Source organism: Chiloscyllium plagiosum, unplaced genomic scaffold, assembly GCF_037043375.1.
Source record: "Chiloscyllium plagiosum isolate Xiang-an unplaced genomic scaffold, Cpla_swu_hap1 HiC_scaffold_26, whole genome shotgun sequence".
NCBI lineage: Eukaryota > Metazoa > Chordata > Chondrichthyes > Orectolobiformes > Hemiscylliidae > Chiloscyllium > Chiloscyllium plagiosum.
In genome coordinates, this window is record NW_028270164.1 from 48332297 (window position 1) to 48454192 (window position 121896).

General features: G+C 43.0%; 1 protein-coding gene across 1 annotated transcript; it reads right to left on the reverse strand.

Moving 5' to 3' along the window:
* Nucleotides 1–16529: 16529 nt before the first annotated feature.
* Nucleotides 16530–111778, reverse strand: LOC122563300 (uncharacterized). The gene is made up of 17 exons (XM_043717004.2): nt 111662–111778; nt 95213–95361; nt 92598–92650; nt 89726–89798; nt 79393–79486; nt 77342–77414; nt 74943–74970; nt 72017–72157; nt 71120–71251; nt 69454–69601; nt 64106–64155; nt 56243–56293; nt 51249–51349; nt 45321–45446; nt 38321–38425; nt 35273–35395; nt 16530–19731 (listed from the first exon to the last, which is right to left on the reverse strand). Exons 2-17 carry the CDS (start codon nt 95345–95347, stop codon nt 19599–19601), a joined length of 1566 nt encoding a protein of 521 aa, XP_043572939.2. The 5' UTR covers nt 95348–95361; nt 111662–111778; the 3' UTR covers nt 16530–19598.
* Between the last annotated feature and the right edge of the window lie 10118 nt (nt 111779–121896).

Here is a 121896-nt window from a genome sequence, read left to right on the forward strand (position 1 = left end):
CTTGGATAAAGTAGAAATTGTCTCCAGTGGCTGAGGAATTAATAACCAGAGGATACAAATTCAAGGTGTTTGACAACAGAACCAGCGATGACGGGAGAATAAATATTTTAAGGTATTGAGTACTGTTTGCATGCAGTCGTTGGATTAAAAATGTAAAAATTTCTAATTTTTACAAATCTAATATAGTTTCCCATTAGCATTAAACTGAAATTTGCAGTTTAAACTCTGTCAGCCATAATCAAGTTTTTTTTTAATAAAGTGCCCTGTAAAAGAATTGATTAATTCAGAACTAGTTGTAGCTGGATCCTGGTTAAGTGAGCCATTTAGGTGTGAGGCATAACATTCTGTCATACTGAGACTACAGGAGCAGATCAGAGGCTAGGAACACTTTTGCTAGTAACTCATCTCCTGATTCCCCAAAGCCTGTCCACCATCTACAAGTCAAGATTGTGATGGAATACACCCCCCCTTTGCCTGAATGAGTGCAGCCCCAACAACACTCAAGAAGCTTACTACCATCCAAGACAAAGCAGCTCGCTCAATTGGTACCACATCCACAAACATCCACTCCCTCCACTATCGAAGCTCAGTAACAGCAATGTGCCCGATCTACAAGATAAACTGCAGAAATGTACCAAAGATTTTCAGATAGCACCTTCCAAATCCACAATTATATTCATCAAAAAGACCAGGGCAGCAGATATATATCAATACCACCACCTGCAAGTTCCCTTCCAAGCCACCCATTACCCTGACTTGGAAATACATCACCATTCCTTCACTGTTGCTAGATCAAAATCCTGGAATTGCCTCCCTAAGGGGTCTACCTACAGCACACGGACTTCAGTGGTTCAAGAAGGAAGTTTACCAACGCACTCTCTAAGGCATCTCGGGACGGGCAACAAATGGCCAGTCAACAACAACCACATCTCGGGAGGTGAAGAAAACACTTTTAGGTTCAATTCCTCTCATTACAAAGGATAGTACACGATCAGTCTTTTTGATTACGCATTGTGATTCAAAAACCAGAACACGTAAATCTCGCTGACCTCAGAATTCTGCTGTAATTCTCCATTTAATAAATATTCTGTTTTTGTATTCTTCCTGCCAAAATGAAGGACTTTATGTTTTCCAACATCTGCCAGATTTTATTTCACTCATGCAACCTATCTGCAACTTCCTCATGTCTTCTTCACAACATACTTTCCAAACTATTTTGGTGTCATCTGTGAATTTAATTAGAATGTCTTTCCACCTAAGTTTTTGATGCAGATTGTAAAAAGTTGAAACCATAAAATAGATTCCTGAGGGACTCCACTCCTGCCAATCAGACAAAGGCCATTTAAGCATATTCCTTGTTTTCTATTAGTCAGCCAATCTTTTATCCATGCTAATATGTTACCCTCTACATCATGAGCTTTTATTTTCCGCAATAACTTTAAATGATTATAGTAAACCCAAATGTAGTATGTCTACAAACTCCTCTTTATCCACAGCACGTTATTTCTTCAAAGAACTCCAAAAAATTAGTAAAACCTGATTTCCTTTTGACGATACCATTCTGATTCATTCAGATTATCTTGAGTTTTTTTTAAAAAAGTTATCATTTCTTAAATGATCAATGGGAATACCATACCCGTGACAGAGAATCTAACTAGCCTGTTATTTCCTGTTTTCTACCTCCTTCCATTCTTGAATAGAAGGTTTAGATTTTATATTTTTCAATCTGATGGAAGCTTTTGAGATCTAGAAAATTCTGGAAAATTAACAGCAAACCATGTACCACCTCTTTAGCAAGCTCTTTAAAAACGCTAGGATAAAGTTTATCTGGACTTAGAGACTTGTTAGCCTCAGCTCATCAGTTTAATTAGTACCATTTCCCTCATGATGGTAATTTTGTTGTTACTTTCTCCTTTAAAACTCCTGATTTATAGCTATTACTAGAACATTTTTATTTCCTCTGTAATGAAGGCAGAAGCAAAGTATTGGTTCTTTGAATTTTGCCACTTCATTATTATTGACCATAAACCCTTATTCAGAACCAAAACTCACTTTCCTAATTAAATACCTATGGAAAGTCTTGCTATTCATTTTTACAAAGAAAATAGAAGCCTGACGGTGTGGCAACAGGTCCTTTGGCCCAACAAGTCCACACCTACCGTCTGAAAACCCAGACCCATTCTCCTACCCTACATTTACCCCTGACTAATGCACCTAACTTACACAACGGAGCACCCGGAGCAAACCCACACAGACACAGGGAGAATGTGCAAACTCCACACAGACAGTTGCCCGAAGCTGGAATCGAACCTGGGACCCTGGTGCTGTGAGGCAGCAGTACTAGGTTATCTTCCTAGTTAGCGTAAAAGTTGTGTCTTTTTGTTTTTCTGAACTTTGTGGACTGAAATGAGAAAAGGACTATTTTAAAATCCCTGGACACTTATAGTAAGTGCTGTTTACGCGGTTCTTTCTTGAACCAGTGAGGGAAGTTTAGTTGTCGATGAACTGGAGACAGGGAATATATGGAAAGGGAAGTAAGCAACCAATTGGTCTGTGGAGTGATAATCAGTTGTCAATTTCAAGAATCCAAAGGGGTCTTACAAATACATTAAGGACAAAAGGGTAACTAGGGAGCGAATAGGGCCCCTTAAAGATTAGCAAGGCCAACAATGTGTGGAACCGCAGAGTGAGCTACTAAACGAGTATTTTGCATCGGTGCTTACTGTGGAGAAAGATAGCGTGTCGAGAAATAAATAGCGTTATCTTGAAATTGTCTATCTTACAGAGGAGAAGGTGCTGAACAGCTTAATAAAGGTGGATAAATCCCCAGAACCTAATCATGTTTTCCCTAGACCTCTGTGGGAAGCTAAGGAAGTGATTCCTGGGCTCCTTGCTGAGATATTTATATCATCGATAACCACAGGTGAGGTGCCAGAAGACTGGAGGTTGGCTAACGTGGTATTTAATAAGGGTGGTAAGGACAAGCCAATGAGCCTGACATTGGTGGTGGGCAAGTTGTTGGAGGGGATCCTGAGGGAAGGATTTACAAGTACTTGGAAAGGCAAGGACAGATTAGGGATGGTCAGCATGTCATTCTGTGTGGGAAATTGTGTCTCATTAACTTACCTGAGTTTTTTGAAGAAGTAACAAAGAGAATTGTTGAGGCCAGAGCAGTGGATGTGATCTACATAGACTTCAGTAAGGCACTTGATAAGGTTGCTCATCGTAAACTGGTTAGCAAGGTTATATCATATGGAAAACAGGGAGAACTAGCCATTTGGATACAGAACTGACTCAAAGGTAGAAGACAAAGGGTTGTGGTGGAGGGTTGCCTTTCAGACTGGAGGCCTGTGGCCAGTGGAGTGCCACAAGGATCGGTGCTGGACCCACCATTTTTTGTCATTTATATAAATGATTTGGATGTGAACATAGGAGGTATAGTCAATAACTTTGCAGGTGACACCAAAATTGGAGATGTAGTGGACAGCAGATCAGGGCAGGATTTACTATAAGGAAGGTTTAAGGGGTACTGTACCTTTATGAGAGTTGATAGCTAGCAATGACTTAGAGAAGCACAGAGGGTCCGGAACAAGGTAACAATGTCAGAACAGCTAGCAATGGCTGGGTTGCTACGAGACAAAAGCAAATTCCAATTTGACCAATCACTTTAAATTATGCCCCAAGATACCAAACTCCAATCAAAGTTAAAAATCACACAACACCAGGTTATAGTCCAACAGGTTTAATTGGAAGCACACTAGCTTTCGGAGCGACGCTCCTTCATCAGGTGATTGTGTGACACAATCACCTAATGAAGGAGCGTCGCTCCGAAAGCTAGTGTGCTTCCAATTAAACCTGTTGGACTATAACCTGGTGTTGTGTGATTTTTAACTTTGTACACCCCAGTCCAACACCGGCATCTCCAAATCAAAACTCCAATCAAGTTTGCATTTAATATTTTGATAATATTAAAACAATGAAACGATCCATGTTTTGGGGTATAAATATCAGACATTTTTGGACAGTTAACCAGAGCGGCAAAGAGCAGCCAAAACAGCCAAGCACCAACAACTAGAGAAATACTGCTTGCAGAAAGGTCTGCTCTCTTAAAGGTACCTTTATCTAGCAATGAGCCATGAAGCAGGATCCCTAAGAAGAAGAAAAGAAAACAGAGGAAAATCTACAGAGGACACTTGGCAGAGCTGACTGGTTTGGAAAAGTGATTTTCTTTTTGTAATTCGCAATTGGGATTTTTTATCGGACCAGTATTGTAGAGGGGAAGGTAAAAGATAGGTTTAGAGAAAGGAGTTGTTTGTTAACATTCTCTGTTAGACTTAAAGAATAAAGTTCTTAAGTTTTTTTTGTACTTTAAATGGTGACTTTGGGATAGTTCTTTGCCTCTCGAATTTTCACAGACTACAGCACAGGGTGAATTTTTTCTATGTTGCTTGTTTAAATTAGTAGAGGGGTTTACCCCATGTCATAAGAGTTACACAATTAATGGTAAGATCCTGGGGAGTTTTGCTGAATGAAGCCAGCTTGATGTGCAGGTTTATAGTTCCTTGAAAGTATAGTTGAGGGTAGATAGGATAGTGAAGAAGGCAATTGGCATGCTTTCTTTTGTTGGTCAGTACATTGAGTATAGGAATTGAAATGTCATGTTATGGCTATGTGGGACATTGGCTAGGCCACTTTTGGAATACTGTGTGCAATTCGGTTCTCCCTGCTATAGGAAATATGCTGTGAAACTTGAAAGGGTTCAGAAAAGATTTACAAGGGTGTTGCCAGGGTTGGAGGATTTGAGCTATAGGGAGAGGCTGAATGGGCTGAGGCTGTTTTCCCTGGAACGTCAGAGACTGAGGAGTGACCTTACAGAAGTTTATAAAATCATGGGGGGCATGGATGGGGTAAATAGACAAGGTCTTTTCCCAATATAGGGGAGTCCAAAACCAGAGGGCATAGGTTTAGGGTGACAGGGAAAAGATTTAAAAGGATCAAAAGGGTAACATTTTTATACAGAGATTGGTGTGTGTATAGAATGAGATGCCAGAGGAAGTGGTGGAGGCTGGTACACTTACAGCATTTGAAAGGCAAATGGACGATATATGAATAGGAAGGGTTTAGCCTCATACAACAAAAACAGACAAGGAAAATGTTACGAGATTGGCCCCACTCTCTAGCAGAATTGGACAGGAAAGTAGGCAAGAGTTGGTAGGGGCAGTTGAGCTGCCACTCCTAAAGAAGCAGTGGCAAGTGCCCCAACTAGTCCTCTATGAGATGGCATGAAAGGCTCAGAGGCAAACGGGTGGGTTATCTGACAACTTAGGACAGGAGCAAGTGAGATGAAGTTCAAGGAGTATCGAAGGGTTGGAGTTTGGAATTGGCAGGAGCACATACCTGAGAGTGGAGAAGTGAAATAAGAAATAGAGGTGTCTCGCGAAAAGTAAAAAGAAATGACGGTAAAAAAATGCACTCGTGGAGGTAGATGGACGGGGCTTGGGTCAGACAACAGCCAAAATTCACATAGAAATGGACTCAGAAAGAGCTCAAATTTTTACTTACATAAACACGAGTTTGCAAACATGAGAGTAAATGGGATACAAGAAATAGATCAGAAATAATAGCATAGAATCTAGAGTTTGATCACAGGACTCGTAGAGGGATACGGTGACATGGAAATGGAAACTGGAGTCAGAACTGAACATCATCAAATTATTGTCTGAGTTTAGAAGCAGGTAAAGTGCATGAAGTGCAGAAATTATTTGAGGGTTGAGAACCAGAGTAAACACTGATAGGAGTGTTTCTGTAGGAATGATGAATCTGCACTTAGAGTCAACTTGGAATAGAAAGATGGCGTGACTTTGGAGGTTGGTGTGAAATCTAAACACAGCAGCAGTTTGCTGTGTAACCCAAGCAGGTGATGTTCTGTCCATGGACAAAGTCAAGCTGGAAAACCAGTAACCCCAGGAGACTGATGTTTCTCCATCACAGCTGCCATATGGAAGAACTGCAAACTGATCCAACGTAGTCTCAATATTTCAAATGAGCAGCAGTTGACCGATGGAAGTTGGATCTTGTGGTTTTCCAGAAGAAATTATTTTTAACTCAAAACGCTTGCTCCATTTTGCTCCCATCTCATGCCAGCACCCACTGAGTACTCCTCGCACTTTCTGTTTTGATTTCTGATTTCTAACATCCACAGTATTCTGAAGAAGGGTCACTGGACCTGAAACATTAACTCTGCTTTCTCTCAACAGATGCTGCCAGATTTGCTCAGTTTTCCCAGCACTTTCTGATTTTGTTCGACAGAATTTTGCTTTTGTTTTATAAAAAATGAAGAATTCCACAGGGAGCTGACTTGAATCCGAACTAAGCTGGTGTCCTCACCTCTGGACTTCAGCTCTATTAACCATATTTGGAGCGAAAGTGGAGTAAGTGGATCCAATAGAATCCAGATTAGTGAGCAGATGATTAGCAAGTGCCTGGTGAAGATACCTTCCCTCACTTTGCTGATGACTGATGTGATTAATTCACCAAATTGGATTTGTCCTTTAATTTTGAATACTTTTCCTCATTGTGAGTGTTGTAATTGGACTGGAATGGTTTGGCTGGAGGTATGACAAGTTCTGGAGCATTCATTCTGTCATTGAAATATTGTGAGGGTAGCAACAGACTTTAATATAACCAGTGGTCTTGGTGACAGGAAAGTCTTTGGGAAACCACTGCTAAAAAATACCAAAAGATCTCATCAGAAAGATCAGAAATAACATTTTTGCTGCAACAATAACTGTGTGAATCAGTGATCTACTTCATTTTCTTCAGGAAACCCCAGGGGATGCCTGTTGTACAGGATCTGATAAAGGAGCAGAGGAAATCAGTTGAAATGATGGAAAATGGAAAATACAATGTCTCCCCCTGATTATTAGCTCATTTTTACTTCACTTTCAAATGTTTGATCAAAAGAAATGGTAGCCAGCAATGTCATGGTAACTAACCAAAGTGGTTTCAAATTCAGTGGAATCTTGTGGATCTGAGATCCCTCTCTAATAGCATGGTGGACCTATCAACACAACATGGACTGCAGCGGTTCAAGAAGGCAACTCACCAACACCTTCTTGAGGGCAACCAAGGATGGGCAATAAACGCTGACTGACCCAGTGATGCCCACATCCTGTGAACAATGAAAAACCCAATTAACTGTCCAATGATCTAATGGCATTCAGGAGTTTAAGCACAGACACAACACTGATCCTCTCCTGATCCTGCTTCAGCTATTTGTCACCTTCTGTCACCTCTTGACAACTATACTAAAACAAAAACCAAAATTCTGGAGAAACTCAGAGGGTCCGGCAGTATCTGTGGTGAGAAGGCAGAGTTCGCATTTCAAATCCAGTGATCCTTCTTCTTAGCTGTACTAAGTTCACCCATACCATTGCATTCTACCGTTTTGACAAATTGTTGCAACCACCAACCCCCAGGCACCGAAAATATAAATTAGCTTTTGATAGATTGAATCTGGGCTATTATTGGCAGCTTTGCAAATCTAAGACACAATCCTGTCCTAGGTGTGACTGAGGAATTAACACAAGACATGAATTGACTCAGGTCCTGAACGGTCACTGGACTCAAAATGTTAACTGTTTCTCTCTTCATAGATGCTGCCAGACCTGCTGAGTTACTCTAGCAATTTCTGGTTTTTGTTTCCAATCTCCTGGTTCTGCAGTTCTTTGTTTTACAAAAGGACATTGTAAGTTGGCCTTTAAAATGTGAATGAGTATTCAAGGACCGCAATTTCCGCCCCGACGTGGTCGACGATGCCCTCCACCGCATCTCTTCCACTTCCCGCTCCTCCGCCCTTGAGCCCCACTCCTCCAACCGCCACCAGGACAGAACCCCACTGGTCCTCACCTACCACCCCACCAATCTCCATGTACAGCGCATCATCCACCGTCATTTCCGCCACCTCCAAACGGACCACCACCAAGGATATATTTCCCTCCCCTCCCCTATCAGCATTCCGTAAAGACCACTCCCTCCGTGACTCCCTCGTCAGATCCACACCCCCCCACCAACCCAACCTCCACTCCCGGCACCTTCCCCTGCAACCGCAGGAGGTGCAAGACTTGCGCCCACACCTCCCCCCTCACCTCCCTCCAAGGCCCCAAAGGAAACTTCCATATCCGCCACAGATTCACCTGCACCTCCACACACATCATCTATTGCATCCTCTGCACCCGATGTGGCCTCCTCTATATTGGGGAGACAGGCCGGCTACTTGCGGAGCGTTTCAGAGAACACCTCTGGGACACCCGGACCAACCAACCCAACCACCCTGTGGCTCAACACTTCAACTCCCCCTCCCACTCCACCAAGGATATGCAGGTCTTTGGACTCCTCCATCGCCAGACCACAACAACACGACGGTTGGAGGAAGAGCGCCTCATCTTCCGGCTAGGAACCCTCCAACCACAAGGGATGAACTCGGATTTCACCAGTTTCCTCATTTCCCCTCCCCCCACCTTGTCTCAGTCAAATCCATCGAATTCAGCACCGCCTTCCTAACCTGCAATCTTCTTCCTGACCTCTCCGCCCCCACCCCAGTCTGATCTATCACCCTCACCTTGACCTCCTTCCACCTATCGCATTTCCAACGCCCCTCCCCCAAGTCCCTCCTCCCTACCTTTTATCTTAGCCTGCTGGATGAACTTTCCTCATTCCTGAAGAAGGGTTTATGCCCGAAACGTCGATTCTCCTGTTCCCTGGATGCTGCCTGACCTGCTGCGCTTTTCCAGCAACACATTTTCAGCTTTAAAATGTGAATGTCAATTACACCCCTGGCTTTTTGTTACAGAAATAAAATGGACATCATAATTACCAAGAAGCTTGGTGCTGCCGTCAGACCTACAAATATGACCTGATGTACAGTTAATATATATTGCCGAACATGTTGATAGCTATTTAGAATAACTTTGCAACAGTCCATTTGAAATTTGTCAGTGAAGAAGTGCTGTGTCAGGATTGATCTTGAGTCAATCCACAGTGGGATAATTAATTATAATACAATTCATATGAGTAAGCTTGTTAGTCCCACTGACTCACTTGACATCTGTAAATGATGACCTTCTTGCTTAATTCCATTGCATCATGTGATTGAGCAAGAGATGTTTGTTGCTTTCCACAGGCAATCTTGCAACATATTCTCAGAGCCTGTATTTCCTGCCATCGCATTTACATCTGGATCAGGTTTTATCTGAAACTATGTTTTTCTATTACCCCGGTGGTCAGAGTCCCACCAACATCCTCTGTTAAATTCAACTTATTCAAAACTTTGTCCTCTCTAAGTCCAGTGCACATTGACTCCCGTTGGATCCAGATTCACCAAGGCAATGAATATAAAATTCTCATCCTTATGTTAAAATCTCTCCAGTTTAACATTTTCCAGCCCTACAACGTTCCAGGCTCACGGAACCCCTAGATTTCTTGCCTCTTAAACATTCTCGATTTCTATCACCCTACCACCAACAACTGTACCTTCAGCAAACGCAGTCCTTGGTTTAAGGATGCAGTCTCTGAATCTCAATGTTTCTTTCCTCTTTTAAGATATTCCTTAAAGCTTCCTCTTAAAGCAAGCTATTAATCACCTATTCTTTTCATGTGGCTTAATATCACATTTTGTTCCAATGAAGCACCACAATGCATCTTATTAGAATTAAAGCATTTTATTCTTATTAGAGATGTGGGCATCGCTGACAAAGATAATCTCTAATGAGCCTGGAGAGGTTTGAGCCACATTCTTGAACCACTGAGGTCTGTTTGTTGTAGGCACCCTGACACTGCTGTTCGCAAGAAGGTTTCAGAATTTTGACCCAGTGACAGTGAAAGGAGCATCAATATATTTCTAAGTCAGGGTGGTGTGTGGCTTGAAGGGAAACTTGGAGGTTTTTTTTCATTCGTAGGACATGAGCATTACCAGCGAAGCTAGCATTTATTGCCCATCCCTAATTGCTGGGGCAATTGCACAGAGCAGTAGTGTGGGTCTGCTAACTCTGTGATCTGCCTATATTACTCACAAGAGAAAGCTTTTCACTGTGCCTCGGTACACGTGACAATAAATTCAATTCAACTCAATTCAATGTAGGCCAGACCAGGTAAAGATGGCAAAGCTCCTTATCAGAGTTGGGACAATATGTTGAGGTTGTACAGGACATTGGTGAGGCCTCTTCTGGAGTATTGTTTCCAGTTCTGGTCGCCCAGTTATAGGAAGGACATTAAGCTGGAGAGGGTTCAGAAGAGATCTGCCGGGAAGTTCTCGTGTTCGGAAAGTTTTGAGTTTTAAGGAGATGCTGGATCGGTCAAGACATTTTGTTACTGGAGCGTAGGAAATTGAGAAGTGACCTTATCGACATTTATAAAATCAGGAGGGGCATAGATGGGGTTAATAGTAGGTGTCTTTTCCCAAGGTTCAGTGACTTCAAGGCTAGGGAGCACATATTTAAGGTGAGAGGAGAAGAATTTAAAAAAGACATGAAGAGCAATTTGTTTACACAAAGGATGGTTTGCGTGTGGAACAAACTTCCTGAGGAAGTGGTGACTGCTGGCACAGTTACAATGTTTAAAAGACACTTCAATAAGTACATGAATAGAAAATGGGATGGATATGGGTCAGGAACAGGTGTGATTATAGTTCAGATTTGGGATTATTTTCGGCACAGACTGATTGGACAGAAGAATCTGTTTCCATGCTGTATGACTCTTTGACTCTATAAGAGCATTAGTGACTTTTTTAAACTATCAATGGACGGTAGTTACATGGTTACCATTAGACCAGCTTATTATTAAATTCAAACTTCACCATCATTCTGGTGGGGTTTGTAGCCAGATCCCCCCAACAATAACCATGGGCGCTGGATTACTAATCCAGTGACACTACCACTACATCACTGCATTAGAAATGCTTCCTGCATTTCTTTCTAATAATATTTCTTCTTCATGTCTAATATTCTTCCAAATAATAAAAAAATTATTCAAAGAAAATGAAAAACAACAACTATTTTCTGCCCTCGTTGCTTGTAGCAGTATCAAGAAAATTAAATCTTAATTTCAGAAGCTCAGGGACAACCCTGGTAAATTGGAATGCCACTCTTGTATATACACAGTAATAATCTATGCTATCTGATTTGAATGATTACAGATGTTTTACATTGTTTGCCTTATCACTAATTTATCCGTTCAGAGACAGAAAGGGGCCCTCACTTTCTGAAGATCCAAGGGTGGGGCAGAGGGCATGTTGAGGCAGAGGGAGGAGGCCGGAATGTGTCAAGACTTGAATTCCTCACGTCAGCTTTAGTAGCAAGAACAGAAACAATCATGAATCATTCTTCTGTGTCACAAGTTAGGCAGAAGAACAGAGGCGTCTGTTAAAAAAATCATAGAACATGCCATTATGCTCAAACCTAAATGAATTCACCCTCCTGCCACCCAGAATCACACCTGCATGGTGCTGAGAATGTACCTCCCCACCTTAATACCCTGGAAACTCACCATCTCTCTTCACCTCATTGACTGTTTCACATGCATTTACACTGTAACCATTGGCATATCCCACTCTTCCCCACCCCACTCTTACCGTCACTGGCAATTTCCCACTCTGCCCCACTGTAGAATTATTTTATCTGTAGACAGGATGTGGGCATCACTGGCTGGGTCAGCATTCATTGCCCATCTCTAGTTGTCCTTGAGAAGATGGTGGTGAGCTGCCTTTGGAACTGCTGCAATCCATTTGTCAAACCATTAGGGAGGGAGCTCCAGGATTTTGACTCAGTGACTGTGAAGGAACAGCGATATATTTCCAAGTCAGGATAGTGAGTGATTTGGTGGGGAACTTGCAAGTGGTGGTGCTGCCCTCATCCTGCCAAATGGAAGTGGTCATGGGTTTGGAAGGTGCTGTCTGAGGAGTTTTAATGAATTTCTATCGTGCATTTGTAGATGGTATACACTGCTGCTACAGAGCAATGGTGGTAGGAAGAATGGACATTTATACCAATCAAACTGACTTGAATACGTCTTAAATTTCTTGAGTGGTTGGAGCTGCCATTGCTTGACTCGGCTGTCAGGCATTTTCTCCTAATGTTAGCCCTCATCTCCAGATGTTAATAAGTAGGAATTCATACGGTAAGTATGGCTTACCATTGTCATTTCAAGTTCCTTGGTCAACATCAGCTGGTCTGTCCCTTTAAGGCTTTCGAGCAGTTGATGTATCATCTACTATGGCAGGATTCAAACACAGGTCCCCAGAACATTACCTGAATCTCTGGATTTACAAGTCTAGTACCAATACCATTATGCCATCACTTTCCATTGGAAAAACACTAAGAAAATGAGCTAAAATTAGACTCTATCAATAAGTGCCACAGGATCTCTGGCGAATTATTCTGCTCTCTACCAGTAAATATCAGGACCGATGTGGACAGGAAATCTTTTGTTGTTTTGTGTTTAGAGCATCAGTAGGTGGCGCTCACGGTTTAACATTGCAGACTGTTAAACACTGGTGAAAACTGATAGTAATGGCAAACAAGTCATTCTCAGTCTATCGTCGCTCACAATAACAACAAACTCATTTTTGTCTCGCCCTCAGGCTTTGAAAGGGTAATCAAAGATCTAATAAAATTCCTCAGGTCAGTTTCCCTGACCTTCAGGATCCACACACCTGCTACTGTTTTAATGGCTGCAAACTTAGCCACCTACTATTTCATTGATCAAGTGGTGTGGCACAGTAGCTCAGCGATTAGTATTGCTATCCCACAAATGCCAGGGACCTGGGTTCAAATTCACCCTTGGGTGACTGCCTATGTGGAGTTTGCATGTTCTCCCTGCGCCCATGTGGGTTTTCTCTGGTTTACTCCCTCAGATGGGATGCCAGGTGGATTAGACATAGGAAATACAGGGATGGGATGCTATTTTGAGGGTCAGTGTACACTGAATGGGCCAAAAGGCCTGTTCCACACAGTAGCGATTCTATGATCTCAGTCATCACTTCCGGTTGCTTAGATCCAGAATCCATGATGCTCTTCTCTCCAAATTTCCCTACTGCTTTCCCATGGCAGTGATTTCTATTTGGGACCCAGTACAGCCTCTCAAGGTTCAACCGGGGCCATTCTTCATGTTTCAGAGTGGACGGTAGTGGCAGTGAGCTGATCAATCAGGGGAGTCGGGGGGGCATCACAAGAAAGCTGATGTCCTTCTTGACCAATGTTAACACAACCTGCATGGTGCACACACACACACACTTTTAGTTATGCCTGGTGCTGCTCCTGGCATGTCCTCCTGCACTCTTCATTGAACCAGGGCTAATTCTCTAGAGCGCTCGCACACAGTCAGTGGATTGAGGTTCATCCACGTTCACTTATTGCAGTGTGATTCAATTGCCAGAAATTGAATACAGAGTCACACTAATGTTCCTCTGGATTTGGAAAGCTGAGAGTTATTTAAGACCACCTGATATAAACAATACTTAGCTGGGAAATAGTTCACTCCCATGTTGAGGCTGATCCTAAATGGAAAGCTTTTCTAGCACATTGGCATGTAAGCCTGGAAATGATGCTGTTGGCTGTTAATATAAACTCAAATCATATTCCGTTCTCAGACACTTTAATGTGATTGATTGTCCTTAACTGTACTGTACTATTTCTAGGTTACACAATTTCTTTCCACTTAGATTCCTTAACTTTTCTTAGTTATCTCCATTTCCTAATATCTGGTATCTAATATTAAATTTATACTAATATTAATAATATCTAATATCTACTGCTTAATAAAAGGTTTAAGTCTGTCAGTGATGTTCCTCAGAAAGTGTGCATAGATTACCAAGCGAGTCAGAAGTGATAGGGTTAGAGAATGAGATTAGCCAGTGAAGACACGATGGGTCAAATGGCCTACTTCTGTACTGTAAAACCCTATGTTTCTATGAAGTGCTGAGTCTGCATTTGGAGATCCGCTCATAACTGGGGGAGCAAGATATATACCCATGCTCCAATGGATTGTAAGCACTTTCAACACCATTTGCTACAGATATCCTTTCCTTTGTTGAGATTGACCTGCATGACCCTAAATTCTTCAATGAGAAGGGGGACATATCTGTGGTGTTCCTTCTGGCCAAAGTGTGTTGATACTCACTGACTGGGCTCATACTTGAAGGAAGCTCACCAGAAGCAAATACAGGCTAGTCACCAGGGAACTGTAATTCAGAGGAGAGCATTGATTGGTTGGGGGAGGGGCAAGTGATAGAGGGAGAACAGTTTTAGGGTGGTGCCAAAATATATTGTGTGCCCCGATTGGACTTCAGCTTGGATCCTTAAATATGCAGTTGTCTACCTACAATTTATGCTTCTCTTTCAACTCACCTCTACCCATACGGTTAGGATATGTTGATAGAGATGGAAATGTGTTGCTGGAAAAGCGCAGCAGGTCAGGCAGCATCTAGGGAACAGGAGAATCGACGTTTCGGGCATTAGCCCTTCTTCAGCCCTTCTCTATGTTGATAGAGAGTCAAAGAGGGATGTGGGAAAATTTGTGTGGAAGATAAACACATGATGAGTTAAATGTCCTATTCCTGCGTTGTAAATGGTTTATAAATATTTACTAAGTTCAGTACTCCACAGCCAGCTGAGCATGGGAACCCACATCATAGGACAGCCCAAAACTCAACATAACAACAATCTGAAAGCCAATCTCAGAGCTTGCAAACAGGATCCCAAATATATAATGAACAGTAGGACCTTGAGAAGCATCAAGGAGGGAAGGACATTCATGTGCATGTACACCGGTCACTTAAGGTATTGGAGCTGTTGGACAAAGTGGTTAAAAAATCATACACTATACATCCCTTTATTATTCGAAGTATAGAGTTTAAGAGCAGTGAGGGTTTGCTGGAATTCTATAAAATGTTAGAGTGTAATGTGCAGTTCTGGAATCCACATTGTAGGAGGGATATAATTGCACTGGAGAAGGTGCAGAGGAGATTTACCAGGATGTTGCCTGGGCTGCAAAGTTTCCGTGATGAAGAGAGATTGGACAGACTGAGATTGTTTTCCTGACAAGAAATTGAGAGGGGACCTGATTAAGATCTGTGAAATTATTAGGGACATAGACAGGGTGGAAAGGAAGAAATTATCCCCCTTGATGGAGAGATGAATGATCGGGGGCATGGATTTAACATATGGAGCAGAAGGTTTTTATTTTGATTTGATTTATTATTGTCACATGTACATAGATACAATGAAAAGTTTTGTTTTGTGTGCAGCGCAGGCAAATCATACCAAAGTGCACTAGGGTGATGGTACAAGGCGAGGAATACAACATTATGACTTCAGAGAAGGTGCACAAAGAGTGAGATCAACATTAAATTTGAAATTTGAGAGATTCATTCAGAAGTCTAATAACAGTGGGGAAGAAAGCTGTTCTTGAATCTGTTCTGTGTGTTTAAGATTTTGTATCTTCCGCCTGGCAGAAGAGGTTGGAAGAAATTATAACTGGGATGGGAGATGTCTTTGAAGATGTTAGGAGACAGCTGGAAGTGTAGATGGAGTTAATGGTTTGTGTGATGGACCAGGCTGTGTTCACAACTCTCTGTAGTCTATTACAGTTCTGAGCAGAGCAGTTGTCATACCAAGCTGTGATGCATCCGGATACAATGCCTTCTGTGGTACATCTATAAAAATTGGTAAGAATCTTAACAAAAATACCAAATTACTTCAGCCTCCTGAGGATGCAGAGGCTTAGAGGGGATGTCGGGAAAAATTGTTTCACCCAGATGGTGCTGGGTATGTGGAACTCCCTGCCTGTAAGAGTGGCAGAGGCAGAAACCTTCATAACATTTAAGAAGTAGTTAGATGTGTACTTGTGATGCCAAGGCAATCAAGACTATAGGCCAAGTGCTTGAAAATGGGATTAGAATACTCAGGTGGTCGTTTTTGACCAGCAGGCATGTGATGGGCCAAAGGGCCTTGTGCTGTAGACCTCTATAACAGGAGAAAAAATTAGCTTTGGACAGGCCAATTAGCTTTGGGGAAGTCTCTCTTATTGAGGGAGTTCTGACATTTGAGAAGAACAAAGCTCGGTGACTTTGGGACAACTGAGCATAGCACAAAGCTAAAACCTAAACTGCAACATTGACTTCGTGCGCAGTACTTACAATTGGTTATGCAAATTCAGACTTTGGCCTACCATTGCACAGGATAGCATCAATTTACACTGTAACTAATTTTTATTAGTGAATACTCATCTGTCAAAGTGGCAAGAGAATCCATTAACTACTTTATCCCAATCAGCATGTTATTCTGGATTTCTGCTGGAGTTAGTTTTGAGGCAGACTAGACAGTGACCTCTTTCTGACCCTGTCAAGACCATTAATAAATAGTAAGAACTACAGCCTCCAAGCTAGTGAATATTCAGTGAACTCAGATCTCGATGAATATTTCCACTTGAAGTCTCAGAGACTGTCTCAGTAACAGTAAGATAACGAGATCTCTTGGTGCCAGTCAGAACAATTCAGCTTTTATTTCATTGGCGATGTAATAGCATTTCTAAAAGTCTATTTGGCCTGTCATAAAATACATACACCACCTATGTGTTTAATGGGGCAATTTTCATAATACTGCCTACAATGTACATAGATTCATCCCTAAATATGGAGGTCAGAACAATGCCCACAATAGTCCAGGCATGGTCTCTCAAAGCCTGATAGAATTGTAGCAAGACTTCTTTATTCATTTGAACCAATCCCTCACAATAAAGCTGAGCATGCCATTTGCCTTTCATGTTGCTTATTGTCTTTGCATGCTGTTTCTCTGTGTCACTTGTATGAGTACAGTCAAATGAATTTGGCTCAAAATTTGCAAGTTTAATACCTTTTCAACAATATTAGAGAAGACCTATTTTATGCTTGCTATCAAATTATTCTCCTGTTGTCTCTGTCTCTCTTATTTCCTTTCTCTGTTCAACTTGATCTCTCTTATTATTTGAATCATCGAGTCCCTAAGAGACTGTTTGGCCCATTGAGGCTGCAGAGCATCCCACCCAGAACAAGCACCCCATTCTATCTCCATAACCCCACATTTCCCATGGCTAATCTACCTAGCCTGCACATCTCTGGACACAATGGGCAATTTGGCATGGCCAGTCTACCTAATTTATATTTCTTTGGACTATGGGAGTAAATAGAACAGTTAGAAGTCCATGCAGACAGTGGTGGACTCCACACAGACAGTCACGCAAGGGTGGAATTGGATTTGGACTCTGGTGCTGTGAGGTAACAGTGCTAACCACTCAGCCACAATGTCCCTTTACAAAGATGACATTTGCCCACTTCTGCCTCATTCCACTTCTTAATTCCTTTGCAAACCATCCAGGGAGAGCCGAATTTCGTTATCTCCACTTAGACGCCACCGTCTTTAAAGGGTAACCATGACTTCATGTTGTTTTTGCCTGCTGACCTTTGACTCCAACTGATCAAGGTCAGATCCCTCCTTACAACACACCCTCCTGAATTTAGATTTAGTATTATATTCCAAATATCTCCTTGTCCCTCTCCTTGGCTAATTTAAATAAAATGGAGTCCAAAATTATTCACAGTATTCCAAGTGTGATTTAATCAAAATTTAATATAAGGTGAACATAATTGCCTTATTTTACAATTCTATGTTTTTAATATGTTCCTTTTAAAAGCTCTTATTAACCTGTGTCATCACTTTTAGTAATTTGTGAATGAGTAATCCAGATTCCTATTCTCCTTTATTTTCTTCCTACTTCTCCTTTTTAAGATGAATGTAGCCTCTTTACGTTTCCTGGCAAACTACAATTCCTGAAGAAGGGCTCATGCCCGAAACGTCGATTCTCCTGCTCCTTGGATGCTGCCTGACCTGCTACGCTTTTCCAGCAACACATTTTCAGCTCTGATCTCCAGCATCTGCAGTCCTCACTTTCTCCTCAAACTACAATTCCTCATAATTTTCTGTATTGTAATTAAATTTGCGAGTTACATGCCATTGTGTGAAACTGTTCATCATGGATATTTTTGGAGGGCTTTATTAGTCTCAATATGTGCAAGATATGATCCCAATGATCTATCCTTTTGTAAGGTGATATGTTAATTTAGGCCGTACAATGGGTGCGAGTGAGATGTATCAGGGTGTCACCTGGGATGAAGGCCTTCAGTTATGAAAAGTTAGGACTGTTCTCGTTATAATAGAGAAGGTTAAGAGGTTACCCACTACAGGTTCTCAAGATAAACGAGGTTTTGATAAAACAGACACAGAAGAAATATGTTTTCTCTTAGCACGTGGGTCAAAAACTAAATATCGTGGATCCAAAATGATTGACTAAAGTTTAAGAGGAGAGACGAGGCAAATTGTTTTCATTCAGACAATTGTCAGAATCTGAAATGTTCTCCTCAAAAAAAGAAACTCACATTTGAACCATCACTAAAGCTGTCTACTTCCAATTCCGTAACATCACCATACTTCTATGCCTCATCATCTGCTGTAGTCCTCATTTGGGACTTTGTCACTCGAGGCTCAATTATTCCAACAGACCTCTAGCTAGTCTCCCCATTCTAACGTCTATAAACCCAAAACCATTTAACCTCTGTTGCTTATGCCCTTACGTACAAGCAAAGTCTTGATTTAAAATTCCCCATCCTTGTTCTCAGGAATTTGAACAGAAATGCGATGGTGCAACATTTACAGAATAATGGAAAAAGAAACAGAAATTGTGGAAGTTGTTTTTCAAAGGGGCTTTCATAGGATTGATGGGCTGAACAGCCTTCTTCTGTGTTGATAGGTTCTATGAATTTGGAGAGTTACAATTCTAATTTCAGTGAGCTTGGACATACAGATACATGGGGACACCACCCCCTGCAAGTTCCCCTCCAAGCCACTCATCATCCTGACTTGGAAATATATCGCCACTCCTTCGGTATTGCTGGGTCCAAATCCTGGAATTCTCTCCCTTAGGGAATTGTGGGTCAACCTACATCACATGGTCTGCAGCAGTTCAAGAACACAACTCACTAACACCTTCTCAAGAGGAAACAAGGGATAGCAAAATCCATATCCCATGAGCAAATAAAAAAAACTGAACTGGCAGTGTAATTAAGAAAGCCCACTGTTTGCCTGATTTGGAAGTCTGTAACAACAAGTACAATAGAGGTGTTCTCCTTGAGATATTGGGAGGAAGCACATTGTTGAGTCAGTGTAGAGAAAGCTCTAACCCTGACATATTAGATGTGATTGTGTTCAATGCTAATATTAAATGCCCTCAGTTGGAAAGTGTTCCGTAATTCTAGCAGTACCATACCTCTACTTTCAGATCTCAAACTTTTCCCTCGCCCAAAGGCAAACAAAACCTGGTTTCATTTTGAATTTTAATGCATGCCTGACTCTGATGGACCAAGGAATTCTTTAGATGCTGTGAATTTCTGAATCTGCAAATCAAACGTTTTTGTCGTTTCTTTTAGGTGGAACCTTCCCGGCGACTTCTCAAAATGATTGGATGGGGCTGGGCTTGTTGACAGCTTCACTGTGAGGTTCCATTCAGACAATGTCTCACGGCCAGAACCAGAAGGATGTTGGCTGCAGTAGAAATGCGACAATGAGGGTCAACACAACAGAGGTAAGTATCTTCTGGTAGCTATCGAGGAAACAGAACATCCAAGATGATCGTGATTGCTGCTCAAACCTAAGGAAAGAAAGGAAGACTTACTTTTCTAAAGGACTCATGATGGTCAGGACTTACCAGAGTGCATTATAGCCCTCAATGAAGTACTCTTGAACAGTTCACTGTTGTCATGTAAACGTGACAGTCAATATGCACACACAGCAAAGCAATGGGATGATGACCAGCTAAGTGTTTTATTGATGTGTGTTGAGGGACAAATGTTAGACAGGACTCCGGGAGAATGTCTCAGTTCTTCTGAACACTTTTGCAAAATTTGACTGAGGATGTGATTAATCTCTCATTGAAAGATGATGTCGTAAATAGTGCAGCATTTCCTCAACACTGCTTGGGAACATCACCTTGGATTGTTAGAGTTGGAGCTCAAACCCCCCTAACAATCTGGCTCAGAGATAGAGTGCAGTTACAACTGATGAGAGAAACTGATACACACTTGATATATACTTGGCCCTAAAGAGTCGTATATGAGGAGAAACTGACACTGAAACTGAACTGAATCCTTCTAATATTGGTCAAAGTCTCAATCCAAACAATTTCACAAGGAATAGTCAATTTATAGTGAGCCTTCTAAGAATGTTAACAGAAAGTGTTGGTCCAAACTACCTCAGTTTCTCAGTTAAGTGTAAAGAGCAGGGCCTATTTACTTTAGAGTAATGGAGATAGGGAGACAACCTGATAATAGTCTAAGATGATTCAGTGGCTGAGTTGCTTACCTACAGGTAGGTTTTGCCAATCTAATTGCTTGGCCAGAGTACAACGTACGTGTAAACTACACCCAAGAACAGGATTGCACTGGATATTAATCAGGTTCTTCATTTGCCAGAAATTGAAGCGAGGAGTTTTTTTAGAAACACCATGGCATTTCTGCTGATTTACTGTATTCAAAACGAGATTTGGACATTTCTTTTACGCTGGGGCATGGATCTGATTATACATAATGGAAGTGGATTAACAGTTAATGTAGATGTGGCCCAGTGATTCCAATTGCCAACCATTACTGCCCATCTGATCTGAAGTGAGCTACTTTCTTGAACCACTGCAGTGTTTCAGATGTAGATGTTTTCACAGTGTCGGTCGTAAGAGAGTTTTCCAGGACTGTGATGTCAGAGTTTGAGGTTACGAAATCCGGGTACGATCTGGTCCTCTGCTCCTGACTCTGCCTCCAGGCAGTCCTCGCCATTCTTAACCATTAGGTGGAGGGAAGATCATTGATGTAGCACCATCAGATGGAGTAGTTGGCTTCAATAACCTCAACAAAAGTGCTAGGTTTCACTCCAGCTCATGGAGAGTTTCCCCCATTACTCCTATCCATTTTAATTTTGCTAGGTCTCCTAGACATCACAGTTAGACAATCTCTTGATATCAAGATCAATCCCTCTCACCTCATCTCTGGTATGTAGCTCTTTTGCTGATGTTTGGTCTGAAGCTGCAATGAGTGTGACAGTACTGTTCCTATCATAGGAATGTGTTCTGTGCTGTTTCTCTTCCAGACAGGTGTTGCCATTGGTGACAGAATGTCTTCATCAGAAACAGTGGGTAAACAAGCTCTGAGAGTGTTCTTTTTTAAAAATTAGACAGAAGAAGCATGAGTGGGTGGAATCAGGCTCACACACACACAGGCTTTTAGGTTTGCTTTCAGTTGAAGTTAAAGTTGGGGTCTGAAATTGATAGAGAACAGTTCTCTGTCCTGCAGCTAAAATGGCTGAGTTCGCTATCTGCTGCTAGATTGTTTCTTTCAGTGTTCCTTTCTCCAGGATTGGAGACAGCACGTGAGAAAATCTGTTTTGCTGAAGTTGCCTTTTCCAAGGCTGCGTTTATGGGAAGCTGCATTTTTTAAAAAAATATTCATTTGTGGAATTTGTGGGTGTCGCTGACTGGGCCAGTATTTATTGCCCATCCCTAGTTGCCCTTGAGAAGTTGACAGTGAGCTGCCTTTTTGAACTGCTGCAGTCCACTTGCTGTAGGTTGACCTACAATGCTCTTAGGGAAGGAATTCCAGGATTTTGACACAGTGACAGTAAAGGAATGGAGATATATTTCTAGATAGGGATGGTGAGTGGCTTGGAGGTGGGTAGTGTTTCCATGTATCTTCTGCCCTTGCCCTTTCAGGTGGAAGTGGTTGTGGGTTTGGATCTGAGGATCTTTGGTGAATTTCTGCAGTGTATCTTGTCGATAGTACACACACTGCTGCTACTGAGTGTTGGTGGACGAGGGAGTGGATGCTCATGGATATGGTGCCAATCAAGCAGGCTGCTTTGTCTTGGATGATGTCAAGCTTCTTCAGAGTTGCTGAGGCTGCACTCATCCAGGCAAGTGGGGAGTAGTCCATCACATCCCTGAGTTGTGCCTTGTGGATGGTGGACAGGTTTTGGGGAGCCAGGAGGTGACTCAGTCGCCACAGTGTTCCTAACCTCTGATCTGCACTTGTAACCATTGTGTTTTTGTCATGAATACACTTGAGTTTCTCGTCAATGATAACTCCCAGGTTGTTGATAGTGGGGGATTAACTGATGGTAACACCATTAAATGTCAAGAGGGCAGGGAGTGGAGTGCATCATTTCTCCCTCCAACTCTATTTTGATTTAGTCCCTACCCTCCCCTTCACCGTTTTTGATCACACAGCACTGCCCTTTGATGTGAAGGGCAGTGTTTGTCACTGGCCACCCGGGTGTTTTCCTGTCTTCCTGGTGGTGGAAATTGAATAAAGATTCGTGCACTTTGTGTCTTTCACTGTGTCTCACACCTGCGCACACACACCATGGGTGCTGGGGATAAAATAAGCACTACCGCACTTAGGTGGTAGTGTGGGGGTTAAATTTTAGAAAAAAAAAGAGAAAAAAAAAATGTCAAGAGGCTGTGGTTAGATTGTCTCATATTTGTGATGGTCATAGCCTGGCATTTGTGTGGCACGAATGTTACTTGTCAGCCCAGGGCTAGATATTGTCCAGATTGTAAACAAAAACAGAAATTGCTGGAAAAGCTCAGCGGGTGTGAAGAGAAATCTGAGTTAACATTTTGGTTCCAGTGGCCCTTTCTTAGAATGATCTTGTTGCATTTGAACATGGACTGCTTTAGTGTCTAAATGGTGCTGAACATTGTCCAATCATTGGCGAACATCCCACTTCTGATCTTATGCTATAGGGAAGGTCATTGATGAAGCAGCTGAAGATGGTTGGGCCTAGAACACTACCCTGAGAAACTCCTGCAGAGATGTCCTGGAGCTGAGATAACTGACCCTCCAACAACAACAACCATCTTCCTATGTGTCAGGTATGAATCCAATCACCAGAGAGTTTGCCCCCGATATCCATTGATTTCAGTTTTGCTAGGACTCCTTGATGCCACACCTGGTCGAATACGGCCTTGATGTCAAGGGCTGACACTCCCACCTCCCCTCTGGAATTCAGGTCTTTTGTCCATGGAACCAAGGCTGTAATGAGGTCAGGAGCTGAGGGACCCTGGCGGAACCCAGACTGGGTTTGTAATAGTTGATGATTAGTAGTTATTATGTTAAATATTTCAATAGAGTTAAAGTTTTGTGTTTTAACTGTGATGTAAAAATAAAAAGGTCTATTTTGATTAAAGCCTAGCAATTTGATCAATTGAATCACATCTGGAATGCAGTACGTCACACTTGCCTTTAAATATGATAAAAGTCAGGATCCAGTCTCTCTCCTTGATATATTTTGAGAGGTTTAGTCAGGTCCATAAAATCAGATCAGGAGCTGAGTGGTCCTGGTGGAAATCAACTGACTGTCAAGGAGCTAGGTAAGTGCTATTTGATATTACTGTTAACAATCCTTTCATCTCTTTACTGATGATTGAGAGTAGACCATTAGGATGGTTGGATTTATTTCGTTTTAGGGAGACAGGAACATGCTGAGCAATTTTTCACATTGGTGAAAAATGAAGAGAGGGTAAACCATCCACTCAATAGTTCTGGCTGAAAATGTTTACGAATATTTTAACCCTGTCTTAGGTACCTCTGAGCTTTGGCCTCCCATCAAGGATGGAAATGTTTAAGGAACCACCTTCCCCTTCTCTTTAGTTGTTTATTGGTGCACCACCATTCACTGGAAGCAACTGAGAAGCTTTGGTCTGCTCTGTTGATTACAGGAGCATGTAACTCAGTCTAGAGCATTCTACTTCCATTCTTTAGTATGTTGACCCCCCTCAGGCCGTTGTTGGCTACTCTCCCAGCATTCCACTCTCTGTGAACTTCAGGTCATCCAACACTCTGCTACCTGCCCCAGAACTCACAGAAAGTCCCTTTCTCTATCACCCTGTGCTCGCGAGCTACATTGGCTCCCAGTCAAGTAATATCTTCATTAAAATATGTTCATACTTTGTTTCCATGACCTTTCCACTCCACTTTTAGCCACCGTAATTCTAGCCTCATGTATATTTCTCATTACAATTGGCCTATTATTGGCAGCTTTAGAATCCCTAAAGTATGGAGGCAGGTCATACTAGACAAAAGTGAGGACAGCAGATGCTGGAAATCAGAGTCTAGATTAGAGTTATGCTGGAAAAGCACAGCAGGTCAGGCAGCATCCGAAGCCACCTCATCCCAGTTCCAACCTTCCAGCCCAGCACCATCCTGATGAGCTGTCCGACTTGCCAAGCTTCCTTCTCACCTATCCACTCCACTCTGAGCCATCACCTTCACCCCCACTTCCATCCACCTATTGTACTCTTTGCTATCTTCTCCCCAGCCCCACCCCCCTCCCATTTATCTCTCCACCCCGGAGGCTACCTGCCTTCATTCCTGATGCAGGACTTTTGCCCAACACGTTGATTTTCCTGATCCTCAGATGCTGCCTGACCTGCTGTGCTTTTCCAGCACCACTCTAATCTAAGACAGGCCGTACTGCCCATCAAATCTATACTGACCGTCTGAAAAGCATCCCACTCATCCCCAACCCTATCCTTTTAACTGTACCTTTTCCCATGGCTAATCTACCTAACCTACACATCCCTAGACACTACAGGCAATTTAGCATGGCCAATCTACTTAACCTGCATATCCTTGAAGTATGGGAGCAAATGCACACAGACACGGGGAGGATGTGCAAACTCCACACGGACAGTCGCATGAGGGTGGAATCGAACGTGGGTCACAGCATCGTGAGGCAGCAGTGCTAACCACCTCACAGTTATTTTGAGTTGCCTCAGCCTCAAGCTCCCTCCATGTATACCTTGCTGCCTCTACTGCACTCGTCACTAAGACACTCCTTAAAACTTCCCTTTTTGACAAAGCTTGTGATCCATCTGACATAATAAACCCTTGTGAGATTCAGTATCATAGTTTGTTTTTAATCACCCATGAAGCATCGTGCAAGTTTCATTCCATTTCATCTCATCAGCTGAGATTAAAAACATGAACATCTGCAGCATCTGCGCTGGAGTTGAATCACCCATTAAGCATCTGTTTCTTTTGCTGATTTTTTGCCTCCATCTACACTTCTCTCCACCATTTTAGACTAACAGTTGCATGCTGCCTTTAAGTAGCGGAGTTGGGAGAGACCAGTTTGGGCCAGCATTGTGCCCATTTGCTGTCACTGCCTGGGAAACCCTAAGATAAATGCAATAATGGCAGCTGTGCGAAAAATGTCACTCATACACTCCCTGTTGAAAATTTTCACAATGTTTTGCTGCTCTACACTTACAGGGGAGCAAACCTGAAAGTTCAAGTGCAGGACAACTTGTCCTGTGGCCACTGTGTGAGAAGAGAAAGGTTGATCTATCAGATGGTCTATTCCAGAAACTGGGATTCAAGCAGTGCAGAGCTGAACGCAGACACCAGCTCACATTTCTAAGTGAAGATGTTTGAGCGGAATGAACAAAACTGCACCACTTGCTGACTGACCAGAAACAAACAAAAGATCTTCGAGTCATGAGGTATATTTGAGAATTAATGTCCACATACTGCATCCAGAATAAAACATTTTTGGAGTCAGTTACGGAGAGTGGAATAAAGCTACCAAATGCCATCATTCCAATCTTATGGACTTGGCAACATATTAAGTATAAACTGTCCACTTCTGGCATCTTAATGCGCACCAAGTCCTATTCACTTATTACTGATGAGTTTGCTGACCTACACCTGCTTTCAGTCAACACCTCCAATTAGAAATTCTTGAGTTCAAATCCCTGTATGGCCTCAATCTTCCATTTTTTAAAAGTTTTCTCCAGCTCTTCAACCCTCAGCTCTCTGCATTCCTCTGGTTAGTTCTGATCACTTCTCCAGCCTTTACCCTATCATTGGCAGCAGTGCTTTCACCTGCCTAGGCTCTAAGCCTTGGACCCTATGATGCTGCTTTACCTGCTGTACTTTTCCAGCAACACACTCTCAACTCTAGACCTTGTATTCCACCCCTAAAACTTCTCTTTTAAGACCCTGCTTAAAACCTGCCCCTAAGCCTCCAATTTCTGTACTGCTTTCCATTGTTGAGTGACTAAGCTTTTGTGAAGTACCTTTGAACATTCACTATGCTAAAGGTACTACATAAATGTATGTTGTTGCTGACACTGAGAGCCAGAAATCCCTGTGCAATTATATAGGATTTCTGGTACTCAGCCTTAGCACAACTCACTAGTTTCCACAGAAATTGCCATTGGATAGGAAGGGACATGACTATCTAGAGGAGGTGATATTATTGTTCCTTTAAAGCCGAGCTAAAGAAAGTATAGTCTTTCCAAAAACACAAAATGTGATTTTATATTAGCAAACTGGAAGATTGCATCCAGACACCGGGAATTGGACACAAAAATTAAATGCACAGAAGATGTGTATAAAGACCACCCAAAAAATCGTCAGATGGCTCATTTCACTGGAGCTCTCTTTCAGAAACTGATTCACTTGAAATGCACTTTCCTGTTGCAAATATTAATCCAGGGGTTTGTGAACATAACTTCTATTCCTAAAATAGAAGTTTCAATTATGAAGAATACGCTTGGAAAGCTGAAGAATTCTAAAATGAATGCAATTCAAAAAGGCTTGGAGCTTGTCACATTTAAAATGTTGGGATCATATTCACGTAAGGAGGTTAACAGTTAGAAAAGTAAGATCATAAAACATGGGAGGATACGATTGGGGATTGAATAACGTGGATCAGGGAAACAACAGATAATTTAAATCAATATTCTGCATTGGTCTTCATGGTTGAAAACACTAAACACCTCAAGGATAACAGAACCTAGGGTGGGGGAGTTCAGAACTAGAAGGCATATTTTTAAAAGGCGAGAGAACAAAGACTTTTTTTTAAAAAAAGGAACATGTGGGGGCATATTTTTTTAAAAAACACAGGGACTGGTTTATATGTGGAATGAACTGCCAGAGGAAGTTGTGGATGCAGATACAGTTACAACATTTAAAAGACATTTGGATAATTATGTGAATAGGAAAGGTTTAGAGAGATATGGTTCAAGTGCAGGCAGGTGGGACTAGTTTAGTTTGCGAACATGGTTGGCATGGATGAGTTTGAACGAAGGGTCTGTTTCCATGCTGTATGACCCAATGACTCTACAAATAAGATGTTAATAGAAAGAAACATTTTGTCAGTCTGTATCATGAAAGACAAAACATTTGACAAATAAAATCGGACTAAAGAGGAAGACAAGTTACCAAGACCTAATGAAGGTTTTAACGGAAGTGGCTGCGGAGATAATTGAGGTGTTGATCAGAATGTTCCAGAACACAGTTGATTCTGGGAGGTCTCCAGTAGATTGGTGAGCCGTTAACATGACACCTCAATTCAAGAAGGGAGGGAGACAGAAAAAAAAGGAAATTACAGGCCAGTTAACTTAAACAGTGTCAACATGGTTTTGTGAAAGGGAAATCACATTTGACAAATTTGTGCTTTGTGAGGATATAACAAACTGTTGATAAAGGGGAACTGCTGAATGTGATATATTTGGATTTCCAGAAGAAAGTTCATAAGGTGCTACATAAAAGATTGCACAAGATCACTCTATTATGTATTAGCACAGATTGAGAATTATTCAACATACAGAAGTCCGAGTGAGGATTAATGGGTCTTTTTCCAGGTTGAAAAGGTAACTGGGAGTGCCACAAGTGTCAGTTTCAGGTCTCAATTATCTACTATCCATATTAATGACTTGGAAGAGGGGTAATCCATCCAAATTTGCTGATGATACAAAAATAAAAGGGTAGTCATGCTTTAATTAAAGTAAATTTTCAAGGTGATGTAGATAATTAAGGGAGTGGGGGAAAACTGGGCAGATAGAATTTAATGTGAAGTGAGGTGTAGGGAGGTGCCAGAGGACTTCTAACATTGTCCCATTATTTTAAAAAATGGACTAGACCAGGATATTCCAGGCTAATCAATCTAATCCCATATGGTGAGAAGGTTACTGGTAAGAATTCTGAGGGTCTGAGTATTATTGCACATGGAGAAACACAGGTTAATCAGGGATACTCAGTATGGATTTGCCAAGGGAACATTGTGAATAACAAATCAGACTGAATTTTTGAGGTGGTAAACTGGAGTGTTGGTGAGGCTAATGTATTTGAAACGGTGTACCTGGATTTTAGCAAGGCTTTTGATACAATCCCTCATGACAGGCTGGTCAAGAAAGTAAGAATCCACGGGATCCAAGGCAAAATGGCTCAATAGATCTAAGATTGGATGAGATGCAGGAAGCATAGGGTGACACTAAGGGGATGTTTCTGTGACTGGAAGTCTGTTTCCAGTGAGATGGTGCAGGGCCTGGTGCTGGGGCCCTTACTGTTTGTGAAGCAACTTAGTGATTTGGGATAACGTGTAGAAGATAAATTCTAAAAGTTTCAGCTGACAGAAATTGGTAGGACTGTAAGTATTGAAGAGGATAAGCATTAACTGTAGGAGGATATCAGTGGACTGGTCAGTTAAGCAGAGCAGTGGCAAACAGAATTTAAATGGAGAAGCGTGAAGTAGTGGAGGGCTAACTAGACAGGGGATTACAGCATGAATAGTGGGACCCTGAAAAGTACTGAATATCAGCGAGACTTTGGTGTGTGTATCCAGAGACAGCTAGATCAGGTATACTCTGATGAAGAGTCACCTGAACTCCAAATGTTAGTTTGCTCTCTCTCCATGGACGCTGTCTGGCCCTGTGATTTCCAGCATTTGTTGTTTTCAGGTGGATCAGATGGTTTGGAAGGCACCTGATAGTTACCTTTACCAGGAGAAAGTGAGGACTGCAGATGCTGGGGATCAGAGCTTAAAAATGTGTTGCTGGAAAAGCGCAGCAGGTCAGGCAGCATCAAAGGAGAAGGAGAATTGACTTTTCGGGCATAAGCCCTTCTTCAGGAATGAGGAGGGTGTGCCAAGCAGGCTAAGATAAAAAGTAGGGAGGAGGGACTTGGGGGAGGGGCGTTGGGAATGCGATAGGTGGAAGGAGGTTAAGGTGAGGGTGATAGGCCGGAGAGGGGGTGGGGGCGGAGAGGTCGGGAAGAAGATTGCAGGTCAAGAAGACGGTGCTGAGTCTGAGGGTTGGGACTGAGAAAAGGTGGGGGGAGGGGAAATGAGGAAGCTGGAGAAATCTGCATTCATCCCTTGTGGTTGCAGCGCTTCACAGGAGGTTCCCAAGCACTGAGGGTGTCACCTAGACAGGGGACAAAACGTCTGCAACACAAATTCACAGGAGGCTCCCAAGCACTGAGGATGTCACCTAGACCATGGACGAAACATTTGCAACACAAATCCCCAGCTCGGCGAACAGAACCACAACAACGAGCACCCGAGCTACAAATCTTCTCACAGACCTACAGGCGAGAGACGCTGAGACAAGCCAGGAAATGGGAATCCTGCGCTAACCGCCTAAGCGCCACCTACGAACAACTCCGGTTCCTGCATGAATGCCGAAAGAATCGAATCCTTCCACCATGTGTCAGATACAGACCACCGGTCAACAACCCACAAGCCAGGGACACAGCCAGACAGAACGGATTCAGGATGATCCAGGTAATGATCACAGACGCTCACAACAGACTTCACAAATACAGACAAGAAATTGCGCGCCAAAAGTCAATAATTTCAAAAATCACTAATCAGGAATGGACCCGGACCATAGAACAGGCCGTCACCATAGGACAGAACAGCACCACACACCGCAAAAAAAAGGCACTAAAAGAAAAACTGGCCAAACTAACACACAACAGCACTAGCAGCACTAGAATGCACCCTCAGGAACAATGGACTGACAGAAGAGACACAACAAATAGTGAGACAAAGTATCGTACCTCTGATAACAAGAAAAAGACAAACACATAACCTCAACACCAAGTAGAGGGAAGCACTGAAATCACTAAGAAACGATAAGAACATAATCACTCTACCAGCAGACAAAGGCAGAATGACGGTCATCCTGGACAAAGCAGAATACATCCAAAAAGCACAACAACTACTTGCAGATACCAACACCTACCAAAAGAGGGAGTTTGACCCCACCCCACAGCTCACCAATAGGATAACACACTGAGGAACCTACAAAAAAACGGACAGATAACCAGGTCGGACCTACAAAGAATGAAACCTGAAAGCAACAACACCCCCAGATTCTATGGACTACCTAAAGTGCACAAACCAGACATCCCACTCAGACCCATAGTATCACTACCAGGGACACCATCACACAAACTGGCTAAAGGACTACAGCAGAAACTGAAACACCTGATCAGCGGATCCAGACACTCGATACTATCAACACAGGAATTCTTGGACATCATCAGAAACATAGACAAGAAAGAAACCATGGTCTCATTCGATGTAACGGCACTGTTCACCTCTATCGACAAAACCCTAGCCAGAGAAACAATAGCCAACCTGCTGGACATACAGAACAGACAACAGGACGGTGAACCTACCAACAAAGACGGCATACTCAAACTACTGGACCTGTGCCTCACAACACACTTCACATTCAACAACCAAATATATGAACAAATCAACGGCACACCCATGGGCTCACCCATCTCTGGACTCATAGCAGAAGCGGTAATGCAAAGGTTAGAACAAACAGTCTTACCGCAAATTCAACCCAAACTCTGGGTCAGATTTGTGGATGACACCTTTGTAATCATTAAAAACACAGAAATAGAGAACACACACCGGATCATCAACGCCACACTCACAGGAATCCGATTCACTAGAGAGGAAGAAAAGGACAACCAACTCCCATTCCTAGACGTGATGGTACAGAGAACACCGAACGGAGAATTCACCACAAAGGTATACGGGAAAGGTACACACACAGACCAAGTCCTAAACTACGAAAGCAACCACCCCAACACACACAAAAGAAGTTGCATCAAGACACTATTCAAAAGAGCCACAACACACTGCAGTACACCAGAACTGCAAAAAGAGGAAGAAGAACACCTTTAAATGTATTCGCCAAAAACGGTTACCCGCGCAATTTCATCAACAGATGCCTAAGGGAAAGACAACGGAATGAGGACATGCCACAACCCAAAGGACTAGCCACACTACCATACATCAAGAGCATTTCCGAACTGACAGCCAGACTACTGCGACCACTAGGACTCATAACAGCACAAAAACCAACAGCCACTCTCAGACAACAACTCACCAGAACGAAGGACCCGATACCTAGCATGAGCAAAGCCAATGTAGTGTACAAAATCCCATGCAAGGACTGCACAAAACACTACATAGGACAAACAGGAAGACAGCTATGAACACCATGAACACCAACTAGCCACGAAACGACACGACCAGCTATCCTTAGTAGCCACACACGGAGATGACAAGCAACATGAATTCAACTGGGACAACACTACTATTATAGGACAAGCCAAACAGAGAACAGCCAGAGAATTCCTAGAGGCATGGCACTCATCCACAGATTCAATCAATAAGCACATCGACCTGGACCTAATATACCGGCCACTGCAGCGGACAGCTGAAACTGACAACCGGAAGCGGCAGATTCAAACCACTATAAATGCCGGAGGAAAGATCACAGAAGCACTTCACAGGAGGTTCCCAAGCACTGAGGATGTCACCTAGACAGGGGACGAAACGTCTGCAACACAAATTCCCAGCTCGGCGAACAGAACCACAACAACAGAGGGATGTCTTTTGTAGTAGAAGCCTGTGACCAGCAGTGTGCTGCAAGTATCAGTGCTGGGTCCACTGCTTTTCATTATTTATATAAATGATTTGGTTAGGACTATAGGAGGTAAGGTTAATAAGTTTCCAGATGATACCAAAATTGGTGGTTTTGTGGACAATGAAGATTACCACAAAGCACAATGGGATCTTGATCAGATGGGCAAATGGGCTGAGAGGTGTCAATGGAGTTTAATTTCAATAAATGGGAGGTGTTGCATTTTGGTAAGGCAAACCAGGACAGGACTTATTCAGTTAATGGTAGGCTCCTGGGGAGTGTTGCCGAACAAAGATCTTGGGGTGCTGGTGCACAGTTCATTGAAAGTGGAGTCGCAGATAGACAAGGTGATGAACAAGGCATTTGGTACACTTGCTTTCATTGGGCAATGTATTAAGTATAGAAGTTGTGGCTGTATAGAATATTGGTGTGGTCACTTTTGGAATACTGCATTCAGTTCTGGTCTTCCTACTATAGGAAACCTGTTGTTAAACTTGAAGGGATGCAGAAAAGATTTAAGGATGTTGCAAGGATTAGAGAGTTTGAACTGTGGGGAGAGGCTGAATAGGCTGAGGCTTTTTCCCTGGAACATCAGAGACTGAGGGATGACCATATAGAAGTTTATAACATCATGAGGGACTTGGATAGGGTAAATAGCCAAGGTCTTTTCCCCAGAGTGGGGGAGTCCAAAACTAGAGGGTATAGGTTAAAGGTGAGAGGGGAAAGATTTAAAAGAGACCTGAAGGGTACCTTTTTCTCACGGATGGTGGTGCATGTGTGGAATAAGCTGCCAGAGGAAGTGGTAGAGGTGGGCACAATTGCAACATTTTAAAGACATCTGGATGAGTACCTGAATAGGCAGGGTTTAAGAGGGATACGGGCCAAATGCTGACAAACGGGACGAGACCAGTTTAGGAAACCTGGTTGGTGTGGACGAGTTGGACCGAAGGGTCTGATTCCATGCTGTATAACTCTATCTAACAGAAATATACAGATACTAAAGGGGATTGACAAAGTAGATATAGAAAGATTGCTCCACATGAGGAAATGATCTAGAATAAGAGGTCATACCTTTCAGATAAAAAGTAGCAGATTTAAAAGAGATGAGGAGAAATTACTTCTCTCAAATGGTTATGAATCTGTGGAATTCACTATCTTAGTGTATGGTGAATGCTAAGACACAATGAACTTGAGGATAGATAAGTTTCTAATTAGTAATGTGTTGAAGGATTATGGAGAGTGGGCAGGAACGTGGAATTAAGGCAGAAATGAGGTCAGCCATGATTATATCAAATGGCACAGCTGGCTTGAGGCACTGAACTGTCTTCTCCTGTTCTTCATTCCTAAATTCTTACAAAATCTGCATTCCTTGCAGTAAGGGCATTCCTTTGAGAGATGTTCTTATTTACGGAGTTAGTGATAAATTGTTTTGAGTGGGTTTTTGGTAAACCCAAAAGGCTTTTGAAATCCATTTGTCTTCAGGTCAAAGAAAGCATTCTAAAATGAGGAATCATGGGTTTCCACCGGGTGCTCCGGTTTCCTCCCACAGTCCAAAAAATGTGCAGGTCAGGTGAATTGGCCATGCTAAATTGCCCGGAGTGTTAGGTGCAGGGGAATGGGTCTGGGTGGGTGCGCTTCGGCAGGTCGGTGTGGACTTGTTGGCCAAAGGGCCTGTTTCCACACTGTAAGTAATCTAATCTAAATAAAATTCTGGTTAACCTGGACGTCTGTTTGAGAACAGCCCAGGGCACGCAGTTTGTTATGGAGATGGTAAAAGCTGAGGGAGATTTTCTGGTTTCAGTTTCAGTTTATCTGGGTGTTTGCAAAGAGTTTTAATTGCAGCTTGGATTTTGTGTATGGTGCAGCTGACCAAGAAAGGCCAGCAAAGGTAAAAGGCAATTAGTTAGCCCTGAACTGCACACATAGAAGATGACAACTTCATCATTTGTCATGTAGAATATGTATAGGCCTTATTCCCAGTTTGTAATCTCATGAGGAAAATGAAGGAAGCTGAAAGATTGCCTAGTTTGAAGCTGGTGGACAGGATCTACACAGTGGTCCTCACAGAATCTAAAGAAAACAAGCCGCTTATTAGCTTGGAATGATTTCAAACATAACCAGAGCAACAGATTCAGGCATCCACAGTAAAGAGAAGACAAATTAAAGCTCTAACTCTGAGAATAATTGGAATTGAGAATTAAAGCAGTTTCCAAAGAATTGTTTCATAGTTATGAATAGCTCCTACATGATAAATAACTTAAAGGTTGATATGGCCGGTTTGGTAGAAGCAAGATACAAAACCAAGTGCCAAACACTTTCAGATTAAGATTGCTTGTTTTGCTTACTTGTCTTAAGGACAATAAAGTTTGCAGGTTTTTTTGGTTGAAAAATGTCGAATCTTGTGACATAATACACTTGTTGATTAATTCTGACTATTCATATTGCTCTAACCATTAATGATCCCAAACTGGATTGTAAAAATTTCCTCTTATGGAATCGTAGAGTCATACAGCACGGAAACAGACCATCATTCCAAACATTCCACACCGAACATAATCCCAAGCTAAACTAGTCCCATATGTCTGCTCCTAGCCCATACCCCACCAAACCTTTTCTATTCATGCACTTATCCAAAAACTTAAATGTTCTAATTGTACCCACATCCACCACTTCCTCAGGACATTCATTCTACATATGAACCACCCTCTATGTTAAAAAATTTGCCCCTCATGTCTGTTGTAAATTTCTCTCCTCTCACCTTTAAAAAAACCCTAATCTTGAAATTTCCAAAGCTAGGGAAAAAAACCTACCATTAACCCTATCTACATCCCTATGATTTTATTAACATCTATAAGGTCACCTCTCAAATTCCTATGCTCCAGAGGAAAAAAGTCCCAACATATCCTTCTATACCCAGCAACATCCTGGTAAATCTCTTCTGAACCATCTTCAACTTAATAATGTCCGTCCTATAGCTAGATTTTGTGTATTCCCAGTTTTCATTGAACTTCTTGAGAATTAACTTAGAACCCCTACAGTGTGAAAGTAGGCCATTTGGCTCAACAAGTCCACACCAACCCTCCAAAGAGTAACCCATTCAGACCCATTTCCCCTACCCTATTACTCTACATTTACCCCTGACTAATGCACCTAACCTACACTTCCCTGAACATTATGGGCAATTTAGCATGGCCAATTCATCTAACATGCACATGTTTGGATTGTGGGAGGAAACTGGAGGACCTGGAGGAAACCCCATGCAGACACAAGGAGAATGTGCAAACTCCACACAGACAGACAGTCATCCGAGGCTGGAATCAAACCTGGGTCCCTGACGCTGTGGAACAGCAGTGCAAACCACTGAGCCACCATAATTGTACTTGCTGTTGCCCCAGTTTGTGTCACTCACATCAACGAGGTGTCGCTTGTTGTATCTGAAGTATATTCATCTTCACTCTCACTCTCGGTCTCTGGCTCTCCGTTCACCGTTTCATTCTGTGTCGGACCGCACATTTTTTGTTCCTGGTTTTGCCTGAGGGTAGAAATTAGAAAGGGGTGGGGGGTAGTGTCAGTCAACTGCTTCCCTCTCAAACAGCACCAAATGCCTTAAGAGTGAAGGGACCACCCGGCTAAACTAAGATAAGGAGAAATTCCTTCAGCCAGAGGGTGGTGAATCTGTGAAACTCATTGCCACAGGAGGCTGTACAGGCCAAGGCATGAGTATATTCAAGAGAGAGATAGAAAAGGTTCTTATTAGAAAGAGGATCAAACGTTATAGGGAGAAGGCAGGAGAATGGAATTCAGAAACATATCAGCCGTGACTGAATAGTGGGCCAAATAGCCTAAATCTGCTCATAACTTAAGGTCTTATTTTTTTCTGCTCATCACTACTCTCCTGATTTCAACTAATAATGATAGAGACTTCACTGGATTGACCGCACAGTTTTCCCATTGCAATCACCTGAACTGAATAATAGTGGGATAGTTCAGCTGGTAGCAACATGATTAATATCTCTCTCATGGCTGTCAGCATGGGCAGAGCATACAAGTCTTGGAATGCCTGGACTACAGCCTGGAATCATCTGAATAGACCCTTTAAAGTTAATAAAAACACTGATATTCCAACATTAAAGGATATAATAAGGCATATGGGCGGGTTGGACCGAAGAGTCTGTTTCCATGCTGTACATCTCTATGACTCTTATGATTACGTTCGATCTGAAGTAGAGCTCTCATGATAAGTGCAAAATCATTAAATTTAAAAATTTGATGTCTGAATTTACTTAACTACATTTGTTTAAACTAATTGATTGAAATATAAATCACAATTCTGTCAATATTTTTTAAGTTCAGTTTCAATACCACCCAAGTCTTTGTGTGTGTGTATTAATGTGTTGTGTGTACGTGTGCAGTAGGACCCATCGTTGAGAATAGGAGAAAGTGAGGACTGCAGATGCTGGAGATCAGAGTCGAGTGTGTGTTGCTGGAAAAGCTCAGCCGGTCAGGCAGCATCCAAGGAGCAGGAGAATCGACATTTCGGGCATAGGCTCTTCATCAGGAAGTAGGCTTGTGGGTCAGGGCTGAGAGATAAATGTAGGGGATGGGGTGGGGGAGAGGTAGCTGGGAAAGCGATAGGTGGATGAAGGTGAGGGAAAAGGTGATAGGTCAGAGGGGGCAATGATGGATGGGTCCGGATGGCAGTGCCCAGTTGGAGGCTTGGGACTGGGATAATGTGGGGGGAGGGGAAATGAAGAATATTCTGTCTTGGGACCCTGTACCCACACGGGATAAATATGGATTTCAACAGCTTCCTCATTTCCCAGCTACCTACTCCTCGGATGCTGCCTGACTGGCTGTGCTTTTCCAGCACCACACTCTTGACATCATTGAGAATGGTGTGTTCAGATCAATGATGTCGATGTGTTTGTTTCAGCTAAGAATTTTCATAGGTAACTTGGATTGGAATTCTCATCTGTTAAATAAGTCAGACTCAAATCTGTCATGTTCTTAAGATTCAAAGATCACAGCTGAGTGCGTTCAGAACTAAACAGCCTTCTGTTGAAATGTAACACTGAAAAGAATCCAATTTTATACAACCTAAAGATTTAGAAATTTACAGACCAACAGGTAGCTATTGGCCCATTGCCTGTGCTAGCTCTTTGAAAGAGCAATCCTGCTTGGTTCAAAGTCAGCAAATTGGATCCATGAGCCTGTAAACAGCCAGTCCTCAAGTGTATGGTCAACTCTTTTCAAAATAAAAAACAAATTAATTTCACGTTCACAAATACAGCTTTCACAAAAACCTGTCATCTCCCTGTACATATTTTGCCAATGCTTTTAAATTGTGAGTCTTTGATTATTGGCTCACTGGCCTGAAGGATCAGGCCTTATTTAATTCTATAATACCCTCTTATTGTCTTCATAGAATCCCTACAGTGTGGAGACAGGCCACTTCGCCCAATAAGTCTACACCGAACCTCTGAAGGGTATCTCACCCTATCCCTACAATCCTCCACCTTCCATGGCTAACCCACCTAGCCTGCACATCCCTGGACAATTTAGTATGGCCAAATCACCTAACGTGCACATCTTTGGACTGTGGAAACCAGAGCACCCAGAGGAAACCCATGCAGATACAGGGAGAATGTGCATACACCACACAGAAGGTCACCCCGAGCAAGAATTGAACCTGTATCCCTGCTGTTGTGAGGCAGCAATGCTGACCACTGAGACACCGTGCCATACCAATTAAACCACATCTCACTCATCTCTGAGGCTTCTGTGTTCCAAAATTAACAGTTCTAACTTTCCTTTTCTCTTTAAATGAATTGACTTGATCTGTTTACACTGCCAGTCATAAATTCAATAAAAACATTTTATTAACATTACAGGGATTATTCCAGGCAGCAATAATAGAGATTGGGAGGGTCGTGGATTCAACTCGATGCCTGACTTAACCAATTTATAAACTTCGTTAGTGCTTTACAACTGCTTACAGTATCCCTGGTCTTCCACTCCTGAGAGCTAACGTGTGCTAGAACATAATAAATGTTAGGAATGGACAGGGTCAAGTTTGTCTTGAAGCCTTCAATTTTTGGGATGAGGCAGAAACAAATCCAACCTAGGCCTGACATTTTCATGGTCCCAGCAACATAGGAAGCAATATACTCCATGTGTGATGCAGCATCTTTACCCATATGTTACCTGCAATGTGATTTCTAGCCAAACAGTCATCTGGCACATATCTGAAGATAATACTTGGATTAGTAATCGCTGTTAGGCAGAATGCTTTCTCAGCTAAGATTCTCAGCTCCCTTAGAGAGAGGATCTTAGGTCCTTGCCCCCAACATTTTGGCTTTAACTCAAAAAGATTGGTAGGCCTGACTCTTGCCTTGCTCCCATCACCTGGGCAATCTGCTATTCCTACCCCTGAGCTCAGAAAAGAGTCCAGGTCTACCTCAGGCAGGGGCATTGCGATGTATTGGAGACGGAAGTTGGTGCCTCTCCTGATCTTGAGAATTTCCGGTTTGCTTTCTCTTTCAAGTTCTGCTTGCATTGTGATCTAGAAAAAAAAAACAAAGATAATACACAAGGCCAGAATTTAATGTTGACAGCATTAGAAGATATATTATTTGTTCTGTACTTTAACCCAGTTGTAAACATTGAGAAGGCTTTCCATTTTGGGGAGTTTAAGTGTCCTTTCATTCAGCATTCAGTAATTATCACTGAAAAATAGGCACCTGGTTATTTAATTATTCACTGTTTGAAGGAATTTGCTGTGATCACATAGTGAACTAAAAGAAAATGGCTGGCTTACCCAGAAACCACCTCTTCGACCTTGAGGAATGGAGTACAAAGGTAAGTACTTCTGGTAAACCCCTCATTGACAGCTCCACAGCCGACTGAGAAGGGAATAGGCCAGGTCGCTGCCAGAGACTGGGCACTTGCTCAGTGCTAGGCAGGAGAGGACCCTGTGGTGTCAGTAATCAGGGACTTGCCCCCACACACACAGGGTGGGATAGGAACAGCAGGCAAAATCGCTGCAGCATATTGGGTGACTGTCTGTCTGCCTCCCGGACAGGTTGGCAGCTGCCCTAGAGAGCATGGCTCAGCCCCCTCAGGGTCTGCTGGAAAGGGGCTCACACATATATTCCATTAGACTGGTCCTTAGAACTGAAGGCAGGATGAAGGGGGTGGTGGAGACCCAGAGCTCACTCCAGCTGCCCCTTCCCCACAATGAGACAGGGCAGTTCCAGGAGGCACTCAGCAGGGAGGAATTACACACAGGATAGGATAAACAGACAAGGTCCCTGGGGTGGAGAGTCCAGAGCTAGATGGCATAAGTTTAGGTTGAGAGGGGCAAGATTTAAAAGGGACTTAAGTGGGCAATGTTTTCATGCAGAGGGTGGTGGGTGTATGTAATGAGCTGCCAGTGCAAATGATGGACATTTATATGATTACAACATTTAAAAGGCATCTGGATGGGTATATGAATACGAAGGGTTTAGAGGGATATGGGCCAAGTGCTGGCAAATGAAACTAGATTAATTTAGGGTATCTGGTCAGCATGGACAAGTTGGACTGAAGGGCCTGTTTTGGTGCTGTACATGTATGACTCTGATTGATTTCTGGATGGTTTTGTAGAGCAATATATTGAAGACGCAACTAAAGGACATACTCTATTAAAGATCTAGTATTATGTAATGAAAAGGGGCTAATTAACAAATCTTGCTGCCAAAAACCATTCAGGAATGAATAGCCAGAAAATGACAGAATTTTACATGATGTTTGAAAGTGAGGCAGTTAATTCTGAAGCAGGGTGTTAAATTTGAATAAAGGAAATTATGAAGGCATGAGACCCAAGTTGGTTGAGGTGGATTGGAAAAACACATTATAAAAAGGACATGAATGTACAGAGGCAATGGGTAGTCTTTAAAAAAAAACTATTACATGGCATACAGCACTTGGACATTCTTTCAAGTACAAAAGTCAAAAAGACAATCAACCATGGCTAACAATACAAGTTCAGGATTACATGTGATTAAAGGGAAGGGTCTAGAGTGTACAAATTGGGAGGTTTATAGAATGCAGCAAAAGGAGAGCCAAGAAACTCATAAATAAGGCGAGAATATAAAATGCATACAAATCTAGCAATGTAAAAACAGATTATAAAAGCTTCTGTACATATGTTAAAAGGAAATGTTTTGCCAAGATGAGTGTTAGTCCATTATAGGCAGGGTCAGGTCAATTTATGTTGGGCTCAGAGAAATTTATAGAACATAGAAAAGTACAGAACAGAACAGGCCTTTTAGCCCATGATCTTGTGCCAAGGATTAATCAATAGACAATAGGTGTAGGTGTAGGCCATTCTGCCCTTTGAGCCTGCACCACCATTCAATATGATCATGGCTGATCATCCTTAATCAGTATCCTGTTCCTGCCTTGTCTCCATAACCCTTGATTCCACTATCCTTGAGAGCTCTATCCAACTCTTTCTTAAATGAATCCAGAGACTGGGCCTCCACTGCCCTCTGGGGCAGAGCATTCCACACAGCCACCACTCTCTGGGTGAAGAAGTTTCTCCCTATCTCTGTCCTAAATGGTCTACCCTGTATTTTTAAGCTGTGTCCTCTGGTTCGGAACTCACCCATCAGCGGAAACATGTTTCCTGCATCCAGAGTTTCCAATCCTTTAATAATCTTATATGTCTCAATCAGATCCCCTCTCGGTCTTCTAAACTCAAGGGTATACAAGCCCAGTCTCTCCAGTCTTTCAGTGTAAGGTAGTGCCGCCATTCCAGGAATTGACCTCGTGAACCTACGCTGCACTCCCTCAATAGCCAGGATGTCTTTCCTCAAATTTGGAGACCAGAACTGCACACAGTACTCCAGGTGTGGTCTCACCAGGGCCCTGTACAGCTGCAGAAGAACCTCTTTGCTTCTATACTCAATCCCTCTTGTTATGAAGGCCAGCATGCTATTAGCCTTCTTCACTACACACTGTACCTGCAAATTTACCTTCATTGACTGGTGTACAAGAACACCCAGATCTCTCTTATACTGCCCCTTTACCTAAATTGATTCCATTTAGGTAGTAATCTGCCTCCTGTTCTTGCCACCAAAGTGGATAAACAGTCATCCACATTAAACTCCATCTGCCATGCATCTGACCACTCACCGAACTTGTCCAGGTCACCCTGGAATCTCCTAACATCCTCTTCACATTTCACCCTGCCACCCAGCTTAGTATCATCAGCGAATTTGCTAATGTTATTACTAATACCATCTTCTATATCATTAACATATATTGTAAAAAGCTGCGGTCCCAGTACTGATCCCTGCGGTACCCCACTGGTCACTGCCTGCCATTCCGAAATGGAGCCGTTTATCACTACTCTTTGTTTCCTATCAGCCAACCAACTCTCAATCCAAGTTAGTACTTTGCCTCCATTACCATGCGCCCTAATTTTGCTCACTAACCTCCTATGTGGGACTTTATCAAAAGCTTTCTGAAAGTTCAGGTACACTACATCTACTGGATCTCCCTCATCCATCTTCAGAGTTACATCCTCAAAAAATTCCAGAAGATTAGTCAAGCATGATTTCCCCTTCATAAATCCATGCTGACTCTGACCTATCCTGTTACTACTATCCAGATGTGTCATAATTTCATCCTTTATAATAGACTCCAGCATCTTCCCACCACTGAGGTCAGACTAACTTGTCTATAATTTCCTGCTTTCTCTCTCCCACCTTTCTTAAAAAGTGGTACAACATTAGCCACCCTCCAATCTGCAGAAACTGATCCCGAATCTATCGAACTCTGGAAAATAATCACCAATGCATCCACAATTTCTCGAGCCACCTCCTTCAGTACCCTGGGATGTAGACCATCAGGCCCCGGGGACTTATCAAACTTCAGACCTAACAGTCTCTCCAACACCAATTCCTGGCAAATATAAATTCCCTTAAGTTCAGGTCCTTCAGCCACTGTTACCTCAGGGAGATTGCTTGTGTCTTCCCCAGTGAACACAGATCTGAAGTACCAATTCAATTCTTCTGCCATTTCTTTGTTCCCCGTAATATATTCCCCTGTTTCTGTCTTCAAGGGCCCAATTTTAGTCTTAACCATTTTTTTGCCTTTCACATACCTAAAAAAACTTTTACCATCCTCCTTTATATTTTTGGCCAGTTTACCTTCGTACCTCATTTTTTCTCTGCGTATTTCCTTCTTAGTAATCCTCTGTTGTTCTTTAAAAGCTTCCCAGTCCTCCATTTTCCCACTTATCTTTGCTATGTTATACTTTTTCTCATGTAACTTTATATGTTTCTTAACTTCCCTCGTCAGCCACGGCCGCCCATGCCTCCTCCTCGGATCTTTCTTCCTTTTTAGAATGAACTGATCCTGCATCTTCTGCATTATACACAGAAATATCCACCATTGTTCCTCCACTGTCATCACTGCTAAGGTATTGCACCATTGAACTTTGGCCAGCTCCTCCCTCATAGCTCCATAGTTCCCTTTTTTCAACAGAAATATTGTCACTTCCGATTGTACCCCCTCTCTCTCAAATTGCAGATTGAAGCTTATTGTATTATGGTCACTACTTCCCAATGGCTCCTTCACTTCGAATGTAAAATAAACCTAATGTAAAATAAAAAAACTTAACCTACACACCCCTCAATTCACTGCTATCCATGTGCATGTTTAAAGGGGGAGGTATGATGATGCTGCTCGTTTAACAAGGTTATGTTGTCCTTAGTTTTTTTTTCAGAGGGGTTGTAAAGTCAGAGGTTCTGAATTGTCTGGGCTTTTCTGCTTGAGAATGCTTTTAAGTCTTTCTTTTAAAACACATGTACAATGAAAGGGGAGCGGCTAGTTCTCCCAGGGTTTGGTTTGGTTTTAGCAGTTTGCTTTGTTTGCAGATGCTGGTCAAGTTTTAGCTGGGGAACCAGAGAAGCTACTGGAGGCCCAGAAGAACTGCTCCATTCTCTGACATTTCTTCTGTAAGAACCTGTGTTTCAATTTACATTTTTGGTCATGGGGCTGTTTAAGGGATGTTGCAAGTATGTGGAACAGCATCATTCAGTTGCGATAGAGTCAGCTGGGTTTTCAGATAAACTACATTATTCTATATTCGGTTCTCTTTTGTTCATGTATAAATAAATGTTGTTTTGTTTTAAAACTGATTGGTCAGGCTGGCTGCGTCGCTCCTGGAATATCCACTTTACACCTGTTTAAAACAACTAGAAAAGATAGGATCTCGGCTACCTTCTAGAAATGTCTTGAGGGGGTTTGGCCTGGTCCATAAAACCTTTTGATAAAGTGCCTTAAAGGAGGCTGTTTCAAAGAAAGCACATGAGGAAAAGCTAACAGGAGGCACTACAGAAATTCACCAATGTTTCTAAGGCAGCCTCCAAACCTATGACCACTACTATCCAGAAGAACAAGGGCAGCAAATACATGGGAACACCACTACTTGCAAGTTCCCTTCGCTATCCTGACTTGGAAATATATCACCATTCCTCAGTGTCACTGGGTCAAAATCCTAGAACATTCCTCGAACAGCATTGTGGGCCTACTTGCACCAAATGGACTGCAGCAATACAAGAGGGCAGCTCCACCACCACCTTCTTAAGGGCAATTAGAGATGGATAGTAAACACTGACCCAACCAATGATGTCCACTTCCTGTTAGTGAACAACTAGCATGGATTGATTGATTAACAGATGGAAAACAGTAGGAATAAATGGGTCATTGCTGCATTGGTAGGCTGTGATTAATGGCATGTCAAAAGGATCAGTACTTGTCCCAGAGTTCAGAAGTATATCAATGATTTGGAGGCAAGGATAAAATGTAATATTTCCACATTTATGGATGATACAATGCTAGGTGAGAATGTGCAATGTTAGGGAGAAGTTGGACAGCTCCAGGAGAACTTGGTCAGGTTAAGCGAATGGACAAGAACATGGAAGATAGTTGTGGATAAATATAAAGTTACCTTTATTTGGAGACACAGACATGCAGAGTATTTCTTAAATAGCATAACATTCGGAAGTGTAGATGTACAAAGGGAACCAGGTGTTCCTGTTGATAATTTAGTGCAGAATAATATGCAGATGCAGCAAGTTGTTAGGAAGGCTAATGGAATGTTAGGCTATATCACAAGAAGATTTGAGTAGAGGAATAGTGAAGGCTTATGTTAATTATACAGAGCTTATATGGACAGCACTTGGAGCAGTGTGTGTAGTTAGGAATCATAGGACAAGTGATCTACAGCACAGAAATGCCTGTTTGGTCAACTGAGTCTATGCTGCTCATGTCTTTGGCTGGTATTGTACATCCAAACACTTCAATGTGATGAGGGTTTCTGCCCTTACCCTTATAGGCAGATTAAATTCCAGATGTCTGGGTGAGAAAAAAAAAAATCCTCACATCCCCTCTAAACCTTCTGCCCCTTACCTTAAATCTATGCCCTCCCTGGTCACTGAGCCCTCCATCAAGGGCAAAGTTTCTTTCCATCTAAGCATCTCAAATTTCTACACCTCAATCTGGTCACCTCTTAGTCCACTCTGCTTGAGTCTTTGAAATTCTTTTCTACGGCAAGCAGTTAAAACTGAAAAAATTGAGTATATTTAAAGGCAGCATTAGACTGATGATTGATCTCCAAAAGAATCAAAGATTATATGGTACCAACAGGAAAGTAAAATTCAGGCAATAATCAGATTGGCCATGTTCATATTGAATGGCAGAGCAACTCAATATTTTTATTTCTGACAATCTGAAGAAATGTAAACACTTTTGGTTCAAGGGACAAGCATTTAATCATGACACATTGATGAATTACAGCATACTTGGAATATGTGCACTTTTAAAAGTACAGAGTTTTCTCACAGGATGATAGTCACTATCACATCGTAAAATTTTTGATGTTGACATGGAATCATACATGAGAGAACACAAAAGGAGACCATTTTGCCCATTGTGCCAATGCTCACTCTATCATTGAATTAACCAATGAATTCCTCTGCTCTTTCAGTATAGACCTGTCAATGTGTTTCCCTTCAAGTGTTTATCTCGTTCTCTTTAGAATGTTAATTCCAAATATGCTTCCACCACTCTTTCAGGAACTAGAATCTAAAAACATTCCCCCACAAGTACAGCAAATCTTATAGAAACTTAGGTGCCATTGCTGATAAGAGAACCATTCAGGCCTCTTTCAAGGAGATATACTCTGGAGCATTAGAAAGAAGCAGGAAACCTATTCTTTGGCAGCTAAGTGCAAGAAATATTCAATGATTTTACTAGAATGCTTATCACATTGGCTACTTTACTCTGTTAAAGTCTTTAAACAATAAAAGGCAGAAAAGAAAGGTATCATAGATTATAATTCTTCACCAAAGAAGATGAGATACTCCCCCCCCCCCCCACCCAGTGCTCAATAATCGCCATCTTACCCATGAATCATGCTGTCCGCGGATTCAATCTCACAGCGTTGATCAGGCAGTATACTTGGAGCTGACTCAGAGGCTAGGCGCTGTCCATGGTTCCCAAATGAGTTCTCATGAGGCAGTTGTCGCCTGCTGCAAGATAGGCATCATAGGCTATTAGCAATGCAAAACCAAATCTTTCCTCAACTTGCTCCATTCCAAATGTATCTAGTCCTCCTCTCTATTCCCTCTTTCCTTTCACTCTCAGGACTTTAAGAAAACTCAGCCCATAGATTCCACATTAGTTGGAGAGTTGAAAAATCAAGACAGATGTGTCTTTTACTTTGCTCAGAAGGTTTATTGACTTCCTCAGTCTTCATCCTCTCATTCCACACTATTACAGGTGCTCCATAAATACATGAACTCAGACAATTCCTAGTTACCAGCTGTTTCTTCTTAAACTTAAATATGGACATTCCTAATAAATCTTATTATGTGATTAACTAGACATTAACAAACTATGCCTAGCTCGGCCTCTTGATAGTCCTTAACTCAATAGTGATTATGTTTGGTGCAATCTGAGCTATGTATACTTATACAAGGTAATGGCTTGGTGGTGTTATCACTGGTTGATTAGTGCACTGGTTTCAGGGTTCATATGGCAGATAGAATTTGCAATCAATAAAAAATCTGGAATTAATAGTCTAATAGTGACCATGATGCCATTGGTGATTGTTGGGAAAACCCAATCAAACTCACTAATGTTTTTGAGGAAATGAAACTGCTGTCCTTACCTGTGACAATGTAGTTGATTCTCAACTGCCCTATGGGCAATAAATGCTGGCCTAGCCAATGGTACCCCAATCCTCTGAATCATAGAATCCCCACCGTGTGGAAACTGGCCTTTTGACCTATCAAGTCCACACCGATTCTCTGAAGAGCATACCACCCAGACCTAACATATCCCCGTAACCCTACATTTCCTATGACTAATCCACCTAGTCTGCACATCCCTGGACAATTTAGCGTGGCCAAACCACCTAACCTGCACATCTTTGTATTGTGGGAGGAAATTGGAACACCCAAAGGAAACCCATGGGGAGAATGTACAAACCCCATACAGAGGATCAGCCAAGGCTGGAATCGAATCAGGTTCCCTGGTTCTATGAGGCAGCAGAACTGACCACTGAGTCACTGTGCCACCCTTATGGATGGATAATAAAAAATGTCACTTGCCTGCATTTTCTTCATTTCTTTTTATGTCCTTACTATTGCGAAACCTATCAATTCCTCTCTTGAAAGTGCTCAGTGATTGAACTTGCACAGGCCTCTGGGTTAAAGAATTCCAAAGGTTTACCACTGAAACACCCATTACATGGGCGTACGCATCCCAAAATTGCTCCAGCCTGACTTTGTGACACCGTTAGAACAAAATCAGTCCACCAAGGACTTAATCATCCATACCATTACTCAACCTTCCTCCTCACCTCCACTGTAGTCTTAGTTTTACCATCCAGTCAGCAAATTATCTTCAACAGACCCTGAAACACAACACTTCCAACACCTAGGAGGGTATTAAAGACCATAACTTTTTAAAATTTATTTTTCTGTACTTTCAATTATGGACTGAAATGGGAAAAAGGTTTTATTAAGAAAAAGATTGCTGCAGTTTTTAAAATTCACCCAAAACTCAATACAAGCACTGTTTACACAACTGCTAGATCAAGGAGTAGTAGGAGAAGGTATAGGTAAGCTACAGCCAAGGGCTGTGAAAAATGAAGATTCAGCCAGCAACAAGTAGCTGATTGATCAGCGGACTAGTGACCTGTTATAGATGACAAAGCTTTTCTGCCTGTCAACAGCTATGTGATTGGTTGCCACGTAGCTGAACACAGCTTATGGCTCTGAACAAGAAGCTATCAGATATCTGCAAGGCAAGGAGCTGTCTCTTTTCTTCTCTGTACGAACCATCTTAAACTGAAAAAAAATTTCCCCCAGCGGTTGCTAGAAGCTGTGGCTCTTAACCATTAAGCCAGAGACTTCAAAAATGTGAACCAGCCGCCTCTTGCAAACAAATAGATGTATCCAGGGAAGGATGTAGACAGCATACCCTGACAAGCCAATTGGGTCATCTCAGCAAACCCTGTGGACAAGGACCATTGAAATGCCTTTCCTTCCAACCATGACACCAATGTCTTTCTGGCCTGTCTGGATGTATATATAGAGGGGCAGTTTATAAGGGTGCTGGAATTCTAACTGTCAGAGTCATATGTCAAAGTTTCATAATTAAAAGTTTTAGAGTCACAGAGATCTACAGCACAGAGAAAGGTTCGTCAACCGATCAAAACCGACCATCTAACTATCCCAAAACCATTTTCCAGTGCTTGGTTTTGCATGCCTTGGCATTGCAAGTGCACATCTAAATATTTCCTAAATATTTCAAAGGCTTTTGCCACTATCATACAAGAGGTAGGTTCTACATTCCCACAACAAAGCTTCTCCTCATGTTTCTACCCCTTACCTTACATCTATGCCCCCAGCAATTCATCCCTCCACCAAGGGAAAATGTTTCTTCTTTTCTACCCCATCTATGACCCTCATCATTTTATACATCTCGGTCATGTCTCCACTCAGTCTCCTCTGCTCTAAGGAAAACAACCTCCGTCTATCCAATCTCTCTTGAAAATTAAACCTCTCCAGCCGAGGCCTGGTAAATCTCTTTAAAATCCTCGCCAGTGCTATCATATCACTCCAGTAATGTGATTTCCAGAACTGTGCACAATACTCTGGCTGTGGCCTAATTAACATTTTATACCTTTCCAGTACAACTCCCTTGCTTTTAAACTCTGTGTCTCAGCTGAAAAAGACAAGTAGTCTATATTACCTTCTGAACTATTTTATCCAAACATCCTGATATCTTAAGGGACTGATATCATGCCCACCTGACCCTAACCCTGTCACAGGTCCCTCTGATTCTTGGTCTTTCCCAGGGCCCTACTGATCATCAGGTACTCTCTTGCTTTGTTTGTCCTGTCCAAGTACATCAAAATTGGACAGTGGACAGTGAAGAAGGTGATCTAAGAGTAGAACGGGATCTTGATCAACTGGGCCAATGTGCAAGGAATGGCAGATGGAGTTTAATTTAGATAAATGTGAAGTGTTGCATTTTGGTAAGACAACCCAGGATAAGGCTACACAGTTAATGGTACGGCCCTGGGGTGTGTCATTGAATAGACAGGGGTGCAGATATATAATTCCTTGAAAGTGGCATCACAGGTACACAGGGTGGTAAAAGTGGCAATGGCACACTTGCCTTTATTGATCAGAGCACTGAGTACAGGAGTTAGGACATTATGTTACCGCTGTACAAGACATTGGTGTACTGCATACAATTCAGGTTGATCTGGATTTATTAAACTAGCAAGGATGGAAAAAAAATGTATATGATGTTACCAAGACAGGAAGGTTTGAGTTATAAGAAGTTGCTGGGTAGGCTGGGAATGACCTTATAGAGGCTTATAAAATCATGAGGGGCATAGATAAGATGCATAGCCAAAATATTTTCCCCATGGGTAGGGTAGTCCATAATAGAGCATAGGTTTAAGGTGAGAAGGGAAAGATTTAAAAGCGACCTGAGGGGCAACAGTTTCACGCAGACACTGGCGTATATATGGAACAAATTGCCAGAGGAAGTGGTAGGGAATGATACAATTACAACATTTAAAAGTCATTTGGACAGGTACATGAATATGAAGGATTTGGAGGAATATGGACCAAACCCAGGCAAATGGGACTAAGTTAGGAAATCTGGTTGGCATGGACGAGTTGGACTAAAGGACCTGTTTCCATGCTATATGACTCTATGACTCTGTCACCTCACATTTAGAGTCATAGTCAGAGAGATATACAGCACAGAAACAGACCCTTCGGTCCAACTTGCCTGTGCCGACCAGATATCCCAACTCAATCTAGTCCCATTTGCCAGCACTTGGCCCATATCCTTCTAAACCCTTCCTATTCATATACCCATCCAGGTGCCTTTTAAATGTTGTAATTATACTAGCCTCCACCACTTCCTCTGGCAGCTAATTCCATACATGCACCATTTTCTGTGAAAAAGTTGCCCCTTAAATCCCTTTTAAAGCTCTCATCAGGAATGAGTAGGTGCCCCGAGGTGGCTGAGATAAATGGGAGGGTGTGGGGCTGGAGGAAGGTAGCTGGGAATGCAATGGGTAGATGCAGGTGGGAGGGGGTGATGGTGATAGGTCGGAGAGGAGGGTGGAGCAGATAGGTGGGAAGGAAGATAGACAGATTGGACAGTTCAAGAGAGCAGCGCCAAGTTGAAAAGTTGGAACTGGGATCAGGTGGGGGGATGGGAAATGAGGAAACTGGTGAAATCTGCATTGGTCTTGTGTGAAGGGTTGTAAGGCAGAAGATGAAGCATTCTTCCTCCAGGTGGCCATTGGTTAGGGTTTAGCAGTGGAGGAGGCCCAGGATTTGCCCTTGATGGACTGGGAGGAGGGGTTAAAGTGTTCAGCCACAGGGTGGTAGGGTTGTTTAGTGTGCGTATCCCAGAGATTTTCTATGAAACGTTCTGCAAGTTGGCAACCTTTCTCCCCAATGTAGAGGAGACCACACCAAGAGCAACAGACACAGTAGATGATGTATGTGGAAGTACAGGTAAATCTCTGCTGGATGTGGAAGGATCCATTGGGGCCTTGGATGAAGGTGAGGGGGAAGGTGTGGGTGCAGATTTTGCACTTCTTGCCGTGGCATGGGAAGGTGCCAGGAGTGAAGGGTGGGTTGGTGGGGTTGTAGACCTAACAAGGGAGTCGCGGAGGGAATGGTCTCTGCGGAATGTGGATAGGGGTGGAGAGGGAACTATATCCCTGGTGGTGGGGTCTGTTTGTAGATGGTGGAAATGGCGGAGGATGATGCAATGTATGCGGAGGTTGGTGGGGTGGCAGGGAGGTTCTGTCCTTGTTGCAATTGAAGGAATGGAGTTCAAGGGAGGAAATGCGGGAAGTGAAGGAGATGTGCTAGAGGGCATTGTCAACCACGTGGGAGGGGAATTTGCAGTCCTTGAAGTAGGAGGCCATCTGGGCTGTTGTATGGTGGAATTGGTCCTCCTGGGAGCAGATGTGGCAGAGGTAGAGAAATTGGGAGTAAGGGATAGCATTTTTACAGTAGGCAGGGTGGGAGGAGGTGTAGTCCTGGTAGTTGTGAGAGTCGGTGGGTTCAGAGTAGATGTCGGTGTTGAGTCGGTCACCAAAAATGAAAATGGAGAGGTCCAGGAAGGGGAGGGAGATGTCCAAAATAGTCCAGGTGAACTTGAGGTCGGGGTGGAAGGTGTTCGTGAAGTTGATGAACTGTTCAACCTCCTTGCAGGAGTATGAGGTGGCATCGATACAGTCATCGATGTAGCAGAGAAAAAAGTGGGGAATGGTGCTGGTGTAGCTTCGGAAGATGGACTGTTCCACATACCTGACAAAGAGGCAGGCGTAGCAGGGGCCCATGTGGATGCCCATGGCTACTTCTTTTATCTGGAGGATTGGAAGGAGAAATTGTTGAGGGTGAGGACCAGTTCAGCCAATCGGATGAATGTGCCACTGACACTTTTTGACTCTGATCTCCAGCATCTGCAGTCCTCGCTTTCTCCAAGGATATCAAGTGCATGGATGCACCAAAGTTTACTGCAAGGAATACATCATTCCAGCCTGACGATATCCCACTATTCCCTCAATATCAATGGTCAAAATCCTGAAACTGCCTAACCATCAACACCTTCACCCCACACACACACATACCACAATGCTTCAAAAAATTAGCTTCACCAACATCTTCTCAAGGGACAGTCATGTACGCATAATAACTGCCAGCCTTTTTTGACCAATGAGATAACAAAATATCGAGCGACCTGACAATCATCTACTTAGGTTCAAGTTGTGCTTTTACCTGTTTTGTGGTGGCACATTGTGCCTGGAGATCTTTGTAGAGCTATAATCCATCTTGCACTCTTCACTGTCAACTGCGTTGGAGTCTGTATTATGAAAAATCTATTGGAACAGAAAAAAGGAAGAAAAGTCAAAAGAAAAGCAATGTGGAAATTAAACTTAGTATTTATACAGTAACTCACGTGAATTAAGGATGCCCCAGTACACATGGCAGCCAATGAAATTAATCTTTGTGTGATATAGTCAGTGTTGTATTATGAATTGCTAATTTGTGCTCCCACTAGCAAATCATCAGACAATCTTGAGAAGATATTGTTTGAGAGAAAGATATTCAGGAGGACATTGGGAGGATCTCCCTTACTCTTCTGTAGAAGAGTATCTTGTTATCTTTTACGTTGACTGAGAGTGGACAAAGTTCATCCGAAAGGCAGCATTTCCAACAGTACAGCACCCCAACAGTACTCTGCTGATAGGTCACCTTAACTAATGTGCTCAGGTCTTGAAGATACAACCACTGACTCAGAATCATGGACACTACTGCTGAGCCACCAAAAACATCAAGTCTACCGTAAGGATTAACAACAAAAACTTAACAAGACAGTCCATTTTAATATGATTACACACTTTCATATTTTAGTTGGCAGAACTTGAATAAGTTGTAAACATATTTGTTCACCTGCTATGAGAATTAGGGAGACTATGTTGACTTGGGCTGGCATCTCCAAACCATGATGTTCAAACATTGCTTACCTGAGCCAAGTGATGTCACTCTAGTCCTAGCGAATCAAAGGGCTGCTCTTCTCATAAAGAGACACAGCTTGTGGTGAATTTAATCTGAAGGTCACCACACCTCAAATAATGGATAGAGTTGAGAAGCCCCAGCCATGTCTTGTTTGTGTCTTGTTAACTTTGCTCTCAGCAGAGTGGATGTATTTTCACAGGTAACATTTACATTTATTTATTTTGCTCCTTTACTACCATCAGCACAGCTTTGCCTTTTGCATTGGGCACTCTCACCATTTGCTCCACTTGCTCCTCCTCACCCTCTGACTTCAGCTTAAAACCACCATTTTCCAAATCCTTTCAGCTCTGTAGAACAGTCATATCAGAAACTTTGTTTCTCTCTCCACAGATGCTGCCAGACCTGCTAAGTTTCTCTAGCGTATTCCCTTTTAACGCTGGTCACTAAGTTTAGGTACTGTCCTCTGAGATATAATGCAACTCCCTCCCAAAACATGTACAGTTTTCATGGCAGTTGGGTGCTCTTTAAGAATTGTGGCTGTAGGGAATTATGCCTTCTGACTTCAGAGCTTTTGAAACACATGACATGCAGTGTTCTCAGAGCACCAGAAGTTGATATTAATAGTTCATCCTTGAACTACAGGCCAGTTAAGCCTTTTGAAGCAGAGAAATTGCAGACATCCAGTGCCATGGGTCCATATTCCAAGTCTTCTTGTCCTTGAATCTTGCAGAAAACATAGAGGATCCGAAGTAAAAGAGCTAGGTAAGGTAAGGCAATGACGTGGATAAATGAAGAAGGTGCCAAATTGAGAACAGCAGCCATAGGGAGATTTATCCATTCCTGATATCTCCATATCAACTGGTTCTCAGACAGATGCAGCCAACAGCAAAATACTCAGTTGCTGACTGACATTCAGACTATACAGCTGACATATGAGGTGCAATGTGCCAAACACCGTGAAATGGATATCCCTCTATGGAAAACTTTCTCCCTGTATAAACTGAAACTTGTACTCCAGCCAGGTGGCTCTCAGCACTCAGTGCTGAAAGGATTATGTAATGTTACAGGTTTTAGGAGATTCTAGTAAGACATGGAATAATCATGACAATCACTTCCATAATCAATTCCCAGCCCTAACAAGAACATATGTATAAACCGCTGCTTGAGAGATTATCTTATCTCATTATGAATATATGGAAGTAATTACACTCACCTAACCAAAATTTGTCTAATGGCAACTACGTAACCATTGCTGATTGTCATTAAAATTATTTCGAATTCACTAAGATCCATTAGTGAAGGAAGTCTGCCATTGTTACTTGGTCCAGCCTACATGTGACTTCAGAGCCAAAGCAATGTGGTTTACTCTTAAGTTAAGAGTTAGGTTAACTCATCACCTTAGTGACACCCACATAATTTAATAGAATAAAAATAATTCTATAACCTGTGAGAGACAGAGATGAGTCCAAGTCCCACATTAGTTGTGCCCACATGGAATTGAAAGAGATGTTGGCTATTAATTATAATCAATCATCAATAAGGGGGCATTTATAGATTGGATACAAATAGACACTGACTGAAACTGAGGTAGATGGTGTGTTCTCAAAACCTCGAAGTAAGTGTTAGACTGAGTGGCACCAGTACTTTCCTTTACTAGCTGGCTTACTGGACCAGAACATTGTGTCCCAGATGTAATGTCCAACAGATAAGGCAATCAGCATACATGAGATTCCTGATATACTAGCTGTCAATGCTATGGAGAGAGTTCAAAGGAGATTTAATTGAGTGCTGCAAGGGATCAGAGATAGTTATGTGCAGAATTTGAAACGCTGGATTATGAAAGAAGAGAAGGTTTGAGGGAGGGTGTTTAAAATTGTGATTTTGATGGATTAAATGAGGATAGAGTAAGTCCAGTGGCAGAGAGATCAGCAACCAGACGACACAGATATAAGGCGATTGATATAGAAGCTTGATTTGACTCAAGGAAATAAATTTATATAATGATTTGTGATATGAAAAGTGGCCATGACAGGGAGGCAAAAGCAGATTCAGTAATAATATCCTACAGAGGAATGGATAAATTCTTCAAGGAAAATAATTACAGAGCTACGGGGAAGAGCTGGTGAGTAAAATTAGATAGCTCTTTTTGAAACAGACACAAAGCGCCAAATGGTTTTATTCCTCGCTGCATTAGTTTATAATTCTATGAAATAGATGGATCCTTCAAAGTACTATTACCAGCCTCCTTCTGTGTTGTATGATGCTACCATTCCATACCAGGGTCAGGAACTTTACCACTTGATGGTGACCATGAGCAAGAGAAGGCTCCTCACTTTTTCAGGGTGCTTGCCATCCCAACTCTATAGCCATTAATTGACTAAGCCCATATGATCACTTTACACCAATAAGGTGACGCCTTCTTGCAACTACTGGCAACAATTGTGCTAGTCTGCTCATTGTAGCGGGGGTGGGGCAGAGGCGCTTGCAGTGTGTGTGACCCAACAAGTATTGAGCTAGATCCTCTGGAATCAAAATGTCAGTCATGATCTTTGTTATCTCCTGCACAGGCATTACAAGTGGCTATCTATAGGGCAAACCTGAATTCTTTGTCCTATTTTCCTATACAAGAGAATCTACAATTGGCCTGGAGCCTTAATTCCCTGGCACTTGGCCTGAGGAGTACAATTCTATTTGTGTTTTTTAAATTGTGGCTTTGATTTCTGATTCCTGATTGTGCTTTCTGAACCTGGATGGATTGTTGCTGATGCTAGTGATTGTAATGAAGAAGAGAACAACATGAGATCTAGTCACTTTCATTGGTTCATGGATTCCACTTCATATGAATCAAGATGGCGGCTGAGTAGGGTTCCTGAGCTGGGACTCATCCACTCCAACTGCTCGTTTTCCCTTTCATCTTTTCTCGCCTTTTTTTAGTTAGTTTTTTTTGTGTCACCTTACTTTCTGAGGGAGCTCGGTTATGGAGGTAATGGGGACAGTAGCGGCTGTGGGCCCTGGAGCAAGTCATTGGCGCCAGGTGGCTGGTGCGATGCTGCCATGGATTCTTTTAGGTCTGGAGTGTAGATGTGGCTTATGGGCTCAGTGATGAACCAGATTGGGATTCTGCCAATCTGTGGTGAGGTGGCTGGTGAGCTGGTGTGGACTTTTAATGGTCAGTGGCCAGACAGAGTTGTGCGTGCCCAGTGCAGGGGAGACTGCTTCACGTGAGGAAGAGATCAAGCCCTCGTGAGGAAGCCCAGTGTAGAGCATCTGCAGGCCCATGGCTAAAGCAGGACTGTAATTCTTTATTTTTTCTACTTTATTCTAAGAAGGACTGTGATATCTTACATATAACTTACAGTCGGTTCTGATATAATGTGATTCTCGGGTGATCTCACATTGTAAGAAAATTGCTCAATAGCTGCACCATTTAAACTAATGGGGCCGAAATCATGTTATAGCCAATACAGTTAAGGAAAGTTCACGTTCTACAATAATGGTCTAAATTCTTCAATCACGTTAATGTCAATTTGCATTGAAGAAACACATGTTATTAGCAGAACCCACTGTATTTCTTTATTTTTCTGCTCTGCCCTAAGATTTTGTATCTAAAATGGTGCCGGGTGTGGAGACTTTTCACTGGGCTCCTGTATCTCTGTACTTGAGTACATGTGACAATAAACGTATTTCTAATTCTAATGCGACTCACCATTCCCACATCTATCCACTCTACATGGAGCTTGGAAAACAATCTCCAAAATAACAAGCTGTTCACTGTTTTGCGTCTACATTAGAGTGGTGCTGGAAAAGCACAGCCGTAGACTGATTTCCAGCATCTGCAGTCATCACTTTTGCCTTGTTCACTGTTTTGAGTTATCTCAATCTTAAAATGCTGTTGTTTCCCAAGGTGCAATAACTACCCATCCTTCACATTGACCTTAGTCCCAATCTCCGGGGAGATGCTTGACTGCTTTCTGGTCAGTATGGCTTTTTCCATTTCTCTCATGAATCAGTCATGTGGAGTTAGGGATCGGGTTGAATCACTGCCAACCCATTTCACGGAAGAGCTGACTTCCTACTTCCTACTTCCTACATTGAGAGGAAACATTCATCTCAGCATTGTGGCCTGTCCGACAAGCCAAGACTCCAGAGATGAAAGACCCAATGTATCCACACACTGCCTCTAAAGGTAGGTAATTAAAATGATCTAAAGCAGATACAATGCAAAAAAGTGAGAAATTGGATTGTACACTTACCATGAGCTGTTTTGGAATGACAGCAATGCTTACCCTCCTGCGAGCTGTACTCTGGTAAATAAGAACAAATAAGGGTTTTGTTTAAGTGCCATTGCAGAATGGATCCATCTACCATAACACAGGGAACAATTCACTATTACCATTCTGCATAGGTCTAAGCAATGGAAGAGATAGCTTTTACCTGCCTTGCCTTAGTAATGCACCACCATATTGAAATTCCCACCCAGAGAATCATATCAAGATCCACATAGACTGCCTGAAATATATCGGAATGCCCCGTAGCTGGAATGCAAAGTTCAAGAATATAGACCTGAACCAACTTCAAGGTATCCTTACTGACTCACAGCTTGTCCCTGATAGTACACATAGACAATGGACTTCATTGCATTACAACAGAGGTTCCAGTGGCATGCATTGCTTCAAGTGATCTAAGGGAGGATAGATTGTGAGATCTGTACACCCTAATATTACATGCTATGACACAGTGATGTTCTCATGTGCTTGTTGAGTTGAATCACAGTTATTTACCTGGACTTTAAGAAGGCTTTCATAAGGTGCCACACAGTAGGCTACTGAGTAACATTAGGGCTTATGGTGTTAGAGGCAAGGTGATAGCATGGATAGAAGCTTGGCTGTCTGGCAGAAAGCAAAGAGTGGGGATAAAAGGGTCCTTCTCAGGATGGCAGCTGGTGACAAGTGGTGTTCCTCAACACTCAGTGTTGGGACTATCAGTCTAGATGAAGGAGCTGAGGGCATTCGAGCTAAGTTTGCAGATGATACAAAGATAGATAGAGGGACAGGTAGCATTGAGGAGGCAGGGAGGCTGCAGAAGGATTTGGACAGGTTAGGAGAGTGGGCAAAGAATTGGTAGATGGAGTTTAACATGGAAAAGTGTGAGGTCATGTACTGTGGTAGGAAGAATAGAGGCATGGATTATTTTCTAAATAGGGAGAAAATTCAGAAGCCTGCAGTGCAAAGAAACTTGAGCGTTCTAGTCCAGGATTCCTTCAAGATAAACTTGCAGGTTGAGTCAGGATTTAGGAAGGTATATAAAATTATGGCATTTAATTTGAGAGGACTTGAATATAAAAGCAGGGATGTATTTCTAAGGCTCTGTAAGCTTCTAGTCAGACCATATTTGGAGTATTGTGCACAGTTTTGGGCACCATATCTCAGAAAAGATATGCTAGTCCTGGAGCGGGTTCAGAGCAAGTTCATGCGAATGGCCCCAGGACTGAAAAGCTTAACATATAAAGAATGTTGAGGATTCTGGGTCTGTACTCGATGCAGTTTAAGAGGATAAGGAGGGATCCAATTGAAATTTACAGAATACTGAATGGTCTGGACAGTGGATGTTGGGAAGATATTTGCATTGGTAGGAGAGACTATGACCCGAGGATACAACCTTACAGTAAAGGGAAGACCTTTTAGAATGGAGATAAGGAGAAATGTCTTCAGCCAGAGAATGGTGAATCTATGGAATTCACTTCCATGGAAGGCTGTGATGGCCAGGTAATTTGGTATATTTAAGACAGAGATAGATTCTTGAATATCAAGGGAACAAGGGTTATAGGGAGAAAGCAGGAGAATGGATTTGAGAAACTTATTAGCCATGATCGAACGGCGGAGCTGACTTGATGGGCTGAATGGCCTAATTTCTGCTCCTATGTCTTATGGTCTTATGGTCTCAGGCTGACAGACTGACCGTGAGACATAACAGAATACTGTGGCTGTGTCAAAGTCCTGTAACTCACGGCACAGCAATACAATGGGAATATCTATGCAACTTAGACTGTAATGGTTCAAAAAGATGGCTCACCACTTCCTTTTCAAGGCAAACTAAGTATAGGCAGGAAATGTCGATATTGCATTGATGTCCAGGAACAAGGATTTATTTTCAACAAACTCAGACACGGTTCTTTTAGAAACCAGTTTATGATTACATTTTCTTGCTGATATCCGAGGAGATGGTTTAACGAGGTTAAGATTAACTTGCAGGAAGTAGTGAATCAAAGTGGGAACCAAAGAATTGACGTTTGAAGTCCACCAGCCTGCGTGACTCACACATACAACCTGCCAGCCTTAACTACATTGTGGTTCCTGACATGAATGGATGCCCTAAGGTATTGAGGCTGCCATGGAAACGAGAATCTTCCACCAATAACAGCACTCACCAGAGACGTGGGATTAAATTCCCGCCATTCTGCAAGCTCAGAGGCAGACACCCTACACCATCACCAACACACATTTCCAGGGTGGCCCTACACTGAGTGAAATGAACAGTTTTGTGGATAACTTACAGACCGTTCTGTGGCATGTTGCCAAATTAGACCATAAGACCATAAGACATAGGAGTGGAAGTAAGGCCATTCGGCCCATCGAGTCCACTCCGCCATTCAATCATGGCTGATGCGCATTTCAGCTCCACTTACCAGCGTTCTCCCCGTAGCCCTTAATTCCTCTAGACAACAAGAATCTATCAATCTCGGCCTTGAAGACATTTAGCGTCCCGGCTTCCACTGCACTCCATGGCAATGAATTCCACAGGCCCACCACTCTCTGGCTGAAGAAATGTCTTCGCATTTCTGTTCTGAAATGACCCCCTCTAATTCTAAGGCTGTGTCCACGGGTCCTAGTCTCCTCGTCTAACTGAAACAATTTCCTAGCAAGCACCTTTTCCAAGCCATGTATTATTTTGTACGTCTCTATTAAGTCTCCCCTTAATCTTCTAAACTCCAACGAATACAATCCCAGTATCCTCAGCCGTTCCTCATATGTTAGACCTGTCATTCCAGGGATCATCCGTGTGAATCTCCGCTGGACACGTTCCAGTGCCAGTATATCCTTCCTGAGGTGTGGGAACCAAAACTGGACACAGTACTCCAAATGGGGCCTAACCAGAGCTTTATAAAGTCTTAGTAGTACATCTCTGCTTTTATATTCCAACCCTCTTGAGATAAGAGACAACATTGCATTCGCTTTCTTAATCACGGACTCAACCTGCATGTTTACCTTTAGAGAATCCTCGACTAGCAGTCCCAGATCCCTTTGTGCTTTGGCTTTATTAATTTTCTCACCATTTAGAAAGTAGTCTATGCTTTTATTCTTTTTGCCAAAGTGCAAGACCTCGCACTTGCTCACGTTAAATTCCATCAGCCATTTCCTGGACCACTCTCCCAACCTGGCTAGATCCTTCTGTAGCCTCCCCACTTCCTCAGTACTACCTGCCTGTCCACCTAACTTCGTATCATCGGCAAACTTCGCTAGAATGCCCCCGGTTCCCTCATCCAAATCATTAATATATAATGCGAACAGCTGTGGCCCCAGCACCGAACCCTGCGGGACACCGCTCATCACCGGCTGCCATTCTGAAAAAGAACCTTTTATCCCAACTCTCTGCCTTCTGTTAGACAGCCAATCCTCAATCCATCCCAGCAGCTCACCTCGAACACCATGGGCCCTCACCTTGCTCAGCAGCCTCCCGTGTGGCACCTTATCAAAGGCCTTTTGAAAGTCTAGATAGACCACATCCACTGGGTTTCCCTGGTCTAACCTACTTGTTCCCTCTTCAAAAAATTCCAACAGATTTGTCAGGCATGACCTCCCTTTACTAAATCCATGTTGACTTGTTCTAATCAGATTCTGCTCTTCCAAGAATTTAGAAACTTCATCCTTAATGATGGATTCTAGAATTTTACCAACAACCGAGGTTAAGCTGATTGGCCTATAATTTTCCATCTTTTGCCTTGATCCTTTCTTGAACAAGGGGGTTACAACAGCCATCTTCCAATCATCCGGGACCTTTCCTGACTCCAGTGACTCTTGAAAGATCTCAACCAATGCCTCTGCTATTTCCTCAGCCACCTCTCTCAGAACTCTAGGGTGTATCCCATCGGGGCCAGGAGATTTATCAATTTTAAGACTTTTTAACTTTTCTAGCACATTATGTTCAGTGATAACACGGGAAAGACTGACATAATTTCAAGGTTTTATTGAAATCTTTATTAACATTCTGACATGAATTTATTTTTCCGAGATATGTTTCTCCTTATCAGCAGAGGGCTTTTAGCTTCTTGCATGCTATGACCGAGCAGGAAATAGATAGAACATAGAACATAGAAAAGTACAGCACAGAACAGGCCCTTTGGCCCACGATGTTGTGCCGAGATTTAATCCTAATGTAAAATATAGTAACTTAACCTACGCACCCCTTAAATCAGCCATGATCATATTGAATGGCGGTGCAGGCTCGAAGGGCTGAATGGCCTACTCCTGCACCTATTGTCTATTGTCTATTGTCTAACTCACTGCTATCCATGTGCATGTCCAGCAGTCGCTTAAATGTCCCCAATGACTCTGCTTCCACCACCACCGCTGGTAACGCATTCCATGCATGCACAACTCTGTGTAAAAAACCTACATCTGACATCTCCTTTACACCTTCCTCCTAATATCTTCAAACGATGACTTCTCATACCAGTCAATCCTGCCCTGGGGAAATGTCTCTGGCTATTGACTTTATCTAGTCCATTCATTATTTTGTATACCTCTATCAGGTCTCCTCTCTTCCTCCTTCTCTCCAGAGAGAAAAGTCCAAGCCTATTCAACCTTTCTTCATAAGGCAAGCCCTCTAGTCCAGGTAGCATCCTGGTAAACCTTCATTGCACCCTCTCCAAAGCCTCTGTATCTTTCCTATAATAGGATGACCAGAACTGGACACAATATTCCAAGTGTGGCCTCACCAGGGACTTGAGGAATTGCAGCAAAACCACGCAGCTCTTAAATTCTATCTCCCTGTCAATAAAAGCCAAAATACCATATGCTTTCTTAACAACCCTATCCACTTGGGTGGCAACTTTGAGGAATCTATGTACTTGCACACCCAGATCCATCTGTTCCTCCACACTGCCAAGAATCCTGTCTTTAATCCCATATTCAGCATTTGAGTCCAACCTTCCAAAATCCATCACTTCGCATTTATCCAGGTTGAACTCCATCTGCCATTTCTCATCCCAGCTCTGCATCCTGTCTATGTCGCGCTGCAGCCTGCAGTAGCCCTCTATACTATCGGCAATACCTCCAACCTTTGTGTCATCTACAAATTTACTAACCCACCCCTCAACCTCCTCAACCAAGTCATTTTAAAAATTACAAAGAGCAGAGGCCCAAGAACAGAGTCCTGGGGGACCCCACTCAACACTGTTCTCCAGGCAGAATGCTTTCCATCTACAACCACTCTCTGGCTTCTGTCAGCCAGCCAATTCTGAATCCAGACAGCCAAATCTCCCCAAAACTTCCTGACTTTATGAATGAGCCTACCATGGGAAACACTATCAAATGCCTTGCTGAAGTCCATATACACCACATCCACTGCTCAACCATTGTCGACCTGTCTTGACACCTCCTCAAAGAACTCAATAAGATTTGTGAGGCATGACCTGCCCCTCACAAAGCCATGCTGACTGCCTTTAATCACACCATGCTTTGCCAAATAGTCATAAATCCTATCCCTCAGAATTCTTTCCAAAACTTTGCTGATCATAGGTGTAAGACTGACTGGTCTGTAATTGCCAGCGATTTCACTATTCCCCTTCTTGAAAAGAGGAACAACATTCGCCTCCTTCCAATCCTCTGTGGAGAGTGAGGAGGCAAATATCCTTGCCAGCGGCTTAGCAACCTCCTTTCTCGCTTCCCGGAGCAATCTAGGATAAATCTGGTCTGGACCTGGGGACTTGTCAATCTTAATGTTTTCCAAAATTTCTAGCACATCAACTTCATCAATCTTGATCTGGTCAAGACTGTATCCCAGCTCCTCAAAGTTTTCATTTACAACAAGTTCCCTTTCCTTGGTGAAATCAGAAACAAAAACTCATTTAGGGCTTCCCCTATCTGCTCAGACTCCACGCACAAGTTCACTCCGCTATCCCTGATCGGCCCTACCTTCTCCCTGATCATTCTCTTATTCCTCACGTATGAGCAAAATTCCTGTGGATTCTCCCTAATCCTTCTTGCCAAGCCTTTTTCGTGCCCCCTCCTGGATCTCCTCAGTCCAATTCTGAGCTCCTTTCTAGCAAGCCTGTAATCCTCTAAAGCTGTGCTAGATCCTTGCTTCCTCCTTACATAAGCTGCCTTCTTCCTTTTGATGAGAAGTTCCTCTGTTCTCGTCATCCCCTTCTTACTTGCCTCAGAGGAACAAGTTTGTGCATCACTCACAACAACTGCTTCTTAAACAGTCTCCACATGTCTGCTGTGCCCTTTCTGTGGAACAATTGCTCCCAGTCTATACTTCCCAACTCCTGTCTGATCAAGTCATAATTTCCTTTTCCCCAATTGAATATCTTCCCTCGGTAATTGCTCCTTTCACTTTCCAAATGTGAGCTGAAAATGTGTTGCTAGAAAAGCGCAGCAGGTCAGGCAGCATCGAAGGAGTAGGAGAATCAACGTTTCGGGCATGAGCCCTTCTTCATGCTAAATGTGAGGCAGTTGTGATCACTGTCACCAAAATGTGTGGAGGGTAAGAGCAGGAAGGTGAAATATGATCTCAACACACTGGGTTAGATACAGATCTGATGTTCAAAGGGTAGCCTTCAGGCCTGGACTGATAAATAGCAAGTAACATGGCTCAGTGGCTAGTGCTACTGCCTCATAGGACCAGCAACTCAGATTCAATTCCAGCCGCAGGTGACTGTCTGTGTGGAGTTTGCACATTCTCCCTGTGTCTGCGTGGGTTTCCTCCAGGTGCTCCGGTTTCCTCATATGCAGGTTAGATGGATTGGCGAGGCTAAATTGCCCCATAGTGTCCAGGGATCCGCAGGCTGGGTGGGTTAGCCATGGGAAATGCAGGGCTACAGGAATTGGATGGGGTGCTCTTCAGAGGGTCGGTGTGGACTCGATGGACTGAATGGCCTGCTTCAACACTGTAGGGATTCTATGAAGAAAGAATCTAACAAACTCCAGGTATTACCATCACTGAATCTCCTATTATCAACATCCTGTGCTCATCAATGACAAGAAACCTTACTGCACCAGCTACATAAATACCAAAGCCACAAGAACAACTCAGAGGCTGTGGATTCTGCATCAAATAACTCATCTCTTGACTTCAAAAACCTGGTAGGCACAAGCCAATATTGTAGTGGAATGCCTAGATGAATACAGCTCCAACAACGGTCATGAAGCTACACTCTACATAGGACAAAGCTACCGACCAATCAACTTCCAACATTCACTTCCTCCACCACTGTACTGCAACAACTCACTCCAACCTCTCTGACAGAATCTGTGACCTTTCTCACCTAAAAGGAAAAGCAAAGTGAACAGCGTGGAATATTGTCACCAGCAAGAACCCCAGCAAACTATGCACCATTTTGATTTGGAACTAGCTCACTGTTCCGGGGTCTAACTCATGGATCTCCCTTTCTAACAGCACTGTGTGTGTACCTGTAACAGATGGACTGCAGCAAATAAGGAAGTGGCTCGCCTCTTCCTCCTGGGGATTTAGGGATGGTGAACAAACACTGACTGATTGCCACATCCCATTGAGAGAATTAAAACTGAAGAAACTGCACTCTAGCTGTCCACCAGGTGATGTAACAGGAAACCTGATAGAGCTAGATGACATAATGGTCTGGCACAAGCTGGGATACCCTTTGCAATATAATAACATAGGAAAATCTTCTAAAGTTTATTAGAATCACACATCCATATGTCAACCCAAAATAGTCTTATACGAGCTAGGAGGAACAAATAAAGGTCAAATTTGCCATTCTCCATTGATATCATGATGAGAAATATGATTATTTCTTCATAAATATACAATATTTGAGCTATCTGTATGTTAATGAAGCCACATTGTTGAATTACCTGATGCATAGCTCTCATCATTTGATGCTTAGTCTGAAAGTCGGCATCATCTGAAAGAGAACACAATGCAACGTTTATAAGCCTTGATGTTTTAATGTATCTGTGTTACTGAAGAATAAGGTTGATCCAAAGTTCAGGAGTACCTTACCTAAGTTAATTGTTCTGAAAGGAGTTAATGTTTATGTTATATTTGCTCCTTTGTGTTTCTGATGTTGTATACAATCAGTGGGTGAAGACCAAAATATTCCACTCCCACTTACAAAGGGAGGTGCTGGACTTGGGTGGGCAAAAGTCAGAAGTCACATGACACTAGTTCATAGTTCAACGGGTTAATTTAAAAATCACAAACTGTTGGAGCATAGAATATTCGGCTGTGATGTGTGCATAGGATACTCTGACAGTCTGGATCAAAGGTCTTGGTCAATCTGTTCAGTTGACGGGTGTGTTCTTTGGTCAGATCGGCAGTGAGTTGTCTGTTGTGTTCCTGGTTGTTCTGTTGTTGGCATGCTTCTTTGCAATAGTCCTTTCTATTTTGTATGATAATGGCTCCTCCTTTGTCTGCTGGTTTGACGACAATGCTGCAGTTAGTCTTGAGAGTATGGATGGCATTTGCATTGTGTTTGGGTGACATTCTGCACTATCTTGTGAGCACAGTTTATGAATCTGGTGTTGACACATCTCCTGATGGCTCAAGCCTTGGGCAGCAGCCTTCTGGAAGGGTCGAATCGACTCTTTCTTCTTTGGTCACGGCACCATGGATCTCTCTGTTGACCATTCCAGTTCATTGGTTGTCTCAGTGGCTCACTGCTGACATCTTGGAGTTAGTGGAAGAATGCCTTGAGCCTCATTTGTCTGATGAATTTCTCTGTGTCTGACGAAAAGGCTACACTCCAAAAGCATGTGATTTCAAATAAACTTGTTGGACTATAACCTGGTGTCGTGGAATTTCTGACTTTCAAAGCGAGCAGATGTATTTGTACCAGCTCCCTAAAGTCTCAGTAATTATGCTTGACCAAATGAATTTGAACTCATCGCTATCATGCAACAAGCCTTGATATTATCAAAAGTCAGTGCCTCTTCTGTAGATACTCTACGCTGTTATTGTTTTACTATTGTCATGAGATGATCTCAAGATAAAGCAAACACAAGGAGAACTAGTACCAGTGCCTCAAAACTGGAGGCCTTTGACCAGCGGTGTGCCGCAGGGATCAGCACTGGGTCCTCTGCTTTTTGTCATTTATGTAACTTATTTGGCTGTAAATAAAGGAGGTGCAGTAAGTTTGCAGATGACACCAAAATTGGTGGTGTAGTGTTCAGCGAAGTAATTTATTTGGAGTACAACAGAATTTTGATCAGTTGGGCAAATGGGCTGAGGAGTGGCAGATGGAATTTAATTTAGATAAATGCGAGGTGCTGCATTTTGGTAAGGCAAATCAGGACAGGTTCATAATTCCTTGAAAATGGAGCCACAGGTAGACAGGATAGTGGAGGCAGTATTTGGTACACTTTATTGGTCAGGACATTGGGTATAAGAGCTGGAAGGTCATGTTGCAGCGTACAGGAAATGGGTTAGGCCACTTTTCGAATACTGTGTTCATTTCTGGTCTCCCTGATATACTAAGGATATTGTGAAACTTGAAAGGTTTCAGAAAAGACTAACCAGGATGCCGCCAGGATTGGAGGGTTTGAGCTATAGGGAGAGGCTGAATAGGCTGGGTCTGTTTTCCCTGGAGCATCGGGGGCAGTACCACACACTGGTAGGGGAGGAAGATACCACAGCTATCAGAAATAGCCATCTGCCAGGATTGAGTTTTTTGAAGTGATAAAGAAGATTAACGAAGGCAGAGCAGTGGAGATTGTCTATATAGATTTCAGTAAGGGGTTCGACAAGGTAACGCTGGTTAACAAGGTTAGATCACATGAAATACAGGGAGAACTAACCATTTGGATACAAAGTTGGCTCAAAGGTAGGAAACAGAGGGTAGTGGTAGAGGGTTGCTTCTCAGATTGGAGGCCTTTGACCAGCGGTGTGCCGCAGGGATCAGCACTGGGTCCTCTGCTTTTTGTCATTTATGTAACTTATTTGGCTGTAAATAAAGGAGGTGCAGTAAGTTTGCAGATGACACCAAAATTGGTGGTGTAGTGTTCAGCGAAGTAATTTATTTGGAGTACAACAGAATTTTGATCAGTTGGGCAAATGGGCTGAGGAGTGGCAGATGGAATTTAATTTAGATAAATGCGAGGTGCTGCATTTTGGTAAGGCAAATCAGGACAGGTTCATAATTCCTTGAAAATGGAGCCACAGGTAGACAGGATAGTGGAGGCAGTATTTGGTACACTTTATTGGTCAGGACATTGGGTATAAGAGCTGGAAGGTCATGTTGCGGCGTACAGGAAATGGGTTAGGCCACTTTTCGAATACTGTGTTCATTTCTGGTCTCCCTGATATACTAAGGATATTGTGAAACTTGAAAGGTTTCAAAAAGACTAACCAAGATGCCGCCAGGATTGGAGGGTTTGAGCTATAGGGAGAGGCTGAATAGGCTGGGTCTGTTTTCCCTGGAGCATCGGAGGCTGAGGGATGACTTTTAGAGGTTTCTAAAATCATGAGGGGCATGGATGGGGGAGACAGCCAAGATCTTTCTCCCAGGGCGAGAGGTTCAAAACTAGAGGGTATAGGTTTAATATGACAGGGGAAAGATTGAAAAGAACATATGGGGCAACTTTTTCACGCAGAGGATGGTACATGTATGAAATGAGTTCCCAGAGGAAGTGGTGGAGGCTGGTACAATTACAGCATTTAAAAGGCACCTGGATGGATATATGCACAGGGAAGTGGACCAAATGCTGGCAAACACAACTAGACTAATTCAGGATATCTGGTCAACATGGACGAGTTGGACCAGGGAGTCTATTTCCATGCTGTATGACTCTATGACTATCTGAGAAAATACCACAAGGATTTGAGCTGGTAATTTGAAGAATGTATCAGGTTTATTGTATGATATTGAATGAGCAGCCCATTTTACAGAATATGGACTGGCATCAGGCAAGACTATCAGAGTAATAAGTAATTGTTGATCTGTTACTAGGAAAGGTACCTACCCACATCAGCCTCTAGTTCTGTTGTTTTTGCTTGATCAGTCATATCATTGAGCAGTTGACTTCATTATTCATGTAAGCAGATGATTTTCAGAAAACATAGGAGCAAATAGATGGCCTAGGTAGCATCACCCACCTTTGAGAACAACTTTGACTTTGTGAAATTTGTAAGGGTTCAGAAAAGATTTGTAAGGATGTTGCCAGGGTTGGAGGGTTTGAGCTATAGGGATAGGCTGAATAGTCTGGGGCTGTTTTCCCTGGAGCGTTGGAGGCTGAGGGGTGACCTTATAGAGGTTTATAAAATCATGAGGGGCATGGATAGGATAAATAGATAGTCTTTTCTCAGGGGTGGGCAAGTCCAGAACTAGAGGGCATAGGTTTAGGGTGAGAGGGGAAAGAGATAAAAGGGACCTGAGGGGCAACCTTTTCATGCAGAGGGTGTTGTGTGTATAGAATGAGCTGCCAGAGGAGATGGTGGAGGCTGGTACAGTTACAACATTTAAAAGGCATGTGGATGGGTATATGGCAGCACAGTAGCACAGTGGTTAGCACTGCTGCCTCACAGCGCCAGAGATCCGGGTTCAATTCCTGCCTCAGGCAACTGTCTGTGTGGAGTTTGCACATTCTCCCCGTGTCTGTGTGGGTTTCCTCCAGGTGCTCCGGTTTCCTCCCACAGTCCAAAAATGTGCAGGTTAGGTGAATTGGCCATACTAAATTGCCTGTAGTTTTGGAGGAATAGGTCTGGGTGGGTTGCTCTTCGGCGGGTCGATGTGGACTTGTTGGGCTGAAGGGCCTGTTTCCACACTTAAGTAAGTAATCTAATCATGAATAAGAAGGATTTAGAGGGATATGGACCATGTGCTGGCAAATGGGACTACATTAGGTTAGGATATCTGGTCAGCATGGACGAGTTGCACTGAAGGATCTGTTTCCATGATGTACATCTCTATGACTCTATAAGGAAACTAATTTGACCTGCCATGCCCATCCCAATCTTTATTACCCATTCTATTTAAGTATCGGTCCCAGGGCGCCCTGGAGGTTTATTCACTCTGACCCTCCACTTTCTTGCACAGTTTGTATCACACAGTCCTCCTGGCTGGTCCACCAACCCAATATTACAGCAAACATGACCCTGTTAGAGTTCATCAGGTAGCCATGGTGATTCCATGTGGAATTGATGCTACCAGGCTGCCTGGTATGAGCTCTAGAATCCCAATGGTTGTGCACAGGCCCATTGCTGGAGATAAAGCTGGACAACTACATTGGCAGAATCCTACTTGAGAGTCAACATGTCCAGAGCAGGAACTGAGGCCTGCATAACAAAGCAGAAAGGAGGGGGAAGGAAACACAATGAGGTGCTATCCCTCCATAGAGGGGAACCATGGGAATGTTAATCCTGCCTTCTGACATCATACCATTCTTGCCCCATGGTGATCCTGGCCATGATCAAGGTTCAGTCCGATAAAAATTAGATGGTTCAATCTGTATGATCTGATCCCATTTCCATTTGTGTGTGAAGGTGTGGAAATGTTTACTCATGGGGAAGGGTCTCAAGGCTGCACTGGCCAAATACCATTCTCGTCCGATATCAGAAGAGAGGAATCAGAACGGAGAATTCAGCTCAATAAATTATACAGTCTATGTACATTCCCTCTTCAAACTTTGAATCAAAGACTAGAATCCTTACAGCATGAATCCCTTCGGTCCATTTATTCCACACTAAACCTCTGAAGAGCATCCACCCCCCACCCCCACACCTACCCTATTACTGCAACCCTGCATGTCCCATGGCTAATTCAATTAGCCCGCGCATCCCTGGACATGATGGGCAATTCAGCATGACCAATCCACCTAACCTGCACATGTTTGGACTGTGGAAGGAAACCCACACAGACACAGAGAGAACATGCAAACTCCATACAGACAGTTGCCCGAGGATGGAATCAAACTCAGGCTCCTGGCTCTGTGAGACAGCAGTCACTGTGAATGCGTCCTCTGGACGACAACTGAATTAGAAATAGAATTAGGTTTTACTGTCACTTGCACTCAAATACGGGATACATGAGTACAGCAAAAAGTTTACAATGTTGCCATTCACAGTGCCGTCTTAGGTACAAGGTATAAAACCTTAGATGGAGAGTAGAAAAATATTACAGTTCTTGTCAGTATAAAGTAATAAATAAGAAAGAAAGTTAGAAGTTCCAAATGACCGTGCTTTTTGTTGGATCAAAAGCGGTCCTTACCTCTCATGTCTCCAAACTGTCGGTTCCTGGAGCTCTGCTGAATGATCTTCTTCATTTCCTGTAGCTCTGCGTGTTCCTTAGCGTGCAGGCTTTTCAGGTTGGCCACATGTTCCATCATTATTTGCACACCCCGACTTATCCGGGCTTCCTGCAAAGGCACATCACACACAGACAGCTCGTATAATGATCCTTTCAGTTAGGAATCTGCCAGAGTGAATATGTGTTGGAGGCTCATGGATATAATATTGTGGTCACATCTCTGATCCAGGCTCTATATGAAGGCTTCTTCCTTAGGGGAAGTGTAGGATTGTCCAAGACATGCATTCATTATCCTTCTTCCAAATTCTAATTATGACACCAGTTCAAATTATTGTGCACATGCTGAAACACTTAATGTTCAGATCAGGAAAGATATCGAATTGTCATGAAATAGGGAAAACTTGGATAGAGCTCAGAGGCAACCCTCTCTGCCCAACTCCAGTAAGTTCAGTGGCCCATTCTAACTCCCCAGTCTCAAATGCATTGAGCTGAATCCAACCCGAAACCTGTGGGAATGTTATGCATGCAGTGGTAGAAATTTCTTTTCTCATGATCTTCTGTTAACTCGCCAGGGCATTTGAATCTGAAGCAGCAACTAAAGGTGGGAATCCTACAAAGGGGCTGTGCTGCAAATTAAAAAAAACACAATGCTCCACAGTAGATGGTTTGTAAGTAAGTGATCTAAGTTGACAGGTCTACAAATGGGAGCCTGGTAACAGCATTGACAATAGTACAGGATGCAAATGATAGTCCAGCCATATAAACTGGTGGCGTGCATTGCTGCAAAGACAGGAACTGAAGTTTGACTAAGTTGTTAATAGGATTCCTGAGACTGACAATGGTACATGCCTATTAATAGGAGCCTGCTACCAATATTGACAATTTTAATATTGTGACCCCCTGCAGCTACAAATTTTAACATGTATAAGGCATTGGTGAGACCACACCTGGAATACTGTGCCCAGTTTAGATCTCCTTACTCGAGGAAGAGTGTGCTGCTACTGCAGACAGTTCAGCAGAGGTTCAGAGATGAAATGGCTGTCGTTTGAGGAACAGGTTGAATAGTTTGGGATGGTACTTGCTGGAGTTCAGAAGAATGAGGGGGCATCTTATTGAGGATATAAAATGCTAAAAAGGATTGATGAGGTGGAAGTTGAACAGACAGTCCTTGTGGGACAGTCTAGATCAAGCGGTCACAGATAGAGAGTGAGAGAGGAGGTCGGTTCAAAACTGAGATGAGGAGGAATGACCTCTCTCAGGGGGATGTGAATCTATGGAACTCACTGCCTCAGAACGCGGTGGAGGCAGAATTGATTAACAGATTCAAAAAAGAAAGAGAAATGTTTCTAATGTAAAGCAGAATTATGGGCTTTGGGGAGCAGGCAGGAGAGTCGAGCTCAGATCAGGATAAGACCCGCCATGATCATGTTAAATGGCAGAGCGGGCTCGAGGGGCTGAATTGCCTACCCCTGCTCCTAATTTCACTGTTCCTATGTTTGTTCCTATACCTTTTATTAGTATTTGAATATTGCATATAAATTAAACGGCCCTAAATGTTGATGATGAACTATAAATCTCAGTGAAGTATAATGCCCTCCAGGGTGATGGCTAATCTGCACACACATACCTGGTGTACGGCACCCAGTATCTCGGAGTTGTTGGTCACCCGTGTGATGGAAGCTTCCACAACCTGAAGGTTGTACTCGAGCTGCTTTCGAGTCTCCCGCCTCTGCCTGTCTGAACAAGCTGCTTTCAGTTTCTGCACAGAACCAGTCATGACCATTAGTTCGGAACATCACCGCAAACCCTCCATTCCCCCCTGTCACTGGATGAGAGCCCTACAGCGCAGGCTAATGTCCTGGTGGCACAAGTTCAAACCCCACCTTGGCAGATGGTGAAATTTGAATTAAATTTTTAAAAAGTTGAAATTAAAAGCTAGCCCAGCTGTGTAACCATTGATGATTGTCATTAAAACCTGACTGGCTTACTTACGTCATGTGGGGGTGGAAACCTGCTATTCTTATCTTATCTGGCCTCCATGTGACTTCAGAACCAAAGCAATTTTGTTGATTCTTAACTGCCTTCTGAAATAACCTAGCAAGGCACTCACTTCCAAGGCAATGAGGAGTAGAGGTAAATGCTAGCCTAGTTAGTAACACCCAAGTCCCATGAATTAATAAAAATAAATACTTCACACACTTTGTTATGTTCAATGGCTCAATTATTCTGTGTTTGATTGTGCTAGTCTGTTGACTGATCTATGCTTACTGTGCTTCATAGTTTAAGTCTCAGAGATAAGTAAAGAGACATCATGGAAGCTCCCAGAAATTGAGCTGGGAGGATATTACAGATGTTTATGGTATAAAATTCTACACTCTCAACAACTACGATCATCTCTGTATAAATAAGAGACATGAAATATACTGTACAGCAATTTCCAGATCTTGCCTCCATTTCTCCTCTATCTGTAATGCGAGTTTGCATCCCTCCTGAACAAGGGTCCAATTTCCAGCAGCGACATTACCTGCAGTATTACTCTGCATCCTTCCAGCTCCTTCTGGATGTTTTCCTCAGCCACATCCTGGGCTCGTTCCTCCACTTCAAGTCTTTGCTTCAGTGTGAACATGTCAGATTTAAAAGCGAGCGACAGGTGGACGAATGCAGACTTGGAAGGGGGAGAAAAAGAGAGAGGAGTCTCCAGTGTCAGAAAAAGGAACTCAATGGGAATCTGAACTGAGCGGCCATTTGGCCTGTGCTCGGCTTCAAACTCCTACTGTCATAGTGCTGGTCACATGGGCAGCACTCAAAGCATCAAGCACAACGCCTTACTGTGCAAAGGGAGAGGCTCCAAGTCCAGAGAAAAAGTACTGGGTCAATGGTCCATAGAAACAGCCACTTTCACCACTTCTGGCTCTCCCATACCACTTTTCAGTCAATGAAATATTTTTCGAAGTACAAATGCCATTGTAATTTGGAGAACATAATGGGCAAGATTCCACAGCAAGCAATACGATAATGACCACCATTATTACCCATCTGCTTTAAATGTGAAAACTCTCCTGCCCTTTTTGAATAGTACAGTGGGATCCTAAAGCTCAACCTTAGAGAATTGGTGGGGCCTCGATTTAACATTCTGTGGCCAGGGGCTGCTTACTCACAAAAACAGCACCTTGTGAACTCAAGTAATCCAAGCCCCAGCCGTTGGCTTGTGGTGGGCCGAACCAGTTGGAACTCGTTTAACTCAGAGGAAGGCAAGGGAAGTGACATAAGGTATAAATGCCTATTTGGTAGGAGAGCAATGAGGTAATTCTCCAAGTGTTCTTGGGCCAGAGCCTATAATGAAAGGCTCGGTAAATGAGCCAGAGCTAATGAGAGCAAGGCACCACAGTTTGGGAAGATATGGAAAAGTGATAAAAATGAAGGATTTAGGGCATGCAAGCAGTGAAAACTCTGGAGACCAATCTTCTCTGAAGTGGAGGACCCTGTGTCAGAAGCGTGGAGACTTGATAGAGGACTTGGATGGCCAGCGTGGATGGCTATTAGCCCTTACATGTGTGACCGTTCAGAGAATGCTTGAGAAACCTAATAGGTGTGTGCATACATTTTGGTCTTGTATGAATTGTCTGCCTATTTTTAACCCTTTCTTAACCAAACAGTGTGAATTGTATGCCTGTTTTAACTCACCGATAAAGCCAATTGTTGGTTGATATGGACTTAACTCTTCCTTTTTGTGCCGAGCCAATAAACTATTGTTGAGGGCGGTAACCAGGCAACAATTCCTTGCCGGTTGATAATATCATAGGTTGGCCATGATTTTCTTCCCAAATTATTTACCATTTTACTGCACAATTGACTACTTTTAACCTCAGTCATTACAACAACAACTTGCATTTTGTTGCACCTTATACTCAAAAACAGTGTCACCTCAGAAAGCCATAAATGGAAATGGTTGGGAGAATGGAGAAAGAGCTGGAAGATAAGGTGGGTGGAAATGGTCATAATGGATGGTAGAGGAGCATTGGGCAGGCTATCCATCAGAGTTCAGAGGAATAAGAAATGATCTCATTGAAACCTGCAAGATCCTGAAGGGTCTTGACAGAGTGCCTGCTGAGAGGGTGTCTCTTCTGTGGGAGAGACAACAGTTAGACATCACAGTTAAATAAACATGGTCTCCCAAGTTAAGACAGAGATATAGAGTCATAAGAGTCATGGAGCTATACCGCAAACAAATCCTTCAGTCCAATGCAACCATTCACCAGAATTTGGCCCATATCCCTCTAAACCAGTCCTATTCATATACCCATCCAAATGTCTTTTAAATGTTGTAATTGTACCAGCCTACATCACTTCCTCTGGCAGCTCATTCCATACACTCACCACCCTCTGCATGAAAATATTGCCCCTCAGATCCCACTCCTAAATCTTTCCCCTCTCACCTTAAACCTATGCCCTCTAGTTTTGGACTCCCCCACCCCTGGGAATAAGACCTTAGCTATTTATCCTATGCATGCCTCCCATAATTTTATAAACTTCTGTAAGGTGCACCCCTCAGCCTCTGACACTGCAGGGAAAATAACCCAGCCAATTCAGCCTTTCCCCATTACCCAAACTCTCCCACCCTGGCAACATCTTTTCCTGCACCCTTTCATGTTTAACACTATCTATCCTACAGCAGGGAGACCAGAACTGAATGCAGAATTCCAAAAGTGGCCGAAACAAATGTGGAGACATGTCTTCTCTCAGTAGATCTTTAGTTTCTCTTCCCTAGAGAAGGGCAGAGGTTGGGTCATTGAACAATTTAAGGCTTAGTTAGATGGCTTCTTGACTGTCAGGGGAGTCAAAGGAAATTGGGAGTATAGTGAAGTTGAGACCACAATTAGATTAACCCTGATCTTATCAAATGGCAGCGCAGACTAGCCTACGCTTGCTCCTAATTTGTATGTTTGTACAGAAACAACTGAATAAGGGGAGGTGTTTAAGGAGAGAAATTGGACAAGGCATCAAAGAATGCCTCAGTGACATTGACTGAAGAGAAATGGGAATGCACAGGATGAAGGGCTGAATGGTGTTGATGTTATTGCAAGGGCGATGAGAAAGGTCATAATGTTGAGGTCATGGATCATGTTGGGGAACAGTTACTTGCTCAATGGTTAAACTCAAAGGATAACCTGTTGTTCAGGTCCCAGAGGCAGTGTCAGACTGATCCAAAGATATTTCCAGGGCATGGGAGGGGTCTTCATTCCCCTGACACAGCAGTTGGAACAATTGGCCTCAGTGCCTTTAATGTTGGAGTAAGGAGCATGGAAAGGAGTTCCCACACACTCCTGGTCACTAACCATTGACACTGGCTAGAAGGTACATGGGCAGATGATTTGAGAATAGGATTGACTGTAGTTATTTTATCCTTTACTGTTGAACATTGACAGAAAACGAAAGGAGGCTGAACTTACCTCGACCTCTTTCTCAGTGTAGAACTCTCTGTAAAATAAGAATATGGATCATTTATTAAAATGGCACATTTGCCTCTCTCTGGGGTGTTTGATTTCCAATAAAAATAGCTACCGTTGTGGACACCATTTTAAATGCAACTTTGATGTTAACTTCCTGGAGGAAGAAACTCCACGCTATTACCTTTAATTGTACGGCATTGTGCATTAACTTGTGTAACATGTATTTCTCACAGATAATGGCTTCTAGCACAAAGTGAACTTTTGTAAAATGGTGGTAACAAATTTAATATCAATAATAATAACAACTTGGATTTTGATCATTGAGACAGCCCTGTGTAGAGGCACAGTCACTATCAAGCAACAATCTCCATGGAGGGGGAGGGGGTGCGGGGTCACTACCCCCACTACTGAAAGTAAAGCCTGGAATTATTAACCATGCTACAACCTTCAGGGCTGATCATTGGCTCCATGTGAGCAGTGCGAGAATTAGAACGAGAGCCCCTGCTCACTGAGGCCATTAGAGGGTAGCACTGGAGGTGTCAGTTCTTATTGAAATAACTGATATCCAGCTGTTGCCCTGCTCCAAGGCAAATGTGCAAGTTTGTACCTGAATCGTGCAATACTGAATGAAAAATGCTTTGCCCCACAACCTCACATAGACTGGTCAAAGAGGATACAGCACAAGTGTATTGCTGAGTTGGGGAGAGGGCTCATTTTAAATTTGGCTGAAGCCATGTCAGATCAGTTATCTGTCATACATTTCTCCCAGCTTGCCTTTCAAATGAAGTCAGTATGTCTCCTAATTTACACAATATATTAACTGATCTTTGCTGTTTATATAATGTGTTTATTGGCTGCCACAAACTAAAGTCAAAACTCTTACAGCAGAGTTAGAGTTCACATGACGACAGCAACCCAACTCATGTTCCATGTACAAATGCATTTCTCTAAACAACCACCTTTTATAAAACATATTCCTGCACAAGTTATACATAGCCACCAAAGAGAGCTATACGCTATTTTTGAAATGGTGGTAATTCTAGTCTGTCCCACTTTTATCAGTTTTTCCACATGCTTTTCATCCATTACCTTTAAAATATTCAGGTCCTTTAGTAATATGCATGTGAGTTGGTGCTAATTTGCCTGGTATCTGCTCATTCCTGAGGCTACTTGCCTTCTCTCTAGTTAGCACTTTACAAGAGCAAGATATTTGCCTTCAGATTCAATGTCTCTGCTAGGTTGATGAGTCCCAGAACAGGTTGAGCTATTATTACTGGCTTATGATTTCAGTGAAAGCTACTACTTTTTCTGTGCTCCAACACTGCTACATATGCTTAGCAGTGAAATGTTCACACGCTGATGACAAATTAGGCAAGAACTTTCCTACTTAGTTCAACAATACAGCATGCCACTTTCACATCAATTAGTCACTCCATCTCTGCTACAGATCTCACTGTATCAGCAGCCCTTTGAACTCCTGGTACTGTTAACATATGAGCAAAGTACCAAGACTTCAGGCATTGAATCCTATCGAATCCACACCAACCCTCCAATGACCATCCCACCCAGATCCAACTCACCCCAACCCTATCCCTGTACCCCTGCATTTCCCATGGCTTATCCATCAAGCCTGCATGTCCCTCCCTGGACACTATGGTCAATTTGGTATGGCCAATCCACCTAATCTGCACATCTTTGGACTGTAAGAGGAAACTGGAGCATGCAAAGGAAGCCTACTCAGTCATGGGGAGAATGTGCAAACACCACACAGACAGTCGCCAGAGGGTCCCTGGCGCTGTGAGGCAGCAGTGCTAACCACCGAGCCACCGTGCCACAGCATGTAGCACTTTTCCCAGAGTTGTATAATTACAAATGCCATATCAGTAGTTCCTCAAACTTTTCTGAAACTGTGCTGATTCCCTAATACTAGATGTTGCACTAAGTGATTGAGATGGATTCTGACAAAGATATTTCCACAGTGAGGTGAGGAGTGAGATCCCATCCAAACTGTCACAAGATTGGACAATATTATACACAGATAATAATAGGCAAGAACTCTTTCATAGAATTCCTACAGTAGAAACAGGACATTCAGCCCATCAAGTCCACACCAACCCTCTGAAGAGCATCCCACCCAGACCCAACCCGATCCCTGTATCTCTGCATTTCCCATGGCTAATCCTTCTAGCCTGCATATCGCTGGACACTATGGGGAATTTAGCCTGAGGATGGAATCAAACCCAAGTCCCGAGCACTTTGAGGCAACAGTGCGAACCACTGAGCCACCGTGCTGCCCATGTTCTGCTTGAGAGTTTTGGGTGTTGTCAGGACTGTAAGAGTAATAGAAGCCTGAATTATGATTCAGGATAGAAGCATACACAATGGCTACCACTGCTTACCTCTGAATGCCCAGCCTTTTCAAAATGGAGATCTCATCCATAGAGTTGTTCAGTGGTTCCTCAGGAGTGCTGTCTGTATAAGAACCAGGACAGAGTGAGCACTACTCATAACATTACAGGAGAGGTGACTACACTTACAACTTACTTCTCCAAATAATAGTAGCACTGCAATATTAAATGTTGCAAATTTAATAAACATACAACAGTATTAATATTGACAAAAACGAAATATATTCTCAACAGTAGCAGTAATGGCAAAATTAAGTCAGTGAGAATTCATTCATGTAGTGCCGTTTCAAGTGGATGCTATGCTGGCCTACATCATTTCCCACATGTAGGTACTGTAGCTGGGGAGGTAGTGGTAATGTTGTAATGTCATTAGGGCTAGTAATCAATGGAGTCCAGGCTAAAGTTCTCGGGAAATGGGTTTAGCTGCTGCCCTGAAACATTTTTTAAAAATCTGGAATTAACAAGCTACCCTAATAGCAATGATACAACTACCAGGGAATTCTTGCAAAATCTGACCTGGTTTAATAGGGATGCTATCCTTACCTGGGTGGCATAGTAGCTTAGCAGTTAGCACTGCTACCTCACAGCACCAGGGCCCCAGGTTCAATTCCAGCCTCGGATGACTGACTGTCTGTGTGGAGTTTGCACATTCTCCCCGTGTCTGCGTGGGTTTCCTCCGGGTGCTCTGATTTCCTCCCACAGTCCGAAGATGTGCAGGTCAGGTGAATTGGCCATGGTAAATTGCCCATAGTGTTAGGTGCGTTAGTCAAAGGGAAATGGGTCTGGGTGGGTTACTCTTCAGAGGGTCAGTGTGGACTGGTTGGGCCGAAGGGCCTGTTTCCACACTGTAGGGAATCTAATCTAATCTACCTGGTCTGCCCAATATGCGACTCCAGACCTCCAGTAAAGTTCTCAATTGCGCTATGATGTGGCTGAGTAAGTTATTCATTTCACAGGTAATTTGAGATGGGAAACAAATTTTAAAAAAAAACTTTTTCCTTCAGTTTTAAAGATTCTTTTCATGGTATAATTTTTCAACTCTCAGACAGATAATTTCAGGTCTTTCATACCTCTTTCCCTTTTGGTTTATACATTGTCCCTTCTTCAGTACTTAGCAACTCATTAAAGCTTTCGCTGTTAATTAGATTTATTGTCTAATCTGACCACTGCTTTTAGTTCAGTCTTAATTTCACATCCTACTTACATAGCAGCCTAATCCCACCACCCACCCACTCCCCCACCACCCTCCCATCCCAACCAATCTAGCACACAGCCCTCCCAGCACCCTCGCCTTGCACTTACTTATCTTACGTACTTACCCTTTCAAGGCAGCTGTCAGTGTCAGGATTTACAAATGCCAGAATCCAGCAGCTAACTGCTGTGAAATTGGATGTGGTTTTCAATCCCACGTTATCAAAGAACTGTCAGAATGGATTTCTGAGGGACACCTGAACAGAATTTCTCTCTCCAAAATGGGAAGCTCCTTTTTGTGAAGAAGAAGATCTGAAATGGTGATCTGTGTGAGGTTGCCACTCTTCTGAAAGCCCAGTCCAAAGACTGAATGTTGAAGGATAAAAATAAATCAATGGAAGTAGGAGACTTCAATGTTTTCACCTAAGTAACCCCTACACCGAGACTGCATTTGGAAAAGGAATTGATTTGGGAATGAGAAGTGAATGGAAGTTGTTAGGAGAGGCTGAATGTCTCTGAGCCTGAAGAGAAAGTGAACTGGGATAAGATTGGGGATTGATTTTCAAACCTAAGAGATCTGGACATTTTGAAACAACTAACTAAGAACTCATAAAGTCTCCACAACGTTTGCAGAAACCTCCAACTTCCCAATGATCCTGGAATGAGACGAATAGCTCTCAGGTATCATCCCACGACCGTGCAGACCTTGAAGCTAGCATTGGTCAGATCTAGAATAGAACTGGCACAATCATATGTCTACAGTGGATATAGAAAAAGGGGCGATGGAAACAAAAAAATCCAAGCACCCCCACAAGAGATGATAAGATGTCCAAACATTGTCAAACACTTACCTTCTCCACTTTCATCACTGTACCCTATTTGTTCTTTTGAAGTTTCCCTGGAATCATATTGTTCATTGTAATGTTCTGCAGTTATATCAGATCCCTGCAATAGTTAATGAGAACATGTTATTCTATGCATTAAGAAATATTTCAAATTCCAGGAAGATTCTGGGAAAGGTGCTCAAATTGGTATCAGATTTGAAGCATTTCCAATGTGCTTCCTGTTATAGAAAACATCCAATTTTCACTTCACAGGAACACAGAGGATTGTAACAGTGCAGAAGAAGGACATTATTAAACTGGAGAAGATTCAGAAAAAAGATTTACCAGTATGTTGCTGGAGATGGGGGGCTCGAGATATAAAATAGATTGGAAAGGCTGGGACATTTTTCACTGGAGGATATGAGGTTGAGGGTTGACCTTATAGAGGTTTATAAAATCATGAGGGGCATGGATAAGATGAATAGCAAAGGTCTTTTTCCCAGAGTGGGGAAGTTCAAAACTAGAGGGCATATTTTTCAGGTGAGAGGAAAAAAGTTTTACAAGGACCTGAGAGACAACTTTTTTACACAGAGAGTGGCTCATGTGTGGAATGAGCTGTCAGGAAATGTGCTGGATGCAGGTACATTTACAATGTTTAAAAGACATTTGGAGAAGTTCAGGAATAGGAAAGGTTTGGACAGATATAGGACAAGAGCAGGGATTAGTTGAGGATAAGAACATGGTCAGTGTGGACTAGAATAGAATCCCTACAGTATGGAAACAGGCCCTTCGGCCCAACAGGTTTACACCGACCCTCCAAAGAGTAACCCACCCAGACCCATTCCCTACACTATTGTCCTATATTTAGCCCTGACTAATGCACCTAACCTACACATCCCTGAACACTATGGGCAACTTAGCATGGCCAATTCATCCAACCTGCATATCTTTGGATTGTGGGAGGAAACCGGAGCACCTGGAGAAAACCCACACAGGTTTGGTGGATCAGAGGGTGTGTTTCCATGTGGTATGACTCTATGTGACTCTATCGGGCCTACAACAGGGCTCGGAATGAGCATTTCTCTTGGGGCCATTCTTCTACCTTCTCCCTGTATTCCTACACATTGCTCCTGTTTCAAATAACTATCCCATTCCCTTCGGAAGGTCTCAATTGAACCTGCCTCCACCACACTCTGGAATGGTGCATTCTGTTTGATTGATTGGGAAAGGCTTGCCAAGAGAACAAGGTGGAGAATTCTCCTGTCCCTTCACATTTTGGTGTTTCATGCAGGATCTGAATTTTGAGACACTGAGACAGGCCCGCTCCAATAGTTGTAGGCTAATCTGTACATTCCTAACTCCAATACTACTACAGTAGCTCTAGTCTCCTTTCCTGTGGCTCTTACACACCTGAGCATCCCCACTGAGATTTAATACCACTCCGTGGAACAGCAGCGAAAAGCAAAGTTAAAAGACACGGCTGTCATATTTGCCTATCACCAGTGTAACGGACCTTGTCAAAACTGGCTGTTCAATAGAACTAATGGTCAGAGCTCTTCTCTCTATTGCTTTGTAAGTGTAACAGGCACTTGAATAGCACATTCACAGTATTAAAATATTCCAAATCATTCTGTAGCTAATAAAGGATACTTGAAGTGCAGTCGTTGTTGTAACCTAGAGAAGTGGGAGCCAATTCATACACATTTCCCACAAACAACAAGATTGAATCATCTATTTTTAGACATGTTAATTAAGGAATGCATTTTGGTTTGGAGCAAGAGAAAACCATACTGCTCTTCTTTGAGCACTGCCGTGGAGTCTTCCTGCTCCATCTGAGAGGGACAAACATGGCCTTAGTTTGTTTGTACGTGGCAGTCCCTTGGAATGGGGGTGATGCTAGCTCATGACATGATTCTTTCAACATGGCTGTTGTCTGCAGCTACCGCCTGGCTCTGATTCTTCATGACACTCTCCTTTTCTTATTGCATGCCTTAGACACACTACAGATCGATGAACTGTGTGTTTGACCATGTTACAACATATCTACCAAGGTGCTAAGTCTTTTCACCTTCTTTACTCTTTTGTGGGAGGTGGGTGTCGCTGGCTAAAGCAGCATTTGTTTCCCATCCCTCCTTGAACTGAGTGGTCCATTCCAGATGGCTGTTAAAGGTCAACCACATTGCTGTGGCTCTGGAGTCATGTGTACACCAGACAAGGTAAGGACAGCAGTTTCCTTTCCTAAAGGGACATTAAAGAACCCAGATGGATTTTTACACCTATTAATAATGCTTTCATGGTCTTGCAATCATTGAGACTAAGCTTTTAAATCCAGATTTGATAATTGAATTTAAATTTCATCCACTGTTGTGGTGGGACTTGAACTTTTGTACACACAGCAGTAAGCTAGATTACCAGCCCAGTGATATTACCAACAGTGATCTGAATCCAGAACCTTTGACCTGGTGGCACAGTGCCACAAGACCTCCTTCTGGCTTGAGTTTAATGTCTTCCTCAGAAGTTGAGTCCTCTGAAATCTGGTGTTTCAATGTCCGTTTAGTGCTCAAGCCCCTGACTGGGGTCAGAACTATGATGAAGCCTCACTAAAGTGTTAACTTGCCAACTACCCAGAGCGGCACAATTAAAATCAAAGACTCCTGATGCAAGTATAACAGTTGACGATCTAGTCTCCATCTTGATGTTTACTTAAAAGCAAGCCAAACCCAGCCATCAGGCGAGACACCCTGACAAAAGGCAGTGACACTTTTGTTTAGAGATGTGTTGCATGTTTCCAGTGTTGAACATGGAGGATGCTACTTAAGAAGGTTGTAACGCGATCAACAAAAGATTGCTCTCACTTGCAAGCATGAAATGTCAGCAGTCTGTACTCAAATTGGGACCTCTAGCCTGTGATCCTGTATGAACTTTATGGTAAGGCCTTTACAAGGGATTTAATGAGGGCATACAAGGACTAAAGGAAGGGTGAAATTAGCAAGAAAACTAGGAAAAGTTTTATAAATAAATAAATAAAGAACAAGAGGTTAGTTAAGAAAAGAATAAGACAAATGAGAAACAAAAGTAGTAACTTGTGTTTGAAGGTGGAAGATATGGGCTTAAAGAAATAGGCTGGGGGCATGAGTTTTGTTGAGAAGGTGTATGAAAACTAGATAGATAGATACAGCAACATGTTATAGCATCCGTGAAAGTGGATAAATTGTCAGGTCCAGATGTATTGGGCTCATATGAGGATGTAGCAGGGGCACTGACCATTATTTCCAGCCTCTCTAACTCCAGGCATGGTGTCAGGGCTGTCCATGTTATACTAATTTTTTTTTTAAAAGGGAGGAAACTAGACTGAATAATTACAGGCTAGTCATTATTTGACAACATATTGGAAAAATTCAAAGGGACGGTGTGAGTCATCATTTTGAAGGGCATAGATCACTGAAGGAAAGGCGTGGATTCATAAAGGAAAGGTTAAGTCTAACTAAACTGATGGAATTATTTGAGGAGGTAATTCAAAGAGGAGTGTGTTACATTTCACTGGATGAATCCAACTTACACTTTTATACATATGTTGTGGTCTGGAGCTATGCATAACGATGACACAGGATTCTAATCCTTTTCCCTCATTGGCTGAGTAGGAATCACTGCCAGTCTTATTGGCTGCCTGCAGTGTGTATTGGTAGGATTTACACGCTGATGATTGACCTGATGGTACGAATGCACCTTCCTCGACCATCAGGTCCTGAAGATGACTTGAACCCAGAGATTCAGGCTCAGTGGAGAGGATGCAATCACAACACCTCCTAAATACTCAATATAACCTACATCATATGTTTGGTTGAAGAAGCTCTTTTCAAATGAGTAATTAGAACCTCATCTCAGCTAGATTAGTCTGTTCCTAATATAAACATGCAACATGTAAAGTCAAGATAATTATTAGAGTGTCAGTTTGACAACACTTTCACAGATGTAGAAAATGAGAAGACAGTCCAGACAAACCATAGACGAAGGGCAAGTGGAACTCTAATAACCTTCAAGTCGATGCTAATTCTGCTGCTTTTAATGGAGTTAAAGTTTGCCTGTTAATAGCATTAGTACACACATCACATTGAAAGCAGAGCTCTTGCTAAAATACAAACATCAGTCATCTCGCTGTCATTGATTTGACAGGCTCAACGCAGATTATAATTCCACTACAAAGTCCCCACTCACTTGAATGTGACATTCCTGGAAATATTTTACAAACTTGTGAAAAGCCAGCTCAGTGTCTGGATACTGTTTAATCATTCAAAGAGTTTTGCATTCTTTTTGTAACAGAGTGTAAGATTTATGTAAGCTTTTCGATGATTCCAGAATCAACTCAACAAGCGATGAATGCACACGGGAAACACCGAAAATTATCAGCAGGCTCTGCTGCATGAGAGTGGTGCTTGCTAAATGCATGAATCCAAATTGAATACACACTTGTGTATCTCAACAATAACTGGTCTCCCACGTCCCCTCCATTCACCACTGAAAACTATACCATCACTGTAAAGGAGGCTAAGGATTGGGGAGCTTTGTGAGTGTGGGACTAACACAAACTATCATTACTTTATACAAAGTGGCTTGTTTTATTGACCTCCCCTCGCTTATATTTTTTTCTCTCCTCTGCTATAGAAGCTATTTTTGGACACCCTGCAGGAGTCCACTAAAGGAGCCTCCCTTCCACTAGGTCAGTAACCCTCTGGGTTCGAATCCCACTGCCAATGCTTATTGGCAATGGAAGTGGCATTCATATCATGGGCAAACAAGTTGCACAATCACCTGTAACGTCTTCCAGTACGTCTGATGGCAGGAAGTATGACGGAGGGAGTCTCCTGGTCAGCCGTCCTACAGAAGGCAATGGCAAACCCACTGCAGCACTATGCCAATCAGCATGCCACAAGCCTTAAAAAAAGGGTGACTAAAATGTCAGACATGGTTCTTAACTAGGTCTCAAACAATAGACCAGTAGGAAATTTAATAGCCATGGGATTCAAGTACATGTGGCCAATGGGATCCAAAATCGGTTCAATGGTAAGTACAAGGGGTAATGGCTGACCCGTCTTTGTGTGACCGGAAATGTGTTTGGCCAATGGGTGTCTGTGAAGCTCAGTGTGAAAGATTTCAGATCTTCTATGGTATCTATCAATTGTTTACACTTCAATGTAAGGAACATTGTTAAACAGTTTGCAAATGGAGTAGAAATTTCTTCACTCCTTGAGTCGGTGGAATGCTCTCCCCCAGACAATGGTTGAGACCAAACCATTGAATGTAGTCAAGAAGGATTTAGACATAGTTCTTAGGGCTAAAGGGGTCAAAGGGTATGGGGAGGAAATGGGAACAGGGTACTCACTTAGATGAGCAGCCATGACCTTACAGAATGGCGGAACAGGCTCGAAGGGCTGAATGGCCAAGAGTTGTTCTTATTTACATGGAATTGAGTGTGAGTGATAATGCTGTAAACTGCAGGAAGTTGTGAATGGACTGGTTGGGTGAGCAGGTAAGTGAATCATTAACATAATTCTTTAACACTCAGAATTGTTCAACAAATGTTGCCAAGTTGTGGAATCACATCTAATATTGGAAACTGTTGTGAGTATTGCAATCATGGACTTGTTAGATATGGGTCGAAAAGTGTAGTGCTGGAAAAGTACAGCAGGTCAGGCAGCATCTGAGGATCAGGAGAGTAGACATTTAGGACAAATCCAAGTCCAATTGTGAACAATGAGATTTGCTCTTTCTGCCTGTACCACATTTTCAGGCAGGGTGTTCAAAAGTGAAAACAGTTAGTGTTTTGTATGGTTCTAGCTCTTAATGCCTAAGGAATAAAGGAGAGTATCCTGATTTGCCTTTTTAACCACCTTATCCACTCTTCTCATTTGTCATGTTACCAGGCAATGCCAACGTTCAGCACTTTAAAGGTGGTTCTAAAGTGCCTTGTGAGGTGCTATAGAAATGCAAGGTCTCTTTCACAGAGAAAGACATTCACAAAAGGGATTTTTGATCAATACTTAGCTATTCACAACCTAAGAGTTCTATACGTGGTGGAAGAAGGGAGAAGTGGGATAGTCCATGAAGTCTTTGAGTGTACCGGGCAATGTTTTTTTGGGTGTGTTTCTAGAGTGGATAATAGGTGCAGGAAACAGAAGGCTGCAATGTTTTCTATCCTGGTCACTTGATGCTCTCCCATTGTAGGCTGACTGACCCCAGTTGGTCCAGTCACCAATAAACCCGGGCAGCACAGTGAAAGGTCAACCATCAGAGCTCGCTTGACCATCTGCAGTGGGGCCTCTGGCTGATTCATTGGCAAATCAAGCCCACTAACAGCAGAGCTCTAAATCAATGCTGGCTGGCATTGTTCTGGACAAGATCCAGTTATGAGGAGGAACAAGGAATAAACTTTTAATTTCAGCACAGGATGTTCAGAAGAGGAATTGTGTGGCAGACAGCGAGCGGATAATAAGAGAGGATAGTGGTGGGAGGCAATGGCATAGTGGTAATATTACTGAGTGAGTAATCCAGAATCCCACTGTGGGCGTGTGAACTTTGAATGGCAGATGGCAAGGTTTGAATCAAATTTTTAAAAATCTGAACTCAAAAGCTAGCCTAACAGTGACCATTTAACCATTGTCAATTGTTGGAAAGACCCTTCAGGTCCAGTGATGTCCTTTAGGGAAGGAAACTGCCATCCTTACCCAGTCTGGCCCGCATGTGACTCCAGATCCACAGCAATGTGGCTGGCTCTTAGCTGCCCTGTGGGGAAATTAGGGATGGAAAATAAATGCTGGCCTAGCCAGAGACAACTACGTGCCATGAATGAATTAACAAGAACTAAAAAATAAAGTTGAGTGAAGAATATAGCGAATGATAAGGTTTGAGCTGAGAGAATTCAGTGTACGTCTGACTAATTTGTATGTGGCTGAATATTTACACCTTCAGTAATTCTTGTATAAGCTTTGTAGCAATGATTGATGATGCTGTCCTCAAAGTGTAATGTTCCCTGGTGTTAGAGTGTTGTTTAAAATGGAGAATTTTATTTTCAGACACTGAGGCCATTGATCAGTGATACAGTAAGCAGGGACTGGACATTGCTGTGTCATTCCAGTTCCAGCATTCATTAAGTTACCGCTGGCAACTGTTTACTCCAGTCAGAGATACTGCCCTTATTTGTCCAGTTCATCCAGTGCTCTGTGGATGAAGAAAATGTGCTTAAAAAGGTTGTTGAGACAATGAGGTAGCAACATAATGAGCAGTAAATGGCAGCCCTACTTTTCAAATCGGAATGTCCACAAGCTTACTTTAAAAGGGGCTTCATATTGGCCTTTTTGAAATGGGAGCAACAACAATAGTTTGCATTTATATAGCACCTGAAATGTCGTAACACTTCCAAAGTGCTTCACAGCAGTGTAATCAAACAAAATGTGACAACCTAGCCACATAAGGAGAATATTAAGTCACATGTCCTAAATAGAGGTCAAGGGTAAGCACTGGTGGACCTTCAAGGAGGAAGATAAAAAAGGTAAAGAGGTTTAGGGAGGAAATTGTGGGATATATGACCTTGGTGGCGAAAGGCATGGCCACCTAAGGTGACTGATGAAAATCAAGGCTGTGATTAAGGTCAAAACCAGGGCGCCATGGTGGCTAGGTAGTTAATACTGCTGCCTCACAGCGCTAGAATAGAAAGTGAGGTCTGCAGATGCTGGAGATCAGAGTTGAGAATGTGGTGCTGGAAAAGCACAGCAGGCAGCATCTAAGAAGCAGGAAAATAGACAGGAATTCCTGTTGAAGGGCTTTTGCCCGAAACATCGATTTCCTGCTCCTTGCATGCTGCTTGACCTGCCCAGCACCACACTCTCGACTCAAAGTGTCAAGTACCCAGGTTTGATTCCAGCCTTGGGTGACTGTCTGTGTGGAGTTTGCACATTCTCCCCGTGTCTGCGTGGGTTTTCTTCAGGTGCTCCAATTTCTGCCCACAGTCCGAAGATGTACAGGTTCGGTGAATTGGCCATGCTAAATTGCCCATAGTGTTCAGGGGTGTGTAGGTTTGGTGCATTAGTGAGGGGATATGTGGAGCAATAGGGTAGGGGAATGGGTCTGGGTGGGTTACTCTTTGGAGGGTCAGTGTGGACTTGTTGAGCCCAATGGCCTGTTTGCACACTGTAGGGATTCTATGAACACAAATATCTCAGAAGGCTGGAGGAGGTTTTTGGTAAGATTTCAAAACAAATTCCAACTCCAACAAGAGAGAATCTAACTATGTCTCCTTGACATTTAGTAGCATTAGCATCACACAATTTCTGGGATTTACCATTAACCAGAAAGTGATCTGGACCAAATAAATATACCAGCCGAGAGTACTGCACCTCCTGACCTCTCAAGGCCTGTTCATTATCTACAAGGCACAAATCAGGAGTGCGATTGAATATCCTCCATTTGTCTGGATTTGTGGCATTGATAGTATCACCTCCAATCTGATTGGCCAGCTGCACGAGAACTGAATAGTGGTCATTGTGGGAACTGCGGGTGGGTTCCTAGAAGAAGGGAACATGGATCCGAGAGACAGGGATGTCAGGGGTATTGTAGGGGGACGGAAGCTGACCAAGTTAAGAGGTAGCTAGCCTGGAAACAACAAGGCATGTATGACTCTATGACTCAGAGTGAGCCAAATATCTTGGAGGGAGTGTCCTGTTGTGTCCAGCACACCACCTGAAGCACATAACCCTCCCTTTCGTGTCTTTGAATCACTTGGCTTAGACAATGGTCTTTCCAACAGCTGTCTGCTTGACCATGCTAACCATCTTATGGCATGGACAGTGGAAGACCTAGGTTAATCAGATTGTTAATCAGCTGGATTGCCCATTCGTTATTGTTTAAAATGACAGCTGGATTGCCAATTTCAACACTTACCCAATTACATTCTTATAGGATGGGTAGATGAGCAAAAGGTCACCCACTCACTCCCAGAAAACATGCTCAGGAGGGTCGTACTGAATAATCCTGGAGTATTAGTTCAGATCTTTGGCTTAATCATCAAGTAACATAAACACTGCATTAACAGGGATTTTGGCTTCTGAATGATAATCAACCGGGGTCAGTATATATCCATGGTCATTCTTTCTGATGGCCCCAAGGATTACACATATCTACGACAATCAGTGCCCGATGGCATCATCAAATATGATTCATGATTGTTGACCAATTTCCTGATCTCACACAGCTGGTAAGAAGTAGCAGAGTGTCTGTTTAAAACTTCTGGCTCACCAATACCAGAGAGTGAAAAATGAGGAAGAAATCAAATTCTCAACTGCAAAATGTTTACAGCTTGTAATTAGTCATAATCTGAGTCATAGAGTCATACAGCACAGAAACAGACCCTTCGGTCTAACTCGTCCATGTTGACCAGATGTCCTAAATTAATCTAGTCCCATTTGCCAGCATTTGGCCCATCTCCCTCTAAACTCTCCCTATTCATATACCCATCCAGATGCCTTTTAAATGCTGCAATTGTACCAGCCTCTACCACTTCCTCTGGCAGCTCATTCCGTACACGTACCACCCTCTGCGTGAAAAAGTTGCCCCTTAGGTCCCTTTTAAATCCTTCCCCTCTCACCTTAAGCCTATGCTCTCTAGTTTTGGATACTCCTACCCCTGGGAAAAAGACCTTGCCTATTTATCCTATCCATGCCCCTCATAATTTTGTAAATCTCTACAAGGTCACCCCTCAGCTTCTGACACTCCAGGGAAAACAGCCCCAACCTGTTCAGCCTCTCCCTCCCATAACCGTCCAGTCCCAGCAACATCCTTGTAAATCCTGTCTGCACCCTTTTAAGTTTAACAACATCCTTCCTATAGCAAGGAGACTGGAATTGAATGCAGTATTCCAAAAGTGGTCTAACCAATGTCCTGTACAGCCACAACATGACCTCCCAACCCCTATACTCAATGCATCTTGGAGACATATATTTCATTCTATTTGGGTTCATGTCACAGAATGATGCTGTGGTTATTTGACTAAGTATTGTGTTGCAATTTTGCTGTATTACAGTATGTGAGCTGAAACAAGCCGACTGTATCAATCCAGGAGGACAAAGGTTTCTTGGACTTGTCAGCAGTGTAAAGATTAACAGCTCTTCCTGTTTGAGGTTCTGTACAGAACAGATGGACTTTTATCAGCTTTGTTCAAACGGCCCATTATAAACACCAACAGGGAATTGCAATTCTGGTCTCTATAACTCCAAAATTAGTCATGGACCAGGATTTATAGATACAAATCGTACCACCAAACATCAGAAACAGTCTCCTTGCCCAGACCCAGAAAATAAGAACACCTTACCTGCACCAAAGGTGGAGGCTGTGCTGAGATGAGACCCTCCACCTCTGACTGCTGTTGCTTCAGTTCTTCCTTACTGCGAAAAAAAAAGGAGCACCTTTATTCCACCTTGGTATGTGACCTCTGTTATCCCAGAACTCCAATCACAGGCTCACAAGGCTGCTCAGTTAGTTATAGTTGGCCAGAAACACACTATCCCAAAGTAGAAAATGTGTTGCTGGAAAAGCGCAGCAGGTCAGGTCAGGCACTCTCCCAAAGTAGCCTTTCTTCATCAATCACCAACAGAGACCTGGAGATGGGGACCTCTGGCCTCATTCTCACAATTTCTCACATTCTTTGAGTTTCCAAATCTCACTCCGATCTTGTGCTCCCTGTATGCCCAGTCCCTCTGACACCACTGTTACTATAATCAGTACCAGGAGGAGACACTTAAGTGGGCATAAACTTCAACCTTAGGAACCTCAGCTGGATGGTAATGGGGAAGATGTATACAGTAGAATAATCAGAGTAAATGTAGGAAGGCCCACATCCATCACCCTCTCACTTGATTAAATACCACCCCACCAGAAATCTCATTATAAGGAAGACCATGTGATTGCACACTAATAAACACACCCTGGTGTGGCAGAGACCAGACCCTGTATTCAGGAAGGGATAGAATTCATCATGGCTACAGTTCTGCTGAGAATACTATGTAAAGTAATTTGGCTGTTGGGAAATAACTTTTCTTTAGTTTGCTGTAATTTTTGCTTATTAAATGTGAGGTGATTCACTTTGGGAAGAATAACAAAAAGATGGGGTACTGGGCTAATGGTCGGATACTTGGTAGTGTGGATGAGCAGAGGGATCTTGGTGTCCATGTACACAGATCTCTGAAAGTTGCCACCCAGGTAAATAGTGCGGTGAGGAAGGCATATGGCGTACTGGCTTTTATTGGTAGAGGAATTGAGTTCCGGAGTCCTGAGGTCATGATGCAGTTGTATAAAACTCTGGTGCGGCCGCATCTGGAATATTGTGTGCAGTTTTGGTCGCCATACTATAGGAAGGATGTGGAGGCACTGGAACGGGTGCAGAGGAGGTTTACCAGGATGTTGCCTGGTATGGAAGGAAGATCGTATGAGGATAGACTGAGACACTTGGGGCTGTTTTCATTAGAGAAAAGAAGGTTTAGGGGTGACTTGATTGAGGTGTACAAGATGATTAGGGGGTTAGATAGGGTTGACAGTGTGAACCTTTTCCCGCGTATGGAGTCGGGTATTACAAGGGGGCATAGCTTTAAATTAAGGGGGGGTAGATATAGGACTGAAGTTAGGGGTAGGTTCTTCACTCAGCGAGTCGTAAGTTCATGGAATGCCCTGCCAGCAGCAGTGGTGGACTCTCCCTCTTTATGGGCATTTAAGCGGGCATTGGATAGGTATATGGAGGATAGTGGGTTAGTATAGGTTAGGTGGGCTTGGATCGGCGCAACATCGAGGGCCAAAGGGCCTGTACTGCGCTGTATTCTTCTATAAATGATATTCCGTCAAGTTAATTTTTAATTGTTTACTACCATAAAGACTCAATGTGAATTTTTATATAATGCATTACAGCACAGGAACAGGCCCTTCGGCCCACCAAGCCTGTGCTGATTCCTAATCCATATTTAGACCCACTACTTATTGCCTAAACCCAGTTTCTATCCCCATGTTCACCTCACATTCACGTGTCTGTCAAGACATACCTTAAATGTTGCTAATGTGTTTGTTTCTACCACCTGCATTGACAGTGTGTTCCAGGCACCCACCACCATCTTTCCCCACAATTCACTCCTAACCTCTCCCTCTCTCATCTTAAACCTTTTGTGATTGACCTTTCCAACCTGGGAAAAAGCCTCTGACTATTCACCCTATCTAGGGCTCTCATTATTTTGTATACTTCTATTGGGTCGCTCCTCAGCCTCCAGCTTTCCAGTGAAAACAATCTGAGCTTATCCAAACCTCTCCTCATAACTAAAACCCTCCAGACCAGGCAACATCCTGGTGAATCTTCTGTGTCCTATCCAAAGCATCCATGCCCTTCTGGTGGTGTGGTGACCAGAACTGCATGCAATATTCCAAATGTGGCCTAACTAAAGTTGTGTACAGCTGTAACATAACTTGCCAACTTTCATATTCGATGCCCTGGCCAAAGGGGAGTGTGCTGTCTGCCTTTCTGACCACCTTATCCACCTGCGTTACCACTTTCAGGGATCGGTGGACCTATACGCCCAGATCCCTCTGAATGTCAATACACCGAAAGGTTTGGCCATTTATTGTATAATTCACACCTGAATTTAACCTTCCATTTGCATTTGTCCAGATTAAACTTTTCTCCGATTCTGTTCATTGGTGGACCAGGGAAATTCACATCCCTTAATAAAGTTACCGGTTTCTTCGGTGATCATAACAATATATTCTCCGAATCAAAATTGCTCAGAAAATATCCTAAATATCCTAAAAGGTAAACAGCCTAAATCCCCCTGGGCAAAGACAATGAATATTTTCTATGACTGTAAGGCTATTGGTTTCTGCCCAATGAGTTGTGACTGAAGATGTGGCACTCCCAAAAAGGGAGGAAGGCAGAGTTTTGCTTCTATCCCGTTTCCAGCTGCTGTATCAATGTCATTCTGCTCGTCTTCCTCTTGAGGTCCAACCTGTTCGAATTTGATACAATTTAACGTTCGGGGTAGGTTCTCCACACTGATTTAATGACACCACACTGATTTAACGTCTCCACCTTCTCACCGAGCACCCATCCTCCTTTGTTCATTCCCATGGGCCCCACCTTCCACTGAGTGTGAACAACTTACGTCAGGTGTGAAGATGACACTGTAGCTGGAACAGAAAACTCCTCTCACCTCAACAGAACGAAACCTCCCTTCGGTCCAGGCTGCTGCTCATTGAACGTGACCTACAAAGTAAAATTGAAGGGAGCTGAAAAAGACCATGAGGTGTCTGATATATCTCCAAATGGGTAGGTGTAACATTAACTGTGCCTCAGTAATATCACACATTCCTCACTCCATGTACTGGAAGCTGTAAGTCCAGCCTGTTACTCCAATGCAGTACTGCAGTGCAGTGCAGTGCACTCTCCTGCCTGAGAAGCTGCCTTTCAATGAGGTATTCAATTGTCCCACCTGCCTTCTCAAACATGCGTGATAATATCTCACAGCATTATTCAGAGAAGAGTGGGAGAAAAGAGAGTATTCTCCCTGGTGTCTGGACCAATATTTTCCCTCGGTCAATATTACTGAAACAAAAGGCCTAGTCATTGTCAGATTATTGGTTGTGAACTATTTGGATGTCTCCTAAAGAACTAGAGTGATTACGCTGCAAAATTATTTCACTGGCTGCATATTGCCTCAGGGAGTGTCCTTAATCATGAAAGGTGCTCTTGAAATGCAAGTTCTCCCTTTCTTTCAACTCTTAATGCTGTCCAGCACTACAGAGATGTGGCAGTGGAGAGGACATTGCTCAGTAACCAGCAAGTTGATAAAGGTTCCCACATCGGAGGCCGCCAGTTGGAAGCCCTGCTCAGCAGGAGGCTGCTGTGGAGAATTGACACAGCAGTGTGGTCCCCCTCCCTCCTGCAGAGGCTGCCCACAGGAGTGGAGGCAATTAGACCTTCTGAACCTCAGCCACTCCGACGGTCTTTAACCGACTGGCTCTTACTTTGCGAGTCAGCAGTGTGAAACTTGCGGAGCAGTGAGCTGGATGTACCAAGAGTTCCCTTTCAGGCAGTTTCATGGTTGGTGGTGGGATTCATAGCAATCTCTCCCATTACTGCCATCCCCAATACACACTTCATTCACAATGAGTCTCTCTAGTTGTCTATTGCACCTTTGGAACATAAACATTACCGAGAGATGGCAATCCCTCCATTTAGCCCAGCTTTACAGGGTAGACCTGTTACTGATTACAGCAAGGCAGAGACTCATGGGCATTAACTGGGGCTGGGGGTTAGACCTCAGAATCCCACCTCTGGGGTCTGCTCTGATTCTGAACCATCCCAAACGCTGGACAGAACAATCAACATTGATGTGGAAAAGACTCAACCCAACATCTGGCAACTTAGACAAAAATAGATACATTCAGCCAATTTTTCAGTGATTTTACTTGCGATAGCAGGTGAACCCAGAGTCCATACTGCCTTGATACACATTATGAACTCATGTCTGTTTTACATTCTTGCCAGTTAAAAGTTCAGCTAAATAGAATCCCGACAGTGTGGAACCAGGCCCATTGAGTCCATACCAACCATCTGAAGAGTATCCCACCCAAACCCCTTCCTCTACATTTACCCCTAATTAACGCACCTAACCTGCACATCCCTGAACACTGTGGACAATTTAGAATGGCCAATTCACCCTAACCTGCGCACCTTTGGATTGTGGGAGGAAACCCACACAGGCACAGGGAGAATGTGCAAACTCCACACAGACAGACACACCCTGAGGCTGGACTCAAAGCCAGGTCCTTGACGCTATGAGGCAGCAGTACTAACCACTGAGCCACCATGTCGCCCTAGAGTTTTAGGGGACTGGACAATACTCATGTTAGGATAGACTTAGCACAACAATAAGTTTGAACAAGTGTAATATGCAGTGATGCTGCCTTCCATCATTTCCATTGCTGTATCCCTGCACGCTGTTACTTTGCGTCTTCATGGCCTGACCAGACATTGTAGGGATTTGATGATCTGAATTTTCAGTTTCAGTGCTAACATGTTACATTCCAATCATTTTAAACAGAACACTCAACCCGGAGGACATATGAACATATGCAATGAAATGTTGCATCATGGTTTGACAGGGGTTCTTTATACAATCCCAGATGTTATTGTTACATAATATTTATTGGACATGATGGTAAGGTTACACAGGCGAGAGCTGTGCCTGTACAAGTTCCAACCTCCTCGCAGAATACTAGCACATGACCTCTGAGCTCATAGTTACATCACAGCTTACATCAAAGGTTTATCCACATATTCATCAAACATGGACAGAAGGAAAAGAGTAGATAGCCAGAGGATCATGATTAGGCACTTTCTAAACATGTTCACCCGAATCCCCAAATTCCCCTCCTCCGACCCACCACCTCCCCAATTCCTACAAACATCTCATCTCCTGGCAGAGGTGCAAAATGCAGAGGAGGAAAAACAGGGCCAAGAGTGGAGAAAGTACCCTGGACAATTTCTCTCGAATGCTCTTAAAATTGAATCAGTTTGGGCATATACAGGACCAAATATTAACAGTAAACCGAGTTCTGAGGAAAGGTCACTCGACCTGAAATGATAACACTGATTTCTCTCCACAGATGCTACCAGACCTGCTGAGCTTTTCCAGCAATTTCTGTTTTTGTTGCCAATTTACAGCTTCTGCAGTTCTTTCGGTTTCTATTATCAATACACCACTTGGCTGCCAAATCCTGCAACTAGCCATGACTGACACATTGAGGGGCAGAGCCCACTTACCTCTGAGGAAGGGAGAATGTCCTTCGGCACCAACTGATTTAGGGCATTATCGCCAGGAGGGGTGGGCAATGGAAGGAGGGAGGAAGCAGACAGGGAGCGCTGGAGGGTGAGTGACAGCTTTGGCAGAGAGCTCATCTTCCTTCACAATCCTGTTAGCAAAACAACACAAGATTTAGTACAGAACAGAATAGAACAGAAAAGACAGTTCAGTCCCTTGCATTTGATACCTCATAAAGTTGAAATTGAGAAAGTTGGTGAGGAAAGCCAAGGGTAGAGCTCTTGTAAAATTTTTATTTTTGAACGGATACATTCAGAGATTTTGTTTAAACACTGTCAACACTGGGTCCAGGCAGGTCAAGGACAGGACAGTGCCGAAAGTTGGAAAGTATAGAGCTACTCTGGAGAGAATCGATATGCCATGACTCAATGTAAGCATTAAACTAGATCACTGAGTCAGATTGAAGAGTCCTTGAAATGCTGGTATCTGTGAGATCTACAGGCTTTCTGTACTATCAGGGTTAGTGCTACACAGTACAAGCCATTTACCACCAGTCCACTGGAGAGGCACTGACCATAGGAAAGGACAAAGAGTTACAAGATATGCTTCAGATTATCAGGGGAGGAAGGAAGAAAATGGATGTCTCTGAGTGAAGGTGGAGAAAGTGAGTGTGTTTCAGAGTGACAGTGAGGAGAGTGATTGTGTTTCAGACAGTGAGGAGGGTGAGTGTGTTTCAGACAGTGAGGAGAGTGAGTGTGTTTCAGAGTGATAGTGAGGAGAGTGAGTGTGTTTCAGAGTGATAGTGAGGAGAGTGAGTGTGTTTCAGAGTGATAGTGAGGAGAGTGAGTGTGATTCAGAGTGACATTGAGGAGAGTGAGTGTGTTTCAGAATGACAGTGAGGAGAGTGAGTGTGTTTCAGAGTGACCAGTGAGGAGACTGAATGTGTTTCAGACAGTGAGGAGAGTGAGTGTGTTTCAGAGTGACAGTCAGGAGAGTGAGTGTGTTTCAGAGTGACAGTGAGGAGAGTGATTGTGTTTCAGACAGTGAGAAGACTGAGTGTGTTTCAGACAGTGAGGAGAGTGAGTGTGTTTCAGACAGTGAGGAGAGTGAGTGTGTTTCAGAGTGACAGTGAGGAGAGTGATTGTGTTTCAGACAGTGAGGAGAGTAAGTGTGATTCAGACAGTGAGGAGAGTGAGTGTGTTTCAGAGTGACATTGAGGAGAGTGAGTGTGTTTCAGACAGTGAGGAGAGAGAGTGTGTTTCAGACAGTGAGGAGAGTGAGTGTGTTTCAGAGTGACAGTGAGGAGAGTGAGTGTGTTTCAGACAGTGAGGAGAGTGAGTGTGTTTCAGACAGTGAGGAGAGAGAGTGTGTTTCAGACAGTGAGGAGAGTGAGTGTGTTTCAGAGTGACAGTGAGGAGAGTGAGTGTGATTCAGACAGTGAGGAGAGTGAGTGTGTTTCCGACAGTGAGGAGAGTGAGTGTGTTTCAGACAGTGAGGAGAGTGAGTGTGTTTCAGACAGAGAGGAGAGAGAGTGTGTTTCAGAGTGACAGTGAGGAGAGTGAGTGTGTTTCAGACAGTGAGGAGAGTGAGTGTTTTTCAGACAGAGAGGAGAGTGTGTTTCAGACAGTGAGGAGAGAGAGTGAGTTTCAGAGTGACAGTGAGGAGAGTGAGTGTGATTCAGAGTGACAGTGAGGAGAGTGAGTGTGTTTCAGAGTGACAGTGAGGAGAGTGAGTGTGTTTCCGACAGTGAGGAGAGTGAGTGTGTTTCAGAGTGACAGTGAGGAGAGTGAGTGTGTTTCAGACAGTGAGGAGAGTGAGTGTGTTTCAGACAGTGAGGAGAGTGAGTGTGATTCAGAGTGACAGTGAGGAGAGTGAGTGTGTTTCAGAGTGACAGTGAGGAGAGTGAGTGTGTTTCAGACAGTGAGGAGAGAGAGTGTGTTTCAGAGTGACAGTGAGGAGAGTGAGTGTGTTTCAGAGTGACAGTGAGGAGGGTGAGTGTGTTTCAGACAGTGAGGAGGGTGAGTGTGTTTCAGACAGTGAGGAGAGTGAGTGTGTTTCAGAGTGACAGTGAGGAGAGTGAGTGTGTTTCCGACAGTGAGGAGAGTGAGTGTGTTTCAGAGTGACAGTGAGGAGAGTGAGTGTGTTTCAGACAGTGAGGAGAATGAGTGTGATTCAGACAGTGAGGAGAGTGAGTGTGTTTCAGACAGTGAGGAGAGTGAGTGTGTTTCAGACAGTGAGGAAAGAGAGTGTGTTTCAGAGTGACAGTGAGGAGAGTGAGTGTGTTTCAGAGTGACAGTGAGGAGAGTGAGTGTGTTTCAGACAGTGAGGAGAGTGAGTGTGTTTCAGACAGTGAGGAGAGTGAGTGTGTTTCAGAGTGACAGTGAGAAGACTGAGTGTGTTTCAGACAGTGAGGAGAGTGAGTGTGTTTCAGACAGTGAGGAGAGTGAGTGTGTTTCAGAGTGACAGTCAGGAGAGTGAGTGTGATTCAGAGTGACAGTGAGGAGAGTGAGTGTGTTTCAGACAGTGAGGAGAGTGAGTGTGTTTCAGAGTGACAGTGAGGAGAGTGAGTGTGTTTCAGACAGTGAGGAGAGTGAGTGTGTTTCAGACAGTGAGTAGAGTGAGTGTGTTTCAGAGTGACATTGAGGAGAGTGAGTGTGTTTCAGACAGTGAGGAGAGTGAGTGTGTTTCAGACAGTGAGGAGAGAGAGTGTGTTTCAGAGTGACAGTGAGGAGAGTAAGTGTGTTTCAGACAGTGAGGAGAGTGAGTGTGGTTTAGAGTGACAGTGAGGAGAGTGAGTGTGTTTCAGAGTGACCAGTGAGGAGACTGAATGTGTTTCAGACAGTGAGGAGAGTGAGTGTGTTTCAGACAGTGAGGAGAGTGAGTGTGTTTGAGAGTGACAGTGAGGAGAGTGAGTGTGTTTCCGACAGTGAGGAGAGTGAGTGTGTTTCAGACAGTGAGGAGAGAGAGTGTGTTTCAGACAGTGAGGAGAGTGAGTGTGTTTCACAGTGACAGTGAGGAGAGTGAGTGTGTTTCAGACAGTGAGGAGAGAGAGTGTGTTTCAGACAGTGAGGAGAGTGAGTGTGTTTCAGAGTGACAGTGAGGAGAGTGAGTGTGTTTCCGACAGTGAGGAGAGTGAGTGTGTTTCCGACAGTGAGGAGAGTGAGTGTGTTTCAGACAGTGAGGAGAGTGAGTGTGATTCAGAGTGACAGTGAGGAGAGTGAGTGTGTTTCAGAGTGACAGTGAGGAGAGTGAGTGTGTTTCTGACAGTGAGGAGAGTAAGTGTGTTTCAGACAGTGAGGAGAGTGAGTGTGTTTTAGAGTGACAGTGAGGAGAGTGAGTGTGTTTCAGAGTGACAGTGAGGAGAGTGAGTGTGTTTCAGACAGTGAGGAGAGAGAGTGTGTTTCAGACAGTGAGGAGAGTGAGTGTGTTTCAGAGTGACAGTGAGGAGAGTGAGTGTGTTTCCGACAGTGAGGAGAGTGAGTGTGTTTCCGACAGTGAGGAGAGTGAGTGTGTTTCAGACAGTGAGGAGAGTGAGTGTGATTCAGAGTGACAGTGAGGAGAGTGAGTGTGTTTCAGAGTGACAGTGAGGAGAGTGAGTGTGTTTCTGACAGTGAGGAGAGTAAGTGTGTTTCAGACAGTGAGGAGAGTGAGTGTGTTTTAGAGTGACAGTGAGGAGAGTGAGTGTGTTTCAGAGTGACAGTGAGGAGAGTGAGTGTGTTTCAGACAGTGAGGAGACTGAGTGTGTTTCAGACAGTGAGGAGAGTGAGTGTGATTCAGAGTGACAGTGAGGAGAGTGAGTGTGTTTCAGAGTGACAGTGAGGAGAGTGAGTGTGTTTCCGACAGTGAGGAGAGTAAGTGTGTTTCAGACAGTGAGGAGAGTGAGTGTGTTTTTGAGTGACAGTGAGGAGAGTGAGTGTGTTTCAGACAGTGAGGAGAGTGAGTGTGTTTCCGACAGTGAGTAGAGTAAGTGTGTTTCAGACAGTGAGGAGAGTGAGTGTGTTTTAGAGTGACAGTGAGGAGAGTGAGTGTGTTTCAGAGTGACAGTGAGGAGAGTGAGTGTGTTTCAGAGTGACAGTGAGGAGAATGATTGTGTTTAAGACAGTGAGGAGAGTGAGTGTGTTTCAGACAGTGAGGAGAGTAAGTGTGTTTCAGAGTGATAGTGAGGAGAGTGAGTGTGATTCAGAGTGACAGTGAGGAGAGTGAGTGTGTTTCAGACAGTGAGGAGAGAGAGTGTGTTTCAGAGTGACAGTGAGGAGAGTAAGTGTGTTTCAGACAGTGAGGAGAGAGAGTGTGTTTCAGAGTGACAGTGAGGAGAGTGAGTGTGTTTCAGACAGTGAGGAGAGTGTGTGTTTCAGAGTGACATTGAGGAGAGTGAGTGTGTTTCAGAGTGACAGTGAGGAGAGTGAGTGTGTTTTAGAGTGATAGTGAGGAGAGTGAGTGTGATTCAGAGTGACAGTGAGGAGAGTGAGTGTGTTTCAGACAGTGAGGAGAGTGAGTGTGTTTCCGACAGTGAGGAGAGTAAGTGTGTTTCAGAGTGACAGTGAGGAGCGTGAGTGTGTTTTAGAGTGACAGTGAGGAGAGTAAGTGTGTTTCAGAGTGACAGTGAGGAGAGTGAGCGTGTTTCAGAGTGACAGTGAGGAGAGTGAGTTTGTTTCAGACAGTGAGGAGAGTGAGTGTGTTTCAGAGTGACATTGAGGAGAGTGAGTGTGTTTCAGAGTGACAGTGAGGAGAGTGAGTGTGTTTTAGAGTGATAGTGAGGAGAGTGAGTTTGATTCAGAGTGACATTGAGGAGAGTGAGTGTGTTTCAGAGTGACAGTGAGGAGAGTGAGTGTGTTTCAAACAGTGAGGAGAGTAAGTGTGTTTCAGAGTGAAACAAAGGCTTATTTTGTCCTTGACAATTCCAATGTGGATGGAATGTGGCCCATAGGTTTATCTCTCTCTCTCTCTCTCTTCTTCAATAGTAGTGAACATGGTTAGTTCTTGAAATAACTCCAGAGGTCAGTATCCTATCAGCAATTCACCACTGATTTACATCTGCATGGACTCTGACCAACCAATTCAGAGCCAGTCCCTCAACAAGAACTCCTGAGACTGTCAGCAGGAATGTCTGGGAGGGGCTGTTACCCTGTGCCAATCAGGGAGCTCATAATCTATGACACCCACCTGGCCAGCTTCATTCCAATTCCTACATCCCACCCCCCCCCCCCCCACCTCCAATTCTGAACATATAGACCTGTTCTTTCTCTTGCAGCTTCTCTTAGGGCATTTTCACACCAGATCTGGTTCCTCTGAGTCTGACTCAGACACACACAGCCTGTATTGGACAGTTTCCAGTCTCTTGCACTTGGACCATCTCAGAAGAAATACCTCCTCTTCCTGTGGAGTACCTGCCAGTAGGAGGCAGCTTAAGGCATCCACATTTGCCACTTGACCTCCTTGACAGTGTTCCAACTTGTAATTGTACACACTTAGAATAAGGTCCCATAGCTGAATTTGACCTGCAGCCATGTCTTCTTTAAGTACCGAAAGTTTGTGGTCTGTCACTATGACAAATCTCTGTCCGTAAAGGTACTGGTGGAGATTTATCAAAATAAAGATGTCCGCCAAACCTTCCTTCCCTATCTGGGCGAATTTGCGTTCAGTGTCAGCCAAATATGCTAATCGGGTATTTCTTCCCATTGGGCCAACACTACCCCTTACGGGAAGGCAGCACATGTCAGCACCATCTCCCACTTAGGATCGGAGTGCAGGTTCATAGCTCCTTGAAAGCAGAGTCGCAGGTAGATAGGATAGTGAAGAAGGCGTTTGGTATGCTTGTCTTTTTTGGTCAGAGTATTGAGTACAGGAGTTGGGAGGTCATGTTGTGGCTGTATAGGACATTGGTTAGGCCACTGTTGGAATATTGCGTGCAATTCTGTTCTCCTTCCTATTGGAAGGATGTTGTGAAACTTGAAAGGGTTCAGAAAAGATTTACAAGGATGTTGCCAGAGTTGGAGGATTTGAGCTATAGGGAGAGGCTGAACAGGCTGGGGCTGTTTTCCCTGGAGCGTTGGAGGCTGAGGGGTGACCTTATAGAGGTTTATAAAATTATGAGGGGCATGGATAGGGTAAACAGGCAAAGTCTTTTCCCTGGGATCGGGGAGTCCAGATCTAGAGGGCATAGGTTTAGGGTGAGAGCGGAAAGATATAAAAGAGACCTAAGGGGCAACTTTTTCACGCAGAGGTTGGTACATGTATGGAATGAGCTGCCAGAGGATGTGGTGGAGGCTGGTACAATTGCAACATTTAAGAGGCATTTGGATGGGTATATGAATAGGAAGGGTTTGGAGGGATAGGGGTCGGGTGCTGGCAGGTGTGACTAGATTGGGTTGGGATATCTGGTCGGCATGGAAGGATTGGACCGAAGGGTCTGTTTCCATGCTGTACATCTCTATGACTCTAAATGTCTGTTTAAATTCTCACCTGCTTCTAATGGAGGTTGATGCCAGTGTGGCTGTATCTTTGGTTGCAGAACCAGTTTTTAACAAAATTCGCTCGGAGCTCCAACCCTTCAGTTTGTGCAAGACCTCTGCCAGCCTGAGTGCGTATACCGGGGCACCTTCACAGATTAAGGATACAACTTCGGTTCTGGTCTTTTATGAGAAGCAGCTGGTTCAGTTACCATTGATTATAGTAAAAAGCTTGATGGGGTGAAATTGGCTGAGAAAGATTCACCTCGATAGGCTCAACATTTATCGATTAGAAAATGGCTGTCTGAGTGAAGTCCTAATTAAAAACCCAGACTTTTCTCAGGAAGGTCCAGGGACTACCAAATGAGCCAAGGCCAACTTGCAGGTTGACCAGGAAGCATTCCAGGATTCTGCAAGGCCCACTCTGTGCCATTTGTCTTCCGGGCAAAAGTCAAGGCAGAAATCAGGAGGCTGGAAAGTGAAGGAATGATCAAACCAATGCAGGTTGTGAAATGGGCAGCACCAGTTGTGAAGCCGGATAGGTTGGTTCGATTTTTTGATCCCAATAAGGTGATCATCGCTTTCTTATTTCTCAGTTCCACCCAAATAACTTCCCTGGCTGTGTTTCCGGGAATATCCTCCCTCAGCACAGCTGTAATGCTATCCCTTATCAAAAATGCCACTCCCCCTCCTCTCTTGCCTCCCTTTCTATCCTTCCTGTAACATGTGTATCCTGGAACATTAAGCTGCCAGTCCTGCCCATCCCTGAGCCATGTTTCTGTAATTGCTATGATATCCCAGTCCCATGTTCCTAACCATGCCCTGAGTTCATCTGCCTTCCCTGTTAGGCCCCTTGCATTGAAATAAATGCAGTTTAATTTATTAGTCCTACCTTGTCCCTGCCTGCCCTGACTGTTTGACTCATTTCTGTTCTCAACTGTACCAGTCTCAGATTGATCTCTTTCCTCACTATCTCCCTGGGTCCCACCCACCCCCCCACCTTACTAGTTTAAATCCTCCTGAGCAATTCTAGCAAAATTTCCTGCCAATATATTAGTGCCCTTCCAATTTAGGTGCAATCCGTCCTTCTTGTACAGGTCACTTCTACCCCAAAAGAGATTCCAATGATCCAAAAATGTGAATCCTTCTCCCATACACCAGCTCCTCAGCCATGCATTCATCTGCTCTATCCTCCTATTCCTGCCTTCACTAGCTCGTAGCACTGGAAGTAATCCAGATATTACTACTCTCGAGGACCTCCTTTTTAAATTTCTGCCTAACTCTCTGTAATCTCCCTTCAGAATCTCAACCTTTTCCCTTCCTATGTCGTTGGTTCCAATGTGGACAATGACCTCCTGCTGGCCCCTCTCCCCCGTGAGAACATTCTGCACCCTTTCTGAGACATCCTTGATCCTGGCACCAGGGAAACAACACACCATTCTGCTTTTTCTCTGCTGGCCACAGAAGCGTCTGTCTGTACCTCTGACTAAAGAATCCTCTAACACAATTGAGCTGTTGGAAGCTGACGTACCCCTTGTTGCATTAGAGCCAGTCTCAATACCAGAAACTTGGCTGTTCGTGCTACGTTCCCCTGAAAATCCATCTCCCCAACATTTTCCAAAACAGCATACCTCGTTGAAATGGGTATATCCACAAAAGATTCCTGCACTTGCTGCCTACCTCTCTTACCTTTCCTGGAGTTAATCCATCTATTTGACTGTATCTGAGATTTCCCCCCTTCCCTTACTTTGATTGGTTCTGATTTGGACGTTGTTAAGCAAGTTATCTGTTCTAAACCAGATAAAGGGGGATTTTCCAGGGTGTGCACTCTCCTGGGTACCAGCCCATGAGTTTTCTTATTCAGGTCCGGCCTTGTAAGACTCCTTTGCTGGCTTGGGTCCATATACCAGCAGCATCTACAATGGCTTGCTGGCCCAGATCCTGAAGAACTGTTTAGCCAATTGGTTGATGTTCAGCTTTATTTTGGGGTCTGCTGTGGGTTGGCCTGGGGTCCCTATGCTCTGGATATACCCTGCCTGAGACCCTGTGATTGCCTACACTCAAGTGGTATTCCCCATGCTCAGTCAGACTGGTGAGGGCATCCATTTCCATTGGCACGGCCTGTAGCTCCCATGCTCCACTTGCCACATTTTCTAATGATGAAGCCAGTTGAAATGCCTGTTTGAAGTCCAGTTGGGCTTTTGTATTGTTATGAAGTTGAAGGCATGCACTGTATCTTTAAGAGACAGTGAATGCTGTTCTGAACTGAGAGCTTACAAGCACCAGTCATATGACTAACTAGCAGTCTCAGAGTGTACTAGAAAATTGGAAATATGTAACATTTGGCTGTAAAATAGAAACTTGAGTTGATTGCTGTTTTGACAACAATTCGAATTTAACCAATCAGTTTAAATTATGCCCCAGGATACTAAAACCCAATCGAGTTTGAATTTATTGTTTGTGCCAACATCAAACCAATGAGACAATCCAATGTTGGGGATATAAAAAAAGGCAGGCAGTTTGAAAGTCAGACAGAGTAACTGCCATCAAGAGAGTAACTGCTATTGAGAGAGCAACTGCCATTTGAAACACTCTCTATCAAAAGTACCTTTTCATATGAAACATCTTCACAGTAAAAAGAAAGAAGATGATCCAGGGAGAACTTCAGCTGGAATAAAAAAGGCACCAAAGATGGCAGCTGCTATATGGTTTTGAAATTAAGCTGATGTAATTTTAATAAGTGTTTTATTGGAACAGTATATTGTTATACAGTTGGAGGCAGGTAATCAGCAGTTAAGAGAAAGGAGGGCTTAGAGTTGTGAGTAGTTGTTGTTTAATGTTCACCTTTAGAGTCAAAGAATAAATTGACATTATTTTCTTTAAATGGTGGATTTTGGGAGTTCTCGGTCATTCATATTTTAATAGATTATGAGGCGCGGTGAGCTTTTCTGGGTGTTTGGTTTAATTAACAGAAGGGTTCACCACTGGGTCATAACAGTATGGTTACATCATTAATCCCACATCCCAAATGGTCTCTCAGCATCTCATTCAGCGTTAACCCACAAACACATGCCTCTGCCAGTCTTCATAACCTCGTCAAAAATCCAAATACTGATTCCTCTGGTTCTAGAACAGCTGAATAAAACTGATAACATCTCAGAATTAGAGGGGTTTGGGGTCATTATATTCCTCAACTAAACCTTTCTACTCTTGAAAGGTTATAGTGTTTGGTGCCTCAGGGAAAGTTAGGCTCTTAATAACTACCTTCTCAAGGGCAATAAATGCTGACCAGCCAGCGACGTCCACATCCCACAAATTATGTTTTAAAAAATGGTTCAAAAACAGGTCCACAGGCTGTCAGAAAAATTACACATTGCTTTTCATTTGCCCCAGTGTCATTTGCCTGGAAAAAATAACACATTCCACACTGGGCTCAGTCTTTGACGGTAAGATCAAATGAATCAAGATCGAATAAATCAAGCTTCCCAAATAATGGCACAATGCAATAAATGCTTACCCAACTCAAAGAGGACTGTTGCACTTGAATTTTCTTCAGGACCATACTGTTTTCTCTTGTCGCCAGTTAAGTAATTCCATGGAGGCTGGTTTCTCATTACCAAGTCACCCTTTATTTACATTTGCACAGTATATAGACTCTGACCAGCCAGCTCAGAGCCAGCCCCTAGAGTGAGGAGACTCTGTGACAGTCCTGTTTATTTTTAAGGTGCACGAATCTTTATTCAGTTTCCACCACCAGGAAGCAAAGAAACACCCGAGTGGCCAGTGACAAGCCAGTGCCCTTCACATCAAAGGACAATGCTGGATGATCAATCAGTGAAAGGGAGGGCAGGGATTAAATCAAAATAGAGTTGGAGGGGGAAATAATGCACTGTTTTTTTATATTTTTTTATTTTATTTTTTTTAACCCCCCCACACTACCACCTAACTGCGGTAGTGCTTATTTTTTCCTCCAGCACCATGGTGTGTGTGTGCAGGTGTGAGACACAGTGAGAGACACAAAGTGCACGAATCTTTATTCAATTTCCACCACCAGGAAGATAGGAAAACACCCGGGTGGCCAGTGACAAACACTGCCCTTCACATCAAAGGGCAGTGCTGTGTGATCAAAACAGTGAAGGGGAGGGTAGGGACTAAATCAAAATAGAGTTGGAGGGGGAAATAATGCACAGTCCTGTTTATGACTGTTAGCCAGGGCTCCCTGATTGGCCCAGGTTAACAACCCCAAACTCATAGAATATGAGATCCACCTGGTCAACCTCATTGCAAACACTACAGTTCTCCAGCCCTCCAACATCACTCCTGTAAAAGAGGAACAGAGATTTACTCTAATTGTCTAGATTGGAAATTCACTTTACTCTAATTGATGGGAAACTGGAAACGGTAAGAATCTAAAATATTTAATGAGAGTGCTTCTACAGGAAGTTTTTGTATGCACATTTCTATCTCAGTATTGTAATTGATTACTTCTTCCTTTTAACGTCAATATTCTATTTATCATTATGTCAGCTGTAATTTATGAAATCTCAGTCTGAATTTAAAGGACTTTCTTCCAGTTACAACTTGGCACTGTAGGTATCTGCTAAACTGTCAGCCATAATGTAATGGAAAAAGGTGCAAAACTAAAACACAGGGATTAATTGCGAGGAAAAGGAACCACATGAGTTTTATGCATTCTTCCTGAAGTTACAACAAGATTGAAAGACAACGACCAATCTCTCAGCTGTTTGTAGCTATTTGATGTGAGCCGTTCTGGAACCCATATTGTAGGAAGAATATTATTGCATTGGAGAGGATGCAGAGGAGATTACTAGGCTTTAGAGTTTCAGTTATAAAGAAAGATTGAACAGACTGAGGTTGTTTTCCTTAGTACAGACAACATGATTGAGATGCGTAACATTATGAGGGGCATAGATAGGGCAGACAGAAATGGACTTTTCCCCTTTGTGAAGGGATCAATGATCGGGGCATAGATTTAAGGGAAGGGGCAGGAGGTTTAGAACGGGATGTGAGGAACCAATCTTTTACCCACCAGTGAGTGGTGGGAATCTAGAACTCACTGCCCGTAAGAGTAGTAGAGACAGAAACCATCATCATATTTAAGCAGTATTAAATTTGTACTTGTGATGCCAGGGTATACAAAGTTATACACCAAATGCTGGAAAGTGGAATTAGAATAATTAGATGGTTAGAACATAGAACATAGAACAATGCATCTCAGAACAGGCCCTTTGGCCCTCGATGTTGCACTGATCTGTGAACTATTCTTAGCTCGTTCCCCTACACTATCCCATCATTATCTATGTGCTTATCTAAGGATTGTTTAAATCTCCCTAATGTGGCTGCGTTCATTACATTAAAAGGCAGGGCATTCCACGCCCTTACCACTCTCTGAGTAAAGAACCTGCCTCTGACATCTGTCTTAAATCTATCACCCCTCAATTTGTAGCTATGACCCCTCATACAAGCTGACATCATCATCCTAGGAAAACAACTTTCACTGTCTACCCTATCTAATCCTCTGATCATCTTGCATGTCTCTATTAAATCCACTCTTAGCCTTCTTCTTTCCATTGAGAACAGACCCAAGTCCCTCCGCCTTTCCTCATAAGACCTTCCCTCCAGACCAGGCAACATCGTGGTAAATCTCCTCTGCACCTTTTCCAATGCTTTCACATCCTTCCCGAAATATGGCGACCAGAACTGTACACAATATTACAAGTGTGGCCACACCAGTGTTTTGTATAGTTACAGCATGATATCGCGGCTCCAGAACTCAATCCCTCTATAAATGAAACCTAACACACCATATGCCTTCTTAACAGCACTATCCACCTGGGTGGCAACTTTCAGGGATCTATGTACATGGACTCTAAGATCCCTCTGCACATCCACACAACCAAGAATCTTTCCATTGACCCAGTATTCTGCCTTCCTGTTATTCTTCCCAAAGTGCATCAGCTCACACTTAGCTTCATTGAATTCCATTTGCCAACTCTCAGCCCAATTCTGCAGTTTATCCAAGTCCCCCTGCAAGCTCTAACATTCTTCCAAACTGTCCACTACTCCACCGACTTTAGTGTCATCTGCAAATTTACTAATCCATCCACCTATGCCTGCGTCTAAATCATTTATAAAAATGACAAACACCAGTGGTCCTAAAACAGATCCTTGTGGCACACCACTGTAACTGGACTCGAGGCTGAATATTTTCCATCAACCACCACTCACTGCCTTCTTTCAGAAAGCCAGTTTCTAATCCAAACTGCTAAACCACCCTCATCCCATGCCTTGGCATTTTCTCCAACAGCCTACCATGTGGAACCTTATCAAAGGCTTTACTGAAGTCCAAGTATACCACGTCAACTGCCCTACCCTCATCTACATGCTTTGTCAAAAAGATCAAGAAGGTTTGTGAGACACGGCCTGCCTTTGACAAAACCATGTTGACCATCTGAAATCAAACTGCTGCTTGCTACATGATTATAAATCTTATCTCTTATAATCCTTTCCAAAATCTTTCTTACAACAGAAGTAAGGCTCACTGGTCTATAATTACCTGGGTCATCTTTACTGCCCTTCTTGAACAAGGGCACAATATTTGCAATCCTCCAGTCCTCTGGTACTAAACCTGTAGACAATGATGACTCAAATATCAAAGCCAAACACTCTGTTTTCTCCTCCCTAGCTTCCCAGAGAATCCTCAGATAAATCCCATCTGGCCCAGGGGACTTGTCTACTTCTACTCCTTCTAGAATTGATAACACCTGTTCGTAACTAACCTCGATCCTTTCTAGTCTAATATCTCATACCTCATTCTTCTCCTCTGCAATATTCTCCTTTTCCTGAGTGAAAATTGATGAGAAATGTTTGTTTAGCACCTCTCCAATCTCCACAGGGTCCACACTCAACTTCCCACTTTGACTGGCATGGATACAGTGGGCCGAAGAAGCTGTGCTATTGATCTCTGAAACTCTATGACTCTATTGCAACCTTATTGTCAGCAACCTAAGTTACATTCCATCTGGATCAGCTGACTTAACAACATCTGGTAATGTTCAGCTTTGTAGTATGCCTTTCTACCTACTACAGGGCGACCACAGTATCCACAGAATCGGTTTCTGTGGTTTCAGTCACCCAAGGTTTACTGCAGCCTTAATGTACTACTAGTAACATTCCAAAACCAGGGAATGGAGGCTGCCGGGAAGGTAAATTTCCCATTTAATTAAATGGTTTTACACCTTTCCGCAGTTAGGGCTTCCGCAGGAACGGCGGGACTAATGTATTGTCCTGTCCAACTTTCTATTTCCTCTTTAAATGTAACCTGCAATTTAACCACTCCCTTTGTGAAGACCGATACACTTAATATTTTAGCCTCATCTTCTACCTCTACATGAAGATTTCTCTTTGGATCCATAACATTTTGACCTGAGCTGACCACTTACACTTTATATCTTTAGAAAACATTTTAATCGTTTCTCACAATTTCTCACCCATATTGACAGTTTTAATTCCCTCCTGTAGTTCTGTAATCTGCCAGGTTAATAACTGGATTTTTCCCCTTCATTTGTTAAATACTTACTTGGTTCTACTGAAACTTTTATTTCCTTTGTCCTCCAGCGCACATTAGCTCTGGTCGATCTACCTTTGTTCTGTGAAACTACATGCTTAATTTATACCTTAGCCATCTCTCCCTGAATGCCCGCTATCAGTTACTGTTTTCCCATAAGATAGATTTTTCAAATCCATCCTGTACTTGGCCCTACCTTTAATACCGAGAAATTAAGCATTCCCCAGTTGTGCATTTTTAACTTTTGATCTTTTATGGTCCTTCTTCATAATTACTTCAAACTGAATTTTTGAATGGCCACTGTTAGACAGGAGCATCCTACTGCAATACAACCATCCTGGACCATTTCCCAGTTTCAGTCTGAATTTGCTATTCCCCTCAATCTGGACCCTGTGCGAATTTGGAGGGATATTTCTAATTTTGTTGCTGGTTACAATTTTCTGTCCTCTGATCTCATTGCTGCTCCTTTCTGTAATTTTCTGGTTAGTCTGTCCCTAATGTTTGACAAAATTCCCTATACATAGTTCAGATATTTTTTCACTTTCCCTCCCTGTATACTCTATCTTTTTTCCTGTCGATATTAGGAGCATTAAAGTCTCGTTTTGTTGCACACTTCTGACATTTGTCAACGTATTTACTCATCTGTCTCCTTCTCATTGTTTTGAGTTCTATAAAAAATTCTCCCAGCAATATAGCAACTTCCTTTCTGTTTTCAAGTCAGCTCAGAATGATTCACTCCTAAAACTGCCACTCTCACATCTAATTTGTCTGTCGTTCCTGACAAGAAACATTGAGGACTGTTCCTGGCTTAGTTTGAGTCATATCTCCATTACTGTAATTATTCTGCAATTCGTTGTCCCTGCAAACCCACACCAATCTTATTAGTAACAGTCGGCACGTTAATGTACATGCATGTTTGCTCCATCCTCAATCTTGACCCGGCGATTTTAGGGGATATTTCTAATTGCACTGGAGAGGATGCAGAGGAGATTACCAGGCTGAAGAATTTCAGTTTTAATTTCTTGAATTTTGCTGCTCATTATATTTTTCTGTCCTCTGATCTCATTGCCGCTCCTTTCTGCAATTTTCCAATTAAATTAGTTTACACTGTCTCCAACAGCACGAGCTCATCTACCTATGAGAGCATCGGTCCTTGTTAAACGCAAATTCAAAATGTTCAAATTATACCACTGCCCTCTTCCAAATGTCCCAACAACGTGAAAACCTCCCCCCTGCATTACTTCTCCCTCCATGTATTTACCTCTCCTCATTTCACCTCTACATTTAACTGGGGAGTAATCTGAGACCACCGCTGACAAAGGCGTGTTTTAACAATCTTTTCCCAAATTCTAGAAACTCTCACTTCCATCTGCTTGCTCTTCCCTGCACCTGGTCAGTTACAGAGGTAACAAATTATTTAGGAATCACATTTGCCATTACAGAAACACCTCTGAATGTTCATTAATGATCAAATCCCCAATAATTACTGCATTCCTACACTTTCCTTTACCGTTGCATCCAGTCAAATCTCCCACAGTGCTGGGAGTTTAATTCCTCTTGCATTTCTCTGAGGTATCATCAACCTCTCGGCATTCAAACCTGAAAATTGGTTTGCGAGAGCTCTTGAATTGGTGTACCCCTGCCCTGCTTTTGTCTTCATCCTACCCCATCTGTAGGTCACCCACATCTGCTCTCCTGCACCTTTTCTAATGGTAGAGTGACCGTCTCCTGGAGTTGAGATGGGGGACATTTTCAAACTCCCAGCTGTACTCCAGTGATTCCCAAGGGAACATACAACTGGTGACATGTCCTGCTCAAAAGATAGTCTCTTAAGTCTCGTGATATTTTCACTCTATCTCACCTCCTCCACCCTCACTGATACTCATTGCTGTTTCTCCTCAGGTTAATTCCCTCTGCTCTCACACTCTCGTTACCTACCTCTCCCTTTTCTCTCACTATTCTTTTTTTCATTCATTCCAAATTTTTTCTCATTCTTTTATTCATTCACTCTTTCCTGTTTCGTTTTTCCTCATTGCTTCCTTCTTTCCTTTAAATCTCTTTCACGCTTTTTTTTTAACTTTTATCCCTTTTGTCTTACATTTCCAAAAGCTACTTCCCTTCCTTATTTAGTTCTCTGTCATGTTTTCATTCTTTCTCTCTGCCTTTGCCTCTCTCTCTCTCTCTCTCTCTGTCTGTCTCTTCTATTTTTCATTGGCTTGCCTTACTCTCACTTACTCATTTGTCACTGTAACTCCCGAAGTCAGGCTCAGTGGACAAAGTATTTGAATACCAGTATACAAGGATCATTTACAATTTGATATTAATTTTCACAAATCCCAACTACAAGTCTTAATGATTGTGACAGTTCTTCAGAAACATTAAGAGATATCACATGAAAGTCAATAGGATTTTACCTCTCAGCCAGTTGATTAATCATTCAGGGTGAAGCTATGGTATGAGGTCCAGCAGACACAACCTCCCTTTGAACAGAGTTTTCACCTGTCTACGGTGGAACAGGGCTTATTGTGCTTCTTGCTTCCCTCCCTGTCTGCACTGAATGTGATGTGTTTGTTCATCTCTGTTTTTTTTATGATGCATGTGTGTGTGTATGGTTTACCATGTGTTTATCTCCTGTCACATTCCCACAGCCTGCCTTTTCTCAGTGAGTGTATACAGTCTGTCAGCATTTAAAGCAACAACAGCTTTCCCATTCAGTCTGGACCAGCCACTTAGCCATCGGAAATGTCGCACTCGCAAAAATACAACAGTTGTTTTATTATTTGGAAAGAGCTGTACAAATTGACCAGAACCTGGAATTCTCACAACACAGCCATGCAGTCCATCAGATCTGTGATGACTCTTTTGAGAAGTTTTAGCAGAAGGATGTTATTAAGCTGCAGAATGTTACCAGAATGGTGCTGGGAATGGAGGGTTCGAGTTATAAGAAGACACTGGCTAGGCTGGAATTTTTTTCACTGCAGATTAGGAGGTTGAGAGGTGTCCCCTTATAGAGGTTTATAAAATCATGAGATCCATAGATAAGGTGAATGGCAGGAGTCTTTTCCCTAGGGTGGAGGATTTCAAGACTGAGGGTACATTTTTAAGTTGTGAGGAGCAAGATTTTAAAAAGACACGAGGAGCCATTTGTTTATGCAAAGAGTAGCTCATGTGTGGAATGAAATTCCAAAGGAAGTGGTGGATGTGGGCACAGTTACAATGTTTAAAAGACATTTGGATAAGTACACAAATAAGAAATGTTTGGAGGGATATGGGCCAAATGCAGGCAGGTGGGATGAGTTTAGTTTGGGATTATGGTCAGCATGGACTGGTGGGACCAAAGGGTCTGTTCCTGTGCTCTCTATGATTTGATGAGCTGTCTAGTCATTATCATTTCTTCATTCTTTTCCCAAAGTATGTTAAGGTTCTCTGTTTTTCAAATATACTTCCAATTCCTTTTTGAAATTTACTATAGATTCTGCTACCAATCACCTTCAGTAAGCACTTTCCAATTCTTACTAGCCGGCGAAACCAAAAGCCATGTCTCGTGACTGCTCTGGTTGTTGACCTATCTGCCAGTGGAAATCATTTTTCCCTATTGACTCTTATTGATATGCCTCACAGCTCTGAACATTATTAAGTCCCTCCTGATCTTCACTGCTTCTCCACATGACTAAAGTTCCTCATCCAGAGGTAAAAACTTTCCTCAGCTTGGCCATCTGAAATTGTAGTGTTGGGCATGGACATATTATATTAGCAGCAGCCTAAACTGTGATAAATGAAGGTTGAGCATTTATGTCTTCAAGTGTCACTACAGGGGCTTTGCACAGTTAAAGGTGCCATCTTTGGGTGAGATGTTAAATTGAAGCTGTGCCTGCTCTGTCAAGGAAGTATAAATGTTTGGTGGTGTTTTTTTGAGAATACTATTTAAGAAGATTTCCCCAGTATTCTAACCAATGCTTAGACCTCAAGCTACATCACAAAACCAATTATTATGATTAATTGATGAATTGTTAACGGAGTCATAGAAATATACAGCACAGAAACTGCAATGCGGTTTGCACTTGCTGGGGGACTTTTATAGGTTGGCCTAAAAGGTTTGGTCTCACAGAGGATTTCAGATGATGGGGAGACCAGGTCAGAGATGCATAGCACAGAACAGACCGTTTGGTCAGACTCGTCCATGCCGACCAGCTATCCTAAACTAATCTAGTCCCATTTACCAGCATTTGGCCCATATCCTTCTAAACCCTTCTTATTCATATATCCATACAGATAAATGTTGTAATTGTACCAGCCTCCACCACATCATCTGGCAGCTCATTCCATACATGCACTACCCTCTGCGTGAAGAAGTTGCCCCTTAGGTCCATTTTAAATCTTTCCCATCTCACATTAATTATCAGGCAGTTGCTTTGATATGTTGTAGGACCAATTTGAGCATGAACTGACTGTTGCATTTCACACTTAGCAATAATAGTTACACTTCAGAGATACCTCATTCGTAATAAAACTTTGTCATGGGGTCATGGAATGTGCTGCTTTAATGCAATGCATTCTTTCTTTCAAAGGATTGAATAGCCTGCTTAATGTTACAAATTATGTAATGAAATCCATTTCTATCCTCTGCACTGTCCAAGCCAAAATCAATACACATCAGGGAATTTGAGTTCCAGTATTAGTTACATTTGGTTTTTGTTAGTGATGGGGCAGAGCTTGGTGCGAAGTTTTCAGTAGGTTACCCAAAACAGTTCAAGAGTCACGGGAGTGCAGTATAATGTAGAATCACTTGAAGTTGGTAAGATGGCTCGAGAGAGAGAATGAGGAACAAGGCAATAAGCTCCATGTAGAAAATGTGCTGCTGTTACCTGTGCTGCTGAGAAGTTGACAGGAATCCTTGATTCTTTGTAGATGGGATCAGAATGAAGTTCAAGGATCTTAAAATACTTTAGAAGCCAGTATAGAATGATATAGTGTGGAAACAGGCCCTTCGGCCCAACAGGTCCACACCAACCCTCCGAAGAGTAAAACACTCAGACCTATTCCCCGACTGCTCTACGTTTACTCCTGTCTAATACACCTAACCTACACATTTCTGAACACTATGGGCAATTTAAGCATGGCCAGTTCACCTAACCTGCACATCTTTGGACTGTAGGAGGAAACCCACACAGAAACAGGGAGAACATGCAAACTCAACACCTGAGGCAGAAATCAAACCCAGGTCCTTGGCGCTGTGAGGCAACAGTGCTAACCACTGAGCCACCATGCTGCCCCACTGTCTGTCCTGTTAAATACTGGGGCTAGCGCTCAGAAAAAGGTCTGGGAGCCTCGTTAGTCTTGGAAGAAGCCTGTGAACTGTTACAAATGTAGTGGAGCAGAGAGTAGGATGATAGAAGCCCAAAGGCAGTATGCTTCATGCATGCGAGCAAGCATAGATTTGGGGAAAGCCAGGGGCAGTGCTAGTTTGGTGAAGGCAGCAGTCTATGGAAAAGCTGGACCTGTGTCTGTAAGTAGGTGCTGGAGTACAGTATCTAAATCTAGGAGAGTGTAGCCCCTGGAAAGGAGACTGATCGACCAGGCTATAAGCAGTCCATGACAGAATGGCTTTGCAAGAATTTCAAAGCCAGATCGTCAAATGTCAAGCTTTGGAATCCCTTGTGAAAGTTTAATAAAACTTGGTTGACCCACAATATCGGTAACATCTGAGGGACAGGGAAATCTTTGGGATTTGTCTTAATTATATTTGTCATTTGTTGTGCTCTGTGATGTGTTCGACTATAGTTTGTCTGTTAGGTAAAAACAATGACTGCAGATGCTGGAAACCAGATTCTGGATCAGTGGTGCTGGAAGAGCACAGCAGGTCAGGCAGCATCCGAGGAGCTTCTCCCTGAATTGCTGTGTTCTTCCAGCACCACTGATCCAGAATATAGTTTGTCTGTTACCAAATTTAACCCATGTTAATTCTGGATATTAAACTATAAGTTGTATATATAAATATATAGTAAATTGTTTTACTTCACTAGGTTTGTATAGTAAAGCTTTATTTTTGTTTTGTCAAAACTGTAGAGTCTTGTGGATTAATCTCTTAGTGGCTTTTCCCACTTTGCCCACTTTAAAGAAAAATTACTGGTTCCCTGGTCTGGGATTATAACAAGGATTTCAAAAAAGCAGAATGAGGAATGCAACCCATGCTGTTGCCTTTGAACAGCCATTCAGCACAATTATAATTCCCCATCTAAACATTTTCAATTCTTGGTCAGAACTTGCCATGACCAGTTGATGCTCTGGCATCCCACCAGGGCACCACTCCCAGACCATTTTCATTCTGGTATGATGAAGGGTGGGTGAGGGTGGGACAGTGTCAGCAGTGATGGTCATCAACAAGGTCAGTAGCACAATAGACAAATTAGAAGGCCCACTATAGCCACTCACTGCCCACTGAATGGATCTTTACTAGTCAGAATCCTCCGCTCAGGCCGAAACACAACCAGGAGATGAAAGCAGTTCCAATCCAACTTGAAAATCCCCTTCTCCCAACCACCATGGCCACCAGGTTTCAGAAGAGGGGAGGTTGTTCGACAAATTATGGCAGGGTTAATCCAATGTGACGAAAACCCAGCAACTAAGGGATTGGGTTTTTTTTATTTTTAAACATATGAACCCGGACGTCAACATCACATTTGGCAGGTCGACACCAATCGCCATGCTTGGAACATTGGAGCAACTGCACGCAATTGTAGCCATACATCATGGGGAAATGTTGGCCTTGAGCCTTGGCTGTTCATTATCTGTTTCAACGACTTGAATGTGGGGAGTAAACATAATTGTTCTAAGTCTGTGAATGACACAAAACCAAATGGAGATATATGTTGTAAGGGTGATATAAAGAGGATTCAAGGGGATTTAGGCAGGCTGCGTGTGTGGGCAAGAACATGGCAGATGGCCAATAACATGGATACATGTGAGTTAGAGAGTCATAGAGGTTTAAAGCATGGAAACAGGCCCATCAGCTCAATTTGTCCATGCTGCCCAGTTTTCGCAACTAAATTAGCCCCATTTGCCTGCATTTGGTCAATATCCATCCATACCTATCCGATCCATGTACCAACAAAATATTATTGAATGGCCTGAAGACTTGAAAATTACAATGATCGCAATTTTGTTTTTCCTAGTTATTTGATTTAATTTGATTTATTAGGGTCACATGTACCTAGGTACAGTGAAAAGTATTATTTTGCATGCAGTATAGGCAGATCATACCATACAAAGTGCCGAAGGGCAAGAGAAGAGTGAGGAATGCAATGTTACAGCTACAGAGAATGTGCTCAAACAGCAAGATCAACATTAAATTTAAAATTTGGGAGGTCCATTCAGAAGTGTGATAACAGCAGAGAAGAAGCTGCTCTTGAACCTGTGGCTTTAAGCCTTTAAATCTTCTGCCTGACGGAAGAAGTTGGAAGAGATTATAAACTGGGTGAGAGGGGACTTTGATGATGTTGGTTGCCTTCCTGAGGCAGTGGGTTGTGTAGGTGGAGTCAGTGGATGGAAGGTTGGCTTGTGACTAGGCTGTGTTCAGTTATGGTAGTTTTGCTTTCATCATCAATTCTGGCCTCAGTAATGCATATGTTACCACTTTGAAGTAAACCAAACCGAGGGGCACCAATATTGAAGACAATATACTTAACATTGTTTAGAAATGTAATTTTCAAAGGGCCCACTTGCTCTCTGGTACAATGGATGCAGGAATTCTATGCAGCACAAATGTCTGAATCACAATATGAGGCCAAATATATAACTTTGCTTGAAGGAATTGATTTTGGCTGTGTGAAATCTCACACCTGGTAAAGGCTAGCTAAGTTTGGCTTGAGAATTGTGTTTATAAGAAATTTATTATGACATTGGTATTTATAAGCTGTTGTCATCCCAGTTTAAAATAGATCCCACTCTCTTCATTGGAATGTAAATGGCAACCCAGACATATTTTCTCCCTAATTTGGAACAGATAATCTCTTGAGGCTGTTTTGATTTACAAGTGAATAGAACTTTTAATTTGCTATAATTGGTTGTTTCATCCAGTGTCTTGATGTTCAGGCCAGATTTCTCTGTAGCTTTATTATTAAGTAGACAATGTGAGGGCTGCAGAGCAACATGCTCTGAGCTGCACCATGTCCTGCTTCTTAATATGACACTAACGTGTGACTAATGAGGTCAGAAGGCAACCAGGTTTATGTCAAAAACTCACTTATATATTCATTAAATCCTGTCACAATAGCAGGCAGGCACATTCCAAGCACCCTGTATCATTGATAAACCAGACTGAGATTGGTAAACCAATTCTCAATAATCAAGAAATGCTGGAAAAACACCATTTGGCAAATTAAGTACAATGTAGGAAAGTATGAAAATGTCCACTTTGGCATATTACCTAAACGGTGAGTGTTTGCAGAGCTTTGAGATGCAGAGAGATCTGGGAGCCCTAATGCTTGAATCACCGAAGGTGAGTATGCAGGTACAGCAAGTAGTCGGGCAAGCTAATGGAATGTTACAGTCTATTAAGAGAGGAATTGAATGCAAGAGTAGGGAATTATGCTTCAGTTATATTGCATTGGTGAGACCACATCTGGAGTATTGCACAGTACTGATTACTGTACTTACAGAAGAATGTTAATGAATTGGAAACAGTTCTGAAGAGGTTTACTAGATTAATACCCAGAATGAGGAATTGCCCTATGAGGAAAGACTAGACAAGCCAGGCCTGTATCCTCTGGAGTTCAGAACAGTTACTTGGAACATAAGATCCTGAGTGGACTCGATCGGGTGAAAGGATGTTTCCTCTTGTGAGAGAATCTACAACTAGGCATCATAGTTTAAAAATAAGTGGACACCCATTTAAGAGTGAGATGAGGAAATGTTTTTTTCTACAGAGGGTATCAGTCTTTGGAATTCCCTTCCTCAGAAGCCAGTGGATGTAGAATCTTTAAATATTTTTAAGGCAGAGGTGATTACCAAGAGGATGAAAGATTATCAAGGAATATGCAGGATTGTAGAGTTGAGATTAAAGTCAGATCATATATTGAACTGTGGAGCAGGATCAAAAGGCTGAATGGTGTACTCTTGTTCTTTGTTTGTAGTTTATAAATTCAGCAGGTCTGGCAGCATCTGTGGAGACAAGCACAGAGTTAATATTTCAAACCCGATATGGTTCTGATGTAGAGGTGTGGGTGTTGGACTGAGGTGGTCAAAGTTGAAAATCACATGACACCAGGTTAGAGTCCAACAGGTTTATTTGAGAGTACAAGCTTTCAGAGCGCTGCTCCTTCATCAGGGAGCTAGTGGGACGGGGCACATAGGACACAGAGTTTATAAGTAAAAGAACAAAGTGTCATACAATTGATGCGATGTATTAGACAAACCTAGATGGCTTTAAGTCTTTAATCACTTAAAATGGGATGCAGGTTTCACCTGACTAATATGTAAATTCCAGAACTTCTTTCAAGTCACTGCCACAAAATAACATAAGATTTTATCAGTGGATTTAAAAAGGTGACATCTCAGCTCAGACAATGCATTGAAGGTGTGTTTAGAGTCAGTTTATGTCCCAACTTGGAGTCAGACTGGTTTTATTTCCAAAGTAGGAAGTTATAAAATGTCACATGGACTGACTGCCTACAAATTGTGTGTTTTTTGAACAAATACAAATCTGTAAATGCACATTCACCCCATAGACTTATATGTGTGTGTGTGAGTGAGGGAGCGAGGGAGAGGGAATGTGTGTGTGTGTGAGTGAGGGAGCGAGGGAGAGGGAATCTGTTTGTGTGTGTGAGTGAAGGAGTGAGGGAGAGGGAATGTGTGTGTGTGTGTGAGTGAGGGAGCAAGGGAGAGGGAATGTGTGTGTGTGTGTGAATGAGGGAGCGAGGGAGAGGGAATGTGTGTGTGTGTGTGAGTGAGGGAGCAAGGGAGAGGGAATGTGTGTGCGTGTGTGTGAGTGAGGGAGCGAGGGAGAGGGAATGTGTGTGTGTGTGTGTGAGTGAGAGAGCGAGGGAGAGGGAATGTGTGTGTGAGTGAGAGAGCGAGGGAGAGGAAATGTGTGTGTGTGTGTGTGAGAGAGCGAGGGAGAGGGAATGTGTGTGTGTGTGTGTGAGGGAGCGAGGGAGAGGGAATCTGTGTGTGTGTGTGAGAGAGAGAAAGAGAGAAAATGTGTGTGTGAGAGAGAAAGAGAGAGAGAGTGTGTGTGTGTGTGTGAGAGAGAGAGAAAGAGTGTGTGTATGTGTATGTGTGTAAGAGAGAGAGAAAGAGTGAGTGTATGTGTGTATGTGAGGGAGAGAGAGAGTGTGTGTGTGAGAGATATGGAGTGTGTGTATATGTGAGAGTGTGTGTCTCTATTCAAGTGAGTGTGAGTGTGTGTGTGCATGAGAGAGAGCGTGCGTATGAGGGTCTGTGGGAGTGTGTGAGCATGTTTGTGGGTGAGAATATGTGTGTGTGTGTGTGTAAATAGTGTGGTGGGGTCACTTTGTAGTGTGACATGAAACCAAGGTCCCAGTTGAGGCCATGCTTATGGGTACCAAAACTTGGCTATCAGCCTCTGTTTGGTGACTGTGCGTTGTTCTGTATCCCAAAGTCCGCCTTGGAAGACATTTACCTGAAGATCCAAGGCTGATGTCCTTGACCACTGAAGTGCTCCCCCAGTGGGAGGGAACCTCACTGTTTGGAGATTGTTGCACAATATCCATTCATCTGTTGTTGTGGCATCCGACTTGAAACATTTAATCCACATCATACTCAAAATGTTAACTCTTCTTGTCTCTCTCTGCCAGATCTGCTGCGTTTCTCCAGTATTTTCTGCATTTCTTTTAGATTTCCAGCATCCGCAGTACTTTGCTTTAATCAAAATGGCCAGGCTGCTTTTGCATTTGACCCAGGATGAGGGTCAGGCAGAGCAAAAAAAAAATCAATCTTCCCACATCTCACACTTCATTAACTCCACTGAAATACATGGGCAATTTTCAAGTGAGCAGTCAAAGGTACCACTGAAACAAATTGGAGATTCATGAATAAACATGACATGCAATGTTATCTTACTGACAGACATTCAAGTGTCAGGGGCAGAAGTCACACTTAGGAACATAAGACATACGCTCTAGGAACAGACAAGACGTGCAGGCCCTTGGTTTCACAGAAAAGTGGCATCTCTGACAGTGCAGCACTCCTTCAGTACTGCATGGTGTGTCAGCCTGGATTATGTGCTCAACACTCTACCACTAGTGGGTCTTGAGCCCATGATTGTCCGTGTCACACTCATTTGGTAATAGAGAGTCCATAATCATGAAGGTTATCTCTGAGGTGAAATGTGAGGTTGCAGTTCTTTGAGCTTTGTTTTAATTTTAGGGTGATTCAGTTGAGGTTTTACCTTTCCATCCATCAATTGTTGGGGATTTGGTACCGATCCAGAGAAAACCTTTTAAGGAAAGCCACCTGGCATGGTAGCTCAGTGGTTAGCACTGCTGCCTCATACTGCCAGGGTCTTGGGTTTGATTCCAGCCTTGGTTGACTCTCTGTCTGTGTAGAGCTTGTACATTCTTCCCCTCTCTGTCCTCCAGGTGGTCTGGTTTCCCTCCACAGTCCAAAGATGTGCAGGTTAGGTGGATTGGCCATGGGAAATTGCCAAGAGTGTTGAGGGATGTGTAGGCTAGGTGGATTAGGCATGGGAGATGCAGGATTACAGGGATAGGGCGGGTCTGGGTGGGATGCTCTTCGATGTGGACTGAATGGTTTGCAACAAGCAACCCCCAGAGGGTGTGCAGCATCATCAAGTGAAAAATACTTGAGCAAGATGCAACCATCGACTGTGCCTCCTTCTTCATCGAGCAAGTGATTTCAGGAATTGCCTACAGAAGTGTAATTACTTGTTTAGCTTCTGACTTACTTAGAAGTTCTAGAATTGTCACAGAGTCATTGTCTTCTTCGTGATGTCCAATATCAGAAAGTAAATCTTCCTGATGGTACCTTTTCTGATGCTGTATTAGTGCAATTACGTATTTTACCTTATGTAAAGATTTATATTGAGCTTTAATAGCCGTTCTCCCAATCATTGCTGCTGTAGTGGACAGTTTCCCAACCATGTTACAGATCTTCGTTATGACTCCACTGGCATCTCCATGTTTCCTGAAAAGGATTCTGTATTAGATCAGAGCTAAAAATCACACAACACCAGGTTATAGTCCAACAGGTTTAATTGGAAGCACACTAGCTTTCGGAGCATCGCTCCTACATCAGATGGTAGTGAAGGAGCGTCGCTCCAAAAGCTACTGTGCTTCCGATTAAACCTGTTGGACTATAACCTGGTGTTGTGTGAATTTTAACTTTGTACACCCCAGTCCAACACCGGCATCTCCAAATCATGACGTATTAGATCAGGGTTGTATACTTCTTTACAATGACCAATGCTTATCTATTTTAAGTGGCCTGTTTTCCCCAGCTGTTTGCTCTGAGATATGTGAGATTTATTTGTGTGCCTCTCCTAGCTTTCTTTTCCAGTCATGGTACCTTTATTGCTATGATGCCCTATCAGAACTCCAACCTTTATTTAAATTTCTGTCCTTTCGATCTGAATTACTGCACTTTTTAGGCTTCCTGCTTTGTCGGATTTCAC

What these genes read in the sequence shown, in the direction of transcription:
- LOC122563300 (XM_043717004.2), bottom strand. Translation starts at nt 95,347, where the DNA reads ATGAGCTCTCTGCCAAAGCTGTCACTCACCCTCCAGCGCTCCCTGTCT. An exon ending in ACATTCTCCCTTCCTCAGAG is followed by an intron (nt 92,651 to 95,212) that starts GTAAGTGGGCTC and finishes TTTACTTTGTAG; the next exon opens with GTCACGTTCAATGAGCAGCA. An exon ending in TGATGAGAGCTATGCATCAG is followed by an intron (nt 56,294 to 64,105) that starts GTAATTCAACAA and finishes CTTATTTACCAG; the next exon opens with AGTACAGCTCGCAGGAGGGT.